This window comes from Bidens hawaiensis, unplaced genomic scaffold (assembly GCF_021521415.1).
Source record: "Bidens hawaiensis isolate Kalapana, Puna unplaced genomic scaffold, B.hawaiensis_p1.1 tig00020784_1, whole genome shotgun sequence".
Classification (NCBI taxonomy): Eukaryota; Viridiplantae; Streptophyta; class Magnoliopsida; order Asterales; family Asteraceae; genus Bidens; species Bidens hawaiensis.
The window spans coordinates 320,155-421,572 of record NW_027493198.1 but is presented as its reverse complement, the minus strand read 5'-3'; the positions used below and the strand labels follow the sequence as shown (position 1 = coordinate 421,572).

Below are 101,418 nucleotides of genomic sequence, written 5' to 3'. Positions count from 1 at the left end.
CTTGATATTGCCCCCTCCCTCTTCTTTATGTTGGCAATCCCACATCACTCGAAGTTCAAGGAGCAGTAGCACCATCTCTTCTAAACCTGCCCCATCTTTCCAAACAGCCAAAGCCAGCATAATGGAGCTACATTGAAGCGATTTCTTGTTACCAGACCTTCTTTCTTGCCTAGTAGCCGGTTTGACAACACGTAACGTGCAACGAGGCAACAACAAAAGTTTAACCCAAGCCTCAATAGACCTCGGGGCATCCACCACTTTACGGAGCCCCCCTGGCAAAGCCTGGGCAAAAGCCATGCGACACGCGGGCGGGATACTCTTGACAGTGGCAATAGGAATGGCGAGGACGCGCTCAAGGAGAGCGACATCTACCACAAACGTCTCAGACTGACCACTCCCAAGTTCCGCCTGCGAATCGCGGGGTTGAGGGATCCCCACAACAAAATCAAAGTCGCCTCCTGCACGTGGGGTGCATTTAACAACTTCTTTTCCGCGCAGACAAGGCCTATTCAAGGCATGCAGGGCCATGCACTCCCTGCATAACCAGTTCTTAAGCAAGCGCAAGGTTTCGACAACGTCATTGTAGAGTTCCAAGTCCGAAGCAAGGCGCTCCTTTAACTGATCTCTCCTTTCCTTTACATTGAAGTGATCCCGCTGAAAATGCATGAGTAACCTAGAGTACCTCTTGTATCCCGGGATACCATCTTTGCAAACATGAAAATTTTTAAAGGGGCAACGCCAAATCCCCGTGCCCGAGCTAGGACCGGGCTCTCCACCACATGCCCACATAAATCACTTAAGAAATTAAAACTTTTTTTGTTTTTGGAAACAAAGGAAATTAAAATAAAATTTGGTGTTGGCATTTAATCAAACACCTGGCGGGCATTACTAGCGAAACCTCCAAACTAATGCCATTCAAAACAAATCGCCCAGAAAATGAAATGCTAGAAGACCAAATAAGCAAAAACCGAGAATGGGTGATGACGGGGGCAAAATAAGGGTGGAGCAGTGAGGTGGAGATGGGGGGGGGGTAACGGCAGTGGCGGTGGTTGGTGAGTATGACAAACTGAAAATTTTTCTTACTTTTTCAGACATTCATCACGACTTGACTCAAATTTTCGGGACGAAAATTCTTTAACATGGGAATGATGTGACAATCGTCAATTTCAGGTTAACTCCGTTAACTCAACTCCGTCAATTCAAACTTAAGATCATTGAATCTATAACGCACACCTCATTACATTTAAACTATGGTTTAAATGACGCTTGACACTTACTACATGTGTAGTCTTTCGGGAATTGCACCGAAACGCAAACGAGTTGACGCAAACAATTGGTGAATAAACAAAAAACGTCAAAACAATAATTATGTGATAATTATGTGTTAGACATATGTGTTACTTGATTATATTATGTATGATACTAAACAAGAAACAAGAGCTAGTTAAAATAAGCTAGAAAAGTGCAAATTAGAAGTTGAGGGACCTAGATGTAACATGTTATTATAAATAATAATATAAACCTAAACCCTAACACTCCCTCTCCCTCCCTCTAGACCGATCGGCCCCCTCCCCCCTTGTTCTTGGCTACCGTCAATCACACACACACATACACAAGATCTTTCAAGTTTAATCGAAGATTAAGGTGCTAGGAAGGTATAAACAACTATCCTATGTATTTTACATGCTTAATTTTGAGTTTGAATGGGTTAATTATAAACCCTAAAATCTGGAAATTTCATATATTGTGTTCATATGATTTTTGTTTGATTTGATGATGTATTGATAATGATTTGATAACTAGAATTGATATTGTTACATGTTAATTGTTGTGTCTTGATTTTGAGATCAAATAAAACCCTAACCATGTATGTATGGTGTAATTGATGTGCATGGATAGTGATTATGGTGTCTAGAGTGTTATATGAACGGATTATAGTCTATAGATGGTTAATATGTTGAGTTTTGTTGCAAACAGTTTCTGGACAGATTGTGTTGTTGATGTTTAATTGACTGTAACGGGGTGTAAATGTGAAAATTGGTTGAGATTATTGATACTACAGTAAACTAGGTTGAGTCTAGTTTCTAAAGAATATAAATTTGCAAATTTTGGACGTGTAAAAGTTAACCTTTATGATTTTACAAAAACGTCATGCAAAGCTGAGTTGTTAGACATGCTGTTAGGTTGTTTTGTAAATATTATATCTCATGAACTACGAGACCAATTGGGTTCCACTTCTGGAAGTTGACTTGTTGAGTTAGAAACCTAACCCAAGTGGTCTTGCATTTGTTGGATTTTTAGTTTAACGGGAATATCAAATAACATTCTGTTGCGCATGAATTTGACTGTTATGAGTTTGCTGTAATGTTTTGATCATTATGAGAAATCTATGTGGAATAAAAATAAAATAAAATATGTTCTGGAAACCTAACACATGCATGCTTTTGTAATGATTTTTGGTAAATTAATTGAGATGCTATGATCGGTGGAATAGTACAATCTTTCAAGTAGAATTTCTGTCTCGGTGAAACTAGCTGCTGAATTTTGTGAAAATGCATGAAACATGATAATTGCTAGTTAATTGTTATGTTTTGACCAAATTGCCCTTACGGGGAGTAATTGCTAGTGATGTACATTATTAATACATGACACGTAAATAATTGCTCACACATGCAACGTATCACAGATGTACTTGTTAAAGTCACACACGATTCACAAACGAAACACGAAATATATTGTGTGCATAGGTATTATGTGCCGAGTCTAGAGACTCGATAATATTTCCGACACTTAGAAAAATCTCTTTGTTGTTTTAGAACGCTAGAGAGAGTTTTTCTGTGACACGCATCCCTTGGTGATTTATTTTGAGAAATACTTCGCAAGCAGTGAGTTCACTTACCCCTTTTAAACTGTTTTCAAACGCTTTTCACTTGGGGGAGATAACATACTCCGAAAACGCTTTTAAGATTTTGTTAATATAGATTATATATCACTTGTAAAGACTAAGTGGCAAACGCAATAACTAAAGTCCTTCATTCACATCGAACAGTTTAATATTGGATAATAGCGAGTCATTGTTGAGTAGTACTACTGGGTTTGACAAACCCCACCCAACGCTAAACTCGACTGGAGGTCGAGTGGCTGTAATCTTGGCTAAACACATACCATGGTCGGGATAGACCTGGTGGCAAGGCAAATGATAAACAGTCAGCTTCGGTGTCGAACACTTAGTAATACTTGTTTTATAGGCTAGCTACCTATAGATATATAATTGACATAACACTATCTGGTAACGCAAAACGCTGAAACGCAAAACGCTGAACGCAAACGCTAAACGCTTTATTTTATATAAATTTGTGAACTCACCAACCCCGTGTTGACACTTTTAGTATGTTATTCTCAGGTAGCCGAGGAGGGCGCGCGGTATAGGATCATGCATTGCTTGAAACGTTTTTGTTATGCAAACATTTTTTTTAAAACTGTTATCATTTGGTTTAAGTCGTCCTGCGTGACGCAACATTTATTTCATGGTTTTTACGCTTCCGCATTTAATTACTCGTAAACGTTTTCGTGGTTTGAAAACTTTGTTTTATGGTTTGATTATAACTAATGAATCCGATCCTGTTAGTTCACACCCTCTGACGGTAAAACTCTGTTAGTGGATTTTGAGGGTGTGACAGTGAGAGGCGGAGACGGAAAGGGACGGTTACGGTGGAGCTGTGAGGCGGAGATGGAGGTGGTGGGTTAGGGTGGTGCATCATTTTAAAAATCACATTACAATTTTGAGATATAAACCGCATATGCATCATTTTAAAATCACAACTTCAAATGGCTTTTTATGTCAAAGTAGTGACTTTGCAGTAAACACATATGCACCAATTCGTTTCACTTCAAAAAGTTAGTTGACCCATTAACATGAACAAAAATTCAAGCAGCTTACCTGTGACTGTCAATGTGATTACATTTGTGAAGTAAAGTCCCTTCTTGTTTCTTAATGTCACTAAAAATGCCTGAAAATTTAATAAACTGAGAAACGTAAATTTGGTCATCACATGCATTTCATAAGCTCATAAAAAAATTGAAGCTAACTGCTGACCCGTTTCAAATTATCCAACCCGACCATCTACCTTCATACACGATTATTTTTAATCCATTTGCTACCCAAACCCGAAGTAAATTTGACATGTTTCAAATACAGCCTAGATTTGGCCCATTATCCAACCCGGCCATCTATCTTCATAAAGTTATTATATTTATCCATTGGCGCGTAAATTTATCTTATCTCAAAGGGGTCGGCCATGTATTTGACCCGCATGCGATGCGGCTCCGGGTTTAGATCATTTAGTAATTTGGATGGTTTATTGCTTGTGATGCGTGAGATGTGGCGGCGCAGCCCAATTTGGTTATGTAATATCATAACTAAAACCCGATTAAACTGCCTCAACTAACTGGTAACAGCTAACACATTCGTAATACGCATCAATTTTCATATGTAATCTCATAACTAAAAACCCGATTTAACCGCCCGAACTAACCGGTAACAGCTATCACATTTGTAATACGCATCAATTATCGTATGTAGTCAGCAGTTTTATAACTAAAACCATTTAAGCACCTGAATTACAAGAGTAACCAGACTTGACCCTATCAAAATTAAAAAAGCAAAAACATCAAAAGATATGAATATCATCCTAATATGAGTAAATTAGGTATGAATATCACATAGAGGCCTCCCTGAACTTTATTTTCAGAAGCAATAACATCAAAAGTGAATTTCAAATGGAACTTACCGGTATGGCGAGTGAGACGTCAATGGCTGCTAAATGAATAGCACCTGCAGAAGACAAAAACCTTTAATCAAGCGTAGGCATAACCCAATCGGAAGAATCAAAGAGAAACGATTGTCTGATCAATCGACGATATGATGCAAAGCTGTAACATATTGATTTGTACCTGGATAGTGGATATGCTTGGAATCGGGTAGAAATCGAGATTATGGTGGTAGTGTTCGTGGGTAACGCCAGAGGAGAAAGGAAGAGAAGGGTAAGTGTGGCAATTTTCTCATTCACATATGTATTTTGGTTGAATGGGAAAGAGGTCATTCAGCCATTAAGAGCCATTAAGAGGATAATCATTTTTCAACCAAAAGCTCTGTCCCTGAGCGATTCAAATCTTAATATCTGAATGGTTTCATTCAGACTTGAAACAAACAGGCCCTTAGTAAATGGTTAGTGTAGTTTGTTTTCTTATAGGGCCTAATAGTATTAATGGGCTCTAACTCTAATAGAGGATAGCTTTTAGCACGTTAAGACCGTGTGTAGTGACTAGTGAGGCGTGATAAAGGTCTATAGCGCTAGGGGTGTTCATCGGGTCAACTTGATTGCGTTTCAGGTTAATCGGGTCGGGTTAGTTGGGTTTTTCTTAAAAAAATATCTAACCCGAAACCCGACCCTATTAAGGTTCGGGTTAGTCGGGTTCGGGTTAGTCTAGTCGGGTTAATCGGGTTGACCATGTTATTTTATAATTTAAAGTTGATTTTATGCTTGTAACTTGTGGATTGCAAAATTTCTCATTCCACTCAGTTTTCAATTTCTTTCGCAAGTAATTATCTTATAATTACATATAAGCTTGTACACGAACCGAATGGACATGAACAAAGGCATGCTTGTGTTCGTTCATTTAACTTTAAACGAGTACGATCACGAACACATATATGTGTTCGTGTTCGTTCGTTAAAAAAATGAACATGTTCGTGTGTTTTTATAATCGTTCATTTAAAATCTAAACGAACAGTTCACGAACATAAATGAACACAATTAAACAAAGATCAATGAACTTGAAGGAACATGTACATACATTTACGAACACAAACATACATAAACGAACATAAATGAACGCATTTAAATGAACACATATATAAACATATTATGGTGATATAATTTCTAAATGCAAATAATATTGAATAATTTTCTATTAACATGTAAACGAACATGAAAGAACGTAAACAAATTTAATTGAATGATCAAATACGAGTGTTCACGAACATAAATGAATGAGTGAAACATTTGTTCATGTTGGTTAGTTTATTTTAAAAGAACTTCCAGTCTAACGGTTTAATGAACAAACAGAAGAATAATAAACTCCTCTATAAAACGTTCAGTATTGACTTCTAGCGCTTATTTAACATTTTCATTATTGTATTTGAAGTAAAGTATAATCACTAATCGGGTTATTCGGGTTAACCCGAAACCCTATTAATTTTGAAAAATAAACCTGAAACCCGACCCTATTAACATATCGGGTTATCCGGGTCAACTCGAATAACCCGGTCAATACTTTTTGACCCTGTTTAACCCGACCTAATTAGCTTATTTGGGTTCGGGTTGGGTCGAGTTGGGTTAATCGGGTTCGGGTATTTTGGGCACCCCTATATAGCGCGTCAACCCCCGCCCCGCACGAGGTGTAATTGGTATAATTTTTGTATCCAACGTTGTACAGATGTCACGTAACACACCCTTGATGGTGTGGCTAACACATGTCACGTAACACATTAACACTCCATAAATAGAGTTATGACTACAAATGGTCTTAAAGAAGAAATGCCTTATTGATTAATAATGTAGTTTCACATTATTTTAAAGCTTAATTCCAAAGGCATCATAAAAAAACAACATACAACATATTTTCATTTTTTTTCAAATAATAGTCACACTCGTATACATGTGTAGTAAACTTTTTTATTACGTAGATACAACATTTCACTCAAAACAAATATTATCTTATACAACACTCAATCAAACACGATTCAACTTCTCGCCTCTTATAAGCGATGATTCTTCTTCAAAAACATGCAAAGATCATCACAATCGCTTTTGGGACTCCAGACACTTAAGTAAGTTTGAACAACACTAAGAAATAGAGCTATCAAAGCTCCAAGAAGTACAAAAATTGCCCATGGATTCTTGAAATATTCATTCTTCAGTTGGTAGAAAAGTGTGTTCCTCCAACTTCCATAATGTCTTTGTATCTGGTTCTTAACCTCCATATATTCTAAATCACTTACAGGTAGACCAGTTCCTATTTCATTGAAGAATTCTGCGACTTGTTTATCGCTCCCTTGCATGTTTTCAAGCACCCAAGCCTTTCTAAGAATCTTAACATCCTCAGCGTCATCAATAAGAGAATCAAGAAGACTTACATACGATGTAACCCATGAATCCACAATTGAGTACTTGGATGTTTCATACGTCGTCAAATTTAACAACAGAAGCTTGGTGGAGTCATTCACGCTTATTGGTAGAAGTTTCACATTTGCGGAGAACCCCCAACAGCCTTTGAAAAACCCAATGCGAGCAAATGACATAGTGTCACTTGGCTTGAAATGGATCCCTATGTCCACGAGCTCACTAGCTTTGCGAAAATTGCAGCTGGCATAATTCTCAACATGATATATCGTGGGAACTTCAGATTTTATGCTCCAACGAAGTCTATGATGAAGAATATGGAGAAGATGATCGGGTGAGTTACAGATAAACGTGTCCAGGGATTCATGTAAGCATTTTAATTCTTCTGGCTGACTTTGATCATTTAAGATATGAAGTATTGATTCTAATCATTGGAATCTTTTCGGCCTCCTATACACTAAAATACTATAATAGCAAAACGATTGAATGACATGTATAAAATCCCTTTTTTGTATTTCAGCTAACCTCCTCACTTCCCATAGAACTTTGAAAGGAATTTGATTTTCCAACAAGAACAAATCTTGAAAAACTAAGGGAAACTCGTAGTTTTTTAACTCTCCCCAACGGTCAAGTCCCCCGCAATAGATGAATGCAATGAAATACACAATAAAACAACCATCTAGCACCATCATGTTAGTGAATTCCATGTCACTAACCTTGGTTGTGGAGTCTTCTTCATAAAACTTTCTTAAATCTTGCACCATTTCGCCAACCTTATTGTACAAACTTGTTAAGGTCTTTTTGTTGCCTTTAAGGAGTTTGTTTGTGAACTCAAGCTTGAGATTTTGGAGCGACTAGAGGTTTGGCTTGCCAAAATGATAGGGACCAATGGAGACAGCCTTTGGAACATAGTATTCCTCGTAGTCGCCTGTCTTTTTCACTAATCCTTCAACTTTGGGGATTGGTACTGGTTGTGATCGATTGGCATTGGCCGTACTGGCATTGGGATTGGGATTGATAATCAAGTCAATATAATTGTCATAATTGACCGTGATTTCGGGGTTTAGGATTTCCTTTTCCACCAACATTTTTGGATTTATGGGTTTAGGATATTAGTGATTATGGGATTATACGCAAGTGTTTGGTTATGGTATTGGTACAAGATCATATATATGTGTGTTTCTCTTGTGTGTGCTAGGTACTTGGTAGAAAATAATGAAATCTTTTGCTTTAGTTGTCTCCAATGAAGTTAAGAATCATGAAACGATGCATAAGTCACTTTTGAATATTATATTAAGGAGGATAGTATTCCTAACTTAATGTATATGTAAAGTGGGATTAGCTTCTGATAAATTTGGTTTTTCTTTTTGATGATTTAAATCAACATCATCTACATATTTGTAAAAGATACAAAACTGTAGTCATATCTTTTATGTAACAAGACAATATTGAAAAAAACACATTGACAATAAACAGTTCAAGTAAAAGATTAATAAAATAAATTAACTTAATTTCTAGGTGATTATAAAAATACTTTTGAATGCTAGAAATCTAACTTGAACACATTACTCATTTTCAACTTCTTATATATATATATATATATATATATATATATATATTTAAATTAATTAAAATTTACACCGGGACAATAACAGACTAACGGCAGATAGACGGGCAACAAACTGTGCCGCTACCCCTTCTGAATAGCAAACTCTACCCTACTAAACACAACGTTCCTTTTAGCATGGCGGAGTTACTGCTGACCACCTGCTGAACCCGCTTAAGGAACTGAACCGCGTCAGGGCCGAGAGCGCCAAAGGTGTCGAAAGCAAACGGTATGAACACGTGCTGATTCTCAAGGCAAGCTTTCTCGTGCTTTGCTACTTTACCCACCTCTGCCTTGTTTATTGCATGACCCACCACAAACCCATGGTCCCGCAGCCCAACGAGGGGGGACACACCTGTCAAATCAACGCACGCGTGCTTCCCTTTTTCCCATCCAAAAACAAGAATGTTAGCGGGTCGTAGGGTTGGTCTCCCATCTAAAGGGTCGGTTAAGAAGTTTACCGGGCTTCCTTTTTTTCCGAGATCCCGGCCCGCTTAAGGACGTCGTAAAGCACACCTCGAACTAGATCATGTTGATATTTAAAGCCTGGTAATTCTTTACAATGGACTGCATGCTCCCCAAAAGAATCCAAACAAGCCTTTCGGCATACGGGGCACGGGTCATCCACCGGGAAAAGGGGGTACCATCAACCGGTATTTGAGGATGGCCCGATATACCACTGGCGACATACATTGCCGTAAACCTTCAATGGGAACAACTGACAGGAAATCCTGAGCGTGAGGGGCACGTAAACACTCAAACACGGCTCGCTGCCGCGGGGACAAAGCGAACTTCTCTTCAACTGTCTTGACGATTTAACCATATAAGGCATTCGCCAAAATTTTCTGGGCTTTTAGGAGGGGCGGTGTCTTTAAAGTCGAAACCGCCAAGATCAAGATCAGGAAGAGAAATATGCAGGGTATCCAACGCACCCCTATAATCAGAGTCAAACAGCCCACCCCCACACTCCCGTAGGATGTGGTCTTGAAGAACCCAAGATTGGGCCCTTGAAGCCACAAAAGCGTAGGAAGAGGCATCCTCAGCCGAGCAAATCCCAAGACCCCCAAAACGGGTTGGGAGGGAAGCTAACCTCCATTGGAGGTCCCCAAAAAAGGCACCACCACAAACAACAATGTCCTCGATTGCTTTTCGAAGACCCGTGTCAAAAACAGAGACGGCTCCTCCGACATAGGAAGGCTGACACGTCCTAAGCACAAACAGAAGTTTAGCGACCCCCATACACGAACGAAGGAGGAGGAGTTCACTTTGAGGGTCACGAAGGCCTTTGAGGCATTCCATCAGCTCAACCGCACGTTTTGCTCTTTTGAGGGCCAAGCCACTAATAAAATCCTCATTTCTACTAACAACACCACCCAAAAGTTTCACACCATGCACCGGCTTCCCAATATCCCGTGGAAATAAACCCTCTTGAGTCTTCGCCCCATCACATGTAGGCCAAAAAACTTCGGTTTTTTTGATGTTGAGAAGGAGGCCCAAAGAGGGGCCCTCCACTCTGATGATGTCTAAAGCCTTGGAAACCTGAGTAGCGTCTCCAATAAGGGTCCCATCATCCAGGTACCAGGCGTGAAAAAGAAGCTTACAGCGATCTCTGATCCGGTGGACAAGGGGGTGTAAAACAAGGGCAAACAGGAGAGGCCCTAAGGGATCCCCTTGCTGAACCCCTGTGGAAGACCAAATATTATCATTTCCCACATAAAGCCTAGCTGGCTGCCCGTATAAAAAATCAACCCAAGCAGAGATGGATGGACACATTTTCCTTACCTCATTTATAAGAGCAGTTCTATCCACAAGGTTAAAGGCATTCGAAAAATCGACGGTAAGCATAGCCAACGACCCGTCTCGGTGGTGCGCATTTACAAACCTATTCGCACTATGAAGAACTGCCTCAGCCCCGTTTGGAACCCCGACCCCAAACTGAAATTCGCCAAGGTATTTGGCCATATCCTTCCCCGCCCCCTTCATAGCCACCTTGGAGACTACTCTCCTCCAGATTGAACCCACTGCAATAGGTCTAATCCCATTATCGGGCTTGAGAAGAGGCGTAAGGGGAGCAGATGCAACGAACCCCGCCAAACTCCTAGGGAACCCACCCCTCAAACATAAGTCAACCATAGCTGCAGTCGCCCTAAGCAGACTAGCCGCAATCACGGACCCCTCCCCACAAAGGGCGTCCAAAAGGTGCAGAGCCCTCAAACCATCTCTCCCACACGACGTCCCTTTAGGGAAGGATTTGATGCACACCAGTACACTGTCAGTCTCTGCTACAAGGGGAGGCTCTGCTGGTAAGAAAGCGGGCATGGTAGGGGGAGGCATACACGGGTGTTTATCCTCGAGAGCCTTCAAAGTTTTCTTATCAAGTGGTGCGACCCCAGAAGAACATAGAACCTTAACTGCAACGGTAAAATGACCATCGGCAACCTTACGTAAGCATTGCTTGACGTTAGAACCCCTATCCTCGCTTTTTTTATCAGACCCTTTCTTAAAACCGTTTGGGCCCTCCATCGCAGGTTGAGCAAACAAAGACTAAATGAGAGTGCCAAACCCCTCATGGTCCCCCCATTGGGCTAGCGCCCGCTGTATACTGAGGCATTGACCGGTTTTCCTGTTGCCTGACTTCTTATCCTGGCGGCTGACTGGCGTAAACACACGCAGCGTACACCGAGGTAAAAGTAGCAGACGAATCCATACATAAACTGAATCAGGCATAGCCACCACGTTGTCCAAATCTGTGGTCAAGGCTTGGGCAAACGCCATGCGACAACTAAAAGGGATGCTCTTAACAGTTTTAATAGGTTGAGAAAAAACCCGGTCAAGGAGAGCAACATCCACACATACCTCTCCAGACGAGGAAGGCTCCGTTGTGACACACGGTCTAGGGACTCCCACAATAAAACCCTCCTCATCCCCTTCCCTTGGCATAAACCGAATAACCCGATCTTCATGGTGACACGCCCAACGGAAGGAACGAAGACGCATGCACTCCCAACACAACCATTGTTCAGACAACCTAAGGGCTTCGCAAACAGATGTAAAAAGATAAGGGTCTTCAGCAATAGCACGCCTCAAAGTATCTTTTCTATCATCCGAACCAAAATGGTGACTTTTAATATGAGGCATAAGCCTTCGGATCCCCTTAGACCCAGCAACACCATCGGGGCAACAATGGAACCCTTTAAAGGGGAAAGGCCAAAAACCATTAGACATGGCCAAAAAAAACCACCGAATTGAGAACAACTTCAACCGAGACACTTAAACAATGTCTCCACCTCAAAACGAGAAGGAAAAAAAAAAACAGAAACAAGAGCTACCCGACGGTTCAACAGCGTTTTGAACTGAAGCTCATAGAAATACTTACACCGAGCATTTCATCGAACACCTTGTGGGCACTTCAGAAAACGAAACAACTGAACAGATGAAAGTGCAGACATGGCGGATGGAAGGAGTGAACACTGTTGCTGTTCTTCTACCTGACTACATCTTCATTCTTCTGTCAAAGTTGTTGCAGAATTCTGTAATGAAAACGAGCATTTCATCGAACACCTTGTGGGCGCGGAGGTTTGACGAAGAACCAGAGAAGAAACATTTAGGGTTAGTCGGGACTCAGGTGGGAGGTGGCCGACGGGCTGGCGGGCGGCGGTGGCTGACTGGCCGGACTCCGAAGGGCGGAAGGGTGGTGAGGCAAAAATAATTAATGAAGGTATTGTCTGAAGGTATTGTTGAAAATGCTTTATGGAATTAGTATCTTAAGGTATTATGCAAATCCAGTGAGGGCGTCGCCACTTGTATTCCAAAAGGAATCTACACTTGCCACCGCTACACTTCTTATAAACATGATCAAAGATTTTCAAACCTAGCTAGTTTCTTCCTATTCATCTCCCACCTATTTTTGAGCTCTTAAGTACTATTCACATGCCACCTCATCTCCCCGCTCCTCTAATCCACTTTCCCTGAAATGAGTTCCAATAAATTTTAATTGTTTTGGGCTTTATTAGATCACATTCGTGCGCGGAAGGCACTTGCATTGAGAGGCATAAACGTGATTGTTATGTAATGCGGCTTATTTAAAAATTTACAAAAACTTCGGCCCATCTTTTGGTGAATTGTCATGTCACAAAAGTAATTAAGATTGATCATCCTATCTTGGGTTAACCTTCCAGTTCAAGCGTGTTTAATTAAGTAAAAGTTGTTCTAGAGTACCCGATAAAACAAAATATGGAGAATGGGACGGGTGCGGTAATTCAATCGAATAATGACGGTTTCCTTTGGATAATTTGGAAATAAGGGAACAAGCGAATCTTCAAATAAAGAAAGTACTCAATAACAAAGTTGGTGTGTAATGTAAACGCCTATCTTTTCGTTGGGTAAAATATAGAAGCAAAAGGGCGAGTATGTGAAGAGGTAGGTCCCCGCAAAGCCCAATTGGACCCGCAAGACACACCTTGAAGAGGTACGTCTGCGCAAAGACCAACTGGTTCCGCAGGACCCACCATGCTCAGAGAGATGAAGACCTTACACGCAGTAAGCCAGCTGTTCCAGCAGGAAAGCCTCCCTTGGTACAGTACCCTGCCTGTCCCCGCAGTTGTGGGTACAAGCCAAGAAGGAAGGCCACCCGCACTAACAGTAGGGCTACACGCATAAGGCACTAACTCTTAATACTTCAGTAATGTCACCTGAAGAAGGAATGAGCAGGGCGGGAATATTCCCGCCCAAAAGAGCTAGTCCGTACGCTTCTGGAAGATCTTTTGTACTATACCTGCCAAGGTATGGACAAAATAGACAAGATCTGACCAAAGCAGCCCATGAACCAATCACAGGGTGACAGCTCACCGACAATAGTACGAGGAGGAGCACGCTCCAGTACAAAATGTCACTATCAGCCGCTGCCTACCCACCAACTCCCATCGTGGCACGTACATAGCCCGTAGTTTGTGGAAAAGGAATATTATACAGCTGGCCGTACCTGCTTGGAAACCTACCTTCGGCTATAAATACTCCAACACCTTGGAACGGTATTATCATCTTATCTTCTCTCTAGCTATTCATCTCAATATACACTTATATTCGGAGCAATCTAGTCTGATTCTCACGCCGGAGGGTGGTCACAAGGAGGAACCCCCCCTTCCCAGTGACGAGCTCACGGTGTCTGTTTTGCAGGTCATGAAGAATAACCATCTTTGCCGGACCTAACCCTCGTGGGAAACATCTACTTAACCCTAAGATTATCCGTAATCTGTCGGGGTCATTTAGTGTTTCTTCAGTATGGAACTAGGAATCTTGGAGAAATTTTACTTTTGTTAACTTGCATTTGTAAGTTTTATTTTTCGTCATTGGCTTGTACTCGTTTCATATTTTAGCGTTTTTTCTTGCATGTTTCAAACATCCCGCTTCTTGCTGGTTATTGTTTTCTTCTTTTATTAATTTCATCCTTTAGAAAAATGTGAAGACCAACAAATGTGAAAACATGTAACAACCTTTGGCCGTATATTCTAAGTGTCAAATAAAGGCCAATAAAGACAACTGTGAGGACTGAACTTTCACTTTCTTACTAGAACTCATAGCTCTTTCTCTTTTTCTCTTTTGAGAGCTGTATGTAACTACAGTTCTTTGAGGCCTCCTTGCATTGCCCAACTAGAGCGAAAAGCCTTATTGCGTTGCGGCCCTAAGTAGCTATGGGGTGTTGATGTACTTGGAACCACCAATGTTGGCGTTACTCAAGCCGACATTCTCGCTTCCGCTTCGTCCACTACCGCTCGCGCTGGTGCTTCACTCTAAGGCGGAACTCGACTAAGGCAATCTCATCTGAAAGCTCAAGCTCAACTTGCCGGTCTGAAAAGAGGCTCAACATTCGGACATATCTTTTCGATGTTTAATCTTTAATGGTATGTCAAAGATAATACTGGTTTATACCGGTCAATGTGATACTAATTTAAATGATTAATCAATGATAGCATTTTGAGGTGCCAATGAGTTAATCATGGTAGTTAATTAAAAATATGCCGTTTCAGAAAAAAAAAAAAGTTAATTAAAAATAAAAGTATGATTGACTTTGTGACAAATTAGTTCAATATATTATGAGAACATCACAAGAAGATACATATTTTTTTAATTTATCAATATGACGGTGGCAACAAGATTCTATCTACATTGTAACAAAATAGGTGAACTTATATAATGTACATTCATTTTATACGGGTGAATAATGTTAAATGTTTTGGAATGTGGAAGCTAATTAAACATTTATAGAATATTAAAGTGTATCCGTAATTAATACACACGAAAAAAAATTGAGTGAAAAATAGAAAGTAAAAACTAAAATGTGAGTCAGGATTTTACATTACAAAGACTGAGAAATCAATCTACTTATAATAACAAACAAAAATAAAACAATGATGTGTCTTAATCCTATTTAATCCTAATATTATTTTTTCTTATAATTTTTAATATGTGCTCTCCTTCCGTCATTATATCCATGGGTTTAATTGGCATGACCCTAAAAAAATGTACGGTATGTAATATAATTAAAATAACACTAACTTTATTAACATGTATTAGATCTAATTTTACCATCAGATATAGAAGTTTGACAATGATTTTTTTTTTTTTAAAAAAACATATAAATTATTTGAATATCTACAATAAGTTCAAAATCAAACATTGAAGTATTAAATTAGTTAAATAATGATTTACGAATCATTATCGTATAATAATTAGCGACTTGTGTTTATAATAGATATTTAATTACGTGTGTACTTCAAGGTTCGCTGAATAAATACAATATTTATAATCTTAATATTTCTAAAACACTATTTAACTTACATTCGTGTTGATCATATATAAATCATCTTTAATATATTTAGGTAATCACCAATATTTGATTTTATGCCATTTAACGACATTATTTCAATCTTAGAAAAATGTAAAGTTTAAATATGTTACAATTGAAGTGTGTGATAATATTAAAATTAATCTATAAATTCAAAAAAAATCCCTAAATTGCATATAATTAAACACCTAAATTTCGGTCATTTGACAACTCTCGTATAATACACAGGTTCAAAAGCTAATTTATGATTATACACAAATACAGAGTAAAACACATTTAAACAAAAAGTTATATAGCCTTGTTATATAAATATAGAAGAAATTTCTAATATAGATTAAACTTTAATATCCGCAAAATCAGCCATGAAGGAAGATTTCATGATATGAAAGTTGCCTAGTGGTTGAGAAAATGATATGTACCATTATGGTTGATTGGTTTCTAATTGCATTTTGACCAATATTTTTTAATTACTCAAATCCAATGAACATCTTTCTTAATCTCTTTTAATTAAATTTAATATCAATGTGAGTTGTAAGTTATTCCTTACTTTCAAGTACACCACACAATCATCATTTATCTTTTATAACGTGATAACTTTATACGAGACCAAATGAGCAACACCCATCACCATTGACTAGTGTATAACCATAACAAATTGATTTGTTTTTTTGTTTATTTAAAGCTACTTGTTTTGACCTGAATTTGTTTTAATCCAAACTTGGTTCTATCATTACATGGTTTGATCTAAAATGCCAGTTTAATTAAAAATAGTTACTGTCTTTTATTTATCGTTACCTAACTCCATGGTTCGTATATAACTATGTAAAATGAATGCCTGAATTTAGCTCTGATCGTTAGTCTCGTCGGCAACTTCTTTAACTAGTTATTTTTTTCATAATATGTCACGAGAAATATTGTGTATTTTAAAAAAAAAGGTTTTGAGATATAGAATATTGCAAGAACAAAATGAGCGTCGATGATAATTTCATGTTTTGGCTAGAGGTTAATGCAAAATCGCATACCTTCGTCATCAAATCTAATGAGTCTACAAATTGTCGGTTTTGTTAGTTGTTCAATGAAGACTGTTACTAATGTGTTTGATATGCGCCCTCACGCGATGGATATTTAGAGATGGGTGTCCAACTGGTGCGGCTAGGACTTCTCATAGATGAAATCAATTTTTCAGTTGCTAAATTATACAACATGAATCGTCATAAAAAAGTCTGAAAAAACACGTACATGATCTTGTTAGCATTGTATTCTGGTTTTTTGGAAAGCAAGAAATGGATTGGTCTCTTTAAAAAAAAAAAAAAACAACATCAATTGTACACGTGGATTAAGAAAAGATCAAACTGGAATCCTACCACATGGGAAGAGTGGTTTTTTTGTTTGTTTGTATGAGTCGTGTTGGTGTTTTGTTTGATTCTTGAATCATTGAATGCATCTCTTTTGTTGTAGTTTAGCTCCCCGTGGCTCGTTTCTTACATAATTAATAATAGGCTGATAAAAAAATATGTAACATGTAGGTATGAAACTATTACTACACATTAAACAATGAACTTTTAATATATTTTCTTAAAAAGGGTTGCAAGGTTTTGTTTGATTAATGACAATTTTTGGTATTTTAGCACTATTAGTGTTATAGATTTATATTTAATGTTAGTGATTTGAAAGACTAACTTCAAATCGCGTCAATTTATCCAACAAGTACCCATAGATGCTCTAATTGGTGTTACAATTAGGGTTGTTAAAATGGCATGGTTGAAGATAACTTAAAAAAGATCGTTTAAAGTTGGCTCATATATATATATATATATTTTCAAGACGAACCAACTCACTAAAATTTCGAGCTCAAATAATATTACTTACATATAGATTTGTTTATTGAATACCCTACGAGTGGTTACACATAGCACCCAGAAACCTAGTTCGTGCTTATGCTTCAGCTGACAAAGCTTTAAAACAAAGCTAGACCCAACACTAGAGTATAAACTAGCGGTAAACGAATCAAGTCAAACTTAAGCTCAACTCATGAGTAATTTCTCAAACTCGAGCTTGAACTTGCTTGTGAGTAGTTGTTTATACAAGAGCTCAACACATTATTTATTTATCATTTAGTTTACTTATTTATATATACACTTATTAATTTATAAGTATTTTAATTTTAGTTTTTATCATATTTGATAAAGATACAATATTCACTTTTTTAATCGTAATTTTATATATAACAACAATGATTATAAAAATATATAAAGAGCTAAAAGACTCGTTTAGGCTCGCTAGACAGTCCGACTTCAGGCTTGACGTATAATTTTTTAAAACAATTTTTTTGTGTTTAAACTATCGTAGTCTCTAAATTTGAAGAGTTCCGTTGTCTCACTTTGACCATACTATGTCAAGCCACATGACAGTCATTGTGCTGTTAAAAGAGCGGAACTATGTGCGTAATACAAGATGGGACGAAATCAACAAACATTAACGTAAAATCAAATCTTTAACAAAGAAAACCGAGAATAATAATAATAATAATAATAATAATAATATAATTAACTCAAGAATTAAATTTTTTAATCCCATATCCAACAAATTTCCCGAGAATCTAACAAATGTTCCTTCATCTCTGCGCGTCCATCATTCTCGCGAAGTCCTCGAAGCACACGAACCCATCCCCATTCTTATCCACCTCACTTATCATACGCCTACACTCCTCTAACGTGCACCGTCCCTCACCAACAATCATCTCAAACACCGCAAACAACTCCTCCGCCGTTATCATCCCGTCACGGTCCGTATCAAACACCTCAAACGCGCCTCTTATCTCCTCCTCACGCGCCGCCGGACCAAACGCCGCACCGATCACTCCAAACTCCGTCAAGCTTATGCTTCCGTCGCCGTCGGTATCGATCTCGTCGATCATTAGCTTTAACTCCTCAGCCGGAATCGGTTCGGATCCTCCGATCCGGTTTAGTAAGGATTCTAGCTCCGATCTGGTTATTCTTCCGTCGCCGTCGGTGTCGAGTAGGTTGAAGGCTTGGATTAGTTCGTCGTGTGGTGGTAGGACGCTCGTCGGAGTGGTGATGCCGGTGGATTTTGGATTACGGTGAGATGATTCCGGTGAGGTGGATGACGTGGCGAGTGATGAGTTGGAGGAGTGGAACGACGACGTATCGGATCTGGAAATGGAGGTTCGTTTCTTTGATCTGAATAGGTTCTTAGGGTTTATTTTTGCGACGAGTTTCATGATTTATAATAATAATAATAATAATAATAATAATAATAATAAGAGTAATAGTAATTGGAATGATAATAATAATATTATTTATTATTATTATTATTATTGGGTTGGGATGGAAAGAGAGAGGAAGAAGGGGGTGGGTTATAAGGAGGAATGAGGGGGAGTCCATAGTGAGCTTCGTGGAAGCTTCGTTTGGGCCGTTGGATGACTATTTATTGGGTGATATTAAGTATTGTTTTGATTGGGTGTGTGCGGGTCTTGGGGGCTTATGGAATGGGTGCTACCTTTTCTACGGGGGTGATGGTGACGTGGTGTTAGTTTATTAAACGTGGTATGTTTTTAAATACTGAAGATATATGGAGTTAAGGGTGCAAACGGACCGAGTTGTTCGTAAAATACTTGAGATTGATTTGATAAATGGTTGTTATATACAAACACCACCCTTATGGTGTGTTAACAATTCTATACGCTTCGTATATGGGTTATACGAGTTGTATAGCCATCACATGACTAACTAATGTATGGATGACAGCTTTTCCAGTCTATTCGGGTCGTATAGCCCCTATACGAGCCATATAAGTGCATTTGGTGTCCAAATAACCTATATGATGTGGGAATAACATATGGCATTGATATCGAACCTGAGACATGGGGTTTGTGACCTAATGATGGAGAAAAAGGTTTTTAAACACCTAAAACTTTTGGATTCGAGTCTCACAGACAACAATGAAATTTGCCTTTAAAAATATGCTTGACCCAAGCTTGAGCCTTGTATGAGAAAATGGTTTAGGCTTGTCGAGCCTTGTGTATTCTTAAGTTTTAACTCTTTTGGACTGCTTTTGTATTAGTTTAAGGTACTGTGTATGAGCTAGATTCAAACTTAGGCTCGTTTATGGGTTTTCTTAAAATAAATGAGAAAGTATATAAATTAATTGATAAATTTTAAGCGAGTTGAAATCAAGTTTAGAAAAGCGATTCAAGAGCTCAAGCTTTAGACCTTTTCACATCCATCATGCGTGCCAAGGAAACAACTTAACACGTCTCTATAAACATCAACAACACATATTGTCATATATCCTAGCATACACCTATATGATATATATACCTAACTTATACTCGACTTTTGCTTGACAGAGGTCCCCTTTAACGTTCTCTTTCTTTGTTGTTGAAACACCAAAAAGGAAAGATGATCCAAACACACATGGGGTTTGTCTTTGAAAAGTAGGGATGATGATTGATCAGTTTTGAGACGAGTTTAGATAATTCCATCTCCATACTTGATTACAAAAGCTTATCCCTGGTTCGAAACCCGTTAGTTATTGAGCTTTGGCAAACTCGTAGGTTTAGGATATTTTATATACCGTGTACACTTAATTTATATAGAATTAAGTATCTAAGTGTTATACATGATTACAAACAAATAAAACAATGAAAATAAATACTTTAACTACATGTGACCACGTTATCTTTTATCTATAGAATTTTTAGATTTTATTAGCAATAACGTAATTAATAATGGTAATCCAAATGGTTTGTTTGCAAATAAATCATAACTTCCACATTTGATCCAGTTTCGTTGAACACATTAATTACTATTTTAGTAATAAAATATGATTAAACAATCACATCAATTACTTTAGTTAATAAAGGAGTAGACTACCGAATATATCCCATATCACACGGTAAGAACACGGAGTTGAGACTATGACGTGCACACAACGATATGCTATATTCTCATTTTCACATAGGTCCGTTTACATTTCTTCATGCATTGCATAGACCTAGAAAATTTTAAACAATGGTGGATGACGTATGTACTTAAGGGTCAGGCACTCGTGCCCCCGGACAACTGTTGGCTCAGTTGTTATTTAGCTCAGACAAGCGGGCCAACTTGTGAGCCACTAATAACATAAAAGGATGAGAAAGTAGAGAGACGTGAATAAGGTAGCACGATGCCCTTGTAACTTGTAAGTACTTATACACGCTAACAAATCTATACACCAAAAACTGCGCTAAGGAAAAACTACTTACCCTCAACTCCACAAGTGTGATGGTTTCCACGGTTTTCACTACGTCTTCTTATGTCTCCTTTTTACATACTCAAACCACCTCAATCTCACACCTCTAACCGCATCCAAGATGCAAGCCTCCACCATTTTTTTGTCCAAAAACTTTATTTCCTATCAAGTGCTACCTACATTTTGCCCCCTTGCATCTAACTTAATGTGCTCATCTTTGCTACCTATAGCTTTCGCGCTTATGTCTTCTTGATTGGCTAACAATAAGTTTTGTATATAATAGTCGCTTGCAACCTTATTTAAAATTTCTTTTAAATCTTGTTGGAAAGCACTTTGTACTCATGTGGCTACTCTCCACCTACGCATGCTTGTTTGAGGCGGTGGGGTACGTCAGTGTCTATATGCTTTCAACTCTATAGAAACGATTCTAAATACTTGAGACTTTGTTGCATGCGGGACAAGTTAGCCTTCAGTGAAGATTTTTGTGTCCTCTCATTGGTTACACCACTAAAGTAACAGGTGGTAATCGACATTAAAGCAACTTATCCTTAAACCGTTGTGTTCTAAGTTTGCTCGCTATACCTCTAGCCTTCCGCAATTAACACAATACCATTTGTGTAAAGTATGCATTTCGAGTTTTTCAATTCCAATTATTAAAACCCATCTAATGAGATGATATAGGTATATTATAGTGGTTGTTGTTTGGTAGGATGAATCGAGCATGATTGGTCATGAGGACAAGTCAAGTCACAATTGTATGCATTATAGAGTTGGACTGGACCGGTGGGTGGCACTTGGCCACATGCACCATTCTATGCATTGGACAATACCTTCGAAATTACTTTCCATGTCCCATTGCGCGTGTTTGCTGGAATATGTCCATTTAAATAAATCCTAGGATAATGTATACAAGTATAACTTATATAGGTAAAAAGTTTTTAAAGTCACCCAACACTATGGTAGATCCACACGAGTTTTCGCTCTCGGCATAACGGACACTAACTTGTCTGTTGAAGTTGTGGTATATAGTAGCGGATGTTTCCTTGGGCTAAGAGGGGTGCGGCCCCACCACGTATTTCGCTCGGTGGTGTATTTTTTCCGGAAAAATAAAAAAATATATACAAATGTATTGAGTTCGGCCTAGCCAAGTTATTTGAATCCGGCCCAACCATACTATTTGAGTCCGGGCCAACGTTGAATTTTTTTTAAAAAGAAAGTTGCTTTAAAGCCAAAAAAACGAGAAATCGTTTACGAAATAAACATATAGATAAAGAAAGGCTAAGAAATAAAACGACGTAAGACCAAGGCCCAGCCTAAATAAATTTTAAACAAACAAACAAAAAACATTAAACTTAAAATCCAACCCTACCATCTGGGCGATGTTCAAACACAACAACAAATAGAGTTTTCATTGTGCGTTGGCTGCTGTGTGACTTAGAACGTATGAGGTTCGACACAAATCCAGAATAGAAGCTCAGGTGAATTGGTGAAATCATTTGGGTGTGAAATCGATTGATTGGGCATTGTCGGTGTCTATTGAGGCATGAGGTTCGGAGCTGACTCGTGTTGGAGTGAAATTAATTAGTCTAAATAGTCAACAGAACCAAGCAGAGACCAGGTTCGGCAATTCAAATTTCACCATTTTGTATTTCTTTCAATTTGGTAGGTTAGGGCTTGAAATTATTGTTTGACCCGGCCCGAACCGGATTGTCAACCTAAAACTTAGAAGCACGGAAAAGAATTTGGGTCTTGTGACTTTCGGCCACTAGATGCTCAAGATCCGCCACTTGTGGTATGATGGTTAGGTCGCTTTGCACCTTGGTTTAGTGCAGCGGCTAGTGGGTATTCGTTTCAGTTCATGGGAGTTTGTTATCGACTCGCTCCCTTTCGATCTTTTTTGTTTTGTTTCACATGGGTGGTTGTTGTGTATATCTCTTTTCTAGCGTTGTATTTGCATTTGGGATCACTTTTGTTGGTTAGTTTGTAATGATGTTTCGTCATGTCTAGTTTCTTATTGTCGAGAGTATAGGGGGGCTTTAGTATATTGGACCTTCTAGACTATATAAATACTATTCTTGCAAAATAATATTATCTATGAAGAGAAATATAAATTATAAAATTATACAACTTTTTTAAAGATATTATAACTATTGTATGATAAGGATACGCATTAAGTGTGGAAGATTGGAATGGTGGAAAATTGAGATACTCCATTTGGATTTGCTGGATACCAATCATACCATAGACCCTAGCCCCATGTCCATGCTTTAGACCACGCGTTGTGTGCGTTAAACCACACACCGTTAAAGCCACATCATATATATATATATATATATATATATATATATATATATGGGCGTTAAGTAAAATTGCACTAATTTTGACGTTATTTTACTAATCTCATGAAAATAACGTTAAAAGTGGCGGAAGGTTAATCAGGCATCATGTGGTGGCGTTGATAGCCGAAAGACAAGGGCACATGCACCAATCAGCCGGTGTCCCGATGATTGAGTGCTATGTGCCTTATGTCCAAGGCTTGATGCAAAACTACTATCGAGCCGGGGGTCTCACCGGAAGCAGCCTCTCTATCCCTATGGGATAGAGGTAAGGCTGTCTACATCTTACCCTCCTCAGACCCTACCATAGCATTGCTATTGGTGGGATATACTGAGTACGATGATGATGATGATGATGATGATGATGATGATATATGGGCGTTAAATTAAAACGAGCTCGTTAAAGTTGGGCGCCGAAATGGAAGATAGCATCCCCTAAACGCCTTAAAGGAACCAAAGAGAGGAAGTCCACATAATGACACAAAACCAACCAATAACACTTTTTAAGTTTTTCTTTTTTTATTATTTTAGTTAAACTGCAATGAACTTGTTAAAGAGTGTGTTAGCAAAATCCTAATACCTACGTGACGATGATGTAGGATGCCGTACATGGAGATTATTTTAAACATCATATGGCGTGGATAAAAGTGCATAGCAATTAACAAATACGATCAAAATCTAAGGCTCCTATCTCTTCCTTAAGAATACTTGCTATCAATAAGAACTTAGAAAATATTTTTTTTAGGTATGCATGTAAGGAAGTGGACAAACATAACTACTACAATGAAAGAAAATAGATAATAAAGTTAATGTAGGAAATGTGTTCATGTGTTTCACAGCTTGTGTTAAGTTGTTACGCCTATAGATATCTATCCTAGTCTAAAATCTAGACATCGTTTTCTTTTCAAAGAAAGTTAATCATAATGTCTTGTGAGTCTATAGTCACACAACATTAGTTAATAATATACTAACAAACAAATAAATTTCTATTTTTTGATTCAAAAGTGACTTTTGGATGAGACAACAAGAAAGTGATTGGTTAAAGAATAAGCATTATTATATCCAAGTTGCATAGATTGCAATGACACCACCAATATCACAATGCAACGAGCAAATAAAAGCATACAAAAACAACAAAATGTATATATATTCACCAAAATAATCATTTGATTCAAATTATTTGCATTTAGCATACTAACTATTAGAACTTAAAACATGACCATATACATATTTTAAATAATTTATATGAAAATACGACAGTCTAGTCACTGGAAATTTGACATTAGTGTGGACACGCAGGGTGTCCTGCATGTATGAGATAGCAAAACACTTTCAAAAATCGGAAAAATCATTTAGAAAAAGTCTTGTTTGACAATCACGAAAAAAGAACTACAATGTTGGTGATAATATTTTGATTTTTAGTATAATATGATAAAAATGATCTTGACCAAAATGATTATTTACATGTATTTTCAAAATTTTTATCATATTTATTCAACTATTTTTCCAATTCCTTTCAAAATTATCAAATAGACACACTATAAGAAAATGTAGATTTTAATGGTTGTATACTATAGTAATATGTTATTCTTGTTAAAGAAAGTATTTAAGAATGATTAGTAAATGTTGTCACTGTCGATCGACATATAACTTTCTAACCAAAATGAGCCAAAATTGAATTGAGCATTTTTCGATCGAACATCGAGCAATTTCGAGCATTATTTATTTCTTTTTCACTGTAATTTTTTCAATAAGAAACAAATTTAAAGGTTGTAAATTATATATTTTATAAATAAATTAGTAGTTTTTAGACAAACGTGCTATATATTGTAAATTTTTATTAAAAGTAGGTTTGAAGTGAGATAAAATGAGCATATAAACAAACTTCTAGTATTCTAAAAACTTGAAGGGAACAAATAAAACTACAAAACTGATTGAATAGAAAAAATATAAATGGGCTAAAAAATTGTAAGCTTATATTTATGTATTTTGTTTATATATTTATATATTTGTTCATATATAAATATATATAAAATAAATTAAAAATATTCAAGCCGAACCAAACCGAGCAGACCTTTGCTCGTTGCTTGGCTCATTTGCAAACCGAACCGATCAGAAAGTCTTGTTTACAATCGATCGAAAAATGAACAAGCATTTTCCAAGCAATTCCCGAGCGAGCAACGAGCGGTTTGGACGGCTATTGGAAATTTTATTAATTCATTCACTTTAATACAATTAAAACTGTTTTTGGGCCTTTTACTGTTTACATATGATCAAATGAAGGCTCAAAAGAGTTGTGGGCTAAAAAGTTGTATTGGGCCTCAGCTAGAACTGGGCTAATCTGAATAAGTTTATTGTGCTCCTGAAAATTTAGATAGCCGACATCACTGCCCGGTTCAAATGGTGGTGTAGTTCATTATTACGTTAACATAATCTTGTGTGTGTTTCAAAATGTATGTATTGATAAAATCAACGATAAACATTGACACGCGTGTCCACACACTTGTTACATACAAGGGTGCAAACGATCCAAGTTACTCGCGAGGTACTTGATATCCGATCTAGAAAAAAACTTGAAACTAGTTGAGCCTCAAATAAAGCTAATTTATCCATCAAGCCTGAGCTTGAATATGGAAAAAGACTAAAGAATAAGCCTTGTCTATTTTTAACTCCTTTTGATTTTTATGTATTAATTTTACATTGCACAACCAAGCTTCGCCTCGTTTAGTGCATTACACTCGAACTCGATCCAAGCTTAGACTCGAACAAGATTTTTTTTCTCAAAATATATAAAATAGTAATATGTATATATAAATTAATAAACAAAAAACGTGTTGATTTCGAGTCGCTCTGATCCTTGCTTGAAAAGTTGAACCTGAACGAGCGACTCGCAAGGCAAGTTTGAGCTTTAGAAAAGGAGTTTCAAATGAGCCGAGTTCGGGGTAGTCGATCTCAGACTCCACTAGCGTCACTTATAATTTATAGTTATACACATATATCCGACTTATTGTCTCAACAACCAAAAAATGCTTAAATTCATCACAATCCGGGTTTAGATAAATTCCAAAGTTAGACTAAATCCCAAAGTACACTTTGACTTTACATATAATAATAATAATAATAATAATAATAATAATAATAATAATAATAATAATCTTCATCTTGAACACTCAATCCCTAATCCTGCAACTCCACTCACTCTCAGCTCTCAAATTCACTCTGAAATCCGGCGTCCAGTCACCACTCTACATCGACCTCCATCTCCAACCCTACACTCCTCCGCCACCGTCATCTCCACGTCCTACAATGTCCCCATGGTTATGAGACGGAAGGAGGTTAAAGGCTACGGTACTGCCAAGGCGATTGAAGGCGTGGTGATACGTGTTTGGTTGTTGAGGATTTGGTCACCAGTGGCGCCTCGGTTTTGGAGACCGTGGGGCCGTTAAGAGCTGCGGGACTGAAGGTCTGACGGTTTATTTAATAAATGGACGAACTTATTTTTGCTCATTTTATTAAATGAACGTTCGTTTGTTTATGTTCGTAAACGTTTGTTCATTTATTTTTTTTTTATTTAATTTTTTGAAAAAATACGTAAATACTTATGTTTAGGTATGTAAATGAACTGATTGTTTACAAGCTGTTTGGTGGAAGGTTCATTTATTTAATAAATTAACGAACATGAACAAGATTTGTTTATTTATTTAATTAGAGAAACGAACACGACACACGTTTTGTTCGTTCGTTTTATGTTTGTGAACAACCGTTTACGTTCATTTATTTATGTTTTAATAACTACACAAGTATTTATAATTTTATATATTTAACTACTTAACTTAAAAACTTGTGAAAACCGTTTTATGTTCATTTCTAGGCCAACCGAAAGTTAAATGAACTGACGTTTTTATTTATTTTTATTCGTTTATTTATTTTTGTTGGTTTAAATTTTAATAAATACACAACTATTTATATTTAGGCATGTAAACGGTCTGAACGTTCGGCAGGAAGTTCTTTTATGTTCTTTTAATGAATGAATGAACATGAGCAGGAATTTTTGTTCATTTAATTAAGCGTACGGCATGAACACACATTTTCTTCTGTTCCTTCATGTATGTTCGTGAACGTTCGTTTATATTAATTTATGTGCAATTGTTTGTTTCATTCGTTTATTTACTTTCATGCGAATATGTTTGTTCGTCTAAATTTTAATAAATACATAAGTAGTTATATTTAGGCTTGTAAAGTGTAAACAAACTGAACATTCACGAACTGTTAGTGAACTATTCAGCTGGAAGTTCGTATATGTTTATTTATTTAATAAACGGACGAACAAGATGTTTTGTTCATTTAATTAAACGAATGAACATGAACACACTTTTTATTAATCTACACAAATTTAATGTCAACTTATGTTTGTTTGTATTCGTTCATGTTTGGCCAATTCTGGTCATTTGTGTTCGCTTATATTTGTTCATTTATGTTTGCTTAAGTTTGTTTGTTTATGCTGATTTAGGTTAATGATGCAGTGGTGTTGATTGATAGGGAGCAGGGCGGGAGGGAAAATTTGGCGGCACATGGGGTTAGGCTTCATTCGGTGATGAAAATTAGGGACATGGTTAGGGTTTTAAGGCAAGAAGGTAGGGTTAGTGAGGAGGATGAGGCGATGGTGCTTAAGTTTTTGGAAGCGAATAACAAGGTTGCTCCGTCAAGTGGTGTTTTGGCAAGTGGTGCGGAGGCGGTTAAGGTTAGGGTTTCGTATGGGGAGAGGGCTGAATTGGTGAAGAATCCGACTGCGAAAAAGTTGTTTCAGATTATGGTGGAGAAAGAGAGTAATTTGTGTTTATCAGCTGATGTGTCCACTGCTTCTGAATTGTTGGCATTTGCTGATAAGGTGATAAATAATTTTAATATCCTATTATATTGAATTTATCTTTGTTGCTAGATATAATGTTCTTGATTTTGTGGTTCAAGTGTTGGTTATTCATTTATTATCCAGATTGGACCAGAGATCTGTATGTTGAAAACTCATGTGGACATTTTGCCTGATTTCACTCCTGATTTTGGATCCAAGCTTCGTGCGGTATATCTATAAACTCTTACAAAGGTTTCAGCTTTCGATTTCTAATTTTGAAATTTTACTTATATGCTAAGTAAGGTGTTTTGAGTGATTATTTGATACTGAATAGTCAAAACATAATTGTTTAATATTATGATAAACTCATTTTAAATTGATTAAAAGAGTACTTTCTACCGGTTTTAATGAAAGCTAGAGAGCCAGACCATTAACTGTGGTTTTGGGAAATGCAAACTAAACCGACTAGGTTCGGTGTGTTGGGCAGACCGGTTAGTTTGGCCGTTCAAGGGTTCGGTTTATACAGGTTGTTCCATGTTTTAAACCAGACCTAACCGTTAAGCTGCTCAAACCAAACCATTTGTATCTCAAACTGGCCGACTTGCTTTGGTTTAAACTGTTCGGTTGATTTTAACGGTTTTTTAGCACCCCTAATATTTAACAATAACAATATGGTGAATGGTCTTTATTCTAATGCCGCTCACATTCCCTGCGATTTACCAAGATTGCAGACAAACACAATTTCCTTATTTTTGAAGACCGTAAATTTGATGACATCGGCAACACGGTAACAATGCAGTACGAAGGGTGAGCATTATTCATTTTTCTCAACTAACAAAATTAATAAAAGAATAACAATATTATTAATATTTCAGATTTTTGAAATGAACTAATCAAAGCCGACTCGCTAACTTAACGCAGAGGCATCTTTCGTATATTGGAGTGGGCAGATATAGTAAATAGTCACATTATTTCGGGTCCAGGAATCGTTGATGGTTTGAAATCAAAGGTTTGTTGACTCTTTCATCTCTTTCGGTTTAGAGTCCAGTAGTGACTAGTACTAGGGGTGTAAAGGAACCAAGCCGGGCCAAAGCTCAACTAGGCTTGAGCGCAGCTCGTTTTGAGCTTAATTCAAAGCTCAAGCTTGGCTCGGGCTCAGCACGTTTATTTTTTATTAATTAAATAATAGACTTGTCTAGGCTCGTGAGCCAGCTTGAGCTCGATAAGTGAAACGCGGCTTGGGCTCATTTGTCAAACAAGCTTATTTAGGCTTGAGCTCTTTATGCTCGGCTCGGTGATCACGAGCTCACAGGTAGCTCCGTAGCTTGCCTTGTTTACACCCCTAGGGTCAACATGAACGAGTTGACTAGTTTAATTTGTAGGGTTTACCTCGTGGAAGGGGGTTGTTTCTGCTTGCAGAAATGAGTTCGGCTGGTAACTTTGCTAAAGGTGATTACACAACCGCAGCAGTAAAAATTGCAGAAGAGAATTCTGATTTTGTAATCGGGTTTATTTCGGTTAATCCCGCATCTTGGCCTGTGGGCCCGTATAATCCTGCGTTTATTCACGCAACCCCGGGTGTCCAGTTGGTTAAAGGAGGTGATGGGTTGGGTCAGCAGTATAACACCCCGTATTCTGTAAGTTACGAAATGCGTTTTTTTTTTGTTTTTTTAGGATTTGTGAAAAATAAATGTTTTTGATTTTTAGGTGATTTACGAAAGGGGCAGTGATATTATTATTGTCGGGCGGGGAATAATAAAGGCTGATAACCCTGTTGATGCCGCTCGGGAGTATCGAGTACAAGGTTGGAATGCATACTGCAAGCGAGTTGAGTGAGATCTATGACTTGGTCTTTTAAGGTAAAGTGCCAATCGTCTTTTTTCGGGTTTTGCGCAGCGCTACAAGTATGGTATTAGGCGTTAATATATATTTATCGGTATTTTGAAATTGTAAGAAATTTAAAATTATTGAAAATATTATTAGTAGTGTACTTAGTTATTTGATATATGAAGTTAGCTTTTGTAGTGAGTTTAAGATCAAGTTTCATGTAATTAGAATTTTAATTTGTAAGATTTCACCGTGTATGGATAAAATCAAGTCTTATCGGCCTATCAACCTATTTAACATGATAAGCTAAACATGTTATGCGTGTTACAAACAGGTAAAGCGGGTTGAACCCATTTAGACATGTTTAATCGTGTCATTAACGTGTCGCCCTGTTGAACTTCTTTTAACTTCATGTTGAGTCACGTCGTGTGAACTGTGAACTGATCGTGTTATAAATTAACATCCCTATGTAATTGATATCCGATGATTATATGACAAAGTATGAGACATGATTCTACAATCTTGCATGATTTTCCCAACCAGTCCACAACATAACCTGTTGGCTGTTGCCTTCTAGTATGATTCTTCATTTGTTTTGTAGAGAATCAAATCTGTTGTTGAAGAAGATGGATGTTGGATAACACACTAGACAACTTTTAAGACCAAAATGCCCTCGCTTATAAATTATTTGTGTTATCTTTGACCAAAGAGGGACCACTTATTAATTGTATTATGTAAGAATTAAGATTAAGATAAGAAACGATTATTATTATTATTATTATTTATATATTTATTTATTTATGTAGGGATGAGAGATATAGTTTACTCTAATTTATAATAGCATTTTGGTTTAATTAAAAACTGAAAAGAATAACGGGGACGACAACTTGGACGGGTGACCACTATAGTCGGTGACATATATAAAATAAGGATAAATAACGAAGTTTATTATTTATTCTTGAAAGTATAGAAAGTGTTCTAGACCTCTAATCTAACTTAAATTAATGATTGAGATTAAGATTAAATGACAATAAACTGTTTAATTTTTTGTGCTAAAAGGGTAAAATAACAACTTTAATTGTTGACTTTTAATCCCGTTGATACATTTTAAACTAAATAAATAACTTTTTGAGCTCAAGTGTTTAAATATGTTATAGGCATGTTTATGTTCAATCGTATAAAAAATACCTCTTTATTATAACTAAAGTATTATTATATGTATTTAATGAAAAATACTTAACATCAAATAGATTTATTTTAGTTCACCATCATATTTACGACACTTGTAGCCTTTCTTAGATTCTTGAGGTGTAATCAAGTGTACGCACATACTTGATAAAGAAATAGATGAACTTAATGTAACAAAAACATAAAAGATCGTGGGTTTACGGTGTTGGCAAACAAGTGTAGGAAGATTCCATAAAAGTAATATGGTCACAATCGGAACAACGACATGTGACATTTCTAGTTGATATTTTTAGGTGAATAAATATGACTAATTTATGCTTTTATGAAATAGAAGTCTAAAATAAAAAGAAAAATCTATCTTATTGATTTTTTTAAAGGTGATGATTTTATAAATTGCTTTATTAAATAATGTGTCATAGATTATTTTGAAATTTTGTTTTTTAGTTTTGTTTTTATTCTTTTTAATTAAGTTTTAAATAATAATAAAAGAAAAGGAAAAAAAACGTTAATTTTTAGTTAAAATAATAAAAAAATCAACAAACTTAACGTGTTTGGATATTTTTAAGCATATAACAACCTTTATAATTGGGCTTTCTCTCGCAATTATTATAGCGAGTGTTGGTATCATGTTGTTACTGTAACATCCAAACCTATCCGATAAAATTGCGCTACGTCTTTGCGGGAGCACGCAAGGGTTAAATGCCTTTAGTTTTGATATAAACCAAGGCTGTAAAGTCGCTAAACTGACCCTAGATGACGACTGAGAGTTGGGTACCTGAGGAGTACGGGAAGAGTACTCAAACATGGTACATAAAAAGAAAATCTAATTTATGGGTATTATATATATGTTAAATATCATATGTTAAATAAATAAGTAAATATTAATACAAAAAAGATATATACATTTTTAAATACCAAATTATTCTAAAAATCACTAATCATTAACTTAAGAAACAATATTCATTCATAAATATTATAGAAATACGAATTATGTTTTATTTTCTTAAGTGATTTTTGCTGAGATTGACCATCTTTGATTGATTCGTAAAAACTAGACGGAGTTAAAAAATTCGCATCGACAACATACTTTATAACGTTAACTCTGGGAAATACTCGTTATCTAGACTACTTTTACAATATTGATATAAACCGAACATATGATAAAAGGTAAGTTTTGACAATTCAACATTACATCATTCCGTGGGAAAGCAACCAAGCTTTCTTTTGTTTAAGTCAAACAAAGGGCAAGTCAACACACCCATTCTCAATCTCAACTCAAATCACACAAAATATCCCACATGCAAAAGTCATGAATACGTCAACTTAACAACACATAAACCCCCAATCACACCTCACCAAATCATCATTGCCAGCTTCAACTCATCATTTTGTCTTCACAATCACACCGCCAATTTCACCTACATCTTACAACCCTTCAAAACCCCTTCACATTCTTCATAAAGATTCAAACTTTCCATCTGGGTGTTGAAGATTTACTCGATTTTTGAACTGAATTAAGAAAATTGAAGGTGAATTTGTGATAAAGATTGAAAATTTTCATCTGGGTATTGAAGATTCAATCGATTACTGTCTTAAAGATTGAATTTTTCTCTCTGGGTGTTAATCGATTAGCTGCTCAAAGATGGCGATTGAATCATCTTTGACTCAAGAATTCGGGGGAAAGAAGACAACGCAATTGGAACAGTTGGACTGCGATTCGGTTGAATCATCGTTGACTCAGGTTACTAGTTTTAATTAATTATTTGAAACTCTTGAATTTGGAAGAGATGTTAGTGTTGAATTGGAGTCAAACTTGTTGATATTGACTTGGTCAATTATGGTTCTAGATGAGTGTTGATTTAGTTTTTGAGTTAACAAAACTTAAAAATTTAAGTTGTATGATCCATTAATTCCGGAATTTGGGATAACTGAAAACTGATTTTAAGTTCAAATAAGATCATTGATAGTCAAGTGAGATGGGAGATCATGAAGAAGTTAAATTGATAAGAAAACCAAAAAAATAGAAAGATATAAAGTAAAACAGTAACTGTTGCTATGAGTGGGATTCTGCTGGGTACGTTTGTTTGTTTGTTTGTTTGTTTATTTATTATTTGTTGACAATACATTAACTATTATAAAATATAAAAGTAAACAGTAAGTGCTGCACATTTAGGGTGGTGTTTGGGATTGCTTTACTAGAATGTTTGCGGTTTAATCCCAAGCAAAACCTATGAGTGCGATTATACTGGGTACGTTTAATAAGTAAAGAGTATGTCATATTGCTTGTCCAAATGGCCCTCTAAGCAACTAAGAAGTTTTAACAAGCAAAACCTTCAAAGGGAGGTACAGGGCATGCATGCCTTAAGACCATAAAGGCCCCGTGCTCAGTGTAAACTGCTAGTAAGGTATCGGTGGGCCCCGATAAGTTTTCCCTCACGGGTTTGCACGGTTACACAAAACAAGTTTTAATATGGCCCCCCTCCTAAGATTCATACATTCTCTCCATAGTCCATGCATTTGTGTTGTTCAATCTTGTTTGCATAAACATTAAAGAAAACCATAAAAGAATTTACTCAACATTATCTTGAATTTTTATAGGGAGATAGTGATATGGAATCCGCTTCAGTTTCTTCATCAATGCAAGGCTCAATATCGAGTGCCACGTCATCACTCGATCAGTACAGTAGCAATGTCAAACAAGAGGCCTCACAAAAGAAACAACTAAAGAAGTCGATTTCAAAGAAAGTCGCGTCTTTTGGCAGCTTCATGTCTTCTAGAAGGCGGGCCCAGTCAAAGCTCAGTCAAACTTTAGTAAAATTGTCAGACGACGGGTCAACTTCTACTACGCCAACACATCCTTCTTCCATTGAAGTATCAGATGAATCATCTAATTATGTTCAGGTACACTACTTCACATTCACAAAGAACAGAACAGGTGTTGACTCTTTAAGTCAAACATGCTGACTTTTTAATTCAAACTTAGTAGAAACAACATTTTTTTGAAAAATGAAAAGACTTTTATTTATAGAAGGGTAAATTCTATAAAGAGCAATATACTTCCACTTCACTCATGAATTTCTAGAAGGGCAAATTGGTCATTTGACTTTAAACATGGTCACTTATTAATTATTTAGCGAAATTTTGACCTGAATCTGTATAAAATTTATATTCTTATGACTCCTATAATTCTATAAATTAGGTTGCTATTTACTACCATCTTTTATAATGATGCATTTCTAATTAATTATAAATGTAGACACTATGATCTGGATGATTAATTAATTTTGTCATTATCAATATATATCACATTTGACAAATAGTCAAGTGGTGAGTTGTGAGAATGAATAAGAATAAATGCATAGGACAACTGCCGACTTCCCACCCCAACTCTCTAAATTTCAAGATTTTGGTTGTGCATATTAAATGCAAATTTATTAGTTAATGTTGACAGTTTCAGGTGTAGATTGAATACATTTTCCAAGTTTTTTTAGAACGACAACTTTCTTGTATTTAGGCTACTGCCCTCTCCAAATTTGGAGAGCCCGTTGCCCCACTCTTGCCAGACTATGTTGTCTTAACCAGACCCACGCTGAAGTTATTTTAATTTTAATTTTGTTGAATGAATTAGCATAAGTAGATTATATGATTATATCTAATAAACTCAAATGTTTAAAAAAAAATAAAATATAAAATTTTTATATGTATGTGTTTATAAAAAAAAAATTAAAATTACATATATAGTTTGAATTCAGATATTCGGGTCAAAATTCACAAGCTCAAATTAGATTCGAAAAAATTATATGTGATTTATTATATAAAAAAAGTTAATAATACGTATATTTTTTTTAGTTTGAGTTAAGAAAAATTAAAAACTATTTGTATGCATTTATAGAAAATCAAAAGAATACATAGATAGTTCGAATTTGGATATTGGGGTCGAAAAGCACAAATTCAAATTCGATTCGGAATTCACGGATTGGATTCAAATATTGTTTAAAACTTACATTAAATAAAAAATCTAGGATTTCAAATTTTTCGAGTCTAATTCGAATAATGAACATATGATTGTTTCTATTTCAGAAACCTATGCCAAGATTCACAAGAACAGGAAGTCTAAGGTCTGTCAAGATCTTCAGAACCAACAGCAAGAACCGAAACAAGAACAAGTCAACTTCCAAACCGAAAACATCTTCAACCGACAACCTTTCACAAGTTTCAGAAGAATCCCACGTGGAGCGAGCCACATTCTCATCGATTCTCAAAGACTCAAAGTTTCCCGAACACCTTAAACACCAATCACACCCATCAGAACCCGAAGAAGTACTCCCGGTAGCGAAAGTTTGTCCATATCAGCATTGTTCTCTTCACGGCCACCATCACCACCACGAGCCCCCAGTAAAACGCTTTGCGTACCTTAAAAGACGCACAGCAAACCATCCAAAGATCACGAATCCCGAAACCCGAGAAACGGATAAAAGTTTTTTGAAAAAACGAGACTCGAAAGTAACTAGAAAGGTATCTGATCACAAGAAAGATGTTGATTTCTCGATTGAGTTTTACGCTAAAACAAGATTTGAACCGCATTCGGGCCATGATCATGCGCATGATGACGCTGAGTTTGCTGATATGTTATTCGGGGTTAACAGCCTCGAAGAGAAGAAAAACGAGATACCCGTTTCAAAAAATCGAGATTTTAGTGATTTAAGCGATGAGAAAGACGAGAATTCAAACGGGTCGAATCGGGTTCTTGAAAAGAAGCAGTCTTTAAAGAAAAAGACATCAGATGGTCATGATGATGCTGAGTTTGCTGATATGACGAAAAACGAGATACCCATTTCAAAAAATCGTGATTTTAGCGATTTAAACGACGAGAAAGACGAGAACTCAAACGGGTCGAAGCGGGTTCTTGAAAAGAAGAAATCTTTAAAGAAAAAGAACCGGATAAGCATGTGGGGTATGATCCATCAGCATATGGTATCCGGTCTTGCAGCAGAATCCGATAACACTAATGTTCAGAAAGTAGATGAAGAACCGAAATTGGAGACTAAAGGTTCATATTCATAATTCATGTTTTTCGTTCATTAAGATACCATTTCATACAAACGAGCTGTTTGAGATCGGCCCGCTAAAAATTCGTGAGCCGAGCTTAAACAGTTAAACGGGCTCAAGCCTAAGAATAAGCTTGTTTAATAAATGAGCCGGAAACGGAGCTTCACTTATCAAGCTCGAGTTGGCTCGCAGTTTGTATATTTTTTGTTTAATAAATTTAGTATATCTATATAATAATTATTATTATATATAAATTACCGGAAAATAACTAAATAATATATATAATGCTATATATAAATATTATAACTGAACTTCAGTATATAATATACTAGCCTAGCAAGCTCGAGCTTTAGAAATAGAGCTTGAAACGGGCTCGGTTCAGTTACGTCGCCTTAAACAATATATGAGAATTGGTGAATACAAAGGTTGCTGATTTAACTTGATTTTTGTACAGATCTTGATGATGCTGCGAGTCAAGAAACCGAGCTCAGAAAGATGTTCGCGATCAAACTTGTACGCAATGCGATCGAGAAGATACTTCTTCCAGAAGTTCAAGACGATCAATCGACTACGAGTGAAGTAATATCCGAACAAGATTTATCAGAAAAGACTGAAATATCGAGTGACCTGAAAGATGAATCTCTGGCACCGGTGACTGAACGAAAACCTGCCAAGAAAACCGAGAAAGATACACCGAGCCGGTGGAGTCATCTAAAGAAAGTCATTCTTTTAACGAAGTTCGTTAAAGAACTTGAAAAGGTGAAGAAATTTAATCCCCGAAAACCCCGACACCTTCCGGTGGTGGCGGAGGCGGAACCGGAAACGGTGTCACTCCGGCGACTGGCGGCAGGCGACAAGAAAAACTTGGATGAGGTGGAACCGGAAACGGTGTCACTCCGGCGACTGGCGGCAGGCGGCAAGAAAAACTCGGATGAGTGGATGCTTGATTATGCTCTTCAAAAGGTGGTGAGTGAGCTCAGTCCGACTCAGAAACGGAAAGTCACTTTACTTGTTAAGGCGTTTGAAACCGTAGCTCCTGCGCAAGATGATCCCCCGGAATCGAGATGCATTGATGAAATTCAACGAGTTGGGTCCGAATCGAAAGGTAAACAAACTTCGAGACAGGACTGTAAACGAACTAAACTGACATGAACAGGGAATGCTCATGTTTGTTTGTGTTCGTGTTTGTTCATTAAGAAAAGAACGTGTGCGTGTTCGTTTGTGTTCATTAGTTAACAGAATAAACAAACGTTCAGTCGTTCACGAACACAAACGAGCATTAACATGGCATGTTAGTGTTTGTTTGTTTAACTTTAAGCGAACAATGATCGAACACGGGGTTTTCGTGTTTATGTTCATTCGCTAAGAAAGTTTAATAAAACTAGACTAAGTTGTAATGGGCCGGGCCTAGAATATTAGTATACAAATTTTAAATGATGTAAATAAACAAACTTAAAACAAAGGTAAACTGACTAACATAAACGAATGTTCACGAACAAAAAATGAACAAACGAGACATGTTTATGTTGTTCATCTTTGTTTGTTTATCAAATAAATATCAACGAACTTCCCATTAAACAGTTCACCAAACGTTTGGTTCGTTTACAGGCAGACTTCAAGAGATCAATGAATCAAGTTCATTTCCTGACAAGACTAAACGCAAACTTCAAGAGGTGAATGAATCGAGTTCATTTCCTAATAAGACTGAAGACCCGAAAAGTGATTTGGAGAAAGAAAAACACTTGAAAATGTGGCATATGATCTACCAACACGTGGCGACTGACATCGCGACAAGGATCGGATCGGACCTCCTTGTAAGTGACGAAGAGTCAACAAACGGTGACGAGAATAATTCGCAAGAAGATAATAATACTCAAACCGAACGAAGTTACCGGATCCAGTTCACCAAAAGTGACGCCGTTAAACTCGTTCAAGAATCCGTCAAGGAAATCCTCCTTCCCGACGTTCCCCGATAATATTTCAGACGACACTCAGTCGGTTGCAACCGACGTTTCCGATCATATTTCACAGGACACTAAGTCGGTTGCAACCGACATTCGTGATAATATTTCACAAGCCACTCAGTCGGTTGCAACCGACATTCGTGATAAACTTTCACCCAACACTCAGTCGGTTGCTACCGACATCGTGTCCGAGCCCAAACAAGCACCCGTTATAAAACCCGATGAAAACACAAAACCAACAATTACAAGATTACATCATCAAAAGTCAAAGAACTGGGCCAAACTCAAGAAACTGATCTTGCTAAAGCGATCGATCCGGGCTTTAGAAGGATTCAGAAACATGAAAACACAAACCCCGCTACGCGAACCATTAAAAAGTGACCACGAAGATGAACGAGTCGAGTTGAGGCGGCAAATGATGGACGAACGGAAGAAAGCCGAGCAATGGATGCTTGATTATGCGGTTCAACATATCGTGACAAAGTTAACTCCCAGTCGTAAAAAGAGAGTCTCGATGCTCGTTGAAGCTTTCGAAGCAGTTGTCCCGCTTCCAGACATTTGAATATCCGACACCGTTCCTAAAGGTTTGTTGCATTAAGGTTGCTACGGTTGATCTGCGAACGACGTTCGTATGTTTTCGTATCGATAGTTTGATACTTGTGTTGGTATATAGATATTTATTAATTATTGAGTGGTAAAACAAATGTATTTCCAGTCAGTTTTTGTTATATAGTTATCAGTTGTTTGTTTCTCATGGTAGTTATTAATGAAATATTATTCTATGTTTGTTTGTTTACGTTTATTTATGATAGTTTACGTGTTTTTAGATTCATTTGTTTGAGTCGTTTGTTTATGTTCGTTAATATTTCATTACAATTTAGTCTATTTTTAGAAACGTGTTAGGTCTAACATATTGTTGTTTACATTTACTTTAGTTGGTGTAGCACAATGATTTTCGTTATTCTATATTCAGTTTTGCTCGTTTGTTTATATTATCAAAAAATGAAAATAAACGAACACGAAACTTATATTTGTTAAATTGTTTGTGTTATCTGAGTGTTCGATTAAAGTTAAACAGACGAACACAAGTAAAAAATAATCAATTGTCTATTAAAGGTGATTATAAAATTATAAAATAATATTGTATTTTTATATTTAAGTTGCATATTCAAATTGAGCTCACGATTCATGCTTGTTTTGATATATTGGTTTTGGCATAAAAGGTCCCCCATGAATACTCCAATTACGATTTCACTTCTAATATGATTGCTGGCGAGAAAAATAGTAAAATATCACACTTTCTTTGTTCGATTTCATATATCTGATATGTTTTTCGGTTTGGCTTCATGTTTGGTTTGAAGCTCTTAATCCGCAAATAGAACTCGACAACCCGATTAGCATCCTTGATATAATAACTTAATGGATCCTCATTTTCAAATAGAAAACTTGTGGGTGAATAATGTATATAAGCTAAAAAGTAGGCCATGTTTATATTATAGGTTCAAATGGTCAACAAGGGTGTGTTATCACAACATTACATTGTGGCCAAATTTTGATTTTTAAGTTCTATAAATTCACTATCAAGAACTAAATTCCTTGAAGTTGATTTTCTTTCAATTCTTCCATCCACTCATATTCATATAATCTTCACGCGTCGATGGCTGGACTACAATACAATTACTTCCCTACAGATTTCTTGTATCCTAAATCTGCATCGGTTAATACAGATAAAACCCTTTCTCAAACTATTTTGTTGAATACACAAAAACCGGAGGTGTTACGTGAGGAGATGACCATGATGAAGTCTACTAATACTGTCAAGAAGCAAATCAAGACGATCAAGATTTCCGTGATCGACAAACAAAAATGAGCATGCCTCCATCTTTGAGATATGGATATATTGAATACATATATGACTAAGTGCATCTAGTGATAAAACTTGTTTATGTTCTAGTTTTGTTATGTTCTTGTGTTTTTATGTTGATGTGGTAATGGAAACCTGAAACTCTATAAATATTAATGAATAATATTAAACTTACATAGATGTTAACATGTTAATATTTGAGATATGTTTTTTAATGTTCTTTTGTTACTTAATGAATCAGAATAACACTTACACATGTGTAAAATACTATTCCAAATCAAAAGGAGATATGTTAACAACTCACCACTACACACAGTTTAGAAGAATATGAAAACAAAAGTAAACAGTAAACGTGATATCATGGTTTGAGTTGGGCGTCATCTTTCACCTTCCTCTCATATTTCACTATTATCTCTAACGAACCCTACAACTTTATTTTATTTAGCCAGTTTGTACTTTTTACGCTACAAATTCATAACGTGTCCTGGTCTCTTCTCGTTCGGCATCTCCTTCAACATTCACATCTCACTACCCTCTCCACCTTAGGAAGTATTGCCGCGGTACCTAGCCTTGCTGAAGCGGTCTCGGAGTCAAGCACTCCACTTTTAGTGAAAATGTCTATTAAACTTGTCAGTTACTAAAATGCCTTTTTTAACTAAAAAAACCGAACATAGAGTATCTCATCAATAGCTTATAATTAATCAGCGCAACTTTTATTTGACAAAATAGCAAACATTAAATGAAACATTGCCATGTTAAACAAATAACTTCAAAAACATCAGGTGGTGCTTCAACCACTTGTCCCCATTTAAGATTTGAGATCTATTCTCAACCTTTGCGGCTCGTGTAATATAAGGCTTGCACTTCACGACATAAAACGACATATTATATAATATTATATTATATTATATTATATACACGTTTTTAAACGTGGTATATATAAAACACACAAAATGTCAATGACCATAAATCCGAGCTCCTCAATTTAAGTAGTAAAAAGGTAAATTTTTTATAAAAATGTATATAAAAAGTATCATTATTTGTAGACGAGTTTGAACCACAATGTGAGTCACAAACAACATGCACAAAATCACAAATTGTGAGAAGTGGCCATGATATATTTATTTTTGAACTGCCAACAAATCCTTTAAATTAGCTCTGGTTAAATTCATCATATTGTTAACACCTGCCGTTTGATCCGGAAAAAAAACGCTCACTTAAGGCCAACGCCCGTGACACTCTCCTGAAGGCACGGCCGTGCGGTGACATAAAACTCGTTCAGTTCAGGGATTCAACTAGTGAAAGTCTCCAATTCGCTTAGTCTCTCATCATCACCCTGATATTTCTTAAACTAAATGTTGGACCATGAATCAAACCTGAGATAAATATTATTGATATGTCATACGTGCTAATATAATATCCAAGCAACCAAACCTTGCGCACTTAACTTTCTTGTACTTGTAATAATAACAATAATTCATTTGTAAATTATTATTTGTAGTATATTTGCCTTTTGGTCATTTTATGAGTTCTTCATTTATATTTAGATATCTAACACCACCTGAATTTAATTTTATTTACTTCCAGATCTAGTGGGCACAGGTTATTACAAATAAAAAGAAGATGCACAATGCACTTATTACTCTACTATATATATATTAAACTAGTTTGAAACCCGTCTACTATATATATATTAAACTAGTTTGAAACCCGTCTATTATATTGGTAATTTTTAAAAACATAATATTTAATAAATAATTAATACATAATAAAACAATAAACCTGTCTAGTGATTTTTTTCAATAAGATAATAGATGTTATAAATTACAAGTATTTGCAAACAAAATTGGAAGTAATATTAAGTTAACAAATTTTTATCATAAATTTTAAGAATGCTAATTATTATTATTATTATTATTATTATTATTATTAAAAAGAGTGAGGTTTAATATGAAAGTGATAAATAACAAAACTTGTAGTTTTTCATTAGAGTTTATAAACATAAATTAGTTATTAAGTAAATAAATTCAATTGAAAGAAACACAATTTTTTTAAACAATTCCCACAACCATATGGACAAAATTTGTAGGTGCTTAGAGGGGTATTCACGGTCCAGCATCGAAAGCAAAAACCAAATCGTTTGAAATAAAACTGAAGCAAAACGTTTAGTTCTCGGTATGAAATGCATACCAAAACGTACACTACAATTTGAAAGTTTTGAAGCGGACCAACCAACATCTAGAAAAAAAACTAACCAAAAAACCAAACCGATGATAAGTTTGAACGGGTTCACGGTTTTAAACTGAGCCTGTGAAACAATGTTTATAAAGCTGGTTTTTTACACATACCGGATTTGATTCAAAAATTGTACAATGGTTTAACCCGGTTGAAGATTTTTCATTGTAATTCCTTATAAATACAACTTCAACTCAAAAAAGAACCAAAAAGTACATTAATAAACATCACACGTGAATCAAACATAACACATGCATTGGTGAAACATTGTTAAGGCCAGGGTTGGCCCATGCCCCCTTCGTTTATTTTTTGATAGTGTAAATTTACGTGGTCTTCCTCTAAAATGTTTTATACGTAATGTAAATTTACTCGTTTTCGCTCGAAATTTGAGCTCGACCCCTCCATTTATGAAAAATTCTAAAGTATCTTCGTTCGCCCCTTCTAAGTTTTCATCCAAGATTCGTCACTGCACACATGAACAATGTTCGAGTCAATTCATTAATCAATTACCAAGATATAAATAAACCAACCTTGATTTTGCATGATACAAAACTAGTGGATTAACGAATCGCCGTTTACTGTGTAAACTAGTTTCAATTTTATCCGCTTGGTTGAGTCATTTTTTAAAATATGGGCCACAAAAAAAATTAGACAAAATGGCAAAACAGGTCCTTTATGTTTTCATGGTTTTTCAATAGTCGTCCTTTAGAAAACTTAATGACGGAAATCATATTATGTGTTTCCAAAATGTTGCACGTTACGTCCTTTTCCACTAACCCAGTTAGATTTTTTCGTTAACTCTCATCACATGAGATGCACGTGAGGGTAAAAATGTAATTTCATCTCCCACATCATTTCCCCCCTTTTATAACACTCCCCCGTCTTTTCACTGTCATTTTTAATCCTTCATCTTCTTCACCTCTTTGTCTTCTCCGACGTTCATCTTCCACGATCATCATCTTCCATGTAAAAATGACCTGGGAAATACGCGAAACTGGGGAAGATTATGATGTTGACCTAATATACGGTAATGGATTACTGAAATTACGTTTTTTTCTTTGATAATTAGGTTTTTTTTGGGCATTTTACTTACAAAGTTATGGTATTTTGTAGCTGGTTATCCAAATATTTTTAGCTTAAAGATCCATCACGGTGGTCGATTGACTAGTCCTCCAAATCGCACATATGTAGGAGGTACTTTTAATTTCGTGGACCTGATTGACATTGACAGGTTCTCCATTCACGAAGTTAGTGAAATGATGAATGTGTTAGGTATTCCACTGTTGATATTATCTTATATCAATTTTTACATCCTGAGAAAGGATTAGATGATGGTCTTGAAGACCTGTGTAGCGACCAAGATGTGCTGAGGTTAGCTACACATGTGGAACATCATAAGCTCCTTAATGTCTATACTCAACACGGGGTTAAAGATATTAAAGAGTTTTGGTCTTCACCTAAGCCAAAAAAAGGCATATCATTGTCTATTGAAGAAATTGATGAGCCTGGACCTTATGCTATTGTCCCTATTATGCAGTCAAGTGGTGTTGGGAAGTCAATTGATTTTGGGCAGTCAAGTGGTGTTGGGAGGTTAATTGATTTTGGGAGGTCAAGTGGTGTTGGGAGGTCAATTGATTTTGGGCAGTCAAGTGGTGTTGGGAGTTCAATTGATTTTGGGCAGTCAAGTGATGTTGGATTAGAGGTGGATGTTGGGTTAAAGGGTGATGAGGTGGAAGTTGGGTTAAAGGGTGATGATGTAGATGTTGGGCAACATATTGATAGTGGACTAGATGTTGATAGGCTAGATTTTGATTGTAGGGTAGAAGGTGATAGTGGACTAGATGTTGATGTAGATGTTGGGCAACAAGTTGTTGGGCCAGAGGGTGATTGTGGGCTAGATGTTGATATTGGGCCAGAGGTTGATGTTAGAGCAGATGTTGGGCTAGATGTTGATATTGGGCTAGAGGTTGATGTTAGTGCAGATGTTGGGCTAAATGTTGGGCCAGAGGGTGAAGGTGGGCTAGATGGTGGTATTGGGCCAGATGGTGAGGATGAGGATGTTGTGCTACAGAGTGAGGTTGATAGTGATATTGAGGGTGGGGTTGATACTGATAGTGAGGGTGAAGATGATAGTGATGATAATGACTTTAAAGGTAATTTATGTGAGGATGATAGTGATAGTGATAGTGACTGTGACTTCAATGTGAAAACAAAGGTTGTGCATAAGGGTGAGAATGATAGTGATAGTGATTTTAAAGGTGATGAGTGCAAAATTACTGATGATCCTGAAGTTGATATGAGGGAGTATACTAATAATGTTGACTTAGAAGTGTAAGATAAGAACCCTAACCCTAAAGATATAGATATACAAGATGAAATTGTAGACAATGACAAAATACCTAGTGGGTTAGAATCTGATGAGAATGAGACTAGTATTAGAAAACACCACTTGCATACTGTTAGAAGGGCAAATGCAAATAAGGATAAGGAATCTAGAGTCAACTTTTTCATAGGGCAAGAGTTTGGGACCAAGCAAGAAGTGAAGTTGTTGGTTAAAAGACATTCAGTTGAAAGTAGGAGGAAGCTGTTTTTTGCAAAGGATGATAAAGTCAAATTAAGGGTACAATGTGGTGGTAATTTACCAGATTTTGATATTGATGATCATGGAGTGCATATTGACAGTCAACCAAAAGCCAAAGAACATGCTGGTAAAACAAAGAGAAGTGAAGGGGGTTCTTTAGAAAAAAGGAAACAAAAGGTTGTGGTAGGTAAGACTAAGGGCCCTATTAATGTTGGTGGTAGGGGGAAAAAGACAGACCCAGACAAATTTCAATGTCCCTGGTCAATGTTAGTTTCGAAACCAAAAGGTGTTGAATCTTGGGTATTGAGAAGATTAAATAATGAGCATAAATGCCTTCAAACAAGGAAAGTTAGTGCTTGCACATCCACCTTTTTATCTTATCGACTGCTAGATCAAGTTCACTCCAACCCTGAAATACCTGTCAAGTCTGTGCAAGAGCAATTTCAAAGACAATATGAACTAGGAATTTCCAGATTAAAAGCATAGGGCTAGGGATAAAGCCAAGAAAATGGTGCAAGGGGATTACACAACACAGTATGGTATGATTAGGGATTATGTGCTTGAATTGAAAAAACAAATTCCATGTACCACTGTAAAAATTCAGGTTGAGGAGGGCACGAACACAAATCTACCAACTAGAAGGTTCAAAAGGATCTATGTTTGTTTTGGTGCTTTAAAGCAAGGGTTTAAGGCAATAGGGAGGGATCTACTGGGTCTAGATGGTGCATTCATGAAAGGACCATTCACAGGTCAAATTTTATCTGTAGTTGGAGTTGACCCAAATAATGGAATCTACCCCGTTTCTTTTGCAGTTGTAGAGACAGAAAATCTCAGCTCTTGGACTTGGTTCTTAGAAAACTTAGGAGATGATCTGGATTTGGGTCCAAACTCATGTTTCACTTTCATGAGTGATAGGAAAAAGGTATGTTATTAATTTTGTGTTTGTTTTTAAGTTATAACTTTCTTGTACACTGCACTATATCTGGATTTAAGTTGTAACTTTCTTGAATAGGGCCTTCTTCCTGCTATTGAAAATTTGTTTCCATGTGCTGAGCACAGATTTTGTGTTAGGCATATTCATGATAACTTTAAAGCAACTTATAGAGGGAAGTTGTACAAAGATCTGTTATATAAGTGTGCTCATGCAACAACAATTCCTGAATTTGAGACATCAATGGATGAGTTGAAAGCATTCAACCCGGATGCCCACTTGTGGTTGTCCAACATTCATCCTAAACACTGGTCTAAGTCACACTTCTCAGGTATGCACTTTATCTCTTTAATGTGTCAACTGTCATCTTTTGCTTTGTGTCATGTGTCAACTGTCATCTTTAATGTGTCAACTAATTTGATTTGTTCATAGGGAGGACAGTGTCTGATATGTTGATTAACAACATGTGTGAAGTTTTTAATGGTAAGATTGTGGAAGGCAGAGACATGCCTATCATATCAGCACTTGAATACATAAGGGAATACTTAATGAGAAGTATAGTGAATGTTTTGGAGGTTATAGACAAGAGTGAAGGGTTGCTTACACCCACTGCCACCACTGAGTTGCAAAACATCAGGACAAATGCAGCACATTATACTGTTCAGTGGAATGGGGGAGATCTATATCAGGTTAGTGGCAGACCATGTAAGCAAAGAGTTGTTGACTTGGTTAAGAGGACATGTACATGCAGAAGGTGGGAGCTGACAGGTACGCAATTGTCTATTTTATTTCATTATGTAGGTAGTTGGGTAGCTGGGTAGTGTTTAAACTATGTTATATATGCAACCTAGGTATTCCTTGTGAACATGTGGTGGCAACAATTTGGAACAAGGCTCTTAATGGTGGAAGGGTTGGTGCAGTGGAAAGCTGGGTTAATCCAGTGCATAGAATGGACACATGGAGACAAGTTTATTCTTTTAAGATCAATCCAATCAATGGCAGGCCCTTATGGCCAAGGTCTCAAATGCATACAGCTCTTACTCCTCCCAAACATAACAAACAAGTTGGTAGACCAAAGAAGGCTAGGAAGAGATCAGCATTTGAGTTAGAGGACTTGACTCAAGGTGGTAAGTTGTCAAAGAAAGAAACAAAAGGAGCTTGTTCAAAGTGTGGCAATACAGGACACAACATAAGGACATGCAAGCAGGCAAGGTGATTGGTCTTCTGGAAGATTGGGCAGGATGTAAGGATGATTTGTCTTTTGGAATATGTTTTAGTTTATGTATGTGTTAATGTATGTTTGGATGTTGGTAATTTGGTGTTTTGAACTTGGATTAATGACTTAAGGATGATAATTTGGTGTTTTGAATTTGGATATGTAATGACTGGTTGAATGGTAGATGTAATGACTTTATTTGAATGGTTTATGTAATGACTTTGGTAGTCTCTTTATTTTACTTTATGTAATCCCTTTCTAGTGAATGTCTTTGACTAATTGAGGTAATGACTTTGGTTGATGTTTTTTGACTTTATATTGCATTCACATTGTGGTTATTGCATTCAGCATGTCTAGTGCAGTCCCATTTTGGTTATTTTTAGTCAACATATGTCTAGTGCAGTCAAAATGTGTCTAGTGCAGTCAAAGTTGGTTATTTAATGTCAACATATGTCTAGTGCAGTCAAAATGTGTCTAGTGCAGTCAAAGTTGGTTATTTGCAGTCAAAATGTGTCTAGTGCAGTGCAAATGTGTAGTCAAAATTAACAATTGGAACCTGAAAAACAACCAATACAACCTTAAAAAACTTACATTAGGATGGTGTCATAAGTCAACAACAACAATCAACAATAAAAGACAACACAAACACCTTATTAACCTAAACAAAAGCTACATTCATCTAGAACAAAAGTACATAGATTATGAAACATATACAACTAGCAATCAACATCTTTTTCATTTTGCTTGCTTTGTATCCCAGATTCTTGTTTGCTTCCTCAAGCTTGTTCTTAGCATCTTCAAGACTATTATTAGCTTCCTCAAGACTGTTCTTAGCTCTGAGAAGACCAGGTATGATGTCCATGCACCTTTGACACTTTTTATGGTCAAACCATCCAATAAATTTGCAATTTGAACCCTAATTCCAAGCAAAAACATATAATTACTCGTGTTAAGCACATTCACAGAACCCTAATTCAAGAAGAGAAATAGAAAATTGTACCTGGACAGGGCATGAGTAGAACCCCCGACCTGGATTTTTATCCGTCCAAGAGGTTTTAATCACGGCTTCTTTACCACACTCACAGAACACCATCATTCACGGCTCGTAATTCCCCCCAATTTCCCTCAATTTCATAACGGCTGGTAACTCTAATTTCTAATCGAAGGAGGGAAAAGACGGGGGAGTGTTATAAAAGGGGGGAAATGATGTGGGAGATGAAATTACGTTTTTGCCTTACGTGCATCTCATGTGATGAGAGTTAACGAAAAAATCTAACTGGGTTAGTGGAAAAGGACGTAACGTGCAACATTTTAGAAACACAGAATATGATTTCCGTCATTAAGTTTTCTAAAGGACGACTATTGAAAAACCATGAAAACATAAAAAACCTGTTTTGCCATTTTGTCAAAAAATTATCAAAACTCTATTGGGTTTAAAACCGATTTGCCGATTCAAACCGGTATATTTAGAAAAACCCGTGGTACAATATTATAACAAATTGTTCAAATATACCGGCCTTCAGTAACCAATTACGTACCGGTATGAATTTGGGTTTTGCTCGATCTATTTACGATACAATCGGTAATCAAGCAAAGATCAATAAAGAGAAGAAGAAAATGAGAGAAGAAGAAGTAAACTCAATTCATCGATACTCGTCTATCCAATAGATCCCGTATATGTATACAACATATTACGGATATAACCCTAAACTATTAGTTATTTACACTTTAGTCCCTCTACTATTTGATACCTAACATTACCCCCCCTCAAAACATTTTTGTCTTCAAAAATCAACATATGGGGAAAAAAAAATCTAATCAAAACTATCAAATCAAAACTGTGCAAAGTCTTCTGCAACATTATCTAAACGAGATTTCTTCACATAACCAAGTGTGTATCCATACTCCATCATCATGTTCACAACTTTTGCTAGATTTTTTATTTTACCAATCGCCACAGCAAAATAGACCTTTATTCTTGGTGAACTAATTTTCAAAATTTCCAACCAATCTAATTTGGATTTCCAACTAAGAAGAGCCAACTGAAAGATCTCATAATTATTCCATGACTTCTTATCATACAAAAGACAATCCAATTTATTTGCAGATGTGTAGGTTCCACCCAAGAATTCCTTAATATACCTCTTTTTTACTTTGTTCAAATTTGACTGTCCAACCGTAACAGAATGCTTTACATAATGCTCCATTAAGGATAAATCCATCTTTAACCCCATCTTGTTTTGCTTCAATCTTGAGTCAACAGTGGAGAATGTGTGCACTGTTTCATGGTACACATGGAATTCTTCATTCCAATGATTGCTTAAGATTTGTAACAATGATTCATTAATGATGTAAAGTTCTTCAAATATAACTGAACCATTAAAATCAATACGACACTTCAAATTTGGTGGTGAACCCATCTGAAAAGAACCACCATTAATATCTATACCAGCCCTCTGCTTAACAATTCTTGCACCAAAATTATGCTTAACACCCGGTTGCCTAAAAGAACCAACAGCAACCAAAGATGCAACAACATAATCACGCTTAACAACCTGACCGCATGAAGCATTACTTTGCTGTCCATCTTTAGCGCCATTCTGCAAAGGTTCAATGTACCACTGCAACCTGTTGGACACACTTGTTGTACTATTATTAGGCTGATTAAAACCATCCTTTAGACTACAACCATGAAAATTACCAGCCAGGCGACCAAGAACAATACATTTGTTTGTCTTAGCAGTCCAAAACTCAGCACCATAACAACCAAACCGAGCACCACGAATAAGAATTTGATCTTTGAAAACGCAGTTCATGTATCTTTCATATGATTTTAAACACGAACCATTAAGACCCGTGTATGCATTATGTAAGAGAAACAACCAGAACAAAAGAAGCAAACATGCTGTGAACAAACTACTCGTCTTTGACATATACTTCCAACCCGGTTTCCATTCAAACTTTTCAACGCTTACCAACTCAAACTTATATATTTCACTCCTAAACCGTTTAAGCATCTTAACAAACACCTCAAAGGTGTACTCTATCTCTTCTGCTGTTAACAAATCAAGAGGTTCTTGATATCTAGACAACTCAAATGAAAAACCAAATTTAAGGATATCACCAAAATTCAACATCACATAATCTTTTTTCCTTACCTGAATTTTGTTTATATATGTCTTGTGTGTGCTACTCAAATCATGAAGGAATTCACAACTAAATTTGTTGATCCAGCTAATAGCATGAAATCGAGAGAGTACAGTGGAACTACCTTTTAGTTCATCATTGGAATTGATGAGAATTACATCACCCTCAACGCATTCAACTATATTACCTTCAATTCCAATATTCTCATCCATATTAAAATTCGTTTCACTTCCCAAATTTTCAGTCATTTGACTATCTTTCTTACTTCCTTTTAAATTTTCACCATCAAACGAAACTTGAATACTACAATCTTGAATTAAAGAATCAATTTTTTTTTCAAACCTACTAGGCATTTCATCAAACACCTTGGATGCACTCTTATTATCATTTTCAGATTCTCTTAAAACCTCATTATCAATTACCCTTCCATTCTCCAATGAATCATTAACATCAAATACCTTGAAGGCATCATATAAAGAAGAATTTGGATCATAAGGAGAAAATGAATCTTTCAATTCATTTGCATCCAATTTTAAAGCCAATGAAATGACGTCTTTCAATGTGTGAAAACTATATTGATGCCATGCTATAAAAACATCTCTTAATTCTGGTTCAAGACCATCCATAAAGAGGTATATAGCATAATATTCACAAATTTCTCCAAAAGTTTTAACCTGGTCGTATAGAAATTGGAATTCATCACAATATTCTTTAACAGTACCTTGCTGGCTCAGTGCCATAATCTCGTCCAATGAAAATTCCATGTAATATTTCTTGATTTGTTGTATCTGTTGAATCTTGTTTGCAATGGAATGACCGTTGTAACCCTAATTCCTCAAATACGATTCTTGAGTCGTCAATTGAATCACCACATTGAATGGAAGATAATCGTTGTAGCTATTTGAAATTCCGGCCCAATTGTTCAATTAAATTGTTGCAGATATTTTGTTCACCGTTGCTTCTTGATCGTTGCTTATGTAATAGAGCCGTTTAACGCCCTAACTCCGAAGAATGCTGTAGAAATCTGAACCCTAACCCAAGGTCGAGAGGAAAGAAAGCTCTGAGCCATTGTTACGATACAATCGGTAATCAAGCAAAGATCAATAAAGAGAAGAAGAAACTGAGAGAAGAAGAAGTAAACTCAATTCATCGATACTCGTCTATCCAACAGAATCCGTATATGTATACAACATATTACGGATATAACCCTAAACTATTAGTTATTTACACTTTAGTCCCTCTACTATTTGATACCTAACATTCTTCAATTACATAATTTTGATTTCTTATTGCTGCAATTCGATTGATTTTGGTTCACTAGATTAGGTTAAATTACGGATTTAGATTTACATAATTTTGACTTCTTTGGTTAACAGTTCGGGTTTGGGTTACGGTTCGGTTGTTTATTGTTTGTTAATTATTACTATTATTATGTTTAAACTTAATAATGATTGAACAATTCTGTAATTATCATTTTAAGTTAGCATTTCATTTTGTGACAGTAGCTTTGACTTTTGAGGGTTGACTACAAAAGTCAAATGGAAGATCAGATGTCATTCAATAGCCCTAGAAGGACCCTTAGTTATTCTAGAAACAGGGGAGCAAAGTTTTCGGTTTTTGAAGCGGATAGTAAGGCGTCTGGTGCCGGTGTTGGTGTTGGTGTTGGTGTTTCGGGTTTGTTGGCGCCATTTCGACCATTGTTGCCACGGGTATTCTTCTTTTTTTTACACTTGTTTACATGCGAATGTGTTGATTCGGTTATGTTTTATATGTAACATGTCAAAAGGGTAAAATGGTAAATAGCTAAATGAGGAACAGTTCAAATGGGAACTAAATGAACACGAATAGAGCATGTTCGTGTTCGTTCGTTTAACTTTATGATTGGACACAAACATTAAACGGACGGGGTTTTCTTGTTTGTATTCATTCGTTAAAAAAATCAACTAGCACCTGCTCGTTCATGTTCGTTTATTAATAATATAAATGAACGGTTCACAAACGAATAGATGAGAAAATATAACTGACCTATAACTGTTTTGGGCCTAAAAAGCTGTTAAAACTAGACTAATATGTTATGGGCCTAAACAAGATAAATGAATGTATTAACGAATAGACTTAAGCAGGCGTAAAGTAACGAACATAATTGAATGTATACGAACAAACATATTTATATATTTGTGTGTGTTAGAAGGATCTTAATGTTATTTTTGTTTGTGATCTTGACAGTTATCTTCATGGTATGGGCGTATGTTCCTGACCCGTGGCTACATTCTATTGGGATCTTCTACTATCCTAGCAAGTACATACAATTCTCTTTAAACTCCTTCATCCATTTAGGTTTTAATAATGTCTGCAAAACCAAGATTTAATGTTTAGTGGAAAGATGTTAGAGCTGGCAATATTGACACAGTTACTTATGAATGGGTCAGTTTGTGTTGAACTTAGTTTTACTGTTTCGTAAAATGTACTTGGTAAAATTTTACTGTTTCGTAGTCAAGAGACACTTTTTATATACTTAAGTTGGAAATTTTTTGGACAAAAAAGGTTACGCAGGGGTGTGAATTTATGGGATGACCCGAAAACATGAAACGAACGTAACACTATTTCATAGGTTTGGATTTAGTTAAAACATGTTTTGGGTTGAACCTGCGAACATGTTTAGTTAAATGGGTTGGATTCGGGTCGACCGTCGATTCACTTAACCAGTTTATTTATCACTTAATTATTTTAATCTCATTACTTTAAATAGTTTTGAGTAATTTGTGTCAAATTTTAAAAGTTAAAGTAGAAAATGACATCACATATCATAATCAAACCTTTTTTTATACATAATTATATATTTTTGTGGTAAACTTGTAATTTTGAGCATTAATGTGAAAAAGTATATAACTATATAAGTATAAAAGAATTCTGATTAAACGGGCTGTATTCGTGCCAACCAGCGAGTACACTTGTCGTGTTTTGGTTCATGTGTCTGAGCTCTGACACGATTTTTGGGCTCATGTCGAATCCAATCCACCAACTCATGAACACGACCCGTTTAACACCCCTATAGTTACGCAGTCAACCAACCTTGTCCAACATTATTAGACTTGAATCCAAACCCGAAATACTGATATTTATGTTCTTACATATTGCCTTTTTAAGGTATTGGGCTTTAGCACTTCCAACGTACGCGATGGTGACGATTGTAACCATGTTCTTATTCTACACTGGCCTCAACTTTATGTCAACTCCACCTCCAACATCCACAAACTCTATATATGGTGAGTTGATTTTCCTGTAATCCTAATAATCAGATTTTTAGTGTTTAATAATTATTTTTTGCAGACGAAAACAGCAAAGATCCGGTGTGCTTTTATCCCACGTTAGACGAAGATGATCGACCGATCGAGCCTTATTCTGATATTGGAATTGACCAAGTCAATGAACTTATGTTTAAAGAATGGAAATAGTAGTTATCAGTCAAATATTATGGTTGTTATAATGTTTTTGAGCTCATGTTCATCATGTGATATTACTTAGGTTTTAGAAATTTTGAGATGAATGTTTTATATTTGAGCTGATTTGGACTTTATATATAAGTCATGAAACGACATGTAGGCTCGGTAGCTAGACCTGAGCAATGGGTTAAAAACCCGACCCAACTCGGACCCATTACCCATTAAAGAACAAGAGTCAGAACCGGGACTTGACTGTATTATTCTAATGAGGTTCGGGTACGGAACGGTTCGCCCGGGTCCAAATGCTAACTGGTTCTTGAAGACCAATATGAATATGATGAGAATTTCAATTTTGTAGCCGAATTAACATAGGCCCAATTTGATGTTAAATTATAAGTGGCCCAAATTATTATTCAGTTATGGGTGAAACTAAATATCTCTGCTGAAGATACTCGAATGAAAGAGATCCGGATCATTGATGGGTTGTTAAAAACTAAAAACCAGACAATTCATTGTTTGTTTTGGATATGTTCCCACTTCCCAGGTGTGTAATTGGGTTGTTTTCTGGTGGTGGTACTTGTTACTGGTCTTGCAAGCTGTTGGGTCTTTTTATTGAAGTTATTGTTTTCTTCAACTGTCCCCTGACAACATAGTGTTTTTTTTAACCGCCCAGTTATTTGACGTTCACATGAGATTTCATCATTTCAGTCATCCCCAGTTATTTAACGTTCTTCTTCGTAATTTCAACCACCTCACTAGAGGCTCACACAAGATTTCATTTCAACCACTCCGATACATTGGGCACGTCCCTAGTTATAATACGTATTTTGACATAATTTCAACCGTCCTCAATTCTAGTTATAATATGTATTTTGACAAAATTTCAACCGTCCTCAATTATTAATATTTTGACATTCAAATCTGCTCATCGGGATAGATGTAGATGAAAAAGAAATCCCCCCCCCCCTAGAACCGTATATGAAGAGAAATTTCTCGTACGGCTCGAGAAAAAAGGATTAGAAGTTTTGTCTATGGATAAAATTAGAATAAATAGGAAAAGACTCAATAAAATAAATTAGTCTATAATTTAACACAGTTATTTTTTTTAGCTTTCTTTATGAAAAAAATCATTTGCACTCATAACTTAAGTTCAAGAATTCTAAAATATCTTAAAGATATTCATATTTTTATTTTTTGAGTGGTCTTTAACCCCCCCCCCCCCCCCTCTAATTTAAAATAGATTTGGATTCTGTATTTGGATCCATGAGACAATTGAAGTGCCGTTTCCTTGTTCTGAGATCCTTTATCTTGGTTTAAATCATTGGGTTTAGACATTACTTCAATGCTTTTATATCCTTTAAAATGGTAGCAACATAATTTTAACCATCTTCAATTATTAGAGGCTCTAAACAAAATTTCAACTATCCTTAGTTACTTTTTTATGAAATATTTTAAAACGAAATTTCAACAATCACTAGTTATTTTTGTTATTTTTTTATGAAATATTTTAAAACGAAATTTCAACACTCACTAGTTATTTATTTTTGACGTGTATTTTAACAGAATTTCATGAAATTTAACCATCCCTATTTATTTCTTCTGACGTATTTTAACTGTCTTCAGTTAAAAATTTCTTTGCCGTATTTCAACAGAGTTTCATGAAATTTCAACAATTCCTATTTATTTCATCTAACGTATTTCAACTGTCCTCAGTTAAAAATTCGGTCCTCCGTTATTTGAGGCTCAGGCTCATCCGAAGTTTCAACCATCCCTATTTATTTAAGACTCGTACAGTTTCAACCATCCCTATTTATTTGATGTTCACGTGCTATTAACGAAGGTGAGGTCATTTTAGGATTATACATACATATCAGATAGTATCGGTTAAAAAAACATTACATTAATGAACACCAAGCTTTTACTAAAGTAAATACAAATAATATTTTACAAATCACAACTTACTTATTTTACATATACCAAATCATATAAACACACCTATAACCATATAAACCAATCCAACATATACATATATAAAATATCAGACTGTTAAAAGGTTCAAAAAAATGTTGCAAATACCTAAGACAATTATCCACACTAACATATCTCCAACTCACAACACTCAACACCCCAACATTCACACTCCCCACCACCGTCCTCCGCCCTTCACCACCACCCTCCTCCTCCTTAATCACCAACCTCATCTCCGACACCATCCCACTAGACGTCCCACAACTCGACGCACAACAACACCCCGAACTCGGTAACTCAGCCGAAAACCACCCGTCACTACCCGAAATAAAACTACCCTTCCCTTTACAATCCATCATAGTAAAAACACCTTCAAACCCTCTCAAAACAATATTCCACGTCACCGTTGTCTCATCCGACACCTCGAGTTTCAACCACTTGCGAGTGGTTCGGTCCCGAACGTCGAAATCGAACCGAAACAACGGTTTATGGTCGAGTTCGAGCTCGGTACCGGTTCGGATTATACTAATTGTTTCTGACTTAGGGTTGTTTAATGTTATTATGAAAATTAAATTATTTAAAGTGATTTTAGGGGTTTTTGGGGTCCGTTGGCGTCGTTTCGAGGCGGTGGAGGCGATATTGTAGAGGCGGTGGTACGGAAGAGGCGGTGAGGCGATGGACCGGAGGTGTTGGAGGGTTGGGAAGTGGGAAATGCAAAGGTGTTCCCACCGGTGGTCCGAGGACATGGTGGAGTACCATGATTTCGACACGCAGGCCGCGGTGGCTAGGGTTTTTGGGTCTAAATTGTTGGCAACAAGATCAATTACTTGCCATGGGATTGATGGCTCAGGTGGTGGTTGTGAAGTGGTACTTGACATGTTATGTAAATAATATGATAGTTGGGTTGTTGGTTATATGTTATGTTGACTAGTGGTCATGTGATATATATAGGGTTTGAATATGTTGAGATAAGTGTGTTTCGGTTGGGATAGACACATGGTACGATGTTTTGTTATGCATGTATTATGATATAACCCGTGTGAGCCATGGTCTATGTGAGGAACTTACACGTGGGAACTGAAAAACGGCTAGAGATATTTTGTGGATTATCTGAATTAAGGGTCGGGTCCTACAATATGTTTTGGAAAATATATGATTCACGCCCACATATGGAGATTGTTCGGGCGTTTTGACTGAAGGACAAATCTTTCATAAGTATAAAACTAAATCGTCAGTTAATGAGTAAAAACGTGTTGATTTACGTGGGTTTCATTTTTAAATTGCTGATTCTCTACAAGGAATGACAACATCCATAATCTCATAATCTCGAAACTTACTTAGCTCTAGGGTTACAAGGGACTGGATTGGTCTATTTTGGGTTAGATCGGAGATGGGTGTATATGAGTCGTTTCGGTTTAGTTTGGCCTATTTAGACCTTTGGTTAGATTTTGAACACCATTTCGTATGGATGGGATTTTTCGGTATTAGTTACACACAAAGAGGAAAAACGTGTTAGTTTGATCACGTTTGATTCCTTGGTTCCTTTTTAAGTGCATATTCTGATTATTGGATACTTATAAACCAACGTTGTGCAATATATAGACGATTATCCAGGACTTATGGTCGTCTGCTCTGTATATGAACAACTATCCAAGACTAACGACCATCTAGTAACCGAAGACGATTGTTTTCACTATCAGGGCTGGTTAGCCCAAATGCATGTTGGATGGTTGTCCATGGAATGCTAGATGGATATCCACTTTACAGGGCTCAGTTCATAGCTGATAACAGATGCATATGACATGCGTTTTTATTTCAAACGTTCATTTTGACTTTGCAAACGATGTGAGATTATAATCCCCCGTTATGTGTATACCACCCTTTTTATAGTCACCTAGTAAACCAGTTAATGTTATCTTATTAATAATCGTACATTATTTGTTTGTTGTCGATGCGTTATTCATAATTGTATTGGTTCCATTAAAATATATACATACAGTTCAAAAGAAATACATGTAGCATATCAAAAAACTTTATCATAAGCTACCTAACCCATGTAATATAAAAAATAACATATACAAGAAAGTCGCCGTTTCAAAAGAAAAAAAGCGTTAGCCAACCTATTTTATTTTAATTAAGCTACGTGAAACTCATGGGAAAGTTATGAGGATTACTACCCATTATAACATTCAAATTGATTGGTAGTAAGTACTTGAACCATGAGCGGGGTTGTATATATGGAAAATAGTTAAATTTTTACTGAACGTTCGAAGACGAAATAATGTGATACGAATGAACACATATAAGTTAGTTTTATTTTATTAATCTCTACTTGCTCTGTTTCCTATAGGTATGTTTTCAAGATTATTGTTTTTATTCCATATTATTTGTTTTACAAATATGTAATAATGATTTAAAACTTTCAAAAAGAAATATTTGTATGGTATCAATTTAAGTACTTATCATAAGCTATTTCATCTTTTTAAGTCATGTGAAACTCATAGTAACTTCAAGTACACATATAGGAATATACCCACTGATCGATCGAGTGGTGGTAGTAACATTCACTACTAGAAAATATACTTTTAATGACACGCCAACTATGACACACACGAGTTTTATGACGTGTAAAAAATGTGTGTGATAAAAAAATGTCATCTTCTATAAAATTTGAAGAAAGGATGGCACGTTTTGTGTGGGTCATCTTTTAATGTCATAACAAAAAAAATTCGGAATACGCTTTTAAGTATGTGTGTCGTCTCTCGGTGTCACTTTATAATTTCTAAATCTCGCACCCTAATAAGACCTGTTATGACGATTCCAAGCCGATTTCTTCACGTAGAGGCGATTTCTTCCATCGATTCAACCTTGCACAAAGCTTATTTCCTCACAAACATACATCAATTCCTTCGCATAGCCGTTACGGGGATTTCTTCACAAACACATACCTAGTTATTTGCTTGATTAGTTATTTGCTTGATTACGAATTCAAGGCACATGCAGGTATAATTTTGTGTTTATTGCAATAATGTGAGTTTATATTTTTTAATATATGTTGTAATTTGTTGCGAATTTGGAGTTTTATGCTTGAATAAGCTGTACGAGTGAAATTGGGAGCCCTAGGTCTAATCTGTGTAGAACGTAACAATATGATATTTTATTTCAACGATTTTTGTTTTAGTTTTCAAATACTAGATGTTAATTTTGTTGTTTCAAGCTTGAAGTTAGGAATTACTACGTTTTTTTTTCCTTTTTAGGTTTTGAAATTTGAAGCGTTAATTGAGGAATGAATAATGTTACGAGCTTGCTGTAATTGTGTGTGAATTTGGTTAAAATTAGGGTTTAGTTTCAGAGAGTGGGCAATACATTCAAATTTTGGTTTATTATTGTGAATTTTGGGGAGAATTCATAAGCATGTTGACAATTTTATGAAAATTTGGGTGGCAATTGGATCAAGGGTTCGGTTTGAAGGGATGAGGAAGATAAACAGTGAGTGAAATTGTGTAAAGTGTTTGCAACTTTTATCATTCTTAATGTCAGTTATGATTATTTTATTATGCTTTTTTAATACTTTTAGTTTAGTTAGTTTCAACCTCTAGTTTTAGAGATCTAAGATCACGTATTGCGAATGATAACGTCATATTACCGGTACCAAAACATCTTTGAACTATAGATTTTGGAAAAATGGACAAATGTTGAAGTGGTGATGTTCGATAGATGTTATAAACATGATGCATGTGCTTTGGTTTACTGCAGCAAGCTGCATCATTTTTATCTGAGTTAGAGCAATCACCACCGAAGGAAGTATTAAAATCTATACATTTTTGTTATAGAAAGAGGGAGGGCATTTGTGAATGGGAATAAAGGCCTCTCAGACCAGGTTAACATAATATTTAATATTTTTTTATCTTTAGAAAGTTATTAGCTAGAAGCAGAATCTGTTTCTTTCTTTCTTTCTTTCTTTCTTTGTTGTTATTGTTGTTGTTGCAGATAGAAAAGCCTATTTGGATCTACCAATCAATCAATCAATTCAATTCAATTAAGGTGGGCTTCTTTGCTTTTAATAAATTATTATTATTGTTCTTAATTCTTTGATTTGTTATTATTAATATTACACGGGGCTTCGTTTCAATTCAACTCAATTGAATTTAAAATAACTCAGTGAATCAATTGATTCTTCTTCGTGATTTGGAATTTGAAGACTGTTTATTATTTGCTTGATGGCCGCAGCAGCTTCCGATCATTCCGCCGACACCACCAAACTATGCACCCACTGGTATTATTCATATTATTATTCATAATCATAATCATATTCATAATAAAGGTTTTTTTTTTAATTTTGTTTTGTGAATTATGAGATTGTTATTGGCTTCTTCTATGTTTAGGCTGTACATGTTTACATAAAACTATCAGACCTTAGAAATCTAATTCATTCATACATGTCATAAGCTAGTTAATTACTTACTTGACTTGTATTATCAATGTTTATTATTGCTTTCATTCATACTAATCATCATAATATTAGTAGTAGTACTTGATACTTACTTTTCTTCACTTACTATAATTGCTTGGTTGTAATTGTTATTCTTACCTTCATTTGAAGACAAGGCTTCAGATTCTCTAGTAAGTAACTTAAGAGACACCTGAGCACATGTATCATGTATGTGTGACACTGTGTACATATACCATAAGTGAGCACTTGCTTATGATCCTATATTCACCAATCCTAAACCCCTAACTAATCCAAAATGCCGTACAATGATGATGATATTAACAAATATGTTGATTTGATTATCCCTCCCAAAGCCAATGCCACTCTCAGTACTCCCCCTTGGTCATCAACCAGACCAATTCCCCAGGTTCGAGGAATGGTGAGAGAGGCAGATGATTACGAGAAATACTATGTTCCGAAGGTTGTCTCCATTGGCCCATACCATTATGGGAAGGAGAAACTCCAGCCAGTCCAGAATCTCAAGCCTACTTTCTCTGAGAAGATCTTTGAAGGCAAACGTGAGACGGTTAAAAGTTTGTATAAAAAGCTTCTTGAACCAGAAATGATGGATTATTTAAGAAACTTTTGTGAAGATGACTCGATGAACATGTTTAGTGATATGGAATTCACTTACATTATGTTGCTGGATTCTTGCTTTTTGTTGTATTGCATTCTATTCGTTTTTGGTGGTAAACCAGAATATCATGGAGAGTTGAGCAATGCCGGCTTTGTTCATGGCGATTTGTTCTTGTTGGAAAACCAAATTCCGTTCAAAGTTCTCACGGAGGTAATGAAATTGGTGGAAACTGATTGTTCAAAGGAGATTAAACATTTCATCTATGGCAAAATTTTGGCATCTGGTAAGCGTAAATATAGTAACTGGTCAAAATCGATAAATTTTGAGTTTGGTGGGCAATATTATCATCTTCTCCATCTCCTTTATCTTGTTCATACTAAAGAAGGCATAGTCTCCATGAAGATTTACGATTACAGCAGCAATGATTCCCACAGTGCTAGCGATCTTGTAAACGTAGGGATTTTTTTCAAGCCTAGTGACGGCCTGTCCTTGTCTAGCGTTGAGTTCTCTCAAGGCTGGTTGGGGAACTCGGCAAAGGTAAAACTCCCTCCAATAAAAGTGAACGATTCCACTAAGCGTACATTGTTGAACATGATAGCCTTTGAAACGTGCTTCTGCGAATCTGTAGTTTCATGGTTTACATCGTACGTGTGCCTTCTTGATTCTCTGATTAAAGAAGCCGAGGACATTAAGGTTCTTAAAAAGGCAGGGGTGCTTGAAAACATGTTAGGGGCTGATGACGAAGTCGTGAAATTTATCAATGAAACAGCCACCGATTTAGTTCCAAATAATTTAGCATATTGGGGGCTTAAGTGCAAGATACAAAGGCATTATGAAAGTTGGAGTAACAAATTTATTTCCGAACTTACGAGTGAATATTACAAGAACACATGGAAATTTCTCTCACTTCTCGGGGCTTTGATAGCTCTTTTTCTTAGTGCTGTTCAAACTTACTTCACTCGTTGGAGTCCCAAAGGCGAATGTGACGATCTCTGCAACTCTTTGAAGAACCATCACTTATAAGAGTTCACGAGTCAATTGTTCTTGTATATTTTTGTGTGTTGTGTTTAGTTTGAGTGTTACAAGTCCTATTGATGTTTGTTCTTGTATTTATGTTTGAGTGTAACCAGTAGATCAACCATGTTGGCACTGATGAAAAAAGAGCACGCTATATATATGTATGTGTACCCAAGATTGGTAAAATAATGAAAGAAAGTTATTCTATGATGGTTTTTTAATTATGACTTGCTAAAAATGTAGAAGTATGTTAATAATGTATAGAGGTTTCTCTTTACTAGAACTGCTAATTAAGTTATAGCAAGTGCTAAAGCTAAAATTCTACTTGTACTCTCTACGAAAACATAGTTAATTAGGGCCGGCCTAGACAAGGCAAGACGGACCTGGGCATGTGTTTTCCGAGTGTACCGAAAACTTATTTGGCCCTTTATTGTAAGTTTGTAACATTAAAACCTTAAAACTAATACTATGATTTTGTTATGTTTATATTTATAGCTAGCTATAACTTTAATCGTTCTTTAAAAAAATACAGTTTATATAAGACAATCTGTAGTGGGGTGCTTCCCACCCCCATAGCGCCAGGAACACCACCCCCGGGGCGCTATGGGCGCCACGGAGGTGGGGGCGCTCCCCATAAAATGACGGGTGGGGGGAGGGTTGGTTTTTATTGGTGGGTATTTTAAATGTTATTTTTTTTATAAATCTACATATGCTAACAAAGTAAAATGTCTAGGGCACGTGGCAGCTGGAGAATGACTCTCAGCTACGAATTCCCGCTCATTTGAAATGGGTCATCTCTCTCAAAACAGGTTTGGTCCATATTCTTAAAATGGATCTTATTTAATACGTTTCCTCCTTTTGCTTGTGTTAGGGATTTATACCAAATCTATTAATCTTCCAACGTTGATTGATTATCTGCATCGATCTACCTTTTACGACATCGATCTGGTATGCTTTCATATCCGGATTCACTGAATCGTGTATAATCTTGTAGGTTTCGATATGTTAAGAGTTTATAATTTTTGTTTGATTGTTCACCATCCTATCTAGGGCTTACAGCTAAGAAAACCTAAAATCTAACAACATTGTTAGTTATTATAGCGTGCATCTGCAAAACGAAGAGTTGATGATTGTTGAGGGATTTCTTACTCTAAATGAGTAATCCGGGTTACTACTACTTATTGTTTATTAATAGACACTAAATTAATCATGTTAGCAGATCCTAGATGGGGATATCATTGATTATATACACATCTCTCACCCATTTCTCAAAACCATAAACTCCAGGTTCATAATTGTATTGGTTCCATTTATAGACAGCTATCCAAGACTAACGACCATCTGGTAACTAAGAAGATGACTGTTTTCACTTTCAGGGTTGGTTAGCCCTAATGCACGTTGGATGGTCGTCCATGAAATGCTAGACGGTTGTCCAGTTTCCCGGGCTCAGTTCATAGTTGATAACAGATGCATATGACATGCATTTTTATTTCAAACATTCGTTTTGACTTTGCAAATTATGTGGGATTAGAATCCCCCATTATGTACGTACACCACCCTTTTTATATTCATCTAGTAACCCAGTTAATTTTATCTTATTAATAATCGTACATTGGTTGTTTGTTGTCGGTGCGTTATTCATGATTGTATTGGTTTCATTAAAATATATACACACGGTTATTCTTTTAGTTTACAGATATATAAGTAATGATGATTTTTAACATTAAAAAGAAATACATGTCACATATCAAAAAAACTTTATCTTAAGCTAGCTAACCTATGTAACATATAAAAAACACACATAAAAAAAGTCGGCGTTTTAAAAAAACGCGCTAGTTAATCCATTTTATTTTATTAAGTTACGTGAAACTCATGGGATTAACTTTATATATACATTAAGTTATATAAGTTATATGAATATTACTACCCATTATAACATTCAAATTGATTGGTACGTAGTAAGTACTTGAACTATGATCGGGGTTGTATATATGAAAACAATAGTTAAAATTCTTACTGTACGTTTGAAGATGAAATAATGTGACATGAAATCATGAATGAACACTTATAAGTTAGTTTTATTTTATTAATCTCTACTTGATCTGTTTCCTGTCGGTATGTTTCAAAATTATTGTTTTTATTCCATATTATTTGTTTTACAAATATGTAATAATGATTTAAAACTTTCAAAAAGACATATCTGTATGGTATCAATTTAAGTACTTATCATAAGCTATTTCACCTTTTTAAGTCATGTGAAACTCATAGCCAGTAACTTCAAGTACACATTTAGGAATATTACTACCCACTGATCGATCGAGTGGTAGTAACATGATCGATTCTTCACTTCCTTATGGCTAAAGTAGTAATGTTTCAAGATTCTCTAACAAGTACCAGCTGGAAGATAACACATGAACACTTTGGTATATGTATATATACGTATCATCATTGTAGCAATACCATATATAGCCAAGCACTTGCTTATAAAGAACCTGGCCATATCCATGTATAATCACCTTGTTTTTGTAAGATATTTATTCCATAAGAAGATATAAATAGAGTTTTATGTATTAACAATTTAAAAACAAAAGAATGATTTTACAATTTTGAAAAGAACTGAAATACTTGTAACATATCACACAACTTTATTATTATATATGTTAAGCCACTATTCATGTGAAACTCGTGGAAGTAACTTTATATATACAATACGTTAGGGATTGAATAACATTCCAATTGCTTGGCTGTAATTGATATTCTTACCTTCATTTGAAGACAAGGTTAAAGTAATAAACTTTAACAGACCTGAGCACATGTCTCATGTATGTGTGACAGTGTGTATATATATCATATATAATTAAGTGAGCACTTGCTTATGATCCTACATTCACCAATCCTAAACTCTTAACTAATCCAAAAATGCATCACGGTGATGATAAAATTAACGAATATATTGATTCGATTATCCATCCCAAAACCAATGCACCGCTCAATTCCCCTCAGTCATCAACCAAACGAATCCCCCTAGTTCAAGGAATGGTGAGCAAGACAGATTACGAAAAATACTATGTTCCGAAGGTTGTCTCCGTTGGCCCATACCATCATACGAACGATAAACTCCAGCCGGTCCAGAATCTCAAGCCTTGGTTCGTGGAGAAGTTCTTTAAAGGCAAACGTGACACCCTTAAAAGTTTGTATACAAAGCTTCTCGAACCAGGAATGGTGGTTTTTTTAAGAAGCTTTTATGAAGAAAAATCGATGAAAGATATTATTGATACGGAATTCACTTACATGATGTTGCTAGATGCTTGTTCTGTTTTGTATTACACTCAATTCATTTATTTCAGGGACCCTGAAGATGATATCTCAAAGTTCAAAAGCAACCAGATTGTCCTAGCTCATCAAGACTTGTTCCTGTTGGAGAACCAAATTCCTTTCGAAGTTGTAACTCAGGTGGCGCAGGTGACGGATATCGATCTTGAACGTCGCTTTAAAATATTCCTCTATGCAAGCAGTATTGTAACACCACTGAGGTCGAAAACAAAGTCAACATCAGTACCTTTTAACTTTTCGCCAACATCTAAAACCAATTACCATCTTCTCCATGTTCTTCATTTTTCTTTTACCGATAAAACCGATACTACCATGATAAATGAGTCCCCTTCTCATAAACGAGACACATACAATTATCGCAATGTCAGCGAGCTTGTGGATGTGGGGATTCATTTCATGCCAAGTTCCAGAATGTCTTTGGCTCGCGTTGAGTTCTCTAAAGGCTTGTTGAGGTTTTTGGCTCATGTAAAACTTCCTAGGATAACCGTGAACGACTCCACCAAGTATATGTTGTTAAACATGATAACCTATGAAACATGTTTATGCGAAATTAAGGATGCGTGGGTTACCTCGTACGTGTGTTTTCTTGATTCTCTAATTGATCGCCCTGAGGACGTTAAGATTCTTAGAAAATCTTGGGTGCTTGAAACCTCTTTAGGAAGCGATGAAGAAGTAGCGAAATTGTTCAACGAAATAGGCACCGATCTAGTTCCATATTGTAATGCATATTTAGGAACCAGGGACGAAATACAAAGGCATTATGACAATTGGCGTAACACGCTTTTCTCTCAACTGAAGAATGAATATTTCAACAGCCCATGGGCAATGTTTGCAGTTCTTGGAGCTTTGATAGCTCTTTTTCTTGGTTGTGTTCAAACTTACTACACTCGTTGGAGTCCCAAAGGCGAATGCGACGATCTCTGCACCTTTTTGAAGATCTATAATCACATATAAGAGTCCACGAGTCTATGGTACTTATTGTGTCTTTTGGTGTGTTTTGTTTGATTTGAGTGTTGCAAATCCTTTTATATGCTTGGTTATTCTTAAATAACTGCACCCATGATGCTACTATGAAAAAAAGAAGAGTGCCTGAAATATATAGGTACGTGTGTTTAGCTATGATTGGTAATAATAAACATATGTTATTATTCTATATTTGAGTGTGTTTTAATTAAGCTACTGTTGGTGAAAGTGTAAACGTATGTTATTACTTTATAGAAAGTTCTCTTTACTAAAACTGCTAGCATATAATGCACTTGTGTAATTCTATTCGACAACTACTAGTTTATACCCGTACCACTACGGGTTTGCGAAATTAATAGCAATCAAAAGTAACAAAGATGTTCCCCAAATTAAAGTTACAAATTGATTGAACATTAACAAACATAAAAAAAGTCGATTACTTCAGATTTAAAATACAGTCGGAATAACTCTTCAAATCGCTTAGGCTTTTGCGAACGCCTCCTCGCCCTTAACTATGGTCTCAATTGATTTTAAGAACCTGGATCCTCCTATCAACATTGACCTCATTCATGAAATATGTCTTTGTGCTAATGGGCTTTACTTTAATTTCTATTATTGTAATTTTGGTGTTGGAAGCTGTTTAGGCTTTCAATCATTTGGTATCGAACGTTTTATGGTTTTTTTATTGATGGCAAACATTTGTGTTCAGCGTAGTATGGTTATACACCTAGGATTTCTTTTTCGTGGTCTTTTACATACTCACGATGCGTATGTCGTTTGTTTACATTTTGGTGTGCAATCTTCTCTATTTTGTTGAAACTGTTTAAGGTTTTAGTTGATCTACGGCTTCCTTATGTTATATAGTGTGTCACTTTGACTATGTGTATTGCAAATAATTTAGAAAGGGGCCGCAATGAAAATAGGTTTTGAATCTTTAGGACACAATTCATATATTGAATAGTTGTATCTAGGAGAATTCACTTTGAAGCGTCTGTTCCCTAGATATATGCATCTTGATATTTTATTTCGCAAATGAATCAATTTAAAAAAGTCTGGAATCTATCAATATATAGGTAATGTTACACCAATACCCAACCAAAGGGCCATATCAATACCAATCAAAAATACGGTTGTCGTTACCGGATGACGAAATGGATTTTGGAAACGCCTTTAAAAGAATAATAGTACTCAGCCCTTTTGGTTGGCCCTTGTTGCTAAAAAATATGATTACCAGAAGTGTCCTAAGTCATAGTTGTAAATTGAACAGCCAGTGGAATTGTAAAAAAACGAGAAGCCTGCAACTGGCCCAACAGAAAATGGGATAGTGGGTTGAAAAACAATCAATAAGTCTTGGGTTTCAATGGGGAATTACAAGAGAAGCAAATGGGCTGGGCTATCTTATTAAGAAATCGTAGCCTGCGAATAAAAGGAAACAGCAGGTCACAAAGGGGATTTGGCGGACGGTTTTGGATGGGCACGAGAGATGACATGAAGGCTCTCATTATCTTTTTTTTTTTTTAAATAGTTTAACCAACAACACAGTTATTGTTTAATTCATTTGATATAAAACTGAGTGGTTGGAAAATATGATCTGAGCCCCTTTACCCGCTAAGACAATGATGCCAAAAAAGCACAATTTTCCCTACAACGCTCCCTTTGGCAATTGCGTAATCGCGTATGGCGCCTTTTGTAGTTGACGTGTATAAGTTAGTCTGGTGCACTTGTTCTTACTATGTCTAACATCCCACTCAAATTCACTTTGGATTTTTAGAGAATTTGTAATATTATTGTTTCCATTTTTGTGAAAAAAAAGTTATTCAAATTTCTAAGTAATACTCACATAGAAGGGGATTGTAGTTGCATCTTTTATAAAGACCGACACTGCCCCGTCACTGGAGGTCGGTAGAAATTCTTGAATCGGAAATACATCTTGAATCAGTGTTTCAGATCCACCCTCGTTTTTCTAGATTTGATTAATCATTTTTTTGGCGAAGGGGAGGGGGCGGTGATGATAAGCAGCTGGAGGTGATTGGTTATTTTCCGGTGGAGGTATTTTCCGGTGAGATGAAGATGAAAAAAAAAAAGAAAAAGGGTACAATAGTCATTTAATTAGTTGATATTGATGAAATAGGGACATATGTAATATGTGTGGTTTAGAGAGGGAAAATATGTAATTGATGTTTACGAGTTGGGTAAATATGTAATAAACAAACTTAAGAAGTGGATATATGTAAATATCCCATTAACTTAAGTACAACATTTGGAGCCCTAAAGGCGAATGTGACGATCTGCGCAAGTTGTTGAAGAAGAACCATCACTTATAAGAGTCTGCGAGTTTATCGTTCTTATTGTGTCTTTGGTGTGTTTTGATGTGTTGTGTTTGATTTAAGTGTTTCAAGTCCAATTAATTATGCTTGATTTTTTTTGGAATCAAGATTATAAACAAGGACAAGGCTTTAGGATGATTTTAGACAATGATCAATGGTAGTTGCCATTCTCTTTAACCCTTCACCACTGCCCATTCACATCATCTATCTAACCGTTGTTCTCATCCTATGCATAAGGCTTTTAATATGTGGGACCCTCATCTCCTTTCACAAAACATCAAGGGCGCCTTCTTTGTTATACTCTTAACTAAGGGCCTCCTTCACTTTCTTCAACTAACTTCCGTAGTTGATGTGTATAAGTTAGCCTGATGCACTTGTTCTTATTATGTCTAACATCCCACTCAAATCCAGTTTGGATTTTGGATTTTTAGGGAATTTGTAATATTATTGTTTCCGTTTTTGTGAAAAAAAAGGTTATTCAATTTTCAAAGTAATACTCACATAGAAGGAGATTGTAGTTGCACTTTTAATAAATACCGACACTTCCTAGTCACCGGAGGTCGTTTGAAATTCTTGAATCGGAAATACATCTTGAATAAGTGTTTCAGATCCACCCTTATTTTTCTAGATTTAATTAATCGTTTTTTTTTGCGAAGGGGGGGGGGGGGTGATAAGCAGCTTGAGGTGATTGGCTATTTTCCGGTGGAGGTATTTTCCGGCTAGATGAAGATGAAAGATGAAGATGAAATAAAATAGAAAAAGTGTACAATAGCTATTTAATTAGTTAATTTTAATGAAATGGGGAGATATGTAATATGGGTGGCTTAAAGAGGAGAAATATGTAATTGATGTTTACGAATTGGGTAAACATGTAATAAACGAACTTAAGAAGTGGATATATGTAAATGCCCCATTAACTTAAGTACAACATTTGGAGCCCTGACGGCGAATGTGACGATCTGCGCAAGTTGTTGAATAAGAACCATCACTTATAAGAGTTTGCAAGTTTATCGTTCTTATTGTGTCTTTGGTGTGTTTTGATGTGTTGTGTTTGACTTGAGTGTTTCAAGTCCAATTAATTATGCTTGATTTTTGTTGGAATCGAGATTACAAACAAGGACAAGGCTTTAGGATGATTTTAGACAATGATCAATGGTAGTTGCGATTCTCTTTAACATTCTCCACTGCCCAATGACACATCATCTGCGTAACCCTTCTTCTCATCCTATGCATAAGTCTTCTAATATGTGGGACCCTCATCTCCTCTCACAAAACATCAAGGGCGCCTTCTTTATTATACCCTTAACTAAGGGACTCATTCACTTTCTTCAACTACCTTCCATAGTTGAGGTGTATAAGTTAGCCTGGTGCACTTATTCTTACTATGTCTAACATCTCACTCAAATCCATTTTGGATTTTTCGGGAATTTTTAATATTATTGTTTCCATTTTTGTGAAAAAAAAGGTTATTCAAGTTTCAAAGTAATACCCACATAAAAGGAGATTGTAGTTGCCCCTTTTATAAAACCGACACTGTCCCGTCACCGGAGGTCGGTAGAAATTATTGAATCGGAAATACCTCTTGAATCAGTGTTTCAGATCCACCCTCGTTTTTCTAGATTTGATTAATCGTTTTTTTGGCGAAGGGGTGGGGGCGGTGATAAGCAGCTTGAGGTGATTTGGTATTTTATGGTGGAGGTATTTTCCGGCGAGATGAAGATGAACGATGAAGATGAAAAAAAAAGAAAGAAAACGGGTACAATAGCCATTTAATTAGTTAATTTTAATGAAATAGGGAGATATATAATGCGTGTGGTTTAGAGAGGGGAAATATATTATTGATGTTTACGAGTTGGGTAAGTATGTAATAAACGAATTTAAGAAGTGGATATATGTAAATGCCCCATTAAATTAAATACAACATTTGGAACCCTGAAGGCGAATGTGACGATCTGCGCAAGTTGTTGAAGAAGAACCATCACTTATAAGAGTCTGCGAGTTTATCATTCTTATTGTGTCTTTGGTGTGTTTTGATGTGTTGTGTTTGATTTGAGTGTTCAAGTCCAATTAATTGTGCTTGATTTTTGTTGGAATCGAGATTATAAACAAGGACAAGGCTTTAGGATGCTTTTAGACTATGATCAATGGTAGTTGTCATTCTCTTTAACTCTTCTCCACTGCCCATTGACACATCATCTTCCTAACCCTTCTTCTCATCCTTTGCATAAGGCTTCTAATATGTGGGATCCTCATCTCCTCTCACAAAACATCAAGGGCGCCTTCTTTATTATACTCTTAACTAAGGGCCTCCTTCACTAATACAAAAAAGGGTCTATATTTAATTTGACATCCGTCATTTCAGATGACGATCTCCGACTAATCATCACCAACCTTTCTCTATCCTAGAAGCCATTTCACTCCTATCTAATTTCCCGTTTAATTTTTTTTCGTATAATCACCTAATCTAAACCCTTCTAACTGTCAGTTTGTTTTTGTAAGATATATATTCCATAAGAAGATATAAATACAGTTTTATTTATTAACAGTTTAAAAATAAAATAATGATTTAATAATTTAAAAAGAAGTAAAATACTTATACTTGTAACATATCAGACAACTTTTTTATTATATGTTAAGCCACTATTCATGTGAAACTCGTGGAATTAACTTTATATATACAATACGTTAGGGATTGAATAACATTCCAATTGCTTGGTTGTAATTGTTATTCTTACCTTCATTTGAAGACAATGCTAAAGTAGTAAAGTTTCAGATTCTCTAGTAAGTAACTTTAACAGACACCTGAGCACATGTATCATGTATGTGCGACACTGTGTATATATACCATAAGTGAACACTTGCTTAAATTATAATCCTATATTCACCAATCCTAAACTCTTAATCCAAAAATGCCTCAGAGTGATGATGAAATTAACGAATATGTTGATTCGATTATCCATGCCAAAGCCAATGCCACTCTCAATTCCCCTCAGTCATCAACCAAACGAATCCCCAAAGTTCGAGGAGTGGTGACTGGTGAGTAAGGCAGACGACTACGAGAAATACTATGTTCCGAAGGTTGTCTCCATTGGCCCATACCATCATGGGATGGAGAAACTCCAGCCGGTGCAGAATCTCAAGCCTCTTATTGCAGAGAAGATCTTTAAAGGGGAACGTGAGACCCTTAAAAGTTTGTATAAAAAGCTTCTTGAACCGGAAATGGTGGAGGATTTAAGAAGCTATTACGAAGAAGACTCGACAACCAGTTTTAGTGATAAGGAATTCGCTAACATGATGGTGCTGTATTCTTGTTTTATTTTGTATGATTTTAAGGGCCATGAAGATATCCCAGAGATCAATAGCAACCAGATTGTCCTAGCTCATCAAGACTTGTTCCTGTTGGAAAACCAAATTCACTTCAAGCCAAGCGACAGGCTGTATTTGTGTAGCGTTTGGTTCTCTAAAGGTTGGTTGAGGTTTTCAGCGAATGTAAAACTTCCTCAGATAACCGTGGACGACTCCACCAAACATATGTTGTTAAACATGATAGCCTATGAAACGTGCTTGGGTTCAATTGGCAATGCATGGGTTACCTCGTACGTATGTTTTCTTGATTCTTTGATTGATAACCCCCAAGACGTTAAGATTCTTAGAAAATCTTGGGTGCTTGACACCTCTTGCAGCGATGAAGAAGTAGCGAAATTGTTCAACGAAATAGGCACCAATCTAGTTCCAAATTATGATGCATATTTAAGAACCAGGCTTGAGATACAAAAACATTATGAAAGTTGGAGTAACACAGCTTTTTCCCAACTGAAGAATGAATATTTCAAGAGCCCATGGGCAATTTTTGTACTTCTGGGAGCTTTGCTAGGTCTTTTACTTACTGCTGTTCAAACTTATTCAGCTCTCACAGGCGAATGCGATAATCTCTGTAAGTCTTTGAAGAAAAACCATCACTTATAAGTCTATCGTTCTCTTATTGGATCTTTTGGTGTGTTTTGATGTGTGGTTTTTGATTTCTATTGTATCTTTTGGTGTGTTTTGATGTGTTGTGTTTGATTTGAGTGTTGCAAGTCCAATTAATTATGCTTGGTTTTTTCTTAAATAATTGTGCAATCATGATGCTATGAAAAAAAATGCATGGTGTGTTTAGCTATGATTGGTAAAATAATAAAAGTATATTATTATTCTATGATAATGTTTTAATTAAGCTACTGCTGGCGAATTTGTGAAAGTTTGTTATTATTTTCTAGATATTTCTCTTACTAAAACTGCTAACATATAATCCACTTGTGTAATTCTATTCCGACAACTACTAGTTTATACCCGTACCACTACGGGTTTGCGAAATTAATAGCAATCAAACGTAACAAAGATGTTCACCAAATCAAAGTTACAAATTGATTGAACATTAACAAACGTAAAAAAAAAATTTGATTACTTCAGATTTTATAATCCAATCGTGAACAACTCTTCAAATCGCTTAGGCTTTTGCGAATGCCTCCTCGCCCTTAATTGTTGTCTCAATTGATTTTAAGAACTTGGATCCTCCTATCAACATTGACCTCATACATATAATATGTCTTTGTGCTAATGGGCTTTACTTTAATTAGTGTGTGTTTTTACACACTTTGACTATGTGTATTGCAAATAATTTAGAAAGGGGCCGAGACGAAAATAGGTTTTGAATCTTAAGGACAATTCATATATTGAATATTTGTATCTAGGGAGAATTCATTTTAAAGCGAGTGTTCCTTAGATACATGTGTCATGATATTTTATTTCACCGAGTGTTCCTTAGATACATGTGTCATGATATTTTATTTCACCATTGAATCAATTTAAAAAAGACCTAAAGTTAGGGATTTAACAATAGGTAATGTTGCATTAATACCCAACCAAAGGGCCACAACAGTACCAATCAAAAATACGGTTGTCATTAATGGATGACGAAATGGATTTTGGAAACGCCTTAAGTATTACTCAACCCTTTTGGTTGGCCCTTGTTGCTCAAAAATAAGATTACCAGAAGTGTCCGTCATAGTTGTAAATTGAACAGCCAGTGGAATTGGAAAAAAAAACGGGAAGCCTACAAATGGCCCAACAGAAAATGGGATAGTGGGTTGAAAAACAATCAACGAGTCTTGGGTTTTAAAGGGGAATTAAAAGAGAAGCAAATAGGCTGGGCTTTCTTAATAAGAAATCGTAGCCTGCTAATAAAGGGAAACAGCAGGTCACGAAGGGGATTTGGCGTACGGTTTTGGATGGGAACGAGCGATGGCGTGGAGGCTCTCACTATATTTCTTCATAAAAATATGCGTAATAGTTTAACCAACAACAGAATTATTATTTAATTCATTTGATACTGAGTGGTTGGAAAATATGTTAACTGAACATCTCCAATTCTACATGAATCAATATTCAAGCTCTCCAAATCTTTTAAAACTACTTGCATGCAAAATAAATATATATTAGGTGTATATACATATGCATGTATTCGTATATGTGTATCTATGCATATATGTACGTACGTACGTACGTGTGTACTTATGTTCATATGTGTAGATGAATGTATATGCGTGTGTGTATATGTATATGTATGTGTGTGTAACAATCCCAGGTGCTAATATTTTGCCTTTCAAGTGTGCAAAATAGCATCTGATAGTCACTTATGCATCGTATCATGATTCTTATCAACTTCCTTTGGAGACAACTAAAGCAAAAACTTTTCCAGATTCTCTAGCATGTACCTAGCACATACAAGAACACATGTACATATGTGATCTTGTACCAATACCATAACCAAGCATTTGCTTATGATCCCATTATCACCAATATCCTAAATCCTGAAATCCAAAAATGCCAGTGGAATAGAAAATCCTAAACCCTGAAATCACGGTGAGTTATGACAATCATATTAACTTGATTATCAATGCCAAATCTAATCCATATTAACTTGATTCATCACAAAACGTACGAATCCCCAAAGTTGAAGCAACATTGAAAAAGCCAGGCGACTGACTACGAGGAATACTATGTTCTGAAGGCTGTCTCCATTGGTCCATACCATTTTGGCAAGCAGACCCTTGAGTCGGTCCAGAATCTCAATCCTTATTTCACGAATAAGCTCCTTGAAGGCAAACCGGAGACCCTAAAGACTTTGTACAATAAGTTTGGTGAAATGGTGCAAGATCTAAGAAGCTATTATGAAAAAGACTTCACAACCATGTTTAGTGATATGGAATTCACTAACATGATGTTGCTGGATGGTTGTTTTATTGTATACTACATTAGTTTCATTAATTGTTGGGAAAATTTTCAAGAGCTCAAATACAACCAGTTTTCCTTGGTTTATAAGGATTTTCTTTTGTTGGAAAACCAAATTCCTTTTGTTTTATGCAGCAAATGGTGACATACGAAAATGAGCTATTGATCTTAAATGTTCAACTGTTCGTCAATTGTAGTATATTGTTTTATGGGAGGCCAGAAAGATTAAAATACGAAAAAATAAGCCCTCGGCTAGTCTGTTTAATTACACTAAAATATAAGTATCGGTTTAAAGAAAACAACTACTTTTTATACATTTTAAAACATTTTCAAGATTAACATTGCCTTTGTACAGGGTTCCCCCTATAGAGAAATAAAAGCGCTAGCCACGTCTCTCTTGCCTTGGTTTTATACCGCTCATAGCAAAGAACAACTCAAAAGTGCGGCATCTCTCTCCCTGCCTTTCTCATACTCATCTCACTTAACATGTTTTCGAAAATATATATATATAAAAAGAATAGTTATAATTCTTACTTTTTTATTTAAGACAAATTAATGTGACACAAATGAACACAAATACGTGACTTCCACTCACTTTTTCTAGGATCAAAACATACTGTTTTTCTAAGTCACCTAGATACCAAGTTAATTTTATTAATCTTTATTTGATTTGTTTCTGTCGGTGTGTTTTCAAGATTGTTTTTATTCCATATTATTTACTTTACAAATATGTAATGATGATTTAAAACTTTAAAAAAGAAATAGTACTTGTATGGTATCAAATAAAGTACTTGTCATAAGCTAATTTAGCTTTTTTAAGTCATGTGAAACTCATGGGAGTAACTTTAAGTACACATTTAGGAATATTACTACCCTGAGTGGTAGTAACTTATGCTTCGTACTCGCACCATAGCTTCTTTATTCGTAACTTCATTATGGCTAAAGTAATATAGTACTTTCAAGATTCTCTAACGAGTACCGGCTGGAAGACACATGAACACTTTTGTGTATGTGTGTATGCATACCATCTTTGTAACAATACCATAACCAAACACTTGCATAATCATCTTATCTAAACTCTGAAATCCAAAAATGGCGTCGGTGCAAGACCAAAACCAAGGCAACATTGAGGCCACTAGTGACTTGATTTTTCACTCGATTTCTGACTCAGCCAGGGATACCCCTGGCCCTGTCACTTTCCAACCGCCATCACCTGTACGAATCCCTAGAGTTCCTAAAACGGTGAGAGAGTCAGACGACTACACGAAATACTATGTTCCGAAGGTTGTCTCCATTGGCCCCTATCATTTTGGGAAGCCAGAACTCGATCCGGTAGAGAAACTCAAGCCTCATTTCACAATGAAGCTCCTAGGTCGTCCGGAAGACCTAAGAAGTTTGTGCAATAAGCTTGCTGAACCCGGAATGGTGCAAGAACTAAGAAACTTTTATGAAGAAAACTCGACAACAGAGTTTAGCGATATGGACTTCGCTAAGATGATGTTGCTAGATGCGTGTTTTATTTATTATTACACTATATTCATTTATGATGGCAATCCTGAACGTTGTCTAGAGTTAAAAACAAGCCAGATTGTCTCTATTAGTAAAGATTTGCTCTTGTTGGAAAATCAAATTCCATACAAAGTTCTAACAGAGGTGGAGCAGTGTATTCACCTAAATTTTCAACTTCGGAATTATTCGTTCTTCTACGATAGCAGTTTTGTGACACCTTGGTTGATCGAAAGAAATTGTTTAATTGAATTACTCTGTAAACCAAAATATCGTGAGGATAAGGAGTATGCTCCCGGTGATCATCTTCTCCATGTTCTTCATCGTAGTCTTACCGAAAAATCAAGGCTCCCCGGAACTATTCACTTTTTGGGAAAGGCAGCAACTTTAATTATCGTAATGTTAGCGAGCTTGTGGATGTAGGGATTGATTTCGAACAAAGTGAAGACATGTTTTTGTCTAGCGTTGAGTTCTCTAAAGGCTGGTTGGGGTTTTCGGCGAAGGTAACACTTCCTCATATAACCGTGAATGATTCAACTAGACATGTGTTGCTAAACATGATAGCCTATGAAACGTGTGTGTGCCCAGCTGAAGATGCATGGGTTACACCATATGTATGTCTTCTTGATTCTCTGATTGATCACGCTGATGACGTTAAGATTCTTAGAAAAGCGTGGGTGCTTGAAACCTCGTTAGGCAGCGATGAAGAAGTTGCGAAATTGTTCAATGAAATAGCCAAGGATTTAGTTCCAATTAATAATGCATATACGGAAACCAAGCACAAGATACAAAAGCATTATGAAAGTTGGAGTAACACACTTTTCTCTCAACTGAAGAATGAATATTTCAAGAGCCCATGGGCAATTTTTGTACTTCTTGGAGCTTTGTTAGGTCTTTTATTTACTGCTATTCAAACTTATTCAGGTCTCACAGGCGAATGCGATAATCTCTGCAAGTTTTTGAAGAAGAACCATCACTTATAAGAGGCTGCAAGTCTATTGTTCTTATTGTAATCTTTGGTGTGTTTTGATGTGTGATGTTTGATTTTTATTGTATCTTTTGGTGTGTTTTGATGTGTTGTGTTTGATTTGAGTGTTGCAACTTGCAAGCCCAATTAATTATGCGTGGTTTTTTCTTAAATAATTGTAATTATGATGCTACTATGACAAAAAAAAGTATGGTGTGTTTAGCTATGATTGGTAAAATAATAAAAGTATGTTATTATTCTATGATATGTTTTAACAAAGCTACTGTTGTTGAAATTGTATAAGTATGCTATTGTTTTCTAGATATTTCTCTTCACAATAGAACTGCTAACATATAATGCACTTCTGTAAGTAAACATATTATTTGCTTTTGTCTAACCAACTTTTATTATGAAAATAAACAAATAAATAAATAAGGAAATAAAACAATTAATGTGACCCGATGGGTATTGGCAAAGATAACTTATTTTTGTTCTCTCCTAGATCAAGAGTCCTCAAATAATAAAGATCACAAATAATCTTTTGCGACAAATTTGCGAGCAGTATTATGGTCGCCAAAATGTTCGTCGGTACTCTGTACAAGATTAAATCCTCAAGTTTTTAAATATCCAAATATTTACGAGCTAGAAAATACAGAAACATTGAACAATATCAGCAAATATATTTGATAAGAACCGGTGCCAGTATTACCAATGCTAATCCGTCACAACCCGCACTAATCCCCAAAGTTGAAGGATTAGTGAAAAAGATAAGTGACTACGAGGAATACGATGTTCCGAAGGCTGTCTCCATCGGTCCCTATCATTTTGACTAGCCGCACCAAAAGTCGCTTCAAAATCTTAAGCCTGAGTTCAAAAAAAAAACAAAGAAGCTTCTTAAAGGCAACAAGGAGTCCCTGACAAGTTTGTACAATAATCTCGGTGAAAAAGACTCCACATCCAGGTTTAGTGATATGGAATTCACTAACTTGATGGTTGTTTTATTGTGTATTGCATTGCATCCATCTATTGCGCGACTTTTGAACATTGGCGAGAGTCCTATGAATTTGTCTTGGTTTTCAAGATTTGTTATTGTTGGAAAACCAAATTCCTTTCAAAGTTCTATGAGAGGTGAAGAAGACAACGTTGTGAAAATCAAAAAAGCTAGGCGAATGGCTAAAGCCAATACTTAAATGAATTCTGAAGAGGTAAGGTCCCAAACCCACATGAAGAGAAAAGAAGTTTTTTGCCGGAGGGCCCACGCCCTTCGAGGAACATCAAAACTTAACAAATATAAAGAACACAACGTTGGCAAAGGTCCCACCTTGCGCCAGATTGACATTCTAGAAAGATTGATTTCAAAGATCATCCTACGTATGGCACAAAAGAGAGTATCTTAGTAAAAGAGACTTTCAGCCAATAGAATGACGACAACATATCATCAATAGTACTACATAGTACCATTGTCACCTTAAGTCGGCCGCTTTATTCACCATCATCGAGCACGTGCAAGCTCGCTGATTGGTGGATATCCTAACGACATAGCTAACCAATTCCTTCTCTCTCCTCTTTCGGCTATAAATACCACTTCACAACCAACGGTAAGAGGATCCCAACCACGTGCATTGATCCTTTATAGTATCTGACTTTCATATATTCTTCAGTTACCCGATGATTCTCACGCCGGATGGTGGTTACGAGAAGAACCCCCCCCCCCCTCTCATTCTCGTAACGAGCTCACGGTGCGTTTTTTGCAGGTTACAAATCAACCGAAAGACATATTCATTAGGACATGTTATATAGGCCAATGGTTGATATAGTGTTTCTTCATTATCGTCATCCGATGGTTGATCTATGCATATATCTGCAACTCAGCCATATTCTTCATCATAGACTTTGTTGGAACATTAAATCTTATTTTCCCATGAGTGATTCAGTTGTTGCAAACAGCATCGACTTCAATTTTCGCAAAGCTAGCAAGCTTGTGGATGTAGGGATCAATTTCAAGCGTAGTGACACCATGTCATTTACTCGCATTGGGTTCTTTAAAGATTGTTGGGGGTTTTCTGCAAATGTAGCACTCCTTGGATATGCGTGGATGATTCAACCAAGTTTGTGTTGTTAAACTTGTTGACGTGTGAGGCACTCGTCCAGGTACTTGATTACTGATTCATGGGTTACGTCATATGTAAAACTTCTTGATTCTCTAATTGATGACGCTGAGGACGTTAAGGTTCTTAGAAAAGCTTGGGCGCGGTTCTTCAAAACATGCAAGGGAGCGTAAAAAAGTTGCGGAATTATTTAATAAAATAGCCACTAATCTAGTTGCAAGTTGCTTAAGATACAAAGGCATTATGGAAGTTGTAGCCTACGCCATTTTCACCCAACTAGAATATTTGAAGAGCCCGTGGGCAATTTTTGTACTTGGAGCTTTGATAGCTCTTTTTCTTAGCGTTGTTCAAACTTACTTTACTCGTTGGAGTCCCAAAGGCGAGTGTGACAATTTGTGCTCGTTTTTGAAGAAGAACCGTCACTTATAAGAGGCGACGAGTCGATGGTTCTTATTGTAGATCTAATTTCGTTGTGTAGTGTTTTCTCAAGTAAGAATGTAAGATAATAATTGTCTGAGTGCATTGTGGCCACGACGAGTCGATGGTTCTTATTATACATTTGTTTGATATTTCTTTTGAAAGAACTCATACCCTTGCCATACGTGTTGTTTTAATCTAATTAAATAGAGTTTATCAGACGGTACTTGTGTTTTCGTTGATCTTGTTTCAGACGGTACTTGAGTAAACATTCTTGGTTTCGGATGATAAGAGATTCTGTATTTGTGACGTGACTCAACTTTCATATTCGTTATTGCCATACTTTAAAATATGTTGTCCATATATAGCAAAAGCAATAGCAGTAATTGTAACTGTAATTTTTTTTTCCAATTAAAACTCCAAACATTTATAATAAACACATTACATCTTTATGCATATCTCATGAGTGCTTTCTGTTATGTTCCTTATTATATATAAGTCTCCTTTTGCTGAACGATTAATCTTAATGGTTCACGTGCCAAAGGGCTCAATTGTTAAACTCAGAAAGAAAAGGGTTAAAGAACAAAAGTTTGTGATCAAGATAATCAATATGCGGAATAAATAATCATATAGTTGTAGAGATAAACTGATAAGAGTATAGAATATATTTTATTAATAGGAGCTTTATGTAAATATTTTAAATGTCGTATATGTTTTTAAAAATAATATTTAAGAGTGCATTGAAACTTGACGAGTTTCGGTCCGCTGCAACTCTTGAAATATATCTCATATATGTTTGAAAATTGAATAATATGAATTGAAATTTATCATATTATTAATATTAAATTTTTTATGTCACTTGTTTGATTTATTAGAATTTATATTAATATTAAATTCTTCATATGGTGAAAAACTCTTGAGTAAAGTTCTTTATGAATTTGATTAGTTTTAATTAGACTTTATATCTCTAATTAAATTTCTAATTAAGAGAGTTTCTTCACCATCCATAACTCTTATACATAATAGGCTATGTGTCTCATTTTTATAATGCTAGAAAATACAAGCTAAAAACTTCAAGGAAAAATGCATGCATGCATGAAGAGTTATTAGTGAAGAAGAAAGCTTTGAAGAATCATATGTTGGAAACCTATAGAGATGAGTTTCTATACTTGATTCCTCAACCATTTATTCTATTTTTCTACAAGTTTTAACACTATTTACCTGATGTAACATCGAGCGCGTGGACATCTCCGGCAGTACAAACTGCTTCGGCTGTTGTACCCTGGGAGACAGACGCGTTGTCTTATGTAGAGGCGCGAAATCTGTTTTAAGTGAATTGTGTTGAACACGTGTCTCAGCCTCAACCGTCAACATTTGTTTGTTCATTCTTGCAGCCAAAGAGACTACTAGAAGCCGTTGTTGTGGTAAAAATTGAAAATTTTATTTTTAAGTTCGTGTCAGTGAGATTACAAGAAGACGTTGCTGAATAACAAGTTTAAAGACTTTATCATATGAAGTTCTTGAGTTTAATCATGTAACATATTTGTTATGTTTTTCATTATTTACTTTATTTTGTATTACGGTATTTGTACTACTTATTTTCTCATGTTAATAACGAGAGTATCGTTATTATTTGTAATGTTAAAATTGTGTGCCTACGTTTTTTTTTTGTTAATGTTAAAATTATGTAAATGACTATCTACAACTTTAAAAAGGACAAAAATACAATTGGTCAAAAAAATCTTTAATCATGTGATACAACTTTGTTTGTCATAACTCATAATAGCTAATCCACTTTTTATGTCTTGTGAAACTCATGGAGTACTTTATATACATTACGTTAGGTAACATTCCAGATTAATTGATTGTAGCTTATGCCCTACCATTATTCCTATCTTCTTTTGTTAACAAAACTTAAGTTTCAAGATTTTCTAAATCAAACGTCATTATAAGTAAATAAAAAAACACATCGATATATATCCTTGTACCAATACCATAACTTTCACTAGCTTATGATCCCATAACTACCAACACTAAACCTCAAAATCAAAAAATGTCTGTTCAAGACATAACCCAGCGCAGCATCGAGATCACCAAAGAGATCAACTCAAAGACGAACGATGGGTTATCGAATCGATTATCAGTGCCAATGCCGCTCCCCCATCGCTATCAACCTCACGTATCCATAGAGTACCACAAATGGTGACAGAGACAGGCGACTACGAGAAATACTATGTTCCAAAGGTTGTGTCCATTGGTCCACACCATTTTGGGAACAAGAAACTCGAGTTCGTCGAGAAACTCAAGCCTGTTTTCGCAATGAAGCTCTTTTTAAACAACAAGGAAACCCTAAGAAGTTTGTACAAAAGTCTTGGTGATCCAACAATGGTGCAAGAATTAAGAAACTTCTATGAAGAAAACACTACAACCAAGTTTTGCAATAAGGTTTTTACTAAGATAATGTTGTTGGATTGTTGTTTTATCTTGTATTATATTAAATATATTTTTGGAGAGAAACCTGAAGATTCTGGAGGGCTAAGTAGCCACCAGATTGTCTTTGTTCATCAAGATTTGTTCTTGTTAGAAAACCAAATTCCTTTCAAAGTTCTAATGGAAGCGATGAAGTTGATAGAATTCAACTGGTTGAAAAAGATTAAGCCCTTCATCTATGAGAATATTTTGGCATCGATTAAACCGAAGAGAAGGTGGTTAGAAGCAATACTTTATATCCAAAATGATCGAAGAAACCGTCGAGAGGAGCGAGAAATGGAGTTGATTTGCGACAAAGAACCGAATCATCTTCTCCATCTTCTTCATCGTACTCTCACAAAAAATGTTATTCCCGTGAAGAATTCGCATCTAAAAGACAACCACAGGTGCACTTTTCGCAATGTTAACGAGCTTATGGATGTAGGGATTCGTTTCAAGCCGAGTGACACTATGTCTTTGGCTCATGTTAAGTTCATTAACGGCAGGTTGTGGTTTTCAGCGGCTGTAGAACTCCCTCCGATAATTGTTGATGATTCCACCAAGCCTATGTTGAAAAACTTGATAGCCTATGAAATGTGCTCACGTGACGCGTGTAATGCATGGGTTACATCATATATATATGTCTTCTTGATTCTCTGATTGATCAGCCTGAGGACGTTAAGGCTCTTTAAAAAGTTGGGGTGCTTGAAAACTCGCTAGGGAGCGATAAAGAAGTTGCGAAATTGTTCAATGAGATAGGTACGGATTTAGTACCAAATAACTTAGCATATTTGGAAGCTAAGAACATGATACAAAGGCATTATGAAAGTTGGAGTAACACACTTATCTCCCAATTCAAGCATGAATATGTGAAGAGCCCATGGACATTTTTCGCACTTCTTGGAGCTTTGATAGCTCTTCTTTTCGGTGGTGTTCAAGCTTACTTCACTGTTTGGAGTCCCAAAGGCGAGTGTGATAAACTTTGCAAGTATTTGAAGAACAACCATCACTTGTAAGAGGCGAGCAAGTCGATGATTCTTATTATAGTTTTTGGTGTGTTTGTGTTTGATTTGAGTGTTGCAATTCCTATTAGTGCTTTGTTTTTCTTAAATAAGATCATATTTGTTTGAGTGCAACCATGAAGTAACTATCTTAAATAAAGTCTTTTTTTTTCTTTTTTAAACGTCTTATTAGACTATCACAGTACCACTTAACTACAACATTTTTTTCCTAAATTAACTCAATACGCAAAAGTATCTGTAATTAGGTCAACTACTCAAATGGTTTTACAAAGCTATGATATTACTTTAATGTTAAAAAAAAATAAAAATTAATTATGCAACAAAAATGAGGATTTTATTACCTATAATATGTGTATGACAGTGGTATTTAATTTTATATAAAAAACATTTTAAAAGAAAACTTTGTTATATATATAACTATGGAAAAAATGAATACTGTGTTATTAGATATATATAAGCTTATATATGAAAAGAAAAGAAAAGAAAATTATTATTGTGGCTTCATGTTGTTCTGAGAATGAAAAGAAAAAAATTCCTGAAATAAGTATTTATGAAAATATTTTTCAGGTTTTAGGTTTTATTTGCAAGAAATTCTCAAAATATGTATTATAAACTAGTCGTTACGAGTTGTTTATAATTACACACGAGTAGTTTGTAGAACCAGTTAAAAATTGCCACGTGTTCTTAAACTAACCGTAACGAGCAGGTTCACTAATCATTTACTCGTCACGACTAAATAAGTTTAATGCCTCATAATCAACACCCACGAGTAATTTATAAATCCTTTAGTCGCGACGACTAGTTTACCTGGTTTACATTCCCTACACAAGTAGTTTATTAGTAGTTATAACTCGTCGTGACTAGTTTAACCTTACAATCTACTCGTCGCGACTAAAGAACTTATGAACTACTCGTGAGCGTTGATTACGAGGCATAAAACTTATTTAGTCTTGACGAGTAAATGGTTAGTAATATGCTCGTTACGGTTAGTTTAAAGACACGCGTCAAGTTTTAATTGGTTATACAAACTACTCGTCACGACTATATTATAATACCTATTTTGGGAATTTCTTGCAAATGGCACCTAAAACCTAAAAAACGTTTTTATAAACTCTTATTTTAGAAATTTTTCCCCAGTTACTTAACATGGACTTAATTATTTATTTAAAAGAAATACTTATATTTTGGTCAGTTTATTGAACAGCCAATGGAAAGAAACGAGAAGCCTACAAAACACAAATGGCCCAACAGAAAATGAGTGTGTTGAAATTTGAAAACAATCAATAAACTCTTGGGCTTGAAAGAGGAATCGAACCATAGTAAACTGGACTGAGATTCTGAGACCGTGTTTGTGTAAAACCGTACACTCACTGAAGGTTGAATAAATTATTTTAATTTGGATACCTTTTATATGATAATTATATGACTAGATTAATACTAAACGACATTTTTATTCAGTGTAACAAGTACAACTACTGTTCAAATATTCATCAACGATCTGATTACTCAAATTGTACTTCGAATACTTTATTGTGTAATAAGTTTTATTTTATCAAAATTATATGCATACCTCTCGCCTAACCAAGCTTTCAGGTAAACACTTTGAGCAATAGTATACTTAGCAAAAATTGTTGATATTTTTGCTACATATTTTTTGGTATATGTAGGCTATGAAGTGTTAACTCAATACTTAGTTCAAATGATGTGCAACTTAATAATACACAGGGCTCGGCGAGCCTAAATGAGCTTCCTTAGAAGTCTCAAGCTCGGGCTCGATAACTAAACGAACTTTATTTGAGACTTGGGATCGGCTCGTTTCGAGCTTTAATTTATCGATTCGATTTCGAGTAGCTCACGAACAACTTGACTCCTTTGCAACCCTAAGTTTAATGTAATCATCTTGCCTCATGTGTTCCTCTAACAAAATGGTAAGATTATTTAAATGGCCTCGCTATTAAGAATACAAAATTTTGATACATAATCTATTGAAACACTAAACAAGTATAACTAAAATAATCACCACTACCATTAGACGATCTTTCAACTGATAATAGAGAATTGTCACTTTCGCTTCATAAATGATATAATACTCCTCTTTTTCATCCACTTGATCAAATTAGGACGATACGATGATTCTTATTCTTAAAATAGATATGAACTAGTACCCATACACGTGGCACAAATGTGTGGTTGGTAGGGTGTATGGCCCCTGCAATGGTTAAGCCACATGCACAAATAGACCTTTACGTTTAGGTGATGTCCATTAAGATTATGGTATTTGATATGGAAGAGTTGCATCATGTTCGATTGTTCTCCACTTACAACTTTTCAATCTTCAAAGGTTCTACTCACTCATTTTATTAAAATACTTAAGTTTTTTTTCTTCAAAAGGCATCTGTCGTAGCAGCAGTGGCTCTTTTGAATGATCATACGATGTACGTATGTATGTATGTTTCCGGTTGGAATGGGTCTTTGAACAAAAATAAACACATGTCAGTTTAGAAAGAGGTATTAAAATGACTAAATCATCAAGTTAAAGTGTACCAAAAGTCATTAACTCATCACTAGAAGCTCTATGGGTTAGGGAAATACTAGTGACTAATTTTTGTTATGGATTAGAATGGGTTTGTTTGTGGGTTAGAATGGATTAAAACAAGCTTCATCCAATTTTATTATAAATAAAACCCACGAAACCGAGAAATCGAAACCGAAACTGAAATCATTGAAACCGAACAGATACCTAAACCGACCGAAATGAAAAAAGCAAAATCGACCCTGAACCGATACAAAACCGGGTTTTTTAATGAACGAGGATGGTGGGGGGAAACATTTTAGTTTTTTTTTTTTTACATTTTGCGTTTTTTATTTATATTTTAAGTTATTATTTATTTATTACCTTTTTTAGGGGTTTTTGAAACCCTTTTATTTTATTTTAACATTCATTTGGGTCAAGATGGGTTAACTTTACCCATTTTGACTCATACTCATCATAATCCTCTATATTAAAAATTCATTATGACACATACTCATCATGACCCATATACATCCTAACCTACCACCCAAATCCAACACAACCCACTTACATTGCCACCTCTACCTAGTGCCTACTCCTATGTGAGTTATGGTTTATCGATTTGTAAAAAAACACAATGGTAAAAACACAATTTAATGATTTATATAAGAAGTGAAGAAAAAACACAATGTATAAAAAACCAACTAACTTTTTAAAATGTTTTATAGCGATATGGTACTCATATTAAAAATTAAAAACCACTCGTTATTATGGAAATTTTTTTATAAGAAAAAAGTGTCATAAAACAGTTATGAACGTCTTATAATGATATGAGTAATTAGCATGTGATTTTCATATGGATAAAGAAAGTTAACAAATGTGTGTGATTCATTTTATTCTCTTCTTATAGATTTCACACATGATTTTCCCTTATATTTCTATAAAAGTTATACTTTTTATTTTAACTTGACCTATTAAAAAATTAAATATGAAAAAAAAGGAAAAATGAAGAAATTGAGACTCACTTCGATTAACAAGGAATCAAAAATTTTCCACGTGGTAGATGTTGAGTTGCATATGTTTCCGACCCCTACATATAATTGAGCCGTTGGTAGTTTAAGTCAAAAGCCGAACCACGTTTGGGCCACACCAATGGCAAATTGGCAACTAGTTTCAAGTACTGTTCAAACTTGATTTTATTTTTTGTAGTTGTAATTTAATCAATGTAATTCAAATAATATACATTTTTAATCAACATAATTAATTTCTTATTATTTGATTTCTCTCTAAAAATTTATGTTTGTTAACCATATGAATATTCAACTATTTTAATTTTGTTTCTCGATATTTTAGTATAAATTTTGTTAAAAACAAAGTTGTATTTAAATAGATTATATATATTTTTTTGTATCGTAAGTTATATGACTGTTAATGTTCTTTTGGGCATATCACAACTTTATCTTCTTTGGTTTTATCTTTCCTTTGTTATAGCGAGTGTTTGTATCATATCAAACAGAACCAACAGTGACCAAATTCCTACCGTTTTGCATCAAGAATATTACTAATTTATTTATTCAAATTAGTGAAGACGAAGGAGGTAGTTTGCTATGTAATTTTGATTGTACATGAGTACATACAAAAGAAATGCAACAGCAGACTTTTAGTTGGGTGGCAAGACATTAGAGATGGGTGTAGTATTTGATCATTCTCGACAGGTTCTCTAACTTAATCTTTATAATTACATTAAAAACTCACTACATTATATATCAGATTTTCAGTTAAATAATATACCTTTATCATTGCATTTTCTTCATACTTCACTCATAACCACTTTTAATAAATATTAAAAAATTATATAGTACGAACAGTGTTTCATAAAAAATAACTCATGAACAATTACATTTTTTCTCTTCTCTACTCACAACCACATAAAACACACTCTAAATTTTCTAACTCTTTTTTGTGTAGCTAAAATCTTTCCCATTATTCTCATTTTTAATCACTTATGTAGAATAACTTCACCCCAATAAATTAAAACATATACATTAAATTAGTACGAAAATATGCAATCTCATATGGTATGTTTAGGGGTTTTCTAGGGACACCTACCATTTTTCTAAAAAAACCTTATATGTCAAATATAGCGTTATACGGGGGCGTATTAGGTCTCCGTATACAGGGACCCAATACGTCCCGTATAGACCTATAAGAAACGTATAGGTGTTTGTGTGTCACTAGTAGGACCCTATTTTTAATGAACAATTGAACACACATATATGTACTAATGTACAGTCGTGTAAATAGTCTGAGATTATCAGTTTTAATTTCGGTGTCATCCCTAGCTAATTATTTGTGTTTTTTAATTAAATGATTGTGAATTAAAAAAAAGAAAAAAAAGGAAAGTGGCGTACATTGATGCATCAAATCTTTCACGAGTTAGTGTTGACTTGAACTACACCACTAGAAAAGATAATGGACATAATTCGTTGGAGAGGTATCTTTTTCTAAATTAAATAGCCCCGTAACATGTTTACGGCAAGTCTATATTGTTTTTGGTAGTCTTTTTTTATAACGTCCAACAAACAGAATTGTCTAGGTAATATATAGGGGGTGACCCAATGGGAAAATGTCATCGCCAATTGGTCCAACCCAGTCACACGGAGCTCTTAAGCGCCTCTAAGTTATCTCCAGTTTCAGAGAAAACCCACCCATCCAGGTTCGATCGGACGCCCTCAGGATCGAACTGGATATAACAAAGATCTCAGCCTTCCTTCATTATGCTATCCATGTCTCCTCTAAACTGGATTGAACTTGGGCCTCCATTGAGAAACTCAAATTGTTTACCACTACACCACATTGAAAAGAAAATTGTTTTTGATAGTCTTAATTATTTTAGATGGTTTTTGAATTGTCCCGAACTTTATTAAGGTGATGCTAGACGACCATTCATTTTTAGGGATTTATATATTTTGTATATATTTGAATAGTAAAAAGAAAGTTAAAATTAACAAAATATAAAACAAAAATTAAAAATAAAAATTACATTTTCCGATTATATATTCCAACGACTATTTTTACAAGGCCTATAGATACGCAACTTGCATTTTCACTTCTCAATTTTCATCTTCACATTGTACTCATGACAAATTGACATAAAATTCATCTGTACTTAATTCATCTTCACATTCATGTTGAAGAATCAAACTCTCCATCAGTTGCTGACGATTTGTGGGTGATGATGATAGCGTCAACTGGAATTTGGCTCTTGATCAAACCTCCCCCCCCCGGCGGTTGTGCAACAATCACACCCTCCTAAAGAGTTGAGCCATAAAAATTTTTACCATCTACAGAAACTTTACAAGCGATCACAAGCATAATGGACCAACCTAACTATATTAAACCTTAACTATTTGTTCTATCGAAATAAATATACCATTAGTACCCAATCGATTCGTAATAATCCTAGGTCTAATTCTTCTCTAGTTTAAACATACTTTTAAGCCAATCTTTGACCATTTCTTATATTAATGTTCATTTTTCTCATTGCATTAATGCTTAAATTGGGAAACTTGACATTTTCTTGCTTGACTTCCTAAAACTAATATATTTATTGACAAACGTAACCAACCATTATTGCATTCAAATAGGAAATATGTCCTTACAACGAACCATTCACACTTAAGAAAACCAAACCCGTTTGACGAATTATAGCAAAAAGGTCCCCGGAAGCTTGTGGATCATATCATCTTCTTCCACTAATTCCCTTAGTGACGCGTTACATCAAATACCCAACCCATCAACGTCATTATAAATAATATCATTAACAAACGACAATATTATTGGTTTCAGACTGTTTGTCATAAAAACATATGACCAACAAAACACGCGTCTACCTTTAATATGTTACATCATATCAAGCTATGCTGATAATATAAAAAAAAACACATGAACTGAGATAAAAAGTCTACAATCAAGATACGTTTTCCTCTTTTGATTGGTCCCATTCTATCTTTTTCTGCATTCATGGTCAATCTTGTTTGACATTGAGGTAATAAAGGAAGTAGATAATAATAATAAGATTTAAGAAAAATAAAAATAAAAGATGGATTTGACCATAATATTGGACACAAAGGGAAAAAGGTTCTACGAGAATAGAGAATCGTGTAGGGGCTGCTTCCGTCTTTCACTCTCCACAAAGAAGCCCACGTGACGTGACACGGAAACTCGTGGCTATTGCTAGGTATCTTTGACAAACACTTGAATTTATTTCTTTTTTGAACCAAAAATTTCATTTACAAAATTAGCGAGTCGTAAGCCAACAAACAAAAACAAAATTACACACATATGAGAGTAGGAATGAGCTTGGGATTTTACCTGCACTAAAAGAGTTAAGAGAGAGAGAGATAGAGAGAGAGAGAGACTTTTAGTGGGAACCAAAAATCTGTGAATTTTATATGTAAAAAACTTAAACTCAATTTCACATGTAAATATCTCAATTTTTATATAGTTTTTAAAACTTTTGTATATAAACATAGTTAGAAGGTGTTCTAATAAAGAGAACTTATTTTTATATAATTTTTACCTTTTTAAAAAAAGATTTTATTTTATTTTTATCAAAACGAGTTTTACAATGTGTGTATATGAAAATGCTCCCAAAAGGCTAAGTAAAAATGATTTTTTTTAGTAAAAATATTTTTTTATTAACTTATTATATGTAAAAACATGGTTTCCCGGTTCATATTGTTTTATGGTTTTCAGTGAACCAATGTATGTATGTATGTATGTATATATGTATGTATGTATGTATGTATGGATATATAATTAGGGTAAAGTTATCGTACAATAATTGCTTAACGTACGATATGTACGCGAATCACGTTAAAAGACAAAAACAAAAGCGCTCAAATACAAAAATACTAAAATGCTCAAAGGCAAAAATACTAAAACGCTCAAAAACGGTTTTCGTGAAGAAAAGTAAAAAATTGATCGAGTAACAATCCAAAACTGTTTATTTCAGTGAACCAATGATTAATTGGATATGTATTGACGATTTCGAGATCTTGTGATGTGATTTCATGGACCGATTTCATGAATATAAGTATTTTTGTACCTAATGTACGTTAAACAATTATTGTATTCTATATTTTCTTTTATATAATTATATATAGTAATTAACTTGAAAAGTGTAAAAATCGTTTAGTTAGTAGAGTAAATATATATTACTTGAAAAGTGTAAAAAACCGTTGTGTTTTTTACGCTCCATTTGTGCCTTCCGGATTCTGTCTATGCCTTTTTAGCTCCATTTGTTTGTGCCTGTTGTGCTCCATTTGTGCCTTTTGAGCTTCTTTTGTGCCTTTTAAGCTCCGTTTGTGCCTTTTGGGCTCCTTTAGCGTCTTTTAAGCTCCGTTTGTGCCTTTTGGGCGTTTTGGGTTCCCTTTGTTTGTGGCTTTTAAGCTTCGTTTGTGCCTTTTGGGCTCTTTTGTGCTTTTTGGGATGCCTTTGTATTTTTAAGCTCTTTGTGCCTTTTTGGCTCAATTAATGCATTTTAAGCTTTGTTTGTGTCTTTTTGGCTCTATTTTTGCATGTTGGGCTTCTTTGTGCCTTTTGGCTCCGTTTGTGACTTTTGCCCCCCCCCCCCTTTATGCCATTTGCGCTTGTTTGTGCCTTTTGGGCTCCGTTTGTGCCTTTTAGGCTCCTTTTGTCCTTTTTATGCTCCATTTGTGACTTCTGGGTGTCGTTTGTGCCAATGTAGGCAAATTTCTTGAATCTTGAGTATGTTGTAAATTTAACCTATGCACTATTTTATTGAAATATTCTATAAATTTCCATCCAAAACCGTCATAAAGACAAGTTTTGAACCAAATATGTCTTTGCGTGATGGGTTTTGTTTGAACCAATAAAACAGCCACATGTTTCAAATCCGTCGGCTCTAACAACTTTTGAACCAAACCACTAGGCTCAAACAACTTTTGAACCAAACTTTTCGTTTTTGATATTCATGGAGACAAAGTTTGCATTAGATTCGTCTTCTAAAAACTTGTATCCGTCAACACCCACCAACTCTCCACCGTTGGTCTTCAAGATCCTCTGACGACACCATCTTTTGGACCACATGCAACTTTCGTAAAATCTACACGGGGACACACCCCTATTGTAACCGATGCCAACGCCATCATCCTACTCATACACAATGTCACCAATGTACAACTTGTGGCTACCTTGGTCACCTTTCCACCACTTGTCGTGCACCTATACACGCACAACCCCCCCCCCCCCGGTTGCTCAACCATTTACCCACTCATATGTCACACCATATGTCCGCGTACACCCAACTGTACGAACCCGCTACCATTGTGGGACCCAACTCATCTCCGCAATACGTGCCCAAAACTTGTTTATCAAGTGCAATCCTACCCGATCCAACTCTATCAAGTTCAAGCTTGCCAAGTCCAACCTCCCCAAGCCCAAGTCAATCAAGTCCAAGTTCAAGCCCAAAATTTTGCAAGCTCAACTGATTCAAGCTCGGCCCATTCAAGCCATCCCAGCCCAAACAACTTCAGCTTATCCAACTCAAGTCGGTCAATGTGCACAAAGACATGTGTTTTACATCAATGCCAATGAATTCTAGCTAAGAAATCATGCAATCAAGTGAAGTAATTTGAGTGTGATTCCATTTTGAGCATGATTTCACTTACGAGTGAATGGAATTTGATTAGAGCGTAAATTGATTTGACCAATTCTTACAAATTAATAAGTGTAATATTTAGACTGTGTTTCATTACTTTTTTTACAAATTAAACACACATTTGAGTGTATTGTCGCCTGCCGTAGTCGAAGATGGTTGCAGCTACTCGGCTACTGGGAATCAAAAAGAATTAATTGGAGGTGGATGTCAATCTTGACGGTAAGTATGGATTTGAGTATAAATTAAATGATCCACAAAAGTCATTAATTACAATCTAAGCATAACATGGATTTTGATTAGTAAATTAAACACGTTAATTAGTTGTCACTTTAGGTTAAACGTACCTTCTCTTTTAGGTGAAGTGGGGTGCTCCACTAAGCTACCCAAATACTCACCAATGTATTAATGTCATGTCAATTTCATATTTTAAGCTACTTTAATACACTTAAAACACATACGGGCATTCAACTCAACTACCCCAACTCTCTCTCTCTCCTCTTCAAACACACACATACATGTCATCTTTCTCTTCCTAGACAAATCAGGCACCACTAGTCCATGAATTGATGTACCCATTTTTCCTATTAGGGTGACGGTGGAGGCTTATGCCCCTCTTCCCTTAGACCATGTGTTAAACTAAGCTAGCGTTATGGTTTGGTTAGTTAAAAATCCATGCGTGGCAAAAAATAATAATATAACGTCTTTATAAAAGTGATAAAAAGTTTTGTATGCTTTTATCTTATCATATTCTTTCCGTTCAAAAAAAAAAACTCATCTGTATATTTTTTGTTAAGTTCGGTTGCTTGAAAGTAATGTTGAATGAGAAAAAAACCAACGTGTTGATCAATTTGTATGTTTTTTTAATCCTTTTCATTTATTAATTAACAATATGATTTTTCTTTAAAAAAAGGTATGCTATTTCAAAAAGTTATTTAAAAAAATACTCTAAAAAATTATGTCAATCTTTGAGGATTGACATAATTGACCCAAACATAAATGGTGTATTTCGAGATGTTACATTCATTTTGAAATTCTAGTTTGTATCTTTATTGATTTTCACATACTCCATAAAGTCTAACAGACATATTTTCGCCTTTGGGTTGTCAAACTGACTCATCCACTTTTTAATAACTTCATCTTCAAGCCTTGGCCTCGACGTCTCCACTCAGCGTTCCCCTCGGGATCCCTAACAAACTTTCTACACGAGACTCGCTCATTTTTACTTGTTTATCTCCCAAATTAAGAGGGCTACCATCGTGGTCATAGTTTTTAACCTGCAGCCAGTGGCCCAAACCAGTTGGTATGTTAGCTATATTCATTTCTAGAATACTACCTAACCTCATACATGTTACTATTTTTTTTTCTGCTCATGTGTCAAGTTTGTAATATATTCATGGAACAAGCTTGCTATGACCATTGGTTTTCTCTTATTCCCACTATATTCATAAAACATCAACTGCTTGTTCTCTTTAACTTCACTAGTTTTCGTTCTCTTCTCGGGAGGTGTTACAAAGTTATCATCTGAATCGCCTCTACTTACTGTGTTTTCATTTGATGCATGCATCAAAATGTTAATACACTTTACTTCTAAATACTCGCTAAATTAGTGACTGAAATTAAGTTTTCAAATAAGCATCTTACATTTAAAAAATTGCTTCACCATAGGTGTTTGTCGAATCACTGAACTTCTTGCGACCGGAATGCTTGCATTATTTACAATGAAACAACAACATTAACTCCACATCTAATCAAAACACTAAACCTTAATTATTTAATACAAGCTAATGACTTTCTTGATCTAATTCCCATAACCGACATCTCTCAAACTTGTATTGTATGCTATTCTTGGTGTTTTTCGAACTGCCAAACCAATAACAAACATTTAGTTTGGACAAGCACATCAACTAACTCATCACATGACACAATAACCCGTTAGCACAAACAAAAGTAATCCTAATTTATTGTTATCAACACGTACATAACACCCACAAAAACAACTGTACACTAGAAAAACACCAACATTTGTCACCATCACACCAACACAACTAAACTAAAAAAAGAAACAAAAAAAACAAACTCAATCTTGATAACACACCATGGCCACACATTGTTACTAACACACTGCAACAACACACAAACAGAACCCACCAACACACAAAACCTAACAATCAAAATAACACACCACAACCAACCATTCACCAAATCAAAACTAAAACACAATATCTACACACACATTTTCTAGTGTGGACTTATTCCGTGTACCTACCACACATTGGTCTACTATGAGCATTCCATCCAACATTTCATCCCTAAATTCAAAATTACAATAAAACACACTACATATTCTCTCTCTTATTTTCAATTAAATAATATTCTTTTATACATTTATTATTATCATTTCTCTCTCATTCACTCATAACCACTTTCAAAATATATTAAAAAATTATAGATGATGAACGGTAACTTTTCAAATATACAGAAAAATCACTATATTTTCTAAAATATAAAAACTCTTTACTCACAACACAATAAACCACTCTCCAAATTATAAAAATACTCCTCACATAATATAGGGCATTGGATGAGAATGCTCTAAAGCACACCAACAACCATCCTACAAGACTTTTTGGTGTCTTTATGTCAAAATAACCAAAACACATTACCTTATAGATTCCGTTCCAATTTTTTGAAACCGTAGAATTTGAGGGTTTCAAAATTAAAGACTAATTAACTATAACTAGACTACAACACGCCTTGGTTCTTCATCAAGAGGGATATCACGTTACTAGGGGGCTTCTTCTTTTCCATTATTGTTCAACTGCATAACACAATTGAAATAAATCAAACACACTGACACAACTAGTTGTAATAACACTCCGATAGTAAACAACAAAACCTATTATTATAAAACACGACAAACGAACTACAACAACAACAACAACAACAAAAAACACACACACCAACGAATCATGAATTGCTAGTTTAATCCCTAACCCTTACCCTTTCTTCCGTCTGGATAGAGACATGAAACGACTAAAACCAAAAACAAACTAAAGACTCTTAATAACTTCGTTATTAACGATTTATTTGGAGAATGGTCGATGCCCGACCCAACACCCCACTATGCCCGAATTTATATATATATATATATATATATATATATATATATATATATAGGTAAAAGATGGAATACGAAAATCGTTTATCGTACAATAGGTACGCGAATGTCTGGAGCGTCCATCTTCAATAACCATCCTAACCTAAAATCACAATTTCGCGAGTCGGACTCCTTCAACCTCTTCTCCCATCGATTCCGTCCACCTTCACCATCGCCGTTCAACGATTCCGTTCACCATCCACCTTCGCGACCACCATCTTCTTCCGACACAACCATCGATCGTTGCTCACATGTCAGTTGATTAAATTGCCCAATTGAAATTGAAATTGTTGAACTAATTGATCAATTAAACTTTGAAATTGGTCCAATTAATCATCAATTTGAAGTTTTAATTAATCAATTTTGAGTTTTTGAAGAAACCCAGTTGACGTTCCATATTTTGTTCATATGGTCGAATCAATGATCAAATTAACAGTCGATTGATGATTGTTTGATGATTATGAGATTATATGAAGTGATTTCGGTGTTCAATTTCATGTTTACATGTTTAATTTCTTTTTTTTTTTTTTGTTAGTTTTAGAAGTTCTGAACAGCCAGAACTTCTTAGAACTTCTAAACTTTTTATCAGAACTTCTAAACTTTTTTGAACACCCAGAACTTCTTAGAACTTCTAAACTTTTTATTAAACAACCTGAACTTCTTAGAACGTATTATAATGTTTAAAGATATTCATTTTTTTAACACCCAGTGCTTCGTTGAATGTATTAGAACGTTTAAAGATGTTCTTTTTTGTCAGAACGTTTAAACATAATATTTTGAACCCTAATCAGAGCTCGATTGAGTGCGTTATTTTTGCAATTCCATAATTGATTGATGAATCTAAATGCTTCTACACATCAATTCGATTGATTAAATCATCATTTTGGTGTTTATTTTGGTCAGAACGTTTAAACATGAACCCTAATCAGAGCTCAATTAAGTGTGTTAATCTGTATTTTCATAATCGATTGATGATTCTAAAGCCTCTTACACATCAATTCGATTGATTAAATCATCATTTTTTGATCAATTTGAAGATTTTTAATGTTCAGTGACGTTCTTTTCAATTCTGGGTTTTGACTTTTGAGATTTCATATTGTAAGTTGTGATTAGAGTTTAGAAATTGGATGAGATAGATTAAGGAGTTCTGAATTTGGATCGGAATCGATTTTAAATCGATGAATTTGATCGCGAACTACTGTTTGGGTTATTTACTAAACTGTCATTGCGTAAAATTGAAATCGATGACCAGCAGTGTCGCGTACGTAATGTACGATAAGTCATTATTGTACAATAACTCTCCCCTAAATATATGAAATACATTTAGTGTTTAAACTCGATTAATTACACAACCATTAGCTTAATCTAGTTGCAAATGGGTATGAATTCCAACCAAAAGGTTGTGGGTTCTAGTCTCACTACATGTTTAAGCCTATTTATATTCAAAAAGTTCTTTACACAACCCAAACTATAACCAAGTAATTTTATTTAAAAGTTAAATTGTTTAAACTTAACAAAAAAACCCTTTCACATAACGCCTAAATTTTTTTCGGCTTCGTACCAAAAAAATTTAATAATTCTTAAAGACAGCACAACTTTTTATTGTACATCTTAATGATGAAAGTAAAAGTCCACGTGGAGAATGATCAATGAATATCTAATGCTAGCTTTTATTAGTATTCAATAATGTACTCACCAGGGTACGAAGGTTGCACTATATATAGAGCTAGCTATCTACACGTAATTTGCAACGACTAGATTAAAAACAATAAATCTCTCCGTTAAAAGTTGTTGATGATGATGATAGGGAAGAACCCGGAATTCGGTAGAAGGCAACCTCACACCATTATTTCTCGAGAAATAATCAAGCCCTCATCTCCGACCCCATCTCATCTCAAAACTTATAATCTTTCCCCGATTGATCAATCGCAATTACCCGTCTATATACCAATTGTACTCTACTACCCAAACAATGAAATTTGCAGTTTAACCCCTCACGAGAAAGCCCACAAGATGAAGCGATCATTGTCACAGAGCCTAACACGATACTATTCGTTTGCTGGCAGGATACACACACCAACAACCCCTTGCGTCGAATGTAACGATGAGGGGGTTGTGTTTGTTGAAACCAAAAACAATAGCCAAATGAACATGTTACAACATATAAGTGAAGATAATGACTTGGTTAGCCAACTTTTTGTTGATGGCATGTTTTGGGAAAACTCTCCTTATAGAGAGTGTCTTGTTGGAGTTCAAGTCAATCACTTTGCGTGTGGTGGAATCGCGGTGGCAGTGTCTTTGTCACACAGAGTTGGTGATGGTTGTACTCTTGGCTCGTTTCTTAGTCATTGGGCTTCGGTGGCACGTCATGGTTCCATTGATCACAAAGAGGTACTGCCCCTTAACCCTCACTTCATTCATTACCAAGCTACCACCAATTTTCTTCTACCAGAACTTGCGGCTTTGCATGAAAGGTGTGTTAATGCAATCACGAGAAAATTCGTGTTCCCCAACTCGAAATTAAGCGATCTCAAGAATAAAGTCCTTACACTATCTATAAACAGTCCTACACGGGTAGAAGTATTGATTTCTCTAATTTACAAAACTATATTAGCAGCAACCACCCAAACATCATCTTCTTTTAAGCCATCCTTCTTATTTATTCCTGTCAATATGCGTAACAAATTTGTCCCAAAGCTGCCCCAAACTACCGTTGGGAATATCACCGCAAAGATGTTGGTCACCACCCGAAATGAAAGTGAAACTTCATTAAGTGTTGTGGTTTCGGAGATTAAAAAACAGAAGATGGAACTTGAACGACTCCAAAATCTTCAACTGGTTCGTGAAAGCTTTGATTCGAATGTGTCAAGAGAAATGAATTATGATTTAGAAAATGTTGCGGATAGATACTTTTTGTGTTCGAGCTTATGCGGGTTCCCTTATAACAAAGTTGATTTCGGATGGGGAAAACCCGCAGTTGTAGGTTTAACGTTAAGATCTACAAACCTAATTGGTTTTGTGCTAATGGATACTCCCAACGGAGATGGTATTGAAGCATGGATGACTTTGGATAAACAAGACATGGAAAGATTTCAGAATGACAAGGAACTACTTTCATTTTGTCAAAATTAACTAAAGTTGATTTTATGTGTCAATAAAAGCATATACACATTGGAATGAACCCAAGACATTGTGTGTTGATTTTGGGCGGTAAATTTATCATGTTTAAGTCTATGTATTTGTTATGTCTTAATAGTGTCCGTTCATGTATCATTAAAAAAACATATGAAAGAATCAAAGTCGTTTTGCTTGTTTTTTTACCCTGATTTTTTTTATTCTAAATATTAATTAAAAGACCCTCAACCAGTGGTTCGCACGTACTAATTTATTGTGGACCACAGTTTGTATTTGAGTGACTGAATGCAAAGACTTGGGGTCTACGCTTGTTGTCTCCTTATGAATCATGAATATAAGTGGTATCTTGAATGGTTCCATGAGAAACAAGTGTGATGTCACTGATTATAACTTCATATATACTTTTTCACGTATTTTAGCCGTTGATTCAAATCCAAATCAAACCAACATCCATAAATCAACGGGTCAGTTAGTATTAATTCATATGTGACAGTTAATGAGAACGTGACTAGAGTCATCATCATCATCGTACTCAATATATCGCACCAATAGCAAAGCTATGGTAGGGTGTAAGGAGGTAAGATGTAGGCAGGCTTACCTCTACCCCATAGGAATAAAGAGGCTGCTTCCGGTGAGACCCCCGGCTCGATAGTAGTTTTGCATCAAGCCTTGGACATAAGACACATAACACTCAACCATCGGGACACCGACCGATTGGTGCATGCACCCTTGTCTTTCGGCTATCAGCGCAATCACATGATGCTTGATTAACCTTCCACCACTTTTAACGTTTTCACGAGATTAGTAAAATAATGTCAAAATTAGTGCAATTTCACTTTTGCCCACCCGAGGGTTCACACATATATACATTATATGCGTGCACCGCAAGCAGGGCATAAAACTAATTTTTTTTTCGGTTATATTAATTATAAATTTATTTAAGTTTTTTAGTTTATAACATGTTGCAATAACAATTTTGACATTTGATTTACATTTTAAGGTAAATGATGTTTTCAATTCAATTTCTTAAATCTTAAATCTTATCATTTCAATATTCCGTTTTGTTACTATTTCACTTCATTTGTCTAACATCTCGAATTTTTCTCATGTCACACCCCACCTCTGATCCGCAAGGTTAAAATCCGACTTCTTGAGTTATCAATTTCACAATGATCTCAAAGTTGGCTTCTTTGATCATCAAAATTTGAAGATTTGGTTCTCACACTCTAATTTGTTTTGAGGTTCAAAAGAAGAGCTTGATCCACACATATACTACAATGAGTTTTTGTTTTTAATTTTGGTTCTTCGGTTTGTTTATTGAGCGTGTAACAAATAAAGTGGGAAGCTTTTATTTTTTTTATTGTATTTCTTTTCATTTTGATTACGGGTGGAAACACAATGTATTAAGCACATTTTACTGCCAATAGTAATACAATTATATCAAACACACTTTTTTTTACATAATTATATTAAGCACATAATAAGGTTTACATTTAATAGCAGTACAACTATATTAACCACACTTTTTTTTTTTTTTTGAAAAACATTGAAATCAAGCATACATCTTTTTTTTTTCTGAATAACAATAATATCAAGCACACACCTCTCTCTCTCTCTCTCTATTTTTTTTTTCTTTTTTACCAACAGGAATACAATTATATTTTTCACACCTATAAAAACATTGAAATCAAGCACAAGCTAAGCACACCTCTTAATATTTAAAAAGCAAACATCGATCCTTATCGATCACCAACAAACAACCCATCAAGGTTTGATCTTCACACAGTTACGAGCGTCAAGCGTACTAGGTTCATCAAGATTGCAAGTGGCTTCAGGTGGAACCTGACTACTCTCGTACGTCTGGCTACATGTCCCATTCAATCCATCAAAATTAGCAACTTCTACTACGCAGTTAACAATCTCACTGTTCGGCAACAGGCTTGTTGGCTCAGGGCACGAGGCTGAATTCAATGCGTCCATAACTTTTTCACACTCTTTTGCGACCGAGTGAATACGTTTTCCCACTTTATATCCCCATCGGAAACCCTTTTTACCACCTGGTCCGAAAACCTTCGCTGCCAGCCTCTCTCCATATGCCTCACTCACACGCTGATGACTAATATTAATATAAGTTTGTGGATGATCAAGTGTAGTTTCAGGTTTTGTATCTGACAGAGATATGCAATCCCATTGATTGAGGAATCAATTATTTTGTAATTAAATTGTAGATACGTGATTATTGTATTTCCATTATTATTGTATGTAACTGATTATATATAGAAGAGTTTAGTCTCTACTTCCTTTGGTATCCTCCTAACCTCGATCCTATTTTCTCTCCTTGTTATTCTTTAACCCTTCATTAATCGCCGCATCCTCTTCTCAGTCTGTCAGTTCCTTCCCCATCTCCACTCTGCTTCACCTCATCAATCTCAAACTCTCATCTTCGAATTATCTCCTGTGGAAAAATCAAATCATGCCCATCCTTACCCATCAAAAATTGATTGGCCATGTTGATGGAACCCTTACTCCTCCTGCTGCTACCAGAGGGCAAACAATCACCAAATCCTGATTATACAGTTTGGGCCGATGCCGTCCTACGAGCTATTTTGCTAATCAACTCTACCTTATCTGAAGAAGCTGTTGCTGAAATCTTGGGGTTGACCACTGCTCACCTAATATGGCCAGCCCTTGAATCTGCCTACTGTAATGCTTCCATCGAACGTATGCATCTCCTTCGTGATAGTCTTCGGCAAATTACCAAAGGTTCCTCTTCCGTGGCTGTGTTTGGGCGAAAGTTTAAAGGAATATGTGATCAATTGGCTGCCATTGGTGACCCCGTGTCCGATATTGACAAGTTTCATAGTTTTTTGTGTGGGCTCGGTTCATCGTTTGAAAAATTTTCAGTTGTTGTTCGTGCAACGGAACCAGCCCCTGTCTTTCGTGATCTTCTCACTCAGGTTGATAGTCATGAATATT

General features: G+C 35.6%; 10 protein-coding genes and 3 pseudogenes across 11 annotated transcripts; 9 read left to right on the top strand and 4 right to left on the bottom strand.

Moving 5' to 3' along the window:
- Positions 1–6,820: 6,820 nt before the first annotated feature.
- LOC143561735 (putative UPF0481 protein At3g02645) lies at positions 6,821–7,363 on the bottom strand. Its single transcript, XM_077049727.1, has one exon. It carries the CDS (start codon positions 7,361–7,363, stop codon positions 6,821–6,823), a length of 543 nt encoding a protein of 180 aa, XP_076905842.1.
- Positions 7,364–18,159: 10,796 nt separating this feature from the next.
- Positions 18,160–18,970, bottom strand: LOC143561750 (putative calcium-binding protein CML36 pseudogene; annotated as a pseudogene).
- Positions 18,971–26,388: 7,418 nt separating this feature from the next.
- LOC143561722 (uridine 5'-monophosphate synthase-like) lies at positions 26,389–29,982 on the top strand (annotated as a pseudogene). Its single transcript, XR_013140364.1, has 7 exons — positions 26,389–26,686; positions 27,734–28,111; positions 28,217–28,300; positions 28,797–28,879; positions 28,994–29,081; positions 29,455–29,709; positions 29,780–29,982. The product of XR_013140364.1 is annotated as a uridine 5'-monophosphate synthase-like (transcript).
- Positions 29,983–32,439: 2,457 nt separating this feature from the next.
- Positions 32,440–38,662, top strand: LOC143561733 (uncharacterized). Its single transcript, XM_077049726.1, has 6 exons — positions 32,440–32,828; positions 33,686–33,988; positions 35,168–36,137; positions 36,591–37,241; positions 37,745–38,076; positions 38,168–38,662. The coding sequence occupies exons 1-6, from the start codon at positions 32,730–32,732 to the stop codon at positions 38,660–38,662; spliced, it is 2,850 nt and encodes a 949-aa protein (XP_076905841.1). The 5' UTR covers positions 32,440–32,729.
- A 6,626-nt stretch (positions 38,663–45,288) lies between these two features.
- LOC143561732 (uncharacterized) lies at positions 45,289–46,927 on the top strand. Its single transcript, XM_077049725.1, has 4 exons — positions 45,289–45,702; positions 45,793–46,042; positions 46,144–46,479; positions 46,563–46,927. The coding sequence occupies exons 1-4, from the start codon at positions 45,289–45,291 to the stop codon at positions 46,925–46,927; spliced, it is 1,365 nt and encodes a 454-aa protein (XP_076905840.1).
- Positions 46,928–47,441: 514 nt separating this feature from the next.
- On the bottom strand, positions 47,442–48,020 carry LOC143561731 (uncharacterized). Its single transcript, XM_077049724.1, has 3 exons — positions 47,928–48,020; positions 47,622–47,843; positions 47,442–47,483 (listed from the first exon to the last, which is right to left on the bottom strand). The coding sequence occupies exons 1-3, from the start codon at positions 48,018–48,020 to the stop codon at positions 47,442–47,444; spliced, it is 357 nt and encodes a 118-aa protein (XP_076905839.1).
- A 7,478-nt stretch (positions 48,021–55,498) lies between these two features.
- Positions 55,499–56,404, bottom strand: LOC143561730 (putative F-box protein At5g04010). Its single transcript, XM_077049723.1, has 2 exons — positions 55,562–56,404; positions 55,499–55,512 (listed from the first exon to the last, which is right to left on the bottom strand). Exons 1-2 carry the CDS (start codon positions 56,361–56,363, stop codon positions 55,499–55,501), a joined length of 816 nt encoding a protein of 271 aa, XP_076905838.1. The 5' UTR covers positions 56,364–56,404.
- A 3,829-nt stretch (positions 56,405–60,233) lies between these two features.
- LOC143561729 (UPF0481 protein At3g47200-like) lies at positions 60,234–61,577 on the top strand. The gene has a single exon (XM_077049722.1). The coding sequence runs from the start codon at positions 60,234–60,236 to the stop codon at positions 61,575–61,577; it is 1,344 nt and encodes a 447-aa protein (XP_076905837.1).
- Positions 61,578–64,453: 2,876 nt separating this feature from the next.
- LOC143561721 (UPF0481 protein At3g47200-like) lies at positions 64,454–66,028 on the top strand. Its single transcript, XM_077049718.1, has one exon. It carries the CDS (start codon positions 64,491–64,493, stop codon positions 65,856–65,858), a length of 1,368 nt encoding a protein of 455 aa, XP_076905833.1. The 5' UTR covers positions 64,454–64,490; the 3' UTR covers positions 65,859–66,028.
- A 5,274-nt stretch (positions 66,029–71,302) lies between these two features.
- LOC143561728 (putative UPF0481 protein At3g02645) lies at positions 71,303–72,160 on the top strand. Its single transcript, XM_077049721.1, has one exon. The coding sequence runs from the start codon at positions 71,303–71,305 to the stop codon at positions 72,158–72,160; it is 858 nt and encodes a 285-aa protein (XP_076905836.1).
- A 3,396-nt stretch (positions 72,161–75,556) lies between these two features.
- On the top strand, positions 75,557–77,292 carry LOC143561727 (UPF0481 protein At3g47200-like). The gene is made up of 2 exons (XM_077049719.1): positions 75,557–76,117; positions 76,300–77,292. Exons 1-2 carry the CDS (start codon positions 75,557–75,559, stop codon positions 76,951–76,953), a joined length of 1,215 nt encoding a protein of 404 aa, XP_076905834.1. The 3' UTR covers positions 76,954–77,292.
- A 3,960-nt stretch (positions 77,293–81,252) lies between these two features.
- LOC143561720 (UPF0481 protein At3g47200-like) lies at positions 81,253–83,033 on the top strand (annotated as a pseudogene).
- A 14,071-nt stretch (positions 83,034–97,104) lies between these two features.
- LOC143561719 (akuammiline synthase 1-like) lies at positions 97,105–98,439 on the top strand. The gene has a single exon (XM_077049717.1). It carries the CDS (start codon positions 97,105–97,107, stop codon positions 98,437–98,439), a length of 1,335 nt encoding a protein of 444 aa, XP_076905832.1.
- The last annotated feature ends 2,979 nt before the right edge of the window (positions 98,440–101,418 follow it).

Excerpts from the sequence above, each read along its gene's own strand:
- LOC143561735 (XM_077049727.1), bottom strand. The coding sequence starts at position 7,363 with ATGTCATTTGCTCGCATTGGGTTTTTCAAAGGCTGTTGGGGGTTCTCC.
- LOC143561733 (XM_077049726.1), top strand. The coding sequence starts at position 32,730 with ATGGCGATTGAATCATCTTTGACTCAAGAATTCGGGGGAAAGAAGACA. Across the intron at positions 32,829-33,685 it reads TTGAATCATCGTTGACTCAG|GGAGATAGTGATATGGAATC; the intron begins GTTACTAGTTTT and ends GAATTTTTATAG. Across the intron at positions 37,242-37,744 it reads AGTTGGGTCCGAATCGAAAG|GCAGACTTCAAGAGATCAAT; the intron begins GTAAACAAACTT and ends GTTCGTTTACAG.
- LOC143561732 (XM_077049725.1), top strand. The coding sequence starts at position 45,289 with ATGGTGCAAGGGGATTACACAACACAGTATGGTATGATTAGGGATTAT. Across the intron at positions 45,703-45,792 it reads TCATGAGTGATAGGAAAAAG|GGCCTTCTTCCTGCTATTGA; the intron begins GTATGTTATTAA and ends TTTCTTGAATAG. Across the intron at positions 46,480-46,562 it reads CAGAAGGTGGGAGCTGACAG|GTATTCCTTGTGAACATGTG; the intron begins GTACGCAATTGT and ends TATGCAACCTAG.
- LOC143561731 (XM_077049724.1), bottom strand. The coding sequence starts at position 48,020 with ATGGTGTTCTGTGAGTGTGGTAAAGAAGCCGTGATTAAAACCTCTTGG. Across the intron at positions 47,844-47,927 it reads TCTACTCATGCCCTGTCCAG|GGTTCAAATTGCAAATTTAT; the intron begins GTACAATTTTCT and ends GCTTGGAATTAG. Across the intron at positions 47,484-47,621 it reads GTATATGTTTCATAATCTAT|GTTCCAATTGTTAATTTTGA; the intron begins GTACTTTTGTTC and ends GTTGTTTTTCAG.
- LOC143561730 (XM_077049723.1), bottom strand. The coding sequence starts at position 56,363 with ATGTCAAGTACCACTTCACAACCACCACCTGAGCCATCAATCCCATGG.
- LOC143561729 (XM_077049722.1), top strand. The coding sequence starts at position 60,234 with ATGCCGTACAATGATGATGATATTAACAAATATGTTGATTTGATTATC.
- LOC143561721 (XM_077049718.1), top strand. The coding sequence starts at position 64,491 with ATGCATCACGGTGATGATAAAATTAACGAATATATTGATTCGATTATC.
- LOC143561728 (XM_077049721.1), top strand. The coding sequence starts at position 71,303 with ATGGAGAAACTCCAGCCGGTGCAGAATCTCAAGCCTCTTATTGCAGAG.
- LOC143561727 (XM_077049719.1), top strand. The coding sequence starts at position 75,557 with ATGGCGTCGGTGCAAGACCAAAACCAAGGCAACATTGAGGCCACTAGT. Across the intron at positions 76,118-76,299 it reads CATACAAAGTTCTAACAGAG|TCTTACCGAAAAATCAAGGC; the intron begins GTGGAGCAGTGT and ends TCTTCATCGTAG.
- LOC143561719 (XM_077049717.1), top strand. The coding sequence starts at position 97,105 with ATGATGATAGGGAAGAACCCGGAATTCGGTAGAAGGCAACCTCACACC.